We start from the raw sequence: 144179 nt of genomic DNA on the forward strand, positions 1-144179 counted from the left end.
ATCGTTTCTTTAGTCCCCAATGTAAATGAAAGAAACAAAAACCATATCATACCATAAAAAGAAGAGGAGAAATTCGAACATTTCCGGATCTATTTCTGGCCAAAAGACCCCCTGCATAGATTGCGTATGAAAAGATGAACCTCATGACTTGAAAGTCAGGCCTTAAAGCACTGCCTTTAAAAACAAGATGTGGTATGATTGCCAATGAGACAACTCTCCACAAGAGACCAAAATGACAAAGACATTATAACAACTATAGGTCACCGTACAGCCTTCAGCATCGAGCAAAGCCCATACCGCATAGTCCGCTATAAAAGGCCCCGATATGACAATGTAAAACAATTTAAACTAGAAAACTAATGGCCTTATTTATATAAAAAAAAAGAACGAAAAACAAATTTTTACACATACCAGTAAACAAAAGACAACCACTGAATAACAGGCTCATGACTTGGGACAGGAACATACATAAATAATGTGGCAGGGTTAACAATGTTTACCCTTGATATTGTGAGTGGGACATAAAAAAGAACAACTACACTTAGAAGTAAGTCTGATATTTGTAAAGTAATCCTTTTCACAAATGTTTTTATTAAGATATAAGATGTTGTATTAGTGCCAATAAGATAAAAGTATTAAAAATATTATAGGTCAAAGTATGGTCTTCAACATGTAGTTGTGGCTCATATCAAACAGCAAGCTATAAAGGCCCCATATTTAGTCTTCATTTTGGTATTTATATCAGGGATGCAGGCACATGTCAATAAGACTACAAACTGATACAATTTGTCTCTTAAGATGAATATAATGAAAAATATTTAAAAAAAAATATGTCAGAAAAACTGGCATCACTCAACCAATATCCAATTACCCAACATTGATTTTTGAACCAAAACTACTGGACTTTTTGAAATACAAATCTTTTGAACTTTTATAAAATGGAATGATTTAATATAAGGTCTGCAGGTTCAAAATGATTATGCTGAGTTGCAGGGAGTAAGCAAGTTTTATATCTGCTGTGTAGTCAATTCTGGTTTGCTGATAACTTGAAATTTCAAAGCTATCATTGTACAAAGAAAATGTTTATCAAAGTTTTGTTGGCTCCTTTTAAAGTGGATGATTATAATTGGTCTTGGAATGATCAGTTATGCTCCAGTTACATGTAACCTCAATAGCAATGCAGGTTCCAGACATGGTATTATACATTGTACAGTTAATGAGTGACCTTGACCTGTTCACCCAAAAATCTTTAGACATCTTAACCTTCCCTATTTCAAGTATATCATCAACGTCTATGGGTCTTTAAATCAGAAAGGACAACTGAAGCTACCATCAAGAAGTATTTTGAAAATAACTTCAATTTCTTTAGTGATGCTACAATAATTAGTTTCTATCCATCTGTATTAGTTTTATTTGTATCAAACTATGGTATAAACCATCTGAAGATATTTTTTTCTATTTTCAATTAGTAAATTTGACCTGCTCATATCAATGAGCATCTTCAATCAAGTGAGCTCAAAGTAACCATCTGGAAACATTGTTCCAAAAAAATACTATACATGACCTGGTGACACTTGCAAAACTAAGAGATTATTTCCCTTCCCTATACCATCCATCTTATTATATTAGTTATATTTCAGTGAAGCAATGGGAACTACTATCTTTTAGCAGCAGTAAACGTGAAAATCATTAGACCTCTTTCACTTCAATTTATCTGTTTAAATTTCATTCCATTTAAGCAATACATACTTAAGCTTTCATCCAGAATCCATATATATATTTTGGATCCTCAGCCATATAGTGACTATATCTGCTTAAGAAACGTTTAAGGGGTTAAAGAAACACAACTTCACAAAATTTGATGTCCGATCCCTGATTAATTCCCTGAACTGACTTGAGTTGGGGTCCAATCAACCATCTTCTCTAAAGCAATTGTCAAATGATGCTAGAAAAATATCCCTCAAGTTGTGTATCTTCTGGCTTGTAGTGTTGCTTTCTTACAGACACTACCTTTATTTATAACCTATAGATATAAGATTGTGGTATGACTGCCAATGAGACAACTCTCCATCCAAGATTCAATTTAAAAGTAAACCATTAAAAATCAAAGTACGACCTTCAACACTGAGCCTTTGCTCACACCGAACAGCAAGCTATAAAGGACCCCAAAAAATTGACTAAAGTAAAACCATTCAAACAGAGAAACCAAGTGGCTAATTTATATTACAAGAGTGCACACACTGAAATGTCTAGTCTTCTTTACTTATCATTGATATTATAATAATGCTGAGCTTTATTACAACTGTCACATTAACTTAACATTTACCATGAAAACTGAACAATGAACCATGAAAATGAAGTCAAGGTCAGATGAACCATGCCAGGCAAACATGTACAGCTATCAATTCATCCATACAACAAATATAGTTGACCTATTGCTTATAATTTCAGAAAAACAGACCAAAACACAAAAACTTAACAGTCTGAGCAACGAATCATAAAAATTAGGTCAAGGTCAAATAAAACCTGCGTGACTGACATATAAATCATAAATAATTTCCATACACCAAATATAGTTGGCTTATTGCATATATAGTATTAGAAAACAGACCAAAACTCAAAAACTGAACTTTAACCACTAAACCATCAAAATAAAGTCAAGGTCAGAAAACACCTGCCAGCTAGACATGTACACCTTACAATCATTCCATACACCAAATACAGTAGACCTATTGTATATAGTATAAGAAAAACAGACCAAAACACAAAAACTTAATAACTATAACCACTGTACCATGAAAATGAGGTAAAGGTCAAATGACACCTGCCAGTTGGACATGTACACCTTAGTGTCCTTCCATACACCTAATATACTAGACCTATTGCTAATAGTATCTGAGATATGGACTTTACAACCAAAACTTAATCTTATTCACTGATCCATGAAATGAGGTTGAGGTCAAGTGATAACTGTCTGACTGGTATGAGGACCTTGCAAGGTAGGCACAACCCAAATATAGTTATCCTATTACTTATAAGAGAAAAATTAATATAACAAAAAATCTTAACTTTTTTTTCAAGTAGTTACTGAACCATGAAAATGAGATTAAGGACATTGGACATGTGACTGACTGAAACTTCGCAAAATGAGGCATCTATATACAAAGTATGAAGAATCCAGGTCTTCCACCTTCTAAAATATAAAGCTTTCAAGAAGTTAGCTAACTCCACCATAGCCACTGCTGCCACAGGAACACTATCCCGATGTTGAGGTTTCTGTGATAAAAGTTGCAGGCTCGTCAAAAAACGAGAATGACTTATGAACTGCTCCTACAAACAACCACTAAACAACAGGTTCCTGATTGTTGTGTGTTTTGTATTATTATACCTTACATATATTTTAAACAGTTCTATTAGGTAAAACATTATCACGTGACATGGAATAATTCAGTTGTTTTTCATTCAATTGCAAGGAAGGACAAATAACCCTTAAAATTTCCTCCAGCGGTGAATAACCCTATTATTCACCAGCGAATAAACTTACGAGTTTGAAGATTTTTACTTGAGTTATCTCCCATGAAATGACGTCATAAACGTAAATAAACAAAATGGCAGCGTTCACGTTACACTTGAAGCCCACTGAGAGACAAGGAAATACGGCATTGGACATGAATAGAGTGTCAGTAGCCAATGATATCTCTTATAAAGTAACGGACCTTTTCAGGGCCATCAATATTTTACAAAAAGATTCTACCTTTGTTGTACATTTTAGAAATTCTAGAACACAACTGTATTTTCAAACGTCAGCTTGTCTTTGTTATGTAAAGTTTAAAGAATATAGAGAGTGTTCAAAAAGCCTTTCCACTGTTAGTTTGGTATAATAAAACAATTGTGGCCCCTTAGAAATGATGAATATCCAAAATTGTCAACCCCTAAAAGTTATTTCACTTCGGGCTGTGCCCTCATTGAAATAACCTTCTCGTGTTGACAATATTGGATATTCACCTTTTCAACGGGCCATAATTGTATAATGTATATTGAAGTTTTTACCAAAGCTCAAGGTATGTATTCTGTTATTTTTATTTTCAGTTTTGTTTCATGAGATTGGATGGCACATGGTAGACATATTTTTGATATTTTTTTTGATAAATGAATGTTGTGATAGACTTTTAAGTAAATAATCTATACCCTATTCACTTATTTGAAGTGCATTTCATTTGTCATTTTAGAAGCCTTTTATAGCTTGCAATATGGTATAGGTGTTACTCATTGTGGAAGCCTGGAAGGTCATAAGGTGACCTATAGTTGCTAACCTCTATATCATTTTGTCTCTGGACTGGTGACGTCCCTTTGGCAATCAAACCACACCTTCTTATTTTTATATAAAGCTATTATCAGTGGGGTCAGTGAAAAAACTATGTGAATTAAGTTTTTTATCCTACATGTATATTGAACTTTTGATGTTGTCCCTCACCGATAAACATTGCCTAGATTTTTACCATCTATTCTCCAAGAACTGTAAAACGACTTATCTATAAATTGTCAATATCAAATCAGAGCAAACTTTTATTAGTTATGAATTGTGACATTGCCAAAATATTTAAATGTGTTTTTGGGAACAAAGTTATCATACAAATTGTTTATTCCTGTCAAAAGTCCCATAACTGTAAATAACAAATTTAAAAATCATCACTTGATTTTCTTTCCAACATTCTGCAAAAGTAAAAATTCATAAGGATTCATGAAAACATTGTCAGGTTATTGTAAAAGGTATGAAAAATAAACATTTGTTGTTGATTTTATTTGTCATGTATGTGCCTTATCTCTTGAAAGACAAATTTGAAAACATTTAAAATTAATAATTAATTTGTATTATACAACCAAACATTGTGTTAAAATTTTGGTCAATGGTGTAAACTTGTTTCGGCTTAATTAATATAAGTTATTAAACATGTTAAAAGGCATTTATAACTCTTTTGAAATGATTTAATTTGCACTGATTCTCAAACTCATCCAAGACCTCACTCATCTTGCTAGAATTGATAAGATCATAGATGTCCAGATATTTACATCATCATTCTGCCAAATATATTGAAGCATAGGATACAATATTAAGGTCAAAGACAATCTGAGATGACCTTGATTTGTTCACTAATTATAAATATGATTTATGATGAAGACTAAACTTGACCATAATTTTTTGTTATATTTATTCTTGTAGTCTTTCTCAGAATAAATCTTCTAATAAATATTTTTTAATCAATTTGGTAGAATTACATTCTTTCTTTTTTAATCTTCTTTTTCGAAGAGACTGTAAAGTCTTGACTATCATCTATATTAGAATGTCTTCTCTTTTTCTTTGAAATTTTCTCTGAGGATAATGATTCATCTACACGTTCTTGTTTTATTTTCTTCTTTTTCCCAGTTTGATAATCAGTAACAAGATTGGTTTCAGGTATATGCAAGTCCGATTCACTTTGGTTTAATTTTTCTTGCTTAATTTTTTTCCGTTTATAACTACTGTCGTTCATACTTTTGGACAAGAATTCATTGTCACACTCATGATTGTCATGTTTATGTTTCTTCTTTTTCTTTTTCTGACTGGTACTGTCTTCATCTGTTATATCCAAACCATTTTCATATGAATCTTCTTCATTTCTGTGTTTCTTTTTCTTTTTATGTTTTGGTGTTTCTGACTCATTGTTAATATCTAAGTTATTGTTTGCTTCTTCATTTGTGGTGTTTTTCCTTTTTTGTGGTTTTATAAGAGATATATCTCCAATCCCACTATCTCCATTTGAAGTATTAGAATCTGATACAAAACCATCTCCTTTACCAAGGTCATCCTCATTGTCCTTCAAAGAACTGTCTGCTGTTTCTAGACTTTTCTTTTTGGATTTCTTTTTCTTTTTTGGTGTTCTGAAATTAAATGAAAATCAAAATTTTTCAATAAACTTAAATATAGTTGTAATCTTTTATTAGGTATTTTGTAATATGGATTTATTAGCCTTATATGTGTATACATGTAATACATTATCAGGGTCACAAGTGCTATATAGATGTATTAAGTATTTTCTAATTAGGCAAAAAAAATATATATGTCTGTTTCCTGTTTCCCGACCGACCCCGACTCAAACCCCCTGACCCTAGATCTTTTTATTCAAATCCGTAAAAAAAATCGTTTTCGGTCCAGAAAAAATCGTTTCCTGTCCGATTCAGATCCGTATCTTACTATGCCCAAACAATCAAAATGGCTGCTTCCAGCACAAATGTGCTACAATTAAGGTTTAAAAAATGTCGGCACCGGGGGGATTATTCAATTAAAGCTTCTTTAAAGGGATTAAATCAATTTGGGGTACAGGACCCTAAACAAACATGACATTTAACAGACTGCAAATCTGACAGGGAGTGCAAAAAAAGAAAAAAAATCCTGACCTACCGACCCTGATTTATTTGCCTTGGCAGCAGGAAACAGACATATATTTTTTTTGGCCTTAGACATTCATTAATATTATACAATAATTCAGAAATTGAAAAATAATACAGTATGATAAAAGGCAACATTGTACATGGTGTACATGTATATTAGAAATGTCCTATGTCATGTACAAAAATGTATGTAAATTAGTTTGATTTTTACCCCTACACCTATATAAAAGTATACCTATACATATATGATGGCTTTAAAATTGTTAGAGTTGTGTGTATGCAGTCATCTTTTTGTTACTGTCCTATGATTGACTATGCATATAATAACTATCATTGACTATTGTTAATGTTACTTTTCCGATAAGTAGTCCTATGAACTTGTATATTTTCGTGGGGAGTGATTTTGTGGTATAGGGAAAACATGCATTTCATGTCTATTTGACTTGGTGGTTTGTAAAATTTTGCTTTCCTTTCTTATAAATCGTTAAACATTTAAAACATTAAAATCCATGGTTCACATTTGTATCCATATGCAACAAGTAAATTGATATCCAACCAATCCAAGATGTAGTCTTTAGCTACATGAATGTATAGAGAAACTTATAGAACATTTGATATTCACAAAGGTAAATCTGAAAATATTGATTTGAATCTGTCAATAATATGTTTTTAATATGCCGTTTCAGAATCTATAATGCATTCTGGGTAATAATATATTCAAAAGCGTACACCAAAACGTTGCAATTGGTCAAAAATGTTATAAACAATTGAAATTAAACCAATGATGTAACGTACAATGTAATTTTCATTTTGGTGTATGAACAATGAGATTACCCAATGTCCTCTAGTTTCTGAAAAGGCGAATTAAATATCACTCGATTTACACATCAAATTATTAATGTCTTTAAATATATTGATATAATTTAAAACTTACTTCTCTATGTGAATATTGCCTCTTAGTGATAATACTCCATTATTAGTATAAATGTTCGTCACTTTGAAAATAAACTCCTCTCCTATTTGCAATTGTGTGCCTTCCCATTCTGACTCCAGATCTCTTGGTTTATGTATGGAAGCATTAAAACACTGATGGACTAAACAGCCAACATGATAAGTACTCTTTTTGTTGACAATTCCCTTTAATAAACACCCAACTTCTGGTCTGAACATGATAAAGTCTGCATTTACATTAAAATGGATGTAAGGAGATTCATCAAATATCCTTCCGACTGTTTCCAAGATTTTCACATTGTTATAGGCCATAAGTACTCCATCTGTCCTATTAATAGAAGGTTACACAATGTAAATATATGTATGAAGTATTAATCATGTTTGCTATTTTAAACTCTAAGAATGATAATTGAAATTTTTTTATAAATTATCAGACAATTAAAGCATCATTGATAAATGTCTTTAAATGTTTAACAAGTTTTCCTACTTTTTTTTTTACATCTGTAAAACATACTCAGGAGGGTTGGGCAAAACCATCATTCTTTTTTGCATTGCCTAACTACAAAATGCTATAATGTGATCTATAGTTGTTCACTTTATGTCATTTGGACTATTGTATTGAATTGTGTCACATCACATCGTTTTACTTTAATACATGTATGTACATGTTGTAGTATAAACATCTATACCTTGTTTTATTAGTTTGTTGAATTACTTGTGAGCGTTATGTCGATCCATGAGGCCTTAAGGATGTACTTAGGTGAGGTTTTGGAATTTGTGTCAAATGTTCGGACTCCTTGGTGTTTTTCCATACAAAGCAATGTTAAATATTTTGCCCCATAACACCAATTTATTTTTTCATATAAGATTAAATACCTCATGAAAGGTCATTTACCAAAATTTGAAAAGATTCTTAATTTCTTTCTTTTGTTTTGAGACCCAATAATACCAATGCAAATGTAAGGTAAAAGTCCGAGTCAGTCTTTCCCCCCCATATTTTAAATCTCAATTATCTCGAAAAAGGAAGTCATGACCTATCAATATTTTTTGCTTATTTTCATCCTTTATTGATGCTCTACCAGCTTACAGAATAAATTTTAACTTCTTAATTTATTAATTTTCACCTAACCTCACCTAAGTACATCCTTATACCCAACTGCGCCCAAGCTTCGCGATAGGTCGTGCGACATAATGAGACAAACAAACTTTATAAGATTAACTCTCTAAGGAACGATCGTTTTCATTGGTCAATTCAAACCTTCGACCTCACACCTGCAAAAATAGAACACACGTACTTTAACGTTGAATGGACTGATTAATATTCACGTAGCTGGTCAAGGTCGTCTAAAGCTTCTATCGTCGTATTCGCATACATGATTCTAATCACAATTACATAGCTTAATGTGTATGTGAAATTCATTTGTGTTATAATTTTCTGCAATTAATTGGTAGTAAAGTTTAAACTTTAAAATCTTAACAGTTAAAATATTCAATTTGAATATCTCCTCTAAATCAAGGGACGAAATCAAAAGTTTAATTTAGGATAAAAAAAAACTCAATTCACATTTTTTTTTCCATTGACACACCCAAGTTGCTTATCCTGCCTTCTCTTTTACTCAATGGACTCGATGAATTAACGTTGTACTTGAAAATGAAACTGTATACTTTACTACAAACACTTTTTATATTGTTTGCCAAGTTTTAGGTATTCTTCATAGAATAGTGAATTTTTTTCTGATTCCATTAACTTGAAGAAAAAAAAAATCCGAAAGTAAATTCATAACATGTAACACGTAACACGCTTTGTTAAGAAAAAATGGAGATGGCCAATCATGGCACATCGGATATTTAAATGAAGTAAATGAAGTTTATACAAACGATATAATTCATGAGGTTTTACTATCCTCGGTTAAAAAAACGAACGTAAATTATATATTGTAAATATTAAACCGTTGGTTTTCCCGTTTGAATGGTTTTAAACTAGTAATTTTGGGGCCCTTTATAGCTTGTTGTTCAGTGTGAGCCAAGGCTCCGTATTGAAGGCCTTACATTGACCTATAATGGTTTACTTTTATAAATTGTTATTTGGATGGAGAGTTGTCTTATTGGCACTCACACCACATCTTCCTATATCTATGTAAATAGAAACAAACAATGTCTGTATTCATTAAATCCTTTAAATGTATGTATAAAAAGGTGAGTTTCATCTTGTACATACATTTAGTCATCCTTAATTTCTTGATATATTTTTTATCAGTTTATCATACACGTTTCGTTTTGTATTTTATTTCAAATACGAATACATACTACATATGCTTCAGCGGATTGTTCAACAATGTTATGCAACTCTATTGTTACAGTATAAATTTAAAAAATAAATATTCACCCATTCATACTCGAAAACAGTACATTTATATGTAATAAAGAAGATGTGGTATGATTGCCAATGCCACAACTCTCCACAAGAGACCACAATGACACAGAAGTTAACAACTAAAGGTCACCGTACGGCTTTCAATAATGAGCAAAGCCCATACCGCATAGTCAGCTATAAAAGGCCCCGAAATGACAATGTAAAAACAATTCAAACGGGAGTTGTTCCTTATAAACTACGACATTTCTCACAAGTATTAATATTTATTTAGTTCCAAACATGCGAAAGAAATAATCTTCACTGAATTCATTCAGGTGCACAAATGATACGATTGGTTATTTTGATTCTATCTTTGGGGAACAACTTCCTCCTTTTAAGGTAGCTACTGTGTGTATGTTTTTAGCATAAAAATTATTAAGGAGGAATGTCAGTGCAACCCATCATTAATTATTGTAAAGCAGGGTTTAAGTGACTACGACATTGTAAGGATTATAACCTATCGTAGGTATGATAGAAATTAAAAGTGGTCCATTTATTCATCCGTATAAAAGTGGCACATGTATTTTATTTTATCCTTATATTTCTCATCATGCCGGGTACAAGATAATTGAGTTGCTGCAAGCATAAAGAACTTAGAATATCAGTAGACTATTTCGACCCCACTATTTGAAGTTAGCAAAACATTTATTTAAATCTTTTGGCCAAAGGTTTGTAAACTATACAAATCATTGTTTTTACGTTCGTAGTAACATAGTAAATTCCATTGTCGGTCACCTGTGTCAATTCACGTGCACACTGACTAGACTGACTACATTGCTTTTGTATTTAAATCTTTCGGCCAATGAAATGAGACGTTACAAGTTGTTTGTTTTTGATATGCCAGAATGTTATCAATGAACTATGAAATGCTAAACTTCACTGCATATCACTGTAATTAATATATTGTTTGTTTCCCCAATCCTGAACCTGCCAAACAAGGTGTGGGTAGGTAGGTAGGGAAATAATTTTATTTTTTTTTACAAAAAAGCCTGAATAGTATCATAGTATTGGACTATGCTGCAAGCCTGAAAATCTGAAATGAATAAAATAATTTTCGACTTCGTTTTGACAATAAAAATTTTATGAGTAGCACCCTTTTTTCAGGGTTGGTTGGGATTGGAGAAACAAATAATATATTCTTTTTAGGCCTGAGTCAAGCCTTTTTCAACTGATTTTTAGTTTGTTCGTATATATAAATGTGCTGTATATATGTTACAGTAAATAGGTGAAATTAGGAATTACACGTAATAACTAAACATTTCAGTAAATACCTGTAATTACTAGCCAATTTAGTAATTACATGTATTTACTAGTTGTTTCAGTAATTACTGGTAATCACTGATTTTTTTTGTCATTTTTACAGCTATTTACTAACTTGATGTTTTTGTTTTAAAATTAAAAACATAATACAAGAGTAAAGGGATAGTGATTTTAAGGGAGCTTACGTAAGGATGTAGGAATATAAGGCACATCAAAAGTGCATACTCTTTAATGTTTGTGAATTGAAACTGGAAAACGGGTGTTTTATAGGTTTTAAAACTCTATAACTATATGCATGCAAGACAATGATATCTATCCAAAATTGATTTTTTTTGTAAATAACTTATAAATGGACTAGTTTTTTCCCCAGATTACATACACTCTACAGTTAAAGTTTTTAAAACATTAGGTTTTATAAACCATCCTGAATTTTTACCCAATTTTGACAGAAACTTCTTACAGTACTAGTCAAAAGATAGTATCTCATGGACAATTTTAAGATTAATAGCAAAAGTAGCCTATTTGTTCTGCAAAACCCTTACAACTTGAATAGCTTAATACATCGACAACCCATCTCCAGCTAGAGGTTGAATTGAAGGTCACATGAATACATATTCAATGAGGTCCAAATATTCACTTGCAAGTGCACAACTCGTTACCCTTGTTTCTCAGCTAATTTAGCAAAGTAGAATCAAATTGGCTGCTAACAGTGAATTATGATTTCACTATATCATTTTTATTAATGATTTAACAACAACAAAAATAAATCTTTTTTTATATCTCGAAGCTAATGCACATAACAGTTCATTCTTTTCTTTATAAGGTTCAAAAATGTAGTAAGTCTAAATATTCTTCAAATTCAAAGTTTTCTTTTTAGAAATTTAAAACATACTGCTTTGGGAGAATTTTTCATTTCTGATTTCCATGTCTGCTGAAATTGGTCAAAAATTGTTAATGCTCAACTTGAACCATTTTGGATTTAAACTAAACATGCTAAAGTTACTCTGATTTAACCAAATATTTTAAAGTCCATAATTATTTATTCAAGTTATTTTTAATACAAATCAACCATTCAATACAAAGTTTAAGAGTACTAACTGATCTTCTAGTTTGTATTACCATAACTTTTGATGATCTGATCATAGTACAACATTGTTTTAGCAGTCAGTAAATATGTGTAAAAATTCATTTTAAAATAAGTAATTACTGGTAATAACTGGACTGTTTCAGGAATTACTTGTATTTACTAAGTGCATCGGGGATTACCTGTAATTCCTAAATTTTAGTAAATACATGTAATTCCTTATTTCACCTATTTACTGTAACATATACACCACTGTTAAAGTGTTTGAGAACTGGTTGTTCACTCTGTTGCATTTTGTATGTGCCTGTCCTTACTCATGTTCATGAGTCTGTACTTTTTAATAACTCAGTGGTTGTCATTTGTTGCTAATTTTAATATTTGGTTAATTTACATGAATGTTGTCGGTTCTTGTTTGATTCTTTTTACATTTGTCATTAACATTTCCAGTGCCTTTTAGCTATGTATAAGGTATTGGCCATGCTTTTGTCATTGTTAAAGGCCATACAGAACCTTAAGTTGCTTTCTTCCTGATCATTTAATCTCTGGTAAAAACATGGCAATCGTACCACATGTTCTAATTGTAGGTATGGCAAACCAATGGGAGATAACTCCAAATTACCCTTAATAATTGTACCCAGATGTGTGTAAAAATAAAAACTTTGGGTGACTTCCAATAACGGTCTTTTATTAACTTGTTAAGTCTCAGAAAGTTATGATTGCTTTTGATAGATATTATATGAATATATATGATTCTGTATATTATAATTTTCAGGAATACGATGAAATATTTGAGGTACAAACAAGGGTTTGAAAGTTACATTTGTTTAAAAAAAATACAAGGGAACAATACATGTATACAGCCATAAAATGTACTTTTTTTATAAAGTTTAATATATTAATAAAATAATTAGGTCCAATAAATAAATCTAGATAGCTGGGTTCATATCAAAATTATTTTTTATAAATAATTCTCCTTTATGTGTATACAGAGTTATTTCCCTTGCATGGACAACTTTTGGTTTAGTTTCGATTGGAAATCAGCAGTGATAGTTTTTTTTTTGCATTATACAGCCAGTTTATTGCCATTTAAAGATAGTTCAACCACTTGCCATTGCACACGAGATAGTAAGGATACTGAATAATGTGGTTTAACAACAATCAATATGCATATCATGTATGCATTTTTCAACATGTTCGACTAAGGCAAAAAAAAAATATATGTCTGTTTCCTGTTTCCCGACCGACCCTAACTCAAACCCCCCGACCCTAAATCTTTTTATTCAAATCCGGAAAAAAATCGGTTCCGGTCCAGAAAAAAATCGTTCCGGTCCAAACCAGATTCGTATTTTACTATGCCCACACAAAAAATGGCTGCTCCCAGCACAAATGTGCCACAATAAGCGAGTTTAAAAATTTCAGCACTTGAAGGATTATTCAATTAAAGCTTCTTTAAAGGGATTAAATCATTTATGGGTACAGGACCCTAACCAAACATGACATATAACCGACTGCAAATCTGACAGGAAGTGCAAAAAAAAAAAAAAAAAAAAAGAAATCCCGACCTACCGACCCTGATTTTTTGGCCTTGGAAGCAGGAAACAGACATATATTTTTTTTTGGCCTAATAGGAATCCATGCAGTAGCGGCAGTTCACTTTGAATGCTATTCACATTCAATGCATTTTGAACTTCAGTCCTGAATAAAATTGGTTTACAGATTTCATTGTATAAATATTGTAACTGATATACAGATCTTATGAACATGATGAATTTACTTTACTTTAATACATACAAGTATTTACAGTAATCTGACATAATTATTTTCTTTGAAATTTCTCCAGTAAAAAAAATGCTATACAGGTATTTTAGTCGAATTATAGTTATCCCGTACCATTGTAAACTCGTACCAACGTCAACTCGTACCACTTTACAAAAACTCGTACCAATGCAAACTCGTACCACTGCTAACTCGTACCAACTTATTTAAATGGTGTTTAATGATGTATGTAATTTACTTTCACTCAATACCTCTCAAGTCTGTAAAATGTATATAATTTGAAAGTACAATGACCAATTTGCAGCTAATGTTCCCTGTCTGTTGGATAGAAAATACCGTGGCAGATTTGCTTTGTTGTCTCCTTTGACTTTTTTAAACTTTTACTGATTATTATTGAATTTAATTTTTAATCATTCCAAATTATTTTTTCAAGAATAAATCCTAGCACTTTATCAAAATGATTTCCAAAATGAAATTCTTACTTTTTATAAATAACAAGTTACAATGAAATGTAACCGTTTCCTGTTCCCGAATTTTCCCGCCAAAAAGCACATGGCTTTCAACAATTGTAAACATAAAAAAGCACATGGCTTTCAATAATTGTAAACATAGCATTCAATTTGTGATCATGGATCACAGCATTAATTAATTTAATTTGGATATAAAATCCAGTATAAAATTCAAGGAATTCAACATTAATTTTATTAAGTTTACAAAAAAATAGCATTTATAAAATATTCGTAATTTTTAATATATTTTTGATGGTACAAGTTTGCAATGGTACGACATCCCAGTGGTACGAGTTAACTTTTTTGGTACGAGTTAACATGGTACGAGTTTCCGTTGGTACGAGTTAACTTGCTTCCTTTCAGTCCTGTAGAACAATTGTTAGAAAGTTGCTGTTTATTTTTATTTATAAGCATTCACTATACATGCTATATAAGAATAAGAATATTTAAATTAAATAGAATGTTAGTGAAAGGGAACATTCTAAAACTATCATGACTATACAAAGACAGATGACATATTTCAAAACTTTTCTTGTCTCTCATGATACAACTGATTTTTATAGTTTTTTCTTATGTTGTACTGTCACAGGTCAGGGGGAGGATTGGGCATCCACTAACATGTTTAGCACCACCACATTCTGTATGTATGCAGTGGCGGATCCCCTCTGACTAACCTTAAGGGGGCACTCCAGTCATGCTCCAGTGATTCCCTATATGATCAACTAAATTTTTCCCACAAAAGGGGGATGGGCCCCCTGGATCCGCCTATGGTACAATGCATGTGCCAGTTCAAAGTCAGGAGCCTGTAATTCAGTGGTTGTTGTTTGTTTATGTGTTAAATATTTGTTTTTCGTTTATTTTTTGTACATAAATTAGGCTGTTAGTTTTCTCATTTGAAATGTTTTACATTTGTCATTTGGGGGCCATTTATAGCTGACAATGCGGTATGGGCTTTGCTCATTGTTGAAGGCTGTACAGTAACCTATAGTTGTTAATTTCTGTGTCATTTGGTCTCTTGTAGAGTCATGTCTAAGATGGCAATCATACCACATCTTCTTTTTTTAAATACACACACCACATACATTTGTATATAAAGAGTAATATTCATATTTATATTTTGTTTCTTTAAATTCAAATGTTTATTATAAAGTTTTATTTTACATTTTTAATATACCAACAGAATGACAGATGCTCAGAAAAAAAGAAATATATGTAAATGTATCGTCATGTTATGTGACTTCGGACGATAGAATTTCATGAGAGTGGTTGACATTTTCATGCTTTATGCTTCTATTTTGACTAAAAACTTCAATATGGAGGATTGAAATTGACTAACAAGATGTAAAAGAAGCAATATACACAATACTATAACCCAAATAATTAAAAAAATATATTTTATTATTTTTTAAAGAGAGGAAACAGTTTTTTCAGAATAGTAAAAAAATTACCGTTTTGAAAATTTGCAATTTCTTCGTTGTTATTATGGGGACATTCAGTGTTTTCATTAAGAACCGGCCGCCGGCCATTTTGAACTGTTCAAATCAATTTCTGGCCGGTTCAGTTGTCCTTAACAAAAAAACAAAAAAGTCCGATTTTTTTTATCAGATCTTTTTATATTAAAATCATGACAACGGAGTTCGAAGATTTGTGTTTATATTTTAAACCGACATGCGGTTGCAACGACGATTTTCATTGGCTGTTATTTCAGACTTCCTGTTTGACACACGTGCTTATCGTTGTTATGATTGAATGAATAGTAATGTACACGGATTCCACTGTACCCTCGCAGCTCTCATGGGGTGTTCCGTAAACGGAGGGATCTACGTACATACATACATAGTTTTACTGTTTAGGTGATCTACAACGGACCCCGTCGATCTGCCGGCAACTACAAAGCATCCGAAAAGGGGGCAGGGTACATCGATGAAAAATTGCTTTGGCAGAACTTCTGGTCCCGTTCCAAATCATAGATATATTTCTGGTGATAATACTTTCAGTTGTGAGGTATGTAACCCTTTTAAAAGCTATCAAACGAAATTTAGAAGAAGTGGAAGCTCATGTTTTCTTATAAATGAGCCTGGCCAGCACTTCTTCTTTTTCTTTCTTAACACATCTTTTCATACCACCGGGATAATGGGAAGGGGGATATTTAAAACTGCTGCGTGCAGGGGAAGTGCTGTCCAAATTTTTTTAGGGGTCCCCAAAGGTAGGACAAGTATCTGGTTTTAAATGTAAATAGCACCATAATTTTCTTATTGTCCCATGTCCCTATTTAAATAAAATTAACCTCTTTTCAGGTTCAGAGTTTTTGCTACTACATGTAACCTTTTATCAACAATTATTATATAGCCAGAAATAAATTATGATGCTCAATGTAGTATTTTTTTATTCTGAGGATGATCAGATTTTGAGGACGATTGTTGCTGGTGAACTCTATTTTGGCATGAATAACAAGTTTTTATACATAAGTGTCATTGAATTGTATCCATCAATCATTCTAATAATTAATCTCTTAGTGAAGTGATATAAATGAAAATATTTCAATATTATACTTTCTGACTTAGTGATGTTAGATATTTAAATTCAATTTTTTTACTTAGAAAAACTTTTGGTTGCCTACATTAACAGTGGTACTGTAAAAGTGACATTTTTAGAACAATTATAATTTTCTTCCATGCCCAGAATTCAGGATTTTGTGTCTATTTTTTTTTTTAATCTTTGATGGTGGGGAAAGTGGTAGAAATGACATTTTCAGAACTATAGTTTTATGCCAGGTATGCAGGTTTTTAAGCCTTTTTGTTAAAATTTTGAGGTGGGCTAGTGGTAAAAGTGACATTTTCAGAACTATAATTTAATGCCCAGAATGCGCCAGAATGCAGGATTTTGCGTCTAATTTTAAAAAAATCGTGGGGGGGCAAGCCCCCCCAAACCCCCCCTGTTAGGTTTGGGCCTGCTTAAATCTCTAATTGGCCCCTTCAAACAAAATGAAGTGAAACCCCTGCGGACAAAGTCCCCAATTACGGTAGAAAAATCAATGAAAAAAAAAAAAAAAAATCTGGGAAAATTTCCGGAATTTTTCATTGTACTAATGAACTCAAAATCGTTAACGTTTTTTTTCAGATCTAGTTCCTGTTCCAGTTTTCCCGCATTTGCGCAGAAATCTGTCTTGTTTGCATGAGACTTTGATTTTTTTTTTATATTTATCAGTCTAGTAAAACATAAGATTGGATCTCAATACAAATTACAAATTCAATTTTAATAATTGTTTGATATGAAAAAAAACCGTTACGTTACCTGATGAAAGCGTTTCTTTTGTTTACATCGAATATTACGTCATAACTTAAAGAACGTCACAGCTAATTCCCTAACAACAGAACCAAAATCGGGAAAGTTACGTACGGTATTTCGGTTTCTTTTATCAACATGATTGAATTAAGAAAATAATACATACAGACTTCGTCCCCATTCACAGGTTATGCCTGTCTCATATTATGTGTATCGATAAAAGTGAAACTGTTTTGAAAATGTCTTTACAATGCCTTTCAAATGAGGTAAAGATTAATAAGATCAGTTGATTTAAAAAAAATCACTTTCCGTACCTACAAATTGACTGAAAAAACTAAAACTGTTGCCACTTAAATTCGAAATATGACAATATAATTTCATCCATCTGGTTTAATTTTTAGCTTCGATCGACGAAGTAAGGCGTCAAAGAAGAAAATTATAATAGCCTTTCAAGATGTCATAATTATTTGGACTAGTCTAGCCATGTTTACATTTGTAATTTGGGAAACATGCTAGATTTTGCACTCTTTAAATTCTTTCCCATTTTAACAGTCTCAATTATAAGGTTGAAACTGTAGAAAATTTCATTGCAAAAAATAAAAGTGGTCCACAGAAAATATTCAAAAAAAGGGGGGGGGGGGTGTATAAAAACCACTTCGAGTTCTTACCAGCTTGCAACTAACTGCAGTTCTGAGTTGAGATGTTCCCTCACTCCTTGTAAAATATTGTTGAAAAACTTCGGGGGTAAAACAACATGTCGCTTAGATGAAACTGCTTCAAGGTGGGAAAATGAGCACTTTGAAATTAGTGATTTTGCCTCCGTAAATGTCAATCGTGTATGTTCCATGGAGGCTGCCATTTTGGTTTCTAGAGTTCGCGAAAGTGTGTGACAAAATTTGGCTTTGTGAAAAATTGGTCAATGTTGAATATACTTTTTTTGAGTTAAAAAAACTAAGGATATTGATGTATAAATACTATTCTGAATTGTTTAAAGTAAAATGATAAGTTAATCCAAGTTTATAGATGGCGCCACGAAACTTCCGGTTGACCGAAATATTTACCATTCAAATCCAGCGCTCATATGAGATAACTAATATTTTTATTGCATATGTAAGTATGCTTTTGATTTGATCTATACCAAATCACCATTTGAAACTGTCAGGATAAATTGCTTTGATATCCCCTTTTGTTTTTGCAGGTCCCATGTTTTTCTTACTTGTAAAGTTGCCAACTGTCATAATCTGATGTCAGTGATTCCATGATTCATAATATTTGTTTACTGTCAAATCATGAAATGAAATAAACTCACAACATTTGCAAATGGCAATATATGTTGTATTTCCACCTGGAAAGGTGTTGACCTGATTTGTTATCCGCCTTATCATCGCGTGGCCTACAGTCTATACACCTTATTGCTATTTGTCCACCATTACTGGACATCACAAAAGTTCTTGTAAATTTTTTACGTTATAATAGAAAATATCTGACGCCACAATGGAAATAGTTTGAGTGAGACAGATTCTCGGTTCAGTTGATAATAGCAATAAGGACTATTCCCTGTTGAACTGAGAATTTGTATTGCTTGAACAATAGACCACTTTCGAGTTCATCCGTCACCGGAAAAAACTCGTCAATTATACGCGCCTTCATCACCGTCATCTGTGTGTTTAGGGGCGTCGTCACTTCCCTTCCAATGTTGAGCGAGTGGTTGGAAAATTATAATTCTATATTGTACGAATTATTCGGCAAATTGAATTCTGAAAATAGACAATCAACACTGCTGTCAATAGGGAATTGTCAGTAAGTACCTACATAGCAACCATTATTTCTAGTTTATCCTGCACAAAAACGATCACTAAGACGCTTGATGAACGTAAATAGTGCAGGGATACAGGCGAGCCCCTCTATCTGGTAAATGACGTCATAAAGGCGTGCATAATTGACGAGTTTTTGCCGGTGATGGATGAACTCGAAAGTGGTCTATTGAAGTCATACAACAATTACTTTTCCGTTGTGCATGTTGTGGCGTCAGATATTTTTATTATGACTTAAAAAAATTTACAGGAACCTGTGTGATGTCCAGTATTAATGGCTGACAAATATTTATGACATCTTGAAAGGCTATTATACTTTTTCGCTTTCACGCCTTGCACGTTGCACATTCTCATTGCTTTACTGGGATAGACATCGGGGTATTCAAATGAATCCGAAGAAGAGAAGATTTTTGAGCCTTAGGCGCTGTTCCCTTGTTTCGCCTCAAGCTTAGCAATCAAAATTCCTGAGGTTTAATTGATAAAGATAAAAGCAATTATAGGTAACTTATAACCCTACAGCCTACAGTAATGAAAAAAACCTCATACTTTATATTCAGGAAAGGCCTAGATATAACAGATACAAAACGATAAAACTTTAGGCGTAATATTAATGTGTACATGGTATACTGTACAATTTATGAAAAACAAATAATTTGAAATATGAACCAACAACAACCACTGAATTTAGGACTCAAACCTTGAGACAGTATAAACTTAAATAAATTGGTGAGGTTAAACATGTTTGTGAGCACACAACCCTGCCAATGCCTGGTGTTACATCAAAACATAAGAACAAACTGTAAAAAATATTTCACTTTATAAATTAATATGAAGCACAAAAAACTGTAAAATCACCTAGCATTGAAATACATGTACCCTCCCCAATTTCATGTTCTGGAATATGTCAGTCTTATTGACATATTTATTATAAATCATGGAGTTGTGTCATTGAAATCTTAATATTTACAAATTACGACAGAATCATGTTAATTACATGTAAATATCAGTATATTCATTCAAAGCAATATTTTTTTCTACCATGTGTATGTATTGTATTTTCCAGGTGTATTATTAATCCATAATGGGAGATGACAGTGAATGGCTGAAACTTCCTGCTGAAGAAAAGTGCCAGCATAAGGTAAAATTAAACTTTACAAAGATATAGGTCATGTAGGTTATATATACATATAAAATTTGTTTTATCCCAAACTAAAACAAGAATTAGTGCACATTCAACAGAGTTAGAGTAACGACATCAAAAGCAATCTTTGAAAAGCATAACTTGGTCATGTTAGTGCAATGCGTCTGCACCAAATTCTGTTCCAATTACAAGTCAAGATGACCAATATTCAGACAACTTTCTTATGTTAATAAACAAATATTTGCAAATACTTACTAGTCGAAATAAAATTCAATTAGTCTTGTACATCCATCTAGCGGTCAACACTTAATGGTGCAGACTGCAATGCCAAAATATTGGTATCATTTTACCTTATGAAGTATTCAAACTGGCTTGGGCCTGAGTTACCTACCAATTTGGATTGAAAGGGAAGTGTAGATGAAAGCTTTAGTGTTACAGGAGGAAATTAACTTATTTGTTTTTGTATTATAGACATGGAAAGCACGTCTAGCAGGATATGAAGAAGTTACAAAGATATTTGGCCAACAGACTGATCCCAAGTCTCCTGAATTCCAGCGCTATGCTGGCCTTATGAAGAAGTTTGTCACTGATACCAATGCTGTGGCTCAAGAAAAAGCATTGGATGCTGTTCTAGCATTTGTAGAGAATGCTGCTGTAGCATCAAGGTTTGATCATTTTTGTATAACTACAAGATAATATTTTAGTTTTATATCACCATCCTATGGTATCATAATATCTATGGATTTATTGCGATGTTTGATAGCTGTCTTGTTGACGAAGGCCCTAAATCTGAAATATATATCATAGATACCTAACTAGGTTTCAGTTCAGAAATTATTTTGTTTCATCATATGATTGGTCAAATTAGTTTCTTCCAAAATTTGTTTGCAAACATATAAGCATGATTTCATGAATTTGACTTTTACTTGAGCATTTTAATCTATAGATATAAGAATTAATCGTATGAGTGCCAGTGAGATAACTCTTAATATCCAAGTCACAATTTGTAAAAGTAAACCATTATAGGTCAAGATACAGTCTTCGACAAGGAGCCTTGGCTCACACCTAATGATCTTATCTATTTAAAAAATAGAAACAATTATGAACCACTTCCAGAAACAACAACCATTGAACATCCGGTCCCTAGCACAAAATAGGGTCCATATTCTTATTCTAATACATCTACACTGTTATTGACACAAAAATCTTTGCTGAAATTAACTGGATAATATTTTTTCTACTGTATTTAACATGATATAAAAAAATTGCAATGATTGTTGAAGGCGTCAAGGAAATTAGTTGGTTATAGGGATTTTGGTCCCTACCTGGGAGTGTTAATGTTTTAATGATATTTTTATTTACAATTGGATGCATTTTTCTTTTGTAGACTATAGCATAACTATGAATGTGCGATAGTGACACAAGGTTTACAATATTTTACATTTTATTTCCAGAGTAACTGCTGATGTGTAGTAAGTGGCATGACACAAGGTTTATTAACAATATTTTACATTTTATTTCCAGAGTAACTGCTGATGTAGTAAGTGGCATGACACAAGGTTTATTTACAATATTTTACCTTTTATTTTTAGAGTAACTGCTGATGTAGTAAGTGGCATGACACAAGGTTTATTAACAATATTTTACATTTTATTTCCAGAGTAACTGCTGATGTAGTAAGTGGCGTAACACAAGGTTTATTAACAATATTTTACATTTTATTTCCAGAGTAACTGCTGATGTAGTAAGTGGTGTGATAGCTAAATGTCTTGGTGCACCAAGGCAAAAGACCAAAGATAAAGGAATAGAAATTGTGCTGATGTTTGTTGAAATAGAAAAACCAGATGTTGTTCAGGTAGTTACACACAAGAAGGCAATATTACTTTGATAATTGATCACTGATCATAATGATAAATTAATGCATGGTATATTTTATGTCCAGAGTTTGTCATTAAACATTATTTTGTGCACTAGTACCATTATTAGACTTAGACATTATAAACTTTGATTTGAATATATATTTAACAGTATATTATGTATATATTTTGTTTTATTTCATGATCAGCATGATCAGAAAGTACTGATAAAATTCTGTTCAAGATAAAAAAAAATGAATAAAAAGTTTAATAGAAATGATGATTGGGCAATGTTGGGGTTGTTAAACATCCATTGTCAAATGTTTTGTGCCTAATAAAGGAAATTTTGCTTTTCATGTAAATTTTTTCGAAAAATATTATAAATCTATCAAAATAATCATTCAGATGTTTGGGAAGCATTTATAAGACAAGCCCCAGGTCAGTCAGCATGTGAACTAGTGCATTAAAACTTATGCAAGTACATAGTAGGGTTCTTATTCATATTTCATTAACATGTTCACATTCTAACTAAAGACATCTAAACGAAAAGATTTGGTCTCCAAAAATAGGCAGATGTCAATACCAAATGTGACTGGAGTCTAAAGCGACTGTGAATGATTTCAACAGACTTTTATCTTCATGTATACTTAACTTTAATGAGAGAAAGAAAAAAAACCCACCTACAGCCACTGACGAGTTTTATTTATTCTGGACTGAAGAGTTTAGTGGCAATTCACTTGTAAATTAGTACTGGCCTTGTTAACTCTGCTCTAAAAATCATAAATAATAATAATAACAATTGTATGTGTTATTTACCGTCTAGAATGTATCTTTTTTTTATTTATCTTACAGGAGTGTTTATTGCAAGGAACAGAAAATAAAAATCCCAAAATAGTTGTTGGATCTATACAGTTATTGAGGATGGCTCTTCAGTAAGTTGTTGAAATTCTTACCAAACATAGGCAGATTGTATAGGTCCATTTAAAAAAAAAAGATGCATTCTTCATTCACAAGGTTATATATAACTATCACTTGTACTTATGTTAAATCTTATGGATGCAGGAGAGCAACATTGAATACATCTATATTCTGAAGAGAGTTAATAAATAATTGATTTCTGACCCTAAAACAAGGTAAACATACTAACATATTTTGTGAAGTGTAATTATAGATAATCATTGGTTTTCTCAATGAGATTGATTTTCTCGCTTGAGCTGGTCCCTGCAAAAGCGAGAAACCAATCGAGTTGAGATGACCAATGATAATCTGTTTTATATCACCATTTTACCTGTGACATCGTTGTCAATTTATGTCAATTTCATTAGCAACATCGGCTCCTTAGTTTCTAGCGATAATTTTCCATCTCAAGCCAGTAGCGTGATATGAAAAATTATCACAAAAAAAGATCACAGAAAAAATGCACAAAATAGTGATAAAGGAATATATTAGCCATGCAGATTTAAACATGTGGTTCTCATATAACTTGTTTGATTTAAAAGACATGTATTTATATTATTTATGCATTTATTTGAAGACAGAAGTTTATGGATTAACCAACACAAAATAAACTTGGCATTTTTGTCCATATGATGAAAATTAATTTTGAAAATTATGTGTTCCATTTTTCTTTCTAAACTTGAACTAAAGTTTTAAAAAGATACTAAGTATGTAACTTGTGTAAATCCTACTGAAGACTTGAAGCTGACATTACAAAAACAGGACATGACATGTAACATTTTTTGTTACTTTCAGTGATTTTGGATTTAAAGTAATGCCAATTAAGCCAGTGATGAAAATTTTACCTAAACTATTGGAAGACCGAGACAAGAGCATTCGTGAAGAAACAAAGCAGCTAGTTATAGAGATATACAGATGGATAGGCAATGCTATCAAACCACAAATGTCACATTTTAAACCAGTACAGGTCAGTTATATTTAATCAATTATTCAATAAGTAAAATAAAGGGATGTTTGCTGGCTCTATATTATATTTCCAGCTTTTTCTATTTTTGTTAATGTATCTTTAATATCGTTGCAGGTGACAAAATATATGACTTTTTGATATCCTCTATGCATTTGTCAATAAGGTTGATTTTAACTTGGTTTAATTAAATGATAAATATATACCAATATTTAATAGATTTTAGCAATTAAGTTCAAAAATCTGCATTTGCCAGTTTATTTCATTTAATGATGTTTTTGAAGGGTTAAAGAAAAATGAATCGATCTTTCAAATTTCTGAACTTTTAATGATAGGTGACTGAGTTGGAAGGAGAGTTTGAGAAGTTAGGGAATGAGAAGGCACAGCAGCAGAGATTTATGAGATCTCAACAGGACCTGAAAGCTAAGATGGAAGAAGCTGCTGCGACAGCTGGGGAGGAGGGAGGAGATGGTAAGGGGGGATAAGTTAGATACATGTTGTATTTTTTATCAGGAATTTATTGAAGGTTTAAGGATATTATCTGAATTAATCACACAGACACAATGGTGTTCAAGCATTAAAAATCACTTGCAATAAAAGATTGCAACATCTAATTTTAATGAAGACTTCAACATGAAAGTAATAATATTTCAAGAAAAGTTGCTGGAAATAGCATTTCAATATTTGCAAAAGCTTGACATTCCCAGAAAGATATGTTATAAATAAAAGAAGATGTGGGTAGAGAGCAATTCAGTAACACAAAACAGCCAGACATTGCAACTGTCATCTCTTTTGGAGACTAGCACTAGTAATTACCACTCACATTTAGTACTAATATTGAACTGAACTAACTATGACAATGTTAAGTGAAATGATTGTTTATTTACAGATGGTGGAGAGGAAGAAGAAGAAGCTATAGATCCATATGAAATGATGCCATCTGTTGACATACTCAAACAACTACCAGCAGATTTCTTTGATAAGATTGTATGTTAATGTTACTTACTCAGTTAAAGAATTTAAATATTTATTCCCCCCACAATCTTTAAAGAATAAGAACTGCTTTCAAAATGATGTCTGAGTTTGTATTAATACTTGTTGAGAAAACAATTTTAAGAAAAATTACACAAGTTGCAGAAAGTTATGTTTTTAAAAGAATGGACCAATCTGTGCTATATTAAAGTCATAAGAAACCTCAAATTTAAAAACCTTATGCATATGTTTTTTTATAACTAAATAGATAGTTTTCATTTTACAAATTAAGTACATATACTTTTTTCTGATGAAAATTCTTTAATTTGTCCACGTTTAGAAGAAGTTTTCTTATTTTTAATTGCTTCCTTCCAGGAAGCAATTTGCTGACATAATTTCCGTATGCATAGTGATTTGAGCGTAACCCTCCTTGTAAAAATCTGGTGATCGCAATATGCATGGATCTGCCATTAAAATAAACAATTATCTGATTGTACATGTTAAACACTTGCTCAATACCCATGCTTTTTGTTATTTGCTTACTATTAGGTGACAATCAGTAAACTTAGGCTTCAAAACACAGCATTTAATGAGCAGCCATATTTGTTAAATCATAACAGACAGAGAGAAAAAAAAAAGACGATTAAATGAGTCCATTTTGTGAGTAGTCTTTGCTATATGTTTAATTACATAATCTACTTTACAGGAGGCAAAGAAATGGCAGGAAAGGAAAGAAGCTTTAGATGCTTTGCTAAAATTAGTACAGAATCCCAAAATAGAAAATGGAGATTTTGGTCCATTGGTTAAGTGTATATCAAAGGTAAGACTTATTTCAATCATAATGTTGTTACTGCAGACAGTTTGTTTTCTTCTTTTTGAATTTTTCCTCTGCCACAAATGTTTATCTACATGTAGATAGTTCTTACTTATAGATATACATTAACATACAATGGGTCAAATTTAATGAACTACATGTAGGCACAAATCTGAAAGGGTAAATGTTTCCTTTCAGATGCTGGTCATCTACTATTTGTATGTTACTAAACTAAAGCATAGAAACTGGAGTTGAATTCAGAAAATTTATATGAAGACATTTGTCTGACAAATTTTTGATAGAACATGGAAGTTTTACAGGAGAGGATATAACTGTATATATCTGAACATGTGAATAAGATACTCCAAAATGACAAGTGAGACATTAATAAACATAAAGACATTAAACAAGAAAGCTGTTTATATCCATTGAACCTTTATTTAATGCCATGCTTTTATTGTCGAGCCTTCGACTTTAGTCGAAAAAGCGAGACTAAGCGATCCTACATTCCGTCGGCGGCGGCGGCGTCCACAAATATTCACTCTGTGGTTAAAGTTTTTGAAATTTTAATAACTTTCTTAAACTACACTGGATTTCTACCAAACTTGGACAGAAGCTTGTTTATGATCATAAGATAGTATCCAGAAGTAAATTTTGTAAAAATAAAATTCCTTTTTTTCCGTATTTTACTTATTAATGGACCTAGTTTTTTCTGCGGGAAACATAACATTCACTCTGTGGTTAAAGTTTTTAGAATTTTAATAACTTTCTTAAACTATCCTGGGTTTGTACCAAACTTGGACGGAAGCTTTTTTATGATCATAAGATAGTATCCAGAAGTAAATTTTGTAAAAATAAAATTCCATTTTTTCCAAATTTTACTTTTAAATGGACTTAGTTTTCTGCGGGGAAACATAACATTCACTCTGTGGTTAAAGTTTTAAAAATTTTAATAACTTTCTTAAACTATCCTGGGTTTGTACCAAACTTGGACAGAAGCTTATTTATGATCATAAGATAGAATCCAGAAGTAAATTTTGTAAAAAGATAACTCCATTTTTTCTGTATTTTACTTTTAAATGGACTTAGATTTTCTTCCAGTTAACATTACATACAGTCTGCAGTTAAAGTTTTCAAAACATTTATTAGATTCATTAGCTATCCTAGATTGTTACCAAGCTTTGACAGAAGCTTCTTACAATCATAAGATAGTATCAAGAGGAATATTTTTATTGATTTTTTTCCTCATTTTTGTTTAGCCTGCAATTTACAGCAAAAGTAGGCGAGACACTGGGTTCCGCGGAACCCTTACAAATTTTTTTCAAAATAACAACAATGGTGATAATGAAACATATAATAAAAACAATTCTGCATTCCTATATCAAACTTTCATATTAATGCAAATTGAGATTATGGAATTTTATCCAATGTTTTACTAAAATGATCTGTTTTTGAATTGAAAATGTATGTGTGTTTAAATGGGGTTGATTTATGAAATAACCAAATTGGACCATCTTTATCCATAAAGATGAGAATTAAGGAATATTACATATATCTTAGCTACTAACAAATATAATTAAAGATATTATTATAACTTATATATACTTTAAGAGATAACAATAAGTTTGTCATCTCATACAATCAAGACCTGTGAGAATGTAATAATCATTCCAAACGTGTATTACATAAAAAATACAATTGACATTTTTTGTTTATTCAGGTTATTGCCAAAGACACCAATGTTATATTAGTGGGTATTGCAACCAGATGTTTAACTGGATTAGCCATTGGGTTGAGGAAGAAATTTTCACCATATGCACTCAATGTAAGTGTGATTATGATATTTAGAAATACATAATACTTGAAGTGGCAGGTATTTTGCAGCTGTTAAAATCTAATTGCTCACTTTGACTTTCTGTTCAGGGGGATGATGCCTTTGTGTTGAATAGGCTGGAGATGACAGTTACCAGTTGAACAACTTGTCAAATTGTTTTCACTTTTTACTCACAAATTGATAGGTTTAAACTATATATATTTTTCATGGTAATATTTGGCTATTTGATTCATAATGATTTTGTAAGTATAAGGGAGACAATTATTTAATATTGATTTATTAATATTACAGTTATACTACACAGTCGTATATACAAACATATGGTGAGAAAAAGTTAATATATATTTGTTATTTATTTACAGTGCATACAGATGATATTGGACAAGTTTAAAGAGAAGAAACCTGCTGTTGTAACTGCACTGAGAGATGCTAGTGATGCAATTTACCCTTCTGTAAGATTTAGATCTGAGTTATACCATTTACATTGAAGCTTGAAAAAGTTGAATAGGTCCAAAAGATTTTTCATCAAGACAAAAGTCTTTTGAACTTGGACCTACTCATGTGTTAAACTCTTTGTGTAATAATTATTTGAAAAAAAAATATTGATCAACTGTGAACACTTACTACTTAAAAGAAGATATTACGTACTGGATCTCAATTGGCTGCATTAATTAAAGTGAATATGTATTGTATCAGCTTTATTACATTAATTCAAATGTCTGAATAAAGACCTGAATAGCCTCAAATTGTATCTCCTGTTATTATAAACAAACTCTACAAAGAAATCTTATATTTTTTGCAATTGAAAGTAGTCGTTAAATTATGAAATGGTTGTTTTATTATAATTTGAAGTTAAAATGGTATAAAGGAAATATGATATATGAATGCATGCAACATGTAGATCTTTTTAAAAATAGAAGATTTTGTCAAAATTTATATTTCTAATGCTTACACGATTATATTGCCTTTATTAGTCATGTTAGTCAAGAAATATAAAGATAAAATTGATCATTTTACAGACAACTTTAGAATCTATTTCTGAGGATGTGGTGGCAGCACTAGACAACAAAAATCCTCAAATTAAAACAGAGACGGCCTCGTTTTTATCCCGATGTTTTTCTAAGTGTACTACAGCAACTTTACCTAAGAAAATGCTCAAGATGTTCTGTACAGCTTTACTCAAGGTAGGTCAAATATTTTGTTGCGGTATTATAACACTCCTTTTTGGGTTTTCAGTAGCATTTTTATATAAATGTAAATGCTGAGGCTTTTAGTTGCATAAATGCACAAATAATATTCAGTTTGAAATTAGATAAAAACATATTTTGATAACTTGTTGATTTCAGAATTTGAACTGTTCCGATGTGAACTTAGGAAAGTATCATTTTCCTCAAAATAGAAACGCTTGTGGTTCTCAGTATTTCATAGTAGGTTTTATTCATGTTTTGGCCAACAGACCTCTACATACTAACGTGTCTAATAAATTAGAGGTTTTCTGTCTTAAGAATATAAGACATACATTAATAGTAACAAGGAATTTATTATTTAGAAGGATGAAGGTATTTTAATGTTAGATAATGCTGTACTGGTTTTAAATTATAAGTCATAGAGATAAAAAAAAATCTTGCATTGAATTAGCTTATATTTGAACTTTTATGATTTGGTCAGGTATTCATAGTCTTTTCAAATTTTATTAACACCAACACATACATCTTTTGTCTTGTTTATACCTTTCCTTACTAATAGTACTTGTATCAGAATTTAAAAAAAAAGTTAGTGTGGATGCATTGATATGGGACAGGAGTTACCAGTTAGGTACTGCCCAAAAATGTAACTCTGCCTTGATAGTATTGTCAATGTGAGTAAATAATCAATTTAGTTCTATTTTACATATTATTTGCATGAATTTTGTGGGAGACTTCTTTCACTTTGTCTCTTCTTTTCATGTCATCATAGAGCAGAAGAATATATTAAGAATGTATTCATGTACACTGAATTATCATAGGAATTTTAAAATACTATGAAAGAGTTGTTGAACATACGTATTGCATGTATATCTACAGGATTATCTCAATAGCTCAATTGTGTGATCTAATTTCCGATGTAGACATAGTTACAAAGAGTCTTGATTTTTTTTTATTGCAGACAATTAATGATACAACACCAGAAGTAAGAGAGGCTTCGTATGCAGCACTTGGTATGGCCATGAGAGTTGTTACAGAAAAAAATATCATGCCTTTTCTACCAGACGTTGATGCTATTAAAATGCAGAAGGTAACTCCTTACAGTAGTTTATGATAGAATTGGATCAAAATTTTTATGCCCCATTTATGAGCATTATGTTTTCTGGTCTGCGTCAGTCCATCTGTTCATCCGTCCTTCCGTTTGTCCGTCTGTCCCGCTTCAGGTTAAAGTTTTTGGTCGAGGTAGGTTAAAGTATTTGGTCAAGGTAGTTTTTGATGAAGTTGAAGTCCAATCAACTTGAAACTTTGTACACATGTTCCTTATGAAATGATCTTTCTAATTTTAATGCCAAATTAGAGATTTTACCCCATTTTCACGGTCCATTGAACATAGAAAATGATAGTGCAGATGGGGTATCCGTGTACTTAGGACACAGTCTTGTTCGTGGAGCTTGTCCATTTCAACATAAAAACACCAGAGCGGATTTATTTAGTGGTGTTATAAAATAGTTTAAAACTGGAATGATTTTGTTCACTGGAAAAGCCAATTCCTTAGGAATTGATCATACTACTTATGATTTTGAGAAAAGTAATGTTATCTGGATATTTAAAGTTTATTGTAACTTCCAAATGAATGTGGATTCATGATCCGGTTTCCTCAGACTCAACATTGTCAATAATTCTACATAATCTTAAATTTAGCCTTGTAAAATTGTTTTGATATGACTGATAATGTTTCAACTCGTATAGTTTAACATGGAATAGTTGCATTTAAAGACTAATTGGTGTATGGTGGGTTTTTTTTTTTAACAGTCCTATATTCACACAAACACAGATACATTTTCAGTTATATATGTATACTTGATTTTAGATAAAAGAAGGCTGTGACAAAGCTGTGTTACTGAATGCTAAAGGAGAACCCAGGTCTGGTGGTGGTGGTGGTGCAGTCAGTAAACCAGCTCCAGCCAAAGCTCCAGAACCCAAACCTGTAGCTAGACCTAAGACTACAGCCAAATCTGTAAGTACTAAGTTTATTGTAAATTTAACTGCCGTTAACAAAATAACTGTATTCTCTTCGTGAATACATCACCATAACTAAGATATGAACAAAGCTAAAAAATGTGTTTTTTTTTGGTAGATGAACAATGCATTCCGTATTTGATATCTTGACTTGTAAATTCATATTTGAATCATAAATTAAATCATATAAAACTAAAGATTTATGTCAAAACCTGTTTTGACATTAATTTTTTAAGAAGTCATATCAAGTTAACATTAACTCAAGAACATTAGAAAAAATTGAAATATAATGTTTTAGTGTGGATGAAGTACATTTCTGGTCAAATTTTATGTACATCATCAGACATGCTCATAGGCCAAAAAATGGTGTATGATTAGAAGCATAGAAAAATGTTCAAACAAAAATTGACTTACAAGACTAGCCAAAACCATCAAGTTCAACCTGAATTCTTATTAAGCTGTGAATTTAAGTAAAAAAATGTATACAATACTTGTATTTTCTTCTATATTTTTAGGATCAAAGACCAAAAACAGCTCCTGCAAAATCTGTAAGTTTGAAAACTAAATATGTAATATTTGATTTAATTTAATTTTGATTATGTTGATTGCTAAATCAGTATTCATACATGTAGCTTAATTTTGTAGCACTATAAGATGTAAAGTGATTTACTTGTACTGTTACTGTATAATTGCTTGTCTTACAATGTTATATATTGTTTGAGTTAAATACTTAAATGAGTCTAGACAAATACATTAAATAAGGTACATCGTCTAGACAAATACATTAAATAAGGTACATCGTCTAGACAAATACATTAAATAAGGTACATTGTCTAGACAAATACATTAAATAAGGTACATCTGGTGTTCTTGTCTGATGTATCATTATGTTAGTGTCCGAAATGTGAAAAATACTTCAAAATGAATCACACAGTTGTAAATATCAAAATATCTGTAAGAAACTGATAAATCTCTTTAGTCATTATGTATGTATACAGCATTTCAAACATGTGTAGAAGAACTTGGTACCTATATCCCCAATACATATGCTGCTTTTATTACTGAGCATGGACAATATGTAACAGATGTCGTAAGATTCCGTGAAATGACTTGAAGATTGCGTAGTTTGAATTGAAGGAGATATTGGGTGTATGTCAAGGAGACACCAATCCAAAGTTGAAAATAAGCGAGAGATATATAACCTATAATGGTTTACTTTTTAAATTGTTTTTTGGATGGAGAGATGTCTCATTGGCACTCACACCACATCTTCCTATATCTATATAGGTTATCATATAGTTTATAGTAATTGACGGCTTTCTATACAATGGCTACGCTCTGAAATGGTTCATTAATGTAAGCATAGACACAGTGTATCCCCATCCTCCAGATAGACTTATTTCATATTCATTTATATTCCTATATTTTATTTTAGACATCAAAGAAAGATACGAAGGGTAAAGGAGGAGGAAAGAAGGGAGGTGCAGCAGCTGGGGAACTTCCTACAGAAAGTGTTCTCTCAGTAAGTTCTGTTCATACATACCTATTTTCTCAGAGAAATCATGGATTTGTATCTTTCTATTTTATACTTTATGAATATACATGTTTATGATATAAATGGGTAATTTGTAATTTGACTGTTATTTACATTTGTTTTGAGGATAATAAATGAAATCCTGTAAAACTGGTAGTCCACAAAAAATATAAGTACAGTATTTAATTTAAAAAAACCCAAAAAAAACCACTTATTGATTTGTTCAAATTACTGAAGCAGATGGATACTCTTGGATAATATAAACAACATGGAAAAATGTCTGAATGCAGAATCATTCAGTGTCACTTGACTTTTAAATATAGTTGTATAAATTTACGTGATTATGCAAATTGCTTTCTTGTTCTTTATATAAAAAAAAAAAGTCTTTCATTTAAATAATAATAATAATTTAGGTGTTTTTTCAATATGTTACACATGCACTTATACTATTGAATTTGAACCAATCAGGATGAAGCTGTAGAGGATAAAGCTGGTGCAGTGTTTCCTGGGGAGACATTGAAACAGTTGACAAGTGCTAACTGGAAAGACAGACTGGCTGCCATGGAAACTATCACACAGGTTTAATAAATAAATGTCAATATTCAAAGGATACTGCTACTAGCTAAGAAAAAAATACTTTTAATTAAGTTTTACACAAAATACAGAAGATAATCTTCCATAAATATAAATATGCAAAAGAATGTTGAGTAAATGTGTGAGTCATTAATTTACTTATTATACAAAGTTTAACCATTTAAGAGGAAATTAATTGAAAGTGTTTTATAAGTATAAACCATTTGAATAAATTCACTATTATTTTAGATTGATTAATTGTTGTTTGCCTAACTACCATTATTTTAGTAATAAGACCAAACCATTGAGTTAAGTTGCATTGATATACACACGGTGTTGTAGTTTCATAGGAACACACCGCTGCTTAGGACTTTAAAAAGCTTAATTAACCAAACATTTATTTTATGATACACACAACACACAAAAGACAGTAAATTTGAGTATATTATCAAAAAAGTTCAAGATATTATAAGATATTACTGCTGTTAACTTGAATTAGCATCATAATAATAAGATACTTGCAAACCTATGTTGATATTATAATAAAATGGTTGTTTATATAATAGTTGTTTATATTTGTAGACAATGAAGGGTATGTCTAAAGATGAAATACCATGTCAGGCTGTTGTCAAAACAGTTGCCAAGAAACCAGGTCTAAAAGATAACAATTTCCAGGTTAGTTCAGTCCTATTACAAAGTTCACAACTGCTCACTTTATAATCAGTAACAATATCTCAAGAGAGGCTAAATAAAGGAGATTTTGAAAAAAATTACAAAGTTCACAACTGCTTACTTAAATAAACAGTACCAATTTTAATGGACCTGATGCACATTTCAGCAATGTCTCCAGTGAGGAGGCTAAATTAAGGAGATTTTGAAATAAATATGAAATATTTTATTGAAATATTTAGATAGATGTAATTGAGATAATGTAGTTGAAATATTTAGATAGATGTAATTGAAATAATGTAGTTGAAATATTTAGATAGATGTAATTGAAATAATGTAGTTGAAATATTTAGATAGATGTAATTGAAATAATGTAGTTGAAATATTTAGATAGATGTAATTGAAATAATGTAGTTGAAATATTTAGATAGATGTAATTGAAATATTTAGATAGATGCTATTGAAAAATTAAATCTTGAATCAATAGATTTCCATAATGATACCTGCATTTTATAAGTAGAGTGTTACCATTCATGGTACATCATATAGAAAGAGTGACTTCAGTATCAAATATATGCATATCCAGATGTAAAATAGTGAGTATTTCAAAATACCTAAATGCTTTGATTTGACACAAAAATACCTACATACATTTGGAACTCAGCTCTAGTGCACAGTACACAAAGTATACATTTGAAAAATATCATATTCAAAGCGATCTAAAAATCAAAAACTGTTTTACAGTATTTTCAAAAAAATTATGGTTACATAAATTGATTGTGTAAAAACCCTTTTTTTCAGGTTTTGAAGCTACGAATAGAACTTTTTACACTTCTTGCCAAGAATGCCAAGTTCACAAAAGTATCTGCAGAATGTGTTTTATCAGACCTGGTTGATAAGATTGGAGATGTAAAGCAGGGCAAATCTGTACAAGAATGTCTCAGTTGTATTGCTGAGGCAACATCATTAGAATTTATTTGTAAAGAGGTAAAGAAATCTTTTAAGTATGAATTGTTACAGAATGTAATGTCAATGAAACTATCAATGACAATACACTGACAATAGAAGTCTGCTTATTCTGTAGAATTAAGATTTATTGGTTGCATCAAAAACATGGTAGGATAAAACATTTTTTTTTAAAATAAAATATGAAAGTAATTTTGATTAAATAAATATTGACCATTGTAGAAGTACTTTTTCAAAAATCAATCAAAATTGTTCATTGGAACTTACTGCAAGTTGTTAATATTACCATGTCATAATTTGGTTTGTTGGTGATAAAAATAATCATGAGGATTTGGTATGGAACATGCTTGTCACCAATATTATTTTGAGAGGAACATCAAATTTCACACTTTGACTTATATACAATTAGCAACACACTTTTGACAAAGTAGACCTGATAAAACACAATTTCCTTTTAATATAAAGTACTGATAAACAGTGATTCAAGAAATTTACGTATCCATAGTAATGTATTTTTTCTCTCTATCCACAAAAATTGATACCCAGGAAAATGAATGAATTCACAGGATATTGAATTACTTAAATGAGAAAAGAGAAAATATCTAATTTGTTGATATAATGTGCAAATCTATATTTATTAGAGTCCTGGTTTTATGATTTTAATTTCAATTACCGATGGGTGTATTTCAGACCTGACCTCACATGTTTTGTTTAGAAAACACTTTTCTAGATCTATTTGGTGATGTTTACAGATTACAATGGAGGAGATTGTTGCATAAATGACTATTTCAAACATACTTTTGTATGGTCAGTTAAATGTATCAAAATATGGTCAGGGTTTGAGAAAAACTACAATCCTTAGAACAGTCAGTGCCAAACTGGTTTGTCTGACTGAAAAAGAAATTTGAACTTTTCTACTATATATTCAACTAAAATAAATTAAAAGTTCTGTCTGACCGAATTACTTTTTGTCTGACATTTAGTCATTTAGACAGAGTTTGGGATAGACTGTTCGAATACATTTTTTAATGTTCTTCTGTTATAGGTAATACCTCTAGGATTTGAGAACAAGAATCCTAAGAATACAGCTGAAACATTAGTGTGGCTAGCTCAAGCTGTGAAGGACTTCGGACTGAAGTAAGTTTGAGAATCTATAAACATAAAATGATAGAAAACAATTTCACTGCCCAACTTTATATTAAACTTTAAATTAAAAAAGTATCTGGACTTATGACCTTTAAATATGATTGGGTAGAGTATATCGAGAGTTTATCATAAATACATATTATTATAAAGGAGACGAATCTTTACTATAGATTTTACATTAGCACCTTTAATTTCTCACTATTATGAACCTAATTATGACAATAACCCTTGTCTGAACCATATGGCTTGTAAATATTAAAAGTTCTTTGAAGGAAACAAAATATATTGTATATTATATTGAATTGTTGTCTGTTTATGTCTATTCAGAACAAGATAGAACAGATTTTTTTACTATAGATTATTTGAATTGTTTCAAACATTTTCAGGTTGAGTGTCAAACCATTAATAACCTATATAAAGAAAGCTTTTGCAGCAACTAATCCAGTAAGTTATGCTTTATATTGTATTATTTTAAAATGTTAAAAAAATAAGTTACATTCATCACTGTGCTAATATTTCCCTAAAATTGTAAAGGATTTTAGTTTTTATGCCAAAACTATGATATCAGTTGGGCATTATGTATTCCTGTCTGTGAAGTCCTCTATCTGTCCCAAATAAGGTCTAAGTTTTGATTATAGTGAAGTGTTCCAGTAAGTTTTTTGTGATAACATCAACTTGTAACATACATCTTATTCACATTTTTTTTTGTAACGAGTCAGTTCATTTTAAATCTTGTCACATGCTTTTAAAATTGTTAATGTTCATCATGTGAAACAGAATAGCGCTTATATAACAAAAAATTACTTACATGTCAGAGGTTGATTTGATATTGGATCCTGAACAAGAAGAATTGATAAATCTGAGCCAACATGAATTGTTCTGCCTTATCCTTATTTCATAAGATTGAGAATACTATTGCTTAACTATAGCTAGCTGAAATGGACTTTACATGGATTGTAAACTTCGAAATTTTGGCACATGGGTTGCAGATTAATCTCATAAGTTCCTTTAAAAAGTTGCATAAAATATATGACAATATTCCTTGCAGTAATAGTATTTATAATGCAACACTATTGGAGTGAAGTGCCTACTTATTGTTAAATATTCACATTTAAACTGTGCACAAAAGTTAATACTTCGAAATAGCCAAAAAATAAAAATCTACAAAAAGGTCATTGCATAAAAAAAAAGTAAAATCACAAAAATACTGAACTCTGTGGAAAACTCAAAACGAAAAGGTCCCTAATCAAATGGTTGTGGAGCATCAGTGTCTAAATTATATGTTCTGTTTTTCAGGCAGTGAGAGCATCAGCAATCACTGTAACCTCTGTTATCTATATGTACATGGGACAACAATTTAGAATGTTCTTTGAGGATGAAAAACCAGCTTTGTTGCAGCAGATAGATGCAGAGTTTGAAAAGGTTAGTTTTTATACGACCGCAAATTTTGAAAAAATTTTCGTCGTATATTGCTATCACGTTGGCGTCGTCGTCGTCGTCGTCCGAATACTTTTAGTTTTCGCACTCTAACTTTAGTAAAAGTGAATAGAAATCTATGAAATTTTAACACAAGGTTTATGACCATAAAAGGAAGGTTGGTATTGATTTTGGGAGTTTTGGTCCCAACATTTTAGGAATTAGGGGCCAAAAAGGGCCCAAATAAGCATTTTCTTGGTTTTCGCACTATAACTTTAGTTTAAGTTAATAGAAATCTATGAAATTTTGACACAAGGTTTATGACCACAAAAGAAAGGTTGGGATTGATTTTGGGAGTTTTGGTTTCAACAGTTTAGGAATTAGGGGCCAAAAAAGGGTCAAAATAAGCATTATTCTTGGTTTTTGCACAATAACTTTAGTTTAAGTGAATAGAAATCAATGAAATTTAAACACAATGTTTATGACCACAAAAGGAAGATTGGTATTGATTTTGGGAGTTTAGGTCCCAACAGTTTAGGAATTAGGGGCCAAAAAGGGACCCACATAAGCACTTTTCTTGGTTTTCGCACCATAACGTTAGTATAAGTAAATAGAAATCTATGAAATTTAAACACAAGGTTTATGACCATAAAGGGAAGGTTGGTATTGATTTTAAGAGTTTTGGTCCCAACAGTTTAGGAAAAAGGGGCCCAAAGGGTCCAAAATTAAACTTTGTTTGATTTCATCAAAATTGAATAATTGGGGTTCTTTGATATGCCGAATCTAACTGTGTATATAGATTCTTAACTTTTGGTCATGTTTTCAAATTGGTCTACATTAAGGTCCAAAGGGTCCAAAATTAAACTTAGTTTGATTTTGACAAAAAATGAATCGGTTGGGTTCTTTGATATGTTGAATCTAAAAATGTACTTAGATTCTTGATTATTGGCCCAGTTTTCAAGTTGGTCCAAATAAGGGTCAAAAATTAAACTTTATTTGATTTCATCAAAAATTGAATAAATGGGGTTCTTTGATATGCCAAACCTAACTGTGTATGTAGATTCTTCATTTTTGGTCCCGTTTTCAAATTGGCCTACATTAAGGTCCAAAGGGTCCAAAATTAAACTAAGTTTGATTTTAACAAAAATTAAATTATTGGGCCTCTTTGATATGCTGAATCTAAACATGTACTTAGATTTTTGATTATGGGCCCAGTTTTCAAGTTGGTCCAAATCAGGATCTAAAATTATTATATTAAGTATTGTGCAATAGCAAGTCTTTTCAATTGCACAGTATTGTGCAATGGCAAGAAATATCTAATTTCACAATATTGTGAAATAGCAATTTTTTTTTTTAATTAGAGTTATCTTTCTTTGTCCAGAATAGTAAGCAAGAAATATCTTATTGCAAGAATTTTTTTTAATTGGAGTTATCTTTCTTTGTCCAGAATCAACTTAATTCTTTGTTATATACAATATACAATGTATTCACTTTTTACTACCAACTGATAAATTTAAATAATCTTTACCATTCAGTGATAACAAGCAGTTTTTTTTACATCTTAATATTTTATGATGTATTTAAATGAGTAGTTATTGTTGCAAACTCCATTAGAATATTTTAATTGAGATTAGTTTTGGAATAAGGGAAAGGGGGATGTGATTAAAAAATTGGGTTCAATTTTTCTCATTTGAAATTTCATAAATAAAAAGAAAATTTCTTCAAACATTTTTTTGAGAGGATTAATATTCAACAGCATAGTGAATTGCTCTAAGAGAAAACAAAAAATTTAATTTCATTAGAACACATTCATTCTGTGTCAGAAACCTATGGTGTGTCAACTATTAAATCACAATCCAAATTTAGAGCTTAATCCAGCTTGAATGTTGTGTCCATACTTGCCCCAACCGTTCAGGGTTCAACCTCTGCGGTCGTATAAAGCTACGCCCTGCGGAGCATCTGGTTGTATTTGTTGGAAGTTTAGATGTATCAATGTGACAGGTATGATAAGTTAAAGCAGTAAATGTGAATATTTTCCATTAAAGCTCAATTCAAGTCCGTTTCAGTATAGTGCAAATATGCAATGTTCTGTAAACATAATTCTGAATGAAATTGCTGTAAGTCGATATCTTTTTTTAACCTTTCGAAATACACGTAAACATTAAGAGCATGAGGACCGAAAGTATGACACACTTTGATTCCTGTTTCAGGAAGGAAGATATGTTTGTTGGTTAAGTAAAAATTGTATATTTACCTTTAATAAAGACATCTTTGTTACGAAGCTGGAAAGGTCTGTATCAGAGATAAATCATGCTTCATATTAAATGATTTTACAGTTGGTAGATAATTTACCATCATAGCTGTGCAGCATCATTTTTTCTCTCTGATATTTTAGGTGAAAGGTGAGAAGCCTCCAGCCCCTACTAGAGGTGTGGTAGCAGGAGGTGAAGGGGAGGAGGAGGAGGAAGATGATGAGGATACACCTAAAGAGGAAGTTAATATGGCAGATCTAATTGAAAGAAATGATATAGGGTATGACAAGTATTTAAAGAACATTTACACATAGATTCATTGATAAAATTGACAAATGATATGGTTTCAGTGTAAAATAGAAATGACTGCTAAAAATTGGTTAAATATTATACAGTTAGGATTGTTATTGTATTATATTCTGTCTTAAATTCTTTAAAACAAATAGGTAAGAATTTTAACAGAACTAATTGATAAACAGTTTTAAAAAAAAGAAATAGGTTTCAATTGTATTGGAGAGTTTACTTCAGTTAAGGTTATATTTCTATTATCAGTTGCTGTCTTCTTGTTTTAGAGAAAAATTCACTCCAGAATTAATGGAATCATTGGTAGATAAAAACTGGAAGATAAGGAAAGAGGCTTTAGAAAAAATCTCAGCCATACTGAATGAAGCTAAGTTTATAAATGGTAACCTGGGCTCTTTACCAGAAGGGTTGAAAGTTCGACTGGTTGATAATAATAAAGTTTTGGTAAGTATGTTTAAGATATATTTAAACTATAATCTGGTTTGCAAAATACTCTAATTATAATATCACTAATGAGTTAAGTCAAAAACTGTAATTAATTTCCTGTAAATGTCATGTTACTGCAGTAAACAAGTGAGGAGAAGGTTATTATTAAGGCTATCAATATACAGTTAAACCTACTGTAAAGGTCATATTTTCTTAGGGAAACCTGTCTTGATTGGTCGCTTTCTTGTTTTTACTGTAGTAGTAATAGCTTTTGATTTTAAACCCCATTTTATAGAAATACTTGTACTTAGACAAATTGAGGGATTTTAAATATAAATTTTGTCATAAATATCAGTACAGTACTTTCCGGTTATTTGCATAGCCTATTTGTCAGACGAAATTATGCAATGAAGCAGAGTATGCTTATATCCGAAATGCCAAATTACTGAGTCAAATAACATCGATAGTGCAGATCAGCAAAGAAAAAAGATGAACGTCCATAGTCCACTTACAACATATTGAATGCTTATTTATTCTAATAAAAGTTATTTTTTTAATGTCATACATTTTATTTCATTGTGCATTCTTTCAATAAAGTTTATAAACACATTTTGTTTTAGTTTATTTATGTACCGACTTTTCCTTTACCTGAGATACGAAAATAAAATTGTTCTAAAAATAGATTTGTTTCTATGACCCGGATGTACAAATTACATTGTTACGCTTTGTTTAAAATAAACTGTTTAACAATACTACACAGTTTATAATCATTGAAACAATAATTGTGCAATGAACTGCCTTTGATATTCAGTATTTACCGATTACATAGTGATGTGAAACTGTTACTTTAACATCGTTAGTTTCGTATATGCAAAGGTGATGGGGCTCTGCACTGGTTATTTGCTGGACACAAGTGTTGAAAGTGAGAAAACAAAATAATCAGAAGTTAATTTTCTTTTAAAAAAATATTAAAAAGGAAAGATTAATGTATAAAATTCTTCAAACATATATAAATGCCCTGTAATATTTAACATAAATGTAGATCACCCAAGCTGAATTACGAGATTACACGTTAATGTTTTAAAAATTCACCCAAAACATAATCTATGAACAATGTTTGAAATCCAATCAATAATTAACACCTTTTGAGATAGAAGATCATAGAATGGTCGTGTTTTTACAACAATCAGCTGATTGACATTTTTATGACCTCGAGGCTTAAAATAGAATTTGGGAAGCTTTACCTGTGTACACATCGAGGCCTTTTCTATAATCATATAAACACGAAAGATATTGTTTTAAAACTTTATTTGAATAACACATTATAAATGTGAAATAATAATGAAAAGTATGATGCATTCATGAAAAATATACTTACCAAATTGCCATTTCCGGTCAAAAATCTCGTCAGTTTTAACTGAGCATATCTAGCTGGCGATTATTTTCTATGCAATAAACCGAAATGCCACTTGTAAGGCTATGCATATAACCGGACAATTTAACATTAGGTGAATGGGAAATGGTTTTGTGCAGGAGAAAAGTATGCAATTAACAGAATTATGCTATTAAGCGGTATGCAATTAAGTGGAATCGACTGTATAACATTTGTCAAGTGATATTTCTTCCAGTTTTCTCATCTGAACATTATGGCTGTAGTATTTGCCACTGTACATAAACAAGTAGAAAGCCATCAATCAATCTGTTTATCTTTACAGGTTGGTTTGACTATAGGTATTTGTGTGACATTAGCCACCAACATGGGGCCACACTGTAAAGCACATATTAAAACAATTGGACCAGCCCTACTTGGTTGTTTTGGGGATATGAAGGTATGTTATGTGTGTTTTATAAACAATCATGGAAAAGCATAAATGCTTGACCAAAATGATAAGTTTGATATGTTTACATTGATATTTTCAGAATTGCATTTTATGAATAATTGAATAAAAGATGTTCAATTTATGTAAGGAGCAAGAACCATATTTTATAATATTCCTAACAGACAAATGGGGTATATGGAAATTACTCTGTCCATTAGTCTGTCCGTCTATCCATGTGCCTATTGAGTACAGCTCCTGCTTAAAGGTTTGATGGATATTGATGAAAGTTTACACAGTTGTAGAACATAACCAGAAGTTGTGCACATATGAATGTAATCCAAGTTAACCATGTTAAAGGGGAGATAATCAATTATAAATAAGGAATGTATTCTTTTGTGTGTTCAATCATACACTGCTACTTTTGCATAGGTACTATCTCTGTACTTAAAATCTGTAGTACTGGAAATTAAATTTTGATATTTAGTACTATTTCTTTAATTTAAAATTATTGTACTATTTACCTACCTGTATTTTACAGTACTTGATCTGTACTTAAAATTGTGGTACAGACATATTACCAAAAGAGATCACAATATTCCATGTTTGAAAATCATAATTTTAGGAGATTTGAAATAGACATACTTTCATAATACTGAAAATGTAACGTTGTAACCAAAAATATGTAGTACTTAAATTTTCAAGTACAAATCAGGTATTGTAAAATACAGGTACCTAAATATTACAATAATTTTTAAAGTCACAAAATAGTACTGAATATTAAAAGTAGATTTCAAGTACTACAGATTTTTGGTACAGAAATAGTACTTATGAAAAAGTAGCTGTGTAGTTCTAATTGATCTTAATTTCTGTACACCAATGATTCATTATAAAGAATTGAGATTTATATTTGTCTTACAGCCACTGTTACGTCAGCAGGCTGTGAATGCTTTGACTATGTGGACAGATCAAACATCACTGTTACCTTTAGTGGAATGTGAAGCACTCATGGATACCCTCAAAATGGAAAATCCTAATCTTAGGATAGAGGTAAACTTTTAATTTATGATTGCTTGATATCTTTTTTATATTCCTTTGTTCTTAATTACTAATAGAATGTTACCTTTTGTCTCTACAGAGATTTATAGTCTACATTTTATAGTTGAACAAAGCTACATAGTTATATATGAATTGAATGAATAAATAAATCTTTTTAAAGATTGAATGTTTTATATTTTGCACCAGTTATTCAAATTCTGCTATGTTAAAAGTGATACTGGAAAAAATACAATTTAAACAATGTTTTATTATATAGCAAATCTTTTAGCATTAATATATCAATCAGATTCTTGCATGTTTTATAGCTTAAAATATGCTTAAATATTTAGAAAAATTAAGAAGGAATATTTGTTTTGTCTTTTTTGATTTTATGTTTTAAAAGTTTGTTTCAATCAAATATCTTTTCAACTTTTCCTTTTATTCCTTTACATTGCAATTTTTTTTCATGGTAGTTTCTTTTCACTTTAAAAGACCAAATAATGAATTAAAACTGTCTTTTTAATAAAATGCAGTTGATTAATACAATGTATCAAAACTCTTTCTGTCTATCATTAATACAGTTATTGGGATGGTTGATCGAGAAACTGCCAGATCATAAAAAGTTACCTGTAGAATTTAAGATGTGTATCCCCCATCTCCTGTCGTGCCTGGAAGATAGAAATGGTGATGTGAGGAAGAAAGCCCAGGATGCTGTCGTTCCTTTCATGATCCATACAGGGTATGACAGTGTCTTCAAAGCTACATCTAAACTTAAGGTAGGTCAAAGTACATATATCTCCTATATTTGGCAGAAGGAATGAAAGATATTTTGTTTTGGTTCCTATACATGCTTTAGGCAAGGTACTTAAAAATATAAAATATAAATATCTTGGAATGACCAGAAATTAGGTCATATTAATTTTTCCTGCTAAAATTTGGATCCAAAACAGAAGATCTTGACTATATAACTAAGATAATCATGCTCTTAAAATATTTTCAGCATGTTAATATTAAATATGAGAAGAAAGGGCACACATAGTTACTATTTCATTGAACTGAGGCAAGCAAATATTATACAGTACCAACCAAAACACCTAATAGTGCTTGCTCTTTAATCATTAGTATTAACTGTCAGACTTTTGGAGTTGTTGTCTTATATTAATATTTGTATAAGACAAACTATTAAACACAAATTTTATGTACACTTTTGTAATTTGAACTATTATTACTCCTTTCCAGTCTTATTTACTATATTTATTACATGTAGCCTGCCTCTAAGGATCAGATTATGGCTATAATAGAGAAAGCCAGAGGTAATCTACCAGCTAAACCAGTGAAGCAAGTCAAGAAAGCTGCTTCATCATCAGCTGTCAGTAAACCAGTCAAGGATGACTATGATGAACCAGAACCAGTTAAATCTAGACCTGTGTCGGCTGCACTGTCAGATTCAGGGGATGCCAAACCAGCTAAGACAGTAAAAGGGAAAGGAAAGGCAGTAAGTTACTATCACTTAAAATCTTATATTATATTCAGTCTTATTCAAAACAAAAGTAATTTAATCAGTTTATTTATGAGTTAAATTTTTATCTACCTTAAATTCACACAAAGTATATAATTTTCATAGCCTTTTTAAGAGGATGATGCACAGTTATATATGCCTGAAAGAAGTATATTGACTGAAGACAAAGTCTGAGAACAATACATCCTCAGATTGACTCCATCCAAAGTGTTTGATTGATTGTTATGATTTTGTCACAAAGTTTTGAGGTTTTTTAATTTCTCTTTTTAGATATTTTGAAAACAACTGCAATATCACTTTTCTGCCCAGGGTTTACTGTCAACCTTTGACAATTTGGTTAAACTTGTTCTAAGTTATGATTTAATATCACTTCTTAAAGACAAACAAAGATGAAAATGTTGTTGGATTAAATTGATTTAGTGAAAATAATTTTGTTGATTTCCAGGCTCCTCCACCTGCAACCAGTAAAAAGAAGAAGGCTGATGAGGATACAAGTCCATTGATGACACTTACTGAACCTAAAGAAAAGAGATTCAAAGAGGAAAAAGCTCTCAAGGTAAATAATCTTTCTGTCAGCAAATTAAGCAAGATGGAATTTGAAGTTGAAAATATTGTCAGAATATTACTGTACAATGTAAAATTTTCTTGTCTTTATACTTGCTTTTTGGAGAAGGATAAAAATGTGAAATTCTTTATATTTATTACAATTTCAGAAATTACTTTCAAAATTTCAAATGCTAGATTTAATTTTTGTGATACCTATTCCTTCTCAATAATAAAAGTGTCTTAAAAGAAATTTATTTGTTCAAGACATTATAAAAACAGCTATAAAAGATTGCAAGCTGTGACTAGTATTTCTATCCTGTTTCAAATTGAGTACTAATAAAATTTATTTTTGAGATAATCAAACATATAAAACTGTTCTATTTGAAATATTTTGGTAAAAAAAAAAAATGATTTGAAATTTGTAAATAGAGGACTTCAAAATAATGACTGTTTTCAGACGTCACAAATAAAACTCTCTGTAAACACATTATCAACATTACAAACCAGGCCTTGAAGGCATAAAACTTTGCTCAGTGCCCGGAGCACAAAAATCATGCTAAAAACATGAAATCCAGCAATTTGATTGGTTGATTTTCGAGTCTTGAGTACAAAAATCATGCTCGAAAGTTTTATGACCGTGAGGCCAGGTCTTATACAATAAGTAAACTTGAGAAAGGAATTGGGGAATGTGTCAAAGGGACAACAACCCAACCATAGAACAGACAACAGCCAAAGGCCACCAATGGGTTTTCAATGTAGCAAGAAACTCCCACACCTGTAGACGTCCTTCAACTGGCCCCTTAAAAAATATGTATACTAGTACAGTGATAATGGCATCATACTCAACTCTTAATTATACACAAGAAACTAAAATTAAAAATCATCCTTTGTATATTATCATGATCATGTATTGTGTTTTGATAAAATAAAATAAATATAAAGAAATAAAAAAAATCATACACGACTAACATAGGTCAGAGGCTCCTGACTTGGGGCAGGCGCTAAATTGTGGCAGGGTTAAACATGTTTATGAGATCTCATCCTCCCCCTATAACTCTAGCCAATGTAGAAAGGAAACACATAATAATACGCACATTAGAATTCAGTTCAAGAGAAGTCAGAGTCCGATGTCAGAAGATGTAACAAAGGAAAATAAATAAAATGACAATCATACATGAATAACAACAGACTACTAGCAGTTAACTGACATGCCAGCTCCAGACCTCAATTAAACTGATTGAAAGATTATAAGTGACTGTATACAGCCAATATTTATACAGTCAATGCATTTTGACTGTGCACATAACAAAGTTTCAGTGTAGTTATATTTGATGACATTATTATGGAGCAAATAAAACATTTTTTATATAGTGTTGTTGTTAATTTTTAAAATTCATCTATGCATAGGTACTCAAATGGAACTTCATTGAGCTGAGAGGAGAATTTATAGAACAGCTGAGAACTCAGATGGAGAAGAATTTTAACAAAACAATAATGGACCAAATGTTTCAAACTGATTTCAAATTACATATAAAAGCAATAGAGAGTTTAATGAAGGTAAATAACAAAAGAAAAGTTTGCTAAAGTTATTTTTTATTGATAGATTTATTGGATTTGATTAAATGTAATAATAAGTAAACTTTGATGGATTTCCCATTTTAGCAAGTTTATATTTTAATTTTTTCAAACAACAATCATGAAAGGAATGATTATAAGATGACTTATAATAATATAAAAAAAAATTAAAAGTGGTCAGCATAATTTGATTGCAATTTCAGAGAGAGAAAAAATGCAGAGGAGAGGAAATGTGTAAATTTCTGCAAAATATTAAAATTCTTTCTGAGATACATGCAATGTGATTTCCTCTTTAGTGTATAAACATATATACATGCAATATAATTTCCTTTTTAGTGTATGAACATATACATGTACATGCAATATATTTTCCTTCATAGTGTATAAACATATACATGTACATGCAATATATTTTCTTTTATAGTGTATAAACATATAAATGTACATGCAATATATTTTCCTTTATAGTGTATAAACATATACATGTACATGCAATATATTTTCCTTTATAGTGTATAAGCACACTACATGACGAGACTGTTGGTAACCTTGATCTGATATTGAAGTGGTTCACCATTCGATTCTTTGATACCAACCCTAGCATGTTAAACAAGGCCATAGAATATGTACGTCAAGTATTCACTATGTTATCGGATGAAGATTATCACTTGGTGGAGTTAGAAGCCTCATCTTTTATACCATACCTCATTATAAAGGTAAACTTTATTTACAAACAGTTGATTATAATTAATCCCTCCACTTTAAACACTTTGAAAAAATAGGGATACGTATACTGTTTTACCTGCGTCTGTACATCTGTCCAACTGTCAGTCAGTCTGTCCCATGAATATCTTTCATCCCATCTTTCTCAGGAAGCAGTACCTTCTTCAGAGTGAAGCCATAAGAAATGGTGCAGAATGTCCAGTGAGATGTTGTCAATTTCGGAATTGAAGCCAACAATTTATTATTAGTTTTTACTTTCATATTTATTTAACAATAATTGTGACATAACTTTCTATTAACCTGCCTGACACCCTGAATGAAACTCATTTAATGTACATCAGTGTTTGTTCCTTGATGTTGTCCTGTTTTATAAGATTGGATTTTATGAGGTTTCAGGTAACACACTTTGCCATCCATCAAGATTGATTTATGAGGTTGAACGGCCTGAAGGCGTTCATTCACTTGACTTATTAAGTCTCCCAAACAAAGTTTGGAGACTTATTGTTTTTGCTCAGTTCTTATTATTTTTATTATTCTTGTTCTTTTTCTTTTTCTTTTTCTTCCGCCACTTTAAAAAATGAACTTGTCTGCAGCGTTTCTCCAAAACCACTTGTCTGATTTACTTAGGGTTTCATAAAATGTTAGACTAATATCAGACCTGCCAACTTTTGAAAATCTCTATGGGGGATTTAGCGCGCGACAAGATTTTTAAGGGTTACAATTTTAGCGACTTTTCTTTGAGCATTGTTTTTTACTCCTAAAATAGTCTAAGTTCTCTTTTTTTTTCATTTGGTATACTAATGATGAGCTTGTAGGCCTTGATTTCTTTTATTTGCATGATTCTTGTACTGTTAAATTATAAAATTGATAAAATAAATGAGGAACAGAGAAAATGGCATTAAAAATAAAGGATTCAAAGAAGAGACCCCCCTTTTCCCCCTCCAAAGACCTTCTCATCTATGAACCTTGACTCAAAACACCTTAAACTACATGTCCTAAAGTTAGAAGGATGAAGACAGATTTTGATTTAGTCTTACTTATGGTCTTATCAGTATCAATGAGAAAATGGATAAAATTTGAGTTATCTTTCTTTGTATTCAGAGGTGCTCTTACCAGCGGAGGCTTATACAGTAACACAGTATAAGTGTATACATAACATAATGGCGTCGATTTTAAATCAACAGACACACGATGTCTGGTTTCAAAAATTAAACAAATTTCAAGATAAACGATGTTTTCTTGAGAGTTCTTTACAGTTCTCATCTTTCAATTAATTATGATTTTGCTGTGGAACTACGGCAAATGTTGCAAATTGTGCTTGTATGATAAATTGATTAAAATTGAAAGGCTGTTTGACCAAATTTGTGTATACAATTTAATTTTGATGACTTTTTAAACGACCCATTAGGTAATCTGATTACATACAACCTGTTGTGACTGTTGATTAGCATAGGGTCATAATATGTCCTCAGGTAAAATGATTGATTTTTTAAAATTGATTAGAAAAACTTCAAAATCGGAAAACAATAATTTTTTCGGGTATATTTGTTGAAAATCGGGATTTTGACTAATTTTACGATCCCGATATCGGGATTCGGGTTGAGGGATAAAAATCGGGATGATACCGCGAAAATCGGGATAGTTGGCAGGTCTGTAATATGTCTAGGTGAGCCATCAATTGTTGGCTTGTGCATTGGGGTCGATTAAGGGGTATTTTGGGGGCCAAAAGAAGGGAGGGGTTTACTATAGAACCCTACGGGATTTTATTTTCGAAAATTTTCAAATGAATTAACCCCCTAAAATTTAAGAATATGCTATTATCTTGTAAATGGTTCATATCCCCACCCCTAAACCATATATATTCTTCAATGGGACGATAAAACAAATTTAATGATGTAAAAGGGAGGTCCCTGGGGGTCGTCACCACCCTATACAATTTGAGAATGTGCGTTTATCTTGTAAACGGTCTAGATCCCAACCCTAAACCATATATATTCTTGTAGGGGACATTAAAACTAATCAAATGAAATTCAAAGGAAGTCCCTGGCGGTCACCCCAACCCCGTTCAATTTGAGAATGCTCTATAATCTTGTAAATGGTCCAGATCCCCACCCCTAAACCATATATATTCTTGTAGAGGACAATAAAACAAATGAAATGAAATAAAAGGAAAGTCCCTAGGGGGTCACCCCACATCCTCTTGTTTGAAAACTTGTAAACGGTCAAGATCCCCACCCCTAAACCATATATATTCCTATATGGGACAATTAAACAAATCAAATGAATATGGGAGCTTTGTTTGGGAGACTTCGTAACAGCATCCTGTTACAATTACTTCTTGTTTATTTAGAAGTAAACTTTAAAAAGTACAAAAGCTTTAATAGAAAAAAAGTTTGACATTCGGATTTGATCAACTGCATGTAAGTATTAAGTTATATATTTTTATTGATACATATATGTGTATTTACTGATTTTAGGTTGGAGAGAATAAAGATAATGTGCGGAGAGAAGTACGAAGTATATTTAAATTGATATGTAAAGTGTATCCTGCTAGTAAAATGTTTACCTACCTTATTGATGGTCTCAAGTCTAAGAACTCCAAACAAAGAATGGGTTAGTACTTAATTTATTAACTACACGACTCAAGTACTGCAAATTTTATTATGAAATAAAAGGAAGTTATTTTAAGTTCAAAAAATCTAGTAAAGGATGAAGAAGTTTAAATGGACTTATACATTTTTAACATGAGGCATATATTGCTCATGCATAATAGATCTTTATTCAATTCTAACAAATAATTGACAGGTTGAAATATTGTTCAATGTATTTATGTGTTATTCCATTAGACTTTTTATGTTGTAAAATGTGCTGATAATATTTGATGTGGATTTGAAGTATTAGCTTATATGGTATTAAATTCATAGAAAGTTGTTTTTTTGTAGAGTGTTTAGAAGAATTAGGCTGTTTGATTGAAAGCCATGGCATTAACATCTGTCAACCGACTCCAGCACAGGCTCTTAAAACAATAGCTGGCAATATAGGTGATAAAGACAATGGCGTGAGGAATGCAGCACTCAACACCACTGTTGTAGCTTACATGATCTTACAAGATAAACTATTTAAATTCATCTCGGTAAGTAGGAATAAACTATAAAGGGAAGGTCAGAGCTTCAAATCTTGAGAGGAGAATAATAAAACATTGCTATAATAAATTTCTTTTATAGGAAATTGGATTAAATTGAATAAAGGAAAGATAAACTCACAATGAAACATTTATAAGAAAAAGAAATTAGAATATATTTGTTTTATTAAAACCAAAAACATGTGGCATTACCTATTTAATACATTGCATGTTACAATGAAAGTCATATTTTTTAATTAACAACTAAACAGTTCCCCGGTACTCACAAAAATCCACCAAAATTGAAATCCCAAACACAAAATAATGAATTCACAGTAAAGATAGACTTGTGTTTCATATTTTCTGTGAATAATATGTTGTCTTGGAAGATATCTGGTCAGTTCTTCCTAAATTTTTCAGTTAAAAGAGAAAGACCAAAGTATGTTGGATGAAAGAATAAAGAGAGCCATGAAGAATAAACCTGCTCAAGCTGCTGTTGAGGAACGACCTCGTACAGCTCCACAACAGCAACCTCAAAAACCTCCTCCACAGTAAGTTTAAACTCAGTCTGTAATATAAAAGCTAGATCTGTTAGTATATTTCTCTCTTTTTATGTTGTGTGGGGCATTGATTTGGTATTGCGCTGATTTCAGAGAATGATTTAAACTTGAGAATATAGTTATAAGAATAACTTGCCTAACACATGATCATTGTCCATATGTGTTTAAATGAAATACTTACATATTTTAGTATACAAAGAAAAGACTTTCACGCCTTTGATAGTTTAATAAGTGATCAGTGAATCAATAATCCAGGAAAAATTATGCTAGCTGTATTTGATTCTGTGTTACTGTCATGAAGCACACTTTCAGAATTCATGATTGTTCAATCTTCATTTAATTTAAGATCAAATATGCAGAGGCCACACACAGCCATGCCTAAGTCTGCCTCATCTAACTCTGTGAAGAAAGAGTTTGCTTTAGAAGTTGACGATGACCAAATGTCCCAGCCAGAGATGCCAAAACTTTACCAGTATGATCTGGATGAACTGTTTCAACCTGTTTCACTGCCATCTGCTGGGTAAGATATAAAACTTTACCAGTATGATCTGGATGAACTGTTTCAACCTGTTTCACTGCCATCTGCTGGGTAAGATATAAAACTTTACCAGTATGATCTGGATGAACTGTTTCAACCTGTTTCACTGCCTTCTGCTGGGTAAGATATAAAACTTTACCAGTATGATCTGGATGAACTGTTTCAACCTGTTTCACTGCCTTCTGCTGGGTAAGATATAAAACTTTACCAGTATGATCTGGATGAACTGTTCAACCTGTTTCACTGCCTTCTGCTGGGTAAGATACAAAACTTTACCAGTATGATCTGGATGAACTGTTTCAACCTGTTTCACTGCCTTCTGCTGGGTAAGATACAAAACTTTACCAGTATGATCTGGATGAACTGTTTCAACCTGTTTCACTGCCTTCTGCTGGGTAAGATATAATACTTGACTTTTAAAAATACTTATAATTTTTAAAAGATTTTCAAAGATGCCCATTTAGCAAATAAATATCTCTTCAGTGTTGCTCCAGGCCAAAATATTTGAAAATCAAAAGCTTATTAAAAAGATAAGGAGCTATAATCCAAAAAAGATAAAAAAAAAAGTATAGCAAAAGCTATGCAACTATTCAAATTATTCACTAAAACTGTTTTCTGGTTACAAAATCTGTCAACACAAGAAACCGGTATGCATTATTTTACAAATATATTATTTTATGGAGTTTTCTTGCAACTGGATAATATATTATTTTGGTGCTATCATCAGAGACTGAGGCTGATTATAAACAAAACTTTTACATTTAAAGTGGTTTGAAGTTTTTAATATTTTACACTTCTTTATCTGTTTTGTAGAAATAGAGCCAGACCAGCTTCACCTATGAGAAATATGAATTCCCAAGATGCATCAGCTGCTGTTGCTATGGTGATCTCACAAATAACTACATCAGATATAACAATGTGCATACAAGCCTTGACTCAGGTATTTTAATTCAAATGTAGAATTGTATGCTGGTTCTCATGCTTTTACCACAGCCATTATTATCTCATGTTATCAAGTTTGTCTCTCACGTATACAAGTTGTGGATTAGATCTCTCAAGTTGTTCAAACTAAATACTTTAAAATTTGTAGTTGTCCCTTCTCTGCTTATGACATAGCATTTAAAGGTAAGAGAAAAAACAATGTATCTGAGTTGTGTAAGCCCCTCCTTCAGACTGCTTATGTGCTTTAAATGTAACTCGCCATATTTATACCCCCGCTTCCAAAAAAGGGGGGTATACTGTTTTCCTCTGTCTGTCAGTCCGTCTGTCCGTCAGTCAGTCAGTCCGTCCCATGAAACGTCCCATGAAATTTTCGTCACATTTTCCCCAGGAACTACAATACTAGGATTTCTGAAATTTGGTTTCAGGGTTTATCTAAGTCAGCTATACCGTGTGATGCGTTTTCAGATTGATCACTTGACATCTTCCTGTTTACCAAACACTTGTATGATTTTACACATGATAGCCAAGTTGAAAATTTTCGTCCCATTTTTCTCAGGAACTACAATACAAGGATTTCTGAAATTTGGTTTCAGGATTTATATAAGTCAGCTATACTGTTTGATGCGTTTTCAGATTCATCACTAGACAACTTCCTGATTACCAAACACTTGCATATTTTTACACTATTCATATTATCCACTTGCGGCGGGGGTATCATCAGTGAGCAGTAGCTCGCTGTTTCACTTGTTGTAATAGAACAAGACTGCAGTCACAAACACATGTTTATATTGTCTCCAAACAGGGTTCTCACTAAGGCAATGCATCAAGATTGGAATATTTTGTATGAATTGAATACACATATCATCATTTTATAGCAAAATTTTAAAGTAATCTGAATGTAATCTTATTTCATCCCTCTATGAGGTCATGGTGACAAAAATGATAAATTATATTGCAATAGAATATCTTTGTCTTACTGTTGGACTTACCATGGCAAAAAATGAAGAGTCCCAGGACTTGCTTTTCAATAATCCTAAATGAGAACCCTGTCCAAGGTGCATGTACTCTTTGCTGTTGAACAAAAAGCATCAATTAATCAAACAAACCACTTACAGAATATGAAAATTGAAAAGTCTAAGAAATGGTTCTATAATGCATTAAAGGATGAAGTGGGATATTAATTTTATAATTTAGTGAAAAACAATAACTTCCCTTGTTTAAATGAAAAATGACTTACTGTGGATTCATTATAATTCGTTGGAAGCCCATTTGTGTGGTTTTTGTGGGTACAGGTGAAACACACATTTAACTGTTCAACACACAACACATTTTCTATCAGGTTGTATGCCAACTTTGGCTAAACCATGAAACTACATATCCATGAAAAGAAAGTTTTTTCTGCATTCCACGAAAATTGGTACCCACAAATATAAATAGATCCACAGTTTTTAATATTATCAGTTGAGAAAATCTAAGCAAACAGTTTTAGAGGTTTAGTTATAATGATATGACAACTTTCTGTTGATATTTCACAGATAGATGAGGTTCTTAAAGATGAAGAAAAGGCAGAAGTATTAAGTAACCATGTGGACCAGCTGTTACTGTCAATGTCCATGCAAATAAAAATGGTCTACTCTACACACATGAGTAGTGAATTTACCAGTAAAGACGATGTAACTCGGTTGTATAGGTGTTTACTGGGCACACTATTAGCGGTAAGTTTACTCTTCTTACATAAGTAATGAATTTTACTAGTAAATATGAATAAGGCGTGTTATTGTATGTTTTGCTTTTAAATTAGTTGTAAATCATACTGTCTTGACAATTAGAAATAGTAGGTCATTCTTTTTAATTGTTTGATTTCTCTTGGCAACTTGGTATCACGACTGTAATATTAATGAATATTTTAAGATAGGGTCACACAATTAATATGAAGTTATCTATTATCACTATGTAATGGTGAAATCCAAATACTGTTTAGAAATTTTTAGATTTTTTTAGGGAATGACTAATATTTTTTCTGTCTATGAAGAAATAACATAAAAAATTTGATGCACACTGAATAAAGTGTGTAGCAGGTTATGAAACAGTGTGCACCACATTTTTTATGTTATTTCGAATAGACAGAAAAAATATTACAGTCATTTCTTACAATTTAATTCTAAATTCCATTTTAAAACCATGAAAAAACGTTGATGACGTCACGATCACATGACTAAATTATGTTTATGGGCTGATAACAAAATAAAGTCAGCCAATCAGAAGATGTGTTACATCCAAAATTAAATTATAACAAAAATATAGACAGGAATTAATCAACACCTTTCAATAGAATGCCTGAAGTTCTAAGAAATAAAGCAGACAAATATATTATACTTGTCTTTCTGGCATGCACCAATTTTTACTAATTTGATATTTTTTCACATGAATCTAAATGCATCTTTTGTGGTCAAACTTAATACCAAAATTATCTGTATATTATCTCAGATTTTCCAGAACTCATCCCTGGCAAAGAAAGCTTCTAAGGATGTGTTAAAAGATCTAGTCAATAGTTTAATAACAATTCTGTTAGATAACCGACTGACTAGTCTGGAGGAAGGAGCACAGGTCATACGTACTGTTAATGTTATGGTTGTGAAAATTGTGGAGCATGCTGATCACACAAGTGTACTAAGGTATGTTAGGTCAGAGATTTCAGCGTACTTTTCTTTCGCCATGATGATTTGACTAAATATGAGCCATCTGTCATAAATGGTTTCAGCTCTCTTAAGTATTATAGTTTGGGATGAAACTTGGTATGAGTGTTCATCACTGCTAGAAGATGTGTACTGTACATTAAGGAAAGCTACATTGAAAGTCATGGTAAAATATCCATTTCAACTTTACCACCCCTGTGCATAGGTAAAAACAATGTTTTTGCTTTAAACTTTTTGTGGATGAAACTTGGAATAATTCTTCATTACTACTGGTGTGTGACATATATAGAAGAGAACTATGTTGACAATTATTTGTGAAAAATGTTGGTCAATCTTTTAAGACACCTAGGAAAAACGGTACATTGTTTAAGGAAACAAAAAATCATCACAGTAATATCCCACTCTGTTCAAAGTGGATATTTCAATGATACAATTACTTTGTAAAAAAAACACCATAATAATTAAGTTATTCACATTTAGTGCAGCCTTCTGTGATGACACCCATTACTTACGTCTAGTTAGAATTGAAATTTTTTTTTTATAGCAGAAATTTAGTATTACTTCTTTAAGGATAATTGATCTGACAATTAGTTACACATCATTTCATTTTCACATCATTATATTTTGTATTTCAGTGCATTGATCAGACTGTTACAAGATTGTGTGACCAGTGAAACGTGTACTGTCAAGTTTATAGAATTAATTATGAAGGTATATTGATATAACATAAACCATCTGAGACAGCTGCTACAATTAAGAGATCACATTTAAAATGAGAGCAAAATAATATTTGAAAATCTGCACTCTAAAACTTTAACAAAATTCAGGTGCTATATATTGATTTTCAAAAGAGCATTGAAATGAAGATGTGGATATATATTTCAGACGATGACTGATTCATAGCAATGCAAGTTTTATGATTGAGGCAGGAAATGAAGATACATGTAGATTAGAATCTAGATCGCTAACATTTCTTCTGTCAATGATTGAAAATAGATCTTAAATATAGCATTAATTATTCAGACATTTTCATGCCCTAGATACAATAAAAGAAGTCATTATGTTTTTCTGTCTTTATGTTTAATCGTTTCATATCAGACTCAAATTTTGGTTTAGGAGGCTTTAGACACATCAATTTAAAACTTAGTATACACATGTTTAGTATGTAGTGAACTTTCAAAAATATATATATGCCAACTTCTTCTTCTTCTTTATGTAAATCCCTCCAACGTTGGAGCACACACAGCTAGCTGTGTTCCCTTAATGGATTAATTTTTGAAAAAAACATAGAGTTTTTTTACCATAGATTTCAAGGTTTTCTTAACATTGGAATGTGATAGTATGAGCAATATATTGTGGGCTTTGAACACATAATCCTGTTTGTGACTGTTTTTTTACTAAAGATGATAGGTCAGTATTTTATTTTAATTTTTCTTATTTCAGTGTGTATGGAAAATGATACGAATGTTACCAGATATAATAAATGATCTTAATCTAGACAGAATCATACTGGATACACACCTGTTTCTTAAAGAATTCCCAAGTACGTCATGGAAGAATCGACCAAGTGATCTGCCATTGAGGACAGTTAAAACAGTATTACATTCCTTAGTCAAGTTAAAGGGGGCAAAAGTAAGTACACTTTGTAGATATTAACTTGTTAATGAAATTGTGCTTAATATAATTTGATATATTATATCCTTTATCATCTAAATAAAAGATGGAACTAAATTTATTTTGTCATCTTTTTGTGGACAGGAATAACAGAGCATTACAATTGTTGATTGTTATCAAGTTGTCAAATCAATTACTGTTAAAAAATATTTAACCTGTTCAATTGATCTTTTTCTTTCTTTGCTAGACAATCATTTTTGTATGTGCAAACTATAATTTAAATAGTAAGTTCAAAATTCAAAACTTTTGTAATTCAATAATAGACAAAACTTCACTTTTACACTTGGAAATTTGAAGGTGAATGATTTGTGCTTGATTTAGTAATCCCTTGATGTTTGGTATTTAATTTGGTAATTGGACTCTTTATCTTTTTAGATCATACAACACATGGGCTCAATTGAATCTGCTGAGAATTCTGAAGTAAAGGCATACCTACAGAAAATACTCCACAATGATCCTAATGCCAAGAATGAATGGAATGAAGAACAAAAAACACCCAGGGTGGGTAGAAATTTTTATGAATAATTTATTTAGAATGTAATAATGAACAGAATTACTTTATATTTGGTCAGGTGCTTAACTGATAAGTTGTAATACATGTAAAAGAGATCAGTCAGAGACCAATTTACTGATTGTAATGCTTTAAATTTTCATATATTAAATGAAATTAACATTTTTATCACATTTTTGCAGGGCTGTAATATTCGTTTTCAAATACTTTTAATTACTAATTAGCTATGCTTTGCATGCCAACTCATTAAACTTCAGGTTTTTCATTAGAAGTAAATTTTGAAATTCATGATCTATGTTTGTATGACACTGAAGTATTTGTAATATTTCATTACAGAGTACCCAAAAACCAAAGAAATTGAATAAGAATACTCACGATATATTAGCAGAAATATTTAAAAAGATTGGATCTAAAGAAAATACGAGAGAGGTAAGGATAATACGTTTGTAAATTTGTTTGGTATACTGCAAAATTAGAAAATTTTGTAATTAGTTCCAATTTTTGTTTGTTTGTGAAATGCATATTATATATACAAAGAAAAAGTACTTATCATGTTGCTTAAATTCCAGTGGCAAAATACATACTGTGACAACTATATGAAAAACTGGAAATTTGAATTCTGTTTTAGGGTCTGAATGACTTGTATGACTTTAAGAAGAAGTATCCTGATGCTGATCTGGAACCATTTCTAAAGAAATCATCAAATTTCTTCCAAAACTATATAGAAAGAGGTCTTAAAAATATTGAACAGGAGAGGGAAGGAAAAGTGCCATCAGATTTTGGAGGTAACAAGATATATTTTTAATTTATAAATGGAATCTATAGCAAAGTTTCAGAATAAAGTTATGCCAAATTTGTGAATGGTTCCAATCAACCCTTCTATTGTAATTGATTTTTTGTTAATCTATTTTGTATTATAAAAATGAGGAGATGTGGTATGATTGCCAATGACACAACTATCTACCAGAATTAAATGGAAGTCAGTTTAAGAAAAAATCTACTTTTGTATGGCTTTAACGATAAAAAAAAAACCATAATGTTTCGTTGCTTTAAAACAGCAAACAATTTAAATGAGAAACCCAAATTCCTAATTCATTACAAGTGTACTATATAAAAAATAAATATGAGACACACAATCCAATGACAATCACTGTACTGCAGGCTCTTGACATGGGACAGGTAAGGCATAGTTTGTGAGTTCTCACCCTTTCACTAACTTGAGATTGTGGTGTTACAGCTACACATAAGAACAAGCTGTTATAATCAGTTGCAGTTGGCATAACTGAAAAGATAAGTACAAGTTACAAAAAGCACTAACATAAAACTATTTACTCAAAGAACTAAAAGTACTGGCTGATACTAAAAGCTAGTTGAAATCCAAAGACAACTTTGATGCACATACTGAATTTATTATTTTTATTTTAGTCTCTGTGAGATCTGACAATCTACAGAGTACCAATGATTCATCAGTAGGGCATCAGGAGAAACAACAGGTGGATTATTACAGGGAACGTCTCAAAATACTTAGAGCAAGATGTGGATTGGATAATGAGGTATAGAAAACAAACTCCTATCTTAAAGATCAATCATAGTCCTATACACTTTAAAAGCACATGCAATTTTGCACTAAATGGTAAATTTCCATCAATTGAGTCAAAACTTAATTTTTTTTTCATTTAAATAATTTTTTGCCTACTCAAATAACTGAGAAAGATTTAAAAGAATGCAAATTTGTCATTGCATGCTGTAAAAAAAACCTTTTGTTTTCAACTTTTTGAGATTTTCAATTGTTGGTTGGTATGATCAAATACAATTGTAACATTCAGTTCTAATCAGTATTTGTTCATAAAAATAATTGTGTGGAAGTGTGGTGTTCCATTTATTGAGCACAATATACTGTGGATTCATTTTTATATTGGGATATCAATTTTTCAAAAGTAAAGGTTTAACACATAGATAAACTTTTCGATGGCTTGTTGGCAGACGTTGGCAAAAGTGTGAAATCAAATATCCAGCAAAATACAATTTTAATTCAATCCACAAAAATAAATGAATCCACATTTTATTAAACGTTTGCTTCACAAAAATCATTGCAACTGATCTTTGTACAAAGTATTGATAAATGATTATAACCATTAGATAATAAATTGTTATAGGGCAAGCTAGAAACAGATATTACACCAGTGATAACAAAACCTCCATCACCAGAACCAGAAATACAGGTAGATTATCTTATCCTACATTTGTGAAAATCAACTTAAAAAAGTCATGGTACAGTCAAAGCTGTCTTTATGGTCATCTTGTTTCATTGGTCACCTGCCTTTAATAATTGACATTTTCAGATCTTTGATAATGTTTTCTCTATACAATTAAACTTTTTTCAGCATTTAACCATCTTTTCAACTTTAACCAATGGCTATATTCATGTTTTTAACAATTAAAATATAACCATGATGAAAAATATATGTGTTTAGTATTGAGGTGAAAATGAGAATCCACACCACTTGCCATCTCAGGATCAAAATTGTTTCTGAACCTCATTAAAAGATAACTTTTGATACTTCTCATCAGTTACTGCTTAATACAGGTTTGGCTTTATATTCATGTATAGAACAACAAGATTAATATTTATGATACTTTTTATGCCCCATTTATGGGCATTATGTTTTCTGGTCTGTGGGTCTGATCATTTGTCGGTCTGTTTGTTTGTCCGTCTGTCCATCCACCCCGCTTCAGCTTATAGTTTTTAGTCATGGTAGTTTTTGATGAAGTTGAAGTCCAATCAACTTGAAACTTAGTACACATGTTCCTTATGATATGATCTTTCTAATTTTTATGTCAAACCGGAGATTTTCCCCCATTTTCACGATCCATTGAACATAGAAAATGATAGTGGGGATGGGGCATTCTTGTTTTTCCTATAAAGGCAAATTATTGAATTAAATAGTTAAATAGTAATATCATAGTTGTATTAACCAAAGGATAAGTTGCTATCTTAAAAAAAGAAATTCAAATAAGTTTTGTACCAATTACCAGGTTATAAATGCAGATAACCTGATAATCGATTTATCAGGCTTGTTTGCATTTTGAAAACATGTTCTCTTAGTTTCACCAGTAAGCTGAAGTTGACTTGATAAGATCAGGTCAAACTTATCAATGACTTATCTAACATTATGACGTTGCTGATATGTCCAGGTCAAAGTTGTTGAGACTTAGTCAATGTATTTGAAGTCACAAAGCCGTGATATGCAATTTTATTTAGAGCTGAGAAGAGTGATGTAGACAGTGGGATGACCGATAAATTATTATATCAGTCCATTATATGGAGTTGATACAAACATCATGTTAGAGTTTTTATTTCATTTAAATCAAATATTTTCAGGTTGAAATCCAGTCTGCAGAGAAAGAGCCAGAAATGCCTCGATCAACCTCAACAACAGATGTGTCAGAATTAAAACTAAGACTTGAACGAATTAAAAAATTAGCCAAAAGTTGAACAACTATATTGAACATTGCCATATTCATGCTGTTAAGATCAAGTAACTTTCATCTTGGTGTCTGTATCTTCAGCCTATTTATCATGACATCTAAACATTGGATGTTTTCTCAAAGCTATAGTGTTTCCTGCATTCGTGAAAGTATCAACGAGTGTTATAATTCAGCTGAGTGCTTTGTCTGTGCATTGTGTGTTTGTGCTTATTTCAGACTGATGTGCTGTAAAGTGTTTCTTAAATCTAGACATTATTTTATATGTGAATGAAAGGCATATGATGTGTGTGTGTGTGTTATGTAAACCTTCAGACACAATCATGGAGAAGGTAGATTTCAATGCGTTTTAAATAATTTCAGTTCAACTAAATAACAATTGAAACCTTAAATTATGTTAATTATTGATTACAGATTTTGTTTTGGATATTTTAAGATTTTCAACCATTTTTTCAAAGTTTCAATACTCATTTAAAAAGATGTTTTGGGAATCTTCAATTGAGTAAAAAAGAGTATTTAGTTTGCACATTCAGTAACCAACAGCAATGGGTGTAAATCAGATGAGTTTGAAAAACTGAAGTCTTTAATTATTTATTTTGTACACAATTTTGAATTATTTCATATTTTTAGGATAACCCTTAAAATACAACCTGTACATGACTGCATCTATGATTACCAATTTGTTTCAGTATTACACACATTTGTGCTAAATTAATGTATTTTTGAACATGTCAATATATTTGAAAGTTTAATGTATGATTGTTGATAGATTTATTATTGCTTTGGGTACAACATATTGCCCTCATGTCTCATTTTTGTAGGGGAGGACCTTCTACAGTTGATTTTTCAGCAATAGAAATTTTCATTTGTTTACAAGAAAAAACTGCCAAATAAAGGATAACACCAATGTAATGTTCATGTCCTTGTTATATTAATTCTACATCAATCAACATGCTTATTATTCTTCATTATTCTGATTGCCAACATTTAACATCAACAAATTAAACATCCAACTGGCACTAAACTTGTATTCATTTGCACACATATACACATTTTAATGATTCAATAAGGTTTGTGGTAGAACCAAAGATAGCTTCTTATGATGATATACCAGTGACTAGCAATTTTCTGTAATTGTTTTTTTTAAAAAGGCATTCTTACATTTGGTATAACTTTTTCTTCTAAGTACTAGAATGAATATTTAGTTGCAAACTGAAAACATTTTTGTTATATGTTTGTTCTTATAATACTCTCCATTAGATTTTGTGCTAAATTTAGCCAAGACTTCAGCTCGTTCGATTTCATTTTAGTATGTCTGTTAAATGTTTTAACATGGTATACATCATTCTTCCCTTAAATCTTCAGTGTCATATAACTTTGGCTACCTAAATGTAGTTTGATCATTAAGGAAATGTGCAATACTCATTTCTGATGCTTGCAATTGATCGCACAAATATTAATTTATAGCTCAGTAGTGTTGTTTCATAATTGTATCTCTCATCCTGAGTATGCATTAAATATTCACCATTGACTATTAAACCAATTATAAGAATCATTCATAAGGAATACATGGTTTATATAAGTATATTTTCTTTAGATTTTCAGTTTACTGAAAAAGGAAATTTCAAATTGATTTTTTAAAGTTTAAATTAATGATTGAATGAGACTTTAACAATTTGTAATTTGAATTATGGTTTTAAAAAATTATGATCAAAAGTTTCCAAGCCACATTTTGTGCAAAATTGTGCTGTTTTGTAAGAATTATTTATGATAAAAGTTGAAAAGGGGAAAAAACTACCAGTAAGCATTTGAAATATGCCAGAAATTAAAAAGAAAAAAAATATGCTGTCACATAAAAAAAAAATAATTGACTGTACATTCCTTCATAAATATAAGTAAAAGAAAAATCGAAATTTGTAAAGAAAAATTACAAGATAAAATCCTGTATTTTTTTTCTTTCAAAAGAAAGTCTGAGATTAAAAAAAGTACATGATTACTTTTAGCTTAAATTCAAAAATGTTATAATTTTGTGTGTTATTGTTCTTCAGTTTTCTCCTCTTGCAATTTGGCATTTTTCGTTTCGGCATTTGATTTATAGATTTCTCAATGCATTTGTGTTGTAAGGTGTTTCAAGAGGATTTATTCACTTTATTTTATAAAACTTAACAACTTTTTCACAATAAAATAATTTGTAGAATGTTCGGTATAACTTTTATGAAGTAAAATGTATAACTGCATGAATATATTTTGGCTAATGGTTCCATCTTGTTTTATTGTTTACTTAAATGCATGTGTTGAATAAGAAAAGTTTGAAAATAATGAGTATTGCTGGTGAGTTTTTAAATGATAACCTCAGTGTATGATGGAATAAGTAAATCCTATTATTTACACGTGTTTTGAATTTGTTTTTTCTTTCATATGCTTCTTTATTGTTTAAGAAGGCAAAATTCTTACTCTTGAACATATTGTAATTATAACTCAAGGACTGTGTGTTTAATTTTATTTTGTTGTGAGGCATGTGATGTATGATATTAAGAATTGATGTATAAACTTTAAAATCTGATTATGATAGAAATAACCCCAAAAAATGATTATTTCTCTTCTTTCTAATTTCACTTGAACAATCTTTCCTTTCTATCCTGTCATAGATAGTGCACGGTATAAGAATATATTATTTTAATTAAAAACACAGGTAGTACGAATCTCCTCTCCATATTGGAGATCACTTATACTAGAATATCACTTGTTTTTTTGTTTTGTTTGTTTGCCTTAATTGTATTTAAGTGCTATGATCAAACTGTACAGTTTTTGTTTAATTATTTTAATTTAATGAAATAATGTTCAAATAAAGTCTTCAATATGAAGAACCTGCAAATTATGTGATAATAAAATTACTAAGTTCTACTGAATGTTTTGTTGTTTATGTCCTGTTTGGAGATTAAAATGGGCATTTATTTCTATACTTGCTCTTCAGTTGAATGCTATGTCCATTTCTTTAAAAAAAATCATTATAGTTTAGTATTATAACTTTAGATTTATTTCACAATTATACGCACACAGTATATATAATTCATCAATAACCTTGTCACTATAGACCTCAAAAGGTTGACTAGAGTATACAAATATCTTATTGTAAATAAGGCTTTTCTCTATATAGCTGCTAAAGATGACCATCTCTGTGGAATAATAAAATATGCACAATGTCTCCAATGTCTAAAATAGGGAGAGTGGTATGCTATTTGAATTGATTGTCAATTAACCTTTGCAACAACTCTTTTAAATTGGTCTGTTGCAAGGTAATTAGCGCAAAAGAAAAGCCTGTAACAAAGTTTTGAGACTGAGCAATGCACCTATACAAATGAACAGGAATAGGTAGATAGAAATCAATAAAGCATAGGAAAATATTAAACAAATACACATAAGTAATACCAAAAAGGAACCGATCACAAAAATACAAAAAGCAAACAGTATGACAAAAACTGAATAAACTACTTGACAAGTCCAATAGACAATAAGTTTGTAATCATAATTTTGTATGTCTTCGTTCAAATATGGGCTGACCTTCTCATCAATGATATTAGTACACATTCGTATATAGTTTATACATGCTGTAATACACAGTCTAATAACATTTAGGACATATGATGCCACTGATGAAAACGTTGATGTTATATAAGTATTGCTTTCGCTCAAGAACCCTAAGTGTCGCACAACTACATCTTCTAGGAAATCAGGTTTTTCCGAAAACCATTCAGTTAATATACATACACCAAGATATAAGAAGCAAACTGATGTGAAGATCAGAAAGATGATTGTAGCAAAATGGGCAACACTATTATCTGGAACAGAAAAAAAAGAATTTTAATGTCAATATTTTGTAAATGCAAACCCTATAAATAATTTTTAAGTACATTATTTCTGTTTTTTTTCTCTCGACTGGTACGAAGTAGGAATTACAAACTGGCAGCAGCAGCAGTGGCTTACACTATTTGCATTAAGCATTATATTTCAGTTTCAGAAAACCTAGATTCTTAATACCTTTTATACATGTGAATTGTGTTATGAAGTTCTGTCTGTCAAATATCCACTGGACCTCATTTTCATCATTCAGCGACTGCTTATACAACTATAGCTTATTTATCGTGTGAATTTCTTATTAATTTTGAGTAATAGGATAACTATATTTTTGATATGGGAGCCTGGAGTCCGTTTATTAGTTACTACAAACGATAGGTCAACAATATTTTCTGACTGGAATGGTTGTGAAATGTACAAATCTTTCTGGCCGGATTCATCTTATCTTTTAACTTACTAGTACCTCATTTAAAAAAATAGAATAATGGTTTATCGGTCAATGTAATTAAGTTTTCTTAGTTATTTCTGTTTCACAAATACTATATACCAATGGATTAACAATACTTGATGTATGGTATGATTGTAAGGCGTACATGTTTGTCTAACATGGTTTATCCGACCTTTAATTTACTAGTATCTTATTTCATAAATTATGGATAATATTGAACTCATGTAATACTATGCAATTTCTGTATCCATTAAGCATAAATTCAATCATGATCCATACATTGAAGCAGACGAGATATTTCAGCGTGTGTACGTTGTTAATATTGTATTTCACTTCATAATGGCGTTTTTATGGTATATACGATCCTTTTTGAAAGTTTTGTTTTCTTGTGCACAACATTAAGTTAATATATAGTTGGATTTAATAAATACAACTAAACAATGATCTGCATATAATGATTATAATATTCAAACTATACCTCATGTGACTCCGCTAAAATTTTCTCATGCAATCTGGTCTTGTTCATGAAAAAAAGTTCTCTTTACTTTTTCATTCGTCATGCTTTCACAATAAGTTGACATCCCCACTTGACTGTATGTATATGGTTTTTATTCATAATTAATTTTTGTTACTACTATTGTTTACATAATTGGAATATAATCGTTATAAAAAAGGGACAAACATACTAGTTTTAACTTACCTTCAATAAACATTATTGAATCAAGGACCTTTTTCTCAATTAAGAAAATCATCCGTCTGAAACCTAAAAATTTAGATAAAATTTTCATGTACATTAAAAAAACATTTTGCGCTGAAACGAAATAAAGCGATAGAATGATTTTGGTTGTCGTCTGTAATAATTGTCTCCCGCCACGCTTGAGACAGGACTTTCACATGAGTTCGGAAACCTAATGCTCATAAACTGCATAGAAAACAAATCCATTTCCATATCCTGCAGTTTATTTTTATTTTTATTTTTAACTTTTTTGTTGTTGCATAAAACCATCAAGAATCCTGCCTCCTGCATTTGAATATGGTATATCACTATTTAAATTCTTGCCATTATTAATTCAACAACATAATCAACACCTCATTGTTCTATAAAACCCGAAAGAGTAAACCATAAAACGTAAAACATTACAGCAAGCCTAACGAAATGGTACAAAAACGTAATCCATTATCCAAAAATATATGAGAATTGTACACGTAATTTGATCAGATTATATATTTATTCATACCTTTTACAGGTGGAGTAGATCTATTCCGAATGTTGGCTCGTTTAAGTTCTAGATTTAATACACCTGTAACACAATTATGATGATATGAAGTTAGGGGAACGTTATACTCATACGTGCGATTAAACACAATTTACCAACATTTCTGGGATATAAAACTATTTCTTATTCACGAATACAAACGTATTGTAGAAATATAATTAAACTACGCCTTTTTGGCAGTAACAATAATTGCCTTTGAAATATTCATTTCTTGAAAAACAAACTCTCCAATTTTCGTACATAAAGTCTACAGATCAAGTTTATATAATTTGAAATGGCCTGAGCATGCAGGCATGATCAATCAATTTCATTATGGATTTTTCTTCATTGTAATTAGCAAATTAATTTGTTGCACTCAGTTGTCAAAGAAACTCAATGTTGTGACTCGTAGTTGACAATTAACGATATTTGTTTGCAGAAACCCTGAAGATATCTGTTTATACTCAACACCTTTTTAACAAATTTTGTCGATCGGAATTTGAAATAAACCCAGTGGTTTTGTTCATAAACATGACATGAAGCAAATTGCGCGTGCTCAGTATATTCCAACATTATAATCCTTCATCTTGTTGATGTAAGCTGATCCTAATTCAATCTTGTTTCTTACATGAATTTACACATTCAAGTTACGCCAGGACATTACAAACAATGTTTAGGCTCTTTTTAGACAAACTGAATTTTATAATAATATTGCATGGTCAATAAAGGCAACAGTAGTATACCGCTGTCCGAAAGTCATAAATCGATTGAGAGATAAAAAAAAATCCGGTTTACAAACTAAAACTGAGGTAGACAAATCAAATAAGAGGAAAACAACGAAAACAAACAAAAACATTGAAGTGCAACAAAAACCCAAAACGACAGTGCAACACACTGAGAAACGAACTATAACGTCAATATCAGAGCATTAACTCTATTGAATTTTGAATTTCAGAAGATATGGGTTTTGAATCCCAGAGACCAATGTTAACCTTAAAATCTTACTATTCTGAATTTGTAGACTCTCACAAATTGCTTCTGCTCTTTCAAATTTGTCTTTCATTTCCTCGAACTCTAGCACCTTCTGGTCTAAACAAACATTTACCAGGAATTAAAAATGAATAACTGATTCGAAGATTGTTTCACGATAATGAAAAAAAAGATGTGGATCAATTGTGAAAGTATAATAGTGCTGCCCTTGCCTGCCTCAGATTTATTTCTAGAATTCACGTAAAATTTGTAATGATGTGTTAGGAAAAGCTGAATTCAGATTGTTTCCTTTCTTCAAAAAGCAATGCATTATTAATTTTCCATATTTTGAACATTCAGTTATACATTTCAACGATAAATGAGCCTTTATTCGTTTCTTGCCTTTGCAAATCAAACGCTACTTCTTGAATATGTAGTGAGTTTATTGTGGACTCTATTGGATAGTTGCCCCATTTGCAATAATTCCACATATCCTTAATTTGATGGCCTTGACCTTTTGTGGGTTTGCATTCGCCGTTTCATTCCTAATTTTATTTAGTTTTTCTATGTTGTGGTGTGTATGTTTTTATGTATCTTTCGTTTAATTGGTTTAAAAGAAAGAATATTGATTGACAGCACAAGTTTAAACTTACCTATATCACTCAACAATACTGCATTTAAGGTCTGTACCTCTTCTACTTCAGAATGTAAATGGTTATTGCCTGGTTTAGAGGGATATGAAAGTCGGTAACAAATAAAGTAATATAAGAAAATGTCAAAAGAAAGTAAAACATGGTTTCAATTACCAGGAAGGGTATATTTGGTGTGTTGTTTTTTCGTCAAAGATTTGCGTATCTTTCATGAAGAAATAATTGAATTAATTAAATTGTATATATACAGGTATGACTTTCTGTTCCTCTGTTCCTAAAGATGAAATGAGCCAGTAGAATGCCCATCCGGTTGCGAGGCATACATGTTTTCAGAGGGTAAAGCAGCCGAAAAAACTAGATCGTATATAACCAATATCCTGCATTTACTATGTGAAATATTTCTGTTAACCCTGACCTCATTTTCACGGTTTAATGGCTGAAATTTAATATATATATATATTTTTAACACTGGTTTAGTATGTTTCGTGGATTTTAATTGGTTTACGCAAATCAATAAAAAAAAATCCCTGGTGTTGTTAATCCTTATACTCAGGAGAAACTTCACAGGAGTTTTTCTTAGTTCCATGTTTTTTTCTTGTGAACAAATAAATTCTGTAGATTATCCATCATGTCTGTAGTGAAACAAGTAATCCACTTACAAGTTTATCATTTGCATTCATTTTAATAAATTCATCACTAGGCTGCCACATTGTCAATTAATGGGATTACTGGCCTAGCTATATAAATGACCTTAATTACTTTGACGTCACACAATATTTGGCGTAACGCTCGTAACAATGAACACCAAATTTAAATAAACAGATTATATTTTCGTGCCCTGGATTAAAAGTCTTATATTTGACTACATGTAGGGTTCTAGTACAGATAATACCATTCAATCCTCAAATGTCAAAATCCTGAATTCTAATAAAACGGTTTTTTTTTAAATATTTTTTTTTTTTTATGTCAGGTTATATTTTGTTCTCATATTTCTCAAATCGGACTATCCGTAGACATAGTAATGTGGATTCATTTATTTTCGTGGGTACCAATTTTCGCGGATTAAGAAAAACTTGCATATTCGTGGATATTTAATTTCGTGCTTTTGCTGAAGTCTAAAATTATCAATTCCGTTCAAGTGAAAGATGTTGAAAGGCCACATAAAGTGTCAGGTTGAAGAGCATTTGATTCAAAATTCCTTAAAGTGTGTCAAAAAGAGAAAAAGGAAGAAAATTCTTAGTTTTACGAAAAATCCAACTATTTTTTTTACAGCTAAATTACAAATTGTTACACAAGAGACCTAACGACACAGAAATCAACAGCTATAGGTTACCGTAAGGCTTCCAAAGAAACGTAAATGAACATATAGTACCATTCCTTGGGTCGCTTTACGAAACATGTTTTTAATATCTTTATCTCACTTACCTTCATTTGATGGATTCTGGCGCAAATTGTCAATAGTTGCTGTTAGTTCATCAACGGAATCGTTTAGTCTTGTCCGTTCAATAAACAGTTCTGTAAAGTATATCACAAAGTCTCTGTTAAGGACTTTAAAACAATGAACTATTTTCAGTCAATTTAGGAACCAAAACATTTTCTTAAGATATGAAATTTACGATGCTTTTAAACAGAAGCAATAATGGTAATCACTTTAAACATGTCTAAATAAAGGCAACCGTATACCGCTGTTCGATAGTCAGAAATCGGCTGAGAAAACAAATCCGGGTTCCAAACTACAACTAATGGAAACACATCAACATGTATAAGAGGAATATAACGAAACAATAGAAACAAAAAGTGCAAAAATAACCGACAATATAACATACACAGAAACGATCTGTAAGATAACAACTGCCATTGTCCTGACTTGGTACTGGACATTTTAAGAAAAAAATACATTGAAAATCACATTAAGGTGGTATGGGTGTCTTCCGCCATCTTGGATTATAAAAAACAGAGAACCAAAGGTCTAGATTTTCTATTAAGTTAGCAAAATTTGATGCACGAATGTAGATATTTTATGTAAATTTTTATTTAACAGAACCAATTTATAAGAAAATAACTTATAGATATTAATATTTTTGCAAATGTTGATTATTTTTGGTTGTTTTAAAAAAAATTAATCAAATTGCTATTTTAAGGGGAGGTAACTCTAAAACAGTGCATTTTCTGAAGGATTTTACATGGAATTTTCCTATTTTGTATTTTAGCCAAAAAAAACGTACGGTGACCCTATCTTTTCTTTTGATATTCTCAAAGCATTTTCTGAAAGCTATCTTTTCCTTAAGTATTTAACAATTCTATCAGTTTGTTTATTTTTTAATCACATAATGGTGTTCTTTCATGTACAATCCATACAAAATGTGTCATTTTGTCACGTCCTGTAGCTTGGGAAAATACGCGGTGACCTATCATTTTTATTTTATTTTTCAACCTATATCAACATGATCAATAGATACTACGTTTTGGCAAAGTATGAACAAATTCTATCATTTTTATTTTAGACTCCCATAACACCTTAAACTATTTTTTTTTTAAAAACTTTTGTAATTTATCTGTGTACTATAAAAGTTCTTTGGGGTACGAGAATAAAAGATCAATATACGGCTCAGAGTATAATAATAAAATTTCGCTTATCTCTTCAGTTGTTTATTAAAACAGCAAAAAATCAAAACTTCAAATTTTCTCGCACATTGCCTGAATAGAAAGTAAAACACACAAACAAATAGCAAATTAAAGGTAGCATAGGGATACTTTGACAAGACAGAATAAAACTAAAATTGCAATACAAATAAAAGTAATTAGAAATAAAGCCTCTCTATTTCAACAATAATATGATAATAATGATATGTTCGAATATTTTTAAGAAACTGTGAACAGTATCTTTTTTGCATATTACAAGATTGAAATGTGCAACTTACACCAAATGACTTATGGGCTCTTCATTTGAGATTTTTTCTTATGTTTTGTTTATGAAAAGCGTTGGTGAAGATGCGCGTTGGAAAATTGGACAAAGATGCAAAAATGCGCTGGTCATTACCCTTAAGTAAAAAAGAGAAAGAAGAAACAAACGGGATAAAAACACAATTGAAAAAAAAGAAATAGATTAACAACACTATGATAAAAAAAAATTGACGAAAGACAAACAACGGTCCACAAAACATAACATGGAAAACATGGCATAAACGACACGAACCTTATAAAAAAACTGTTTAACTTTGATAACTTACCTTTGATAGATTCAGTGTCCAAGTATATAGACTGTACTGTTGTGAATGGTTCCCTGCATTCTGGACATCGATTGTTGTGTCTATTTCTCCAGTCCCTGATACATCGATTGCAGTAAAGGTGTCCACAAGGAATACAGCACACTGGTTGTTCAAGGTGTTCAAGGCAAATGGAGCATATTGTCATTGTGACTTTTTAACTTTTCGACTATTTTAATTGGTGCATGAAATAAGACAGTTCCAAAATATAATATTTCAAATTGACTTTAAAAACAGAAAACTAAGTATGCATCACTAGTTACAATCTAAAAATGTAAATGTTTGGACAACAAATGCTGCATTTCGTCTGTGCTGGACAAATATATTCTCAAGGTTCATCAGGTAGAATCAACCAAAGATCGGCTGTCGGTATAAACGTGGCTGCATACATTCTATCTCGCACAGCGAAATGAACGCAGGTACAAGTGAGAAATAGATTCCCCGTACACTTTAAAATATCATCTCACCTTATTCATAGACCATTTTGTGCATTTTAACTTCCTGGTGTGAGAATTTAAAAATAGATATGTCAATGTATCTTGGTAAAACGTTATGATTCTTCCCAGTGTTCATTACTGGATTATTTTTATACAGGTTTCAGACACTTTCATTACTTTGTTGAGGTTCCTTTTTTCATAAAGCTCCTAAAGTTATTTTCCTATTATACAGACTTCGATAAGCTGTAGGTGGAATTTTAAGATCTGATAATTCCTAGGTCAGGGTCTCCTACCTTTAATGGTAGAAAAATATGAGCTTACCTGTAAGAACTCATTTCGTGCAATTTGAGCTTGAGTCTGTTGACTATTAGGAGTCTGAGGTCTAGCCTGCAACATCTGTTGTGGTGGGGAAGGAACTCTGGTCTCCTGTTGATTTGTGCCGAAAATACGGGACTTGTCTCGAAAATAACATTTACATCTTGAACTTTAGTTCTCTAATTTGCACTACAGTAACTGGCGTAAAACCCACAAGGGCAGTTGCCATTAAACTCTATCTAGTAGTAAATATCCACTCCTAAATATTTTTTTTCTTTTGAACGGAGACATCGACAAATCTAGTTTATATAGGTTTGTTTTAACAATGTGTGTTGAAAAGTATGTTATGAATTTGTTTTATCTTACATGTGATACTTTATTGTTTTTAGAAAGCAAAATTCTGACTCATGATTCTGTCATGAAAATATTGTAATTATAATACAAGGACTGCATCTATAATTTTATATTGTTGTGAAGCATGTGTTATAAGAAATTTAAAAGTTGTTATGCATATGTATAAAAATGCATAATATGTATAAAACTTCACTGTTTGATAGAAATGACCTAAACAAATCCTACTTTCCACATAAATCCATGTAGATTTAGTAAAATTCTGTATGTCAAATGTAAATGATCATTTCTTCTCTTTCTAATTTCAATCAAACTAACTTTCTTTTCTATCTTGTTATAGATAATGCACGGTATAAAGAATATATTATTTTATTTGAAAACACAGAAGTTATCGAATCTCTTCTCCATATTGGATATTACCTATACTAAAATGTCACTTTTTTTTTGTTGATATCTGAACATTCTGAACATTTATCTTAAAGACTCAACATGAAATTCAATCAACCAGTTAGGCAAGTGAGATATTTCCGTGCAGGTTTCTTGCTTCAACTGTTTACCAGTCACTATCATTAATTTGACTTAAATATACGAGTATAAAATGCTAATATTTTGAGATTTTTTTTGAAAATGTACGAAATGACTTTCATGATCTTACAATGCTTTTCTCTTTTCACCAAAGTATCAGACGACCTTTTAAGTTATTATTGCAAATTTTTAACAAATCTCGTAGGATTGTATTGTCTTCTTTTCTTGAAAATTGAAATGGGATAGACAAGGTATAGAAAGCAAACATAATCAAAGGTTAAAATCTGCAAAAATACCAATGTGATTGAAACCATCAATTGACTCCAGTTATTGCCGTTGGGAATAAACAGGAGGCTCTTAAGACTATGAATCGCTCACTTGTAATATTTTGCTTACATTTTCATCAATGATTATTTTTGCTTTTCTATATACGTACAAGGACAAAAAATACAAACTGTATACTAGATACTCTGAAATTCATTCAGCTCAAGTTTGGCTGACTTTGAGCTTTACACCGCTGGGTCAATGCCACTGCTGGTGGACGTTTCGTCCCCGAGGGTTTCACCAGCCCAGTAGTTAACACTTTGTTATTGACATCAATATCAATAATGTGGTAATTTTTATAAATTTCCTGTATACGAAACATTGAACTTTTTGAAAAACTAAGGATTTTCTTCTCCAAGGCATAGATAACCTTAACCGTATTTGGCACATTTTTTTTGGAATTTTGGATCCATAATGCTCTTCAACTTTGTACTTGTTTGGCTTTATAAATATTTTGATTTGAGCGTCACTGATGAGTCTTATGTATGCGAAACGCGCATCTGGCGTACTAAATTAGAATTCTGGTACCTTTGATAACTATTTGGTTGGCCGATTGTATCGAAAGAATCCCGTATGACTGACATTGTTTATATTTTGACCAAGCCGTCGGATAATTGACAAATGACAAAAGTTTGATTGAACAACTGTACACAGGTGTCATACAAACTCGATAATCACATGGGTTATGTCACACGTCAAGGATGAGTAAAGGTAAATACCGGTTATAATAGAAATGTGCATGTTTTTGTCGAATCATCGATCGGAAGGTTTTGATGCCAAAAACATTTGAAAGCTTTTAAATTCCGCTATTTAGATACTAGCTATTTCATATTTCAATGTGGATTTGAGGAGGAACTTCACTCGTCCAGCATGCTCATGATCAGTCACATTGATCAAACTGACAGCTGAAAACATTGAATTAACGACAGTTCGTACATATCACAGCCTCCTCAGTGTTACGAATGGGTTTTCAACAATCGTGGACAGAAGCTTCTTACAATAAAAAAAAAGTATAGGGAGTAATATCTTTATTAATCTTTTCCCCCATTTTTGTTCAGCCTGCGATTAACAGCAAAAGTAGGCGAGACACCGGATTCAATAGAACACTTACAATTTTTTTTCAATACTATGCTCCATAACCGTAGTGTGCCTCAACCAAATATTACGAAAATTAAACACAATATTTATAACCACAAGACCAAGATCAAGTTCGAATTTTGGTGACACCATTTTACTGTTATGGTAAGGGTTATGCTCTGTTATAAATGGAAAAAAAAGTACTATAAAATCACAGGCCCTAGATATGGCATTGGCAAATAGAGAAATTAACAGAGCTTATTGTATATTTGATTACTTTAGGTCAACAGTTTAAGGTTGAAACAGAAAAATCAACATTTAAAATGACAAACTTATGAAAAAAGGGATTTTTGATAATTGGTGAAAAGAAAATGGTTTAGTTAAAAACATCAAAGGTGTTCAATACATATTTGAAATAATACAAATCTAGAACCTATTTGAAATAATACACATCTAAAGTTGCAAACTTCCCAGAGGTGCTATCCAGAACTTTGATTTTAGATCTATCCTACCTTACTGAACACATTTTTCACAAAAATCAAGATAATAACAAAAAAACTCTTTAAAATTACCAATTTAGTGTCTGCAAAGTTTAAAGGTATTTGGGCCAGTAGTTTCAAAGGAGAAGATTCATGAAATAGTTTTACGTCGACGACGACGGACGCAAAGTAATTGCATAGGCTCACATGGGGCTAGCTGGCAGAGTAGTTAATGTATAAAATAATGGATATTCTGTCCCCTCTGTGTAAGCGGAAGCAGTTTTTGCCAATAAATAATTGTGTTTGCAGATATGCAATTCAGAGTACTGCCTATTATTCCGAAAGCAAATTTAATGAATTATTTTTTATTTTGATGTTATTTGTTAGTTTTGTTAGATTGTGTTTTTGTCAAATCTATATGCATTTTTATTTACTCCATACACACAATACTACCGGTATACTGTGAGAAATTAAATTTGACCACATGTTATGATAAAAAAAATATATGGATACATTGCTACAAATGAACGATCAATATATTTGTTTTTGTGTCTTTAGAAATTCCTATTTTCACTTGCACTCATAAATTAATATAAACGATTATGTGTATCCCAAATATTGTTACTGTTATCTTATTTTACTTTAAGAGTAATATCTTGATTCTTTGAAATTTGCAATGAACATATTCAAAGTACTTTTCAAAAGAAAATATTTAAGTTGTTTTTTTAACAAAGACCTGGTAAAATAAAAAAAAACAACCATAATGCCTACACCGGTAGAATAGTCATTGCTATATAAATATACTATTTTGCCGGCCTTACTTTGATATTTTTATTTTCTATTTTGACGTTGCCGGTGCCGGCAAAATTGTTATACAATGTAACACTAATTACCAAGTGGTCGAAAAAGTCGTTATGACTGGTCTTGAAAACCATCTTACGTCAAACTCATTTCCGGGATTTGATGCGACTGTCATACAAGTGAGAGATTTAGCGCTATAACATCAGGTTCAATCCACCATTTCTACATTTGAAAATGTCTGTCCTAAGTGAGGAATATGACAGTTGTTATCGATTCGGATACGACTGTCATACAAGTGAGAGATTTAGCCCTATAACATCAGATTCAATCCACCATTTTCTACATTTGAAAATGCCTGTCCCAAGTGTCCAAAGAATATGACAGTTGTTGTCCATTGGTTTGACGTGTTTTATCATTTGATTTTGCCATTTGATTAGGGACTTTCCGTTTTTAATTTTCCCCGTAGTTCAGTTTTTTCGTGATTTTACTTTTTAGGCTTGCATCTAAATTTTGGTCGAAAACAACGTCTGTGTTGCTGAGTGCGTTAAAAACCTATGCGTTTATTTTTAGAAAGCTTTGGAAATGGATAAACATAATAGATCAGAAACATTGGACGGAGTTAAGTATCTTCATATACATTTTACGTATCGATGTCAATATTGACTTGTTATGAATATGTTAAAGGCTTTGCGAGCGGGGGCACGGGTCTATTTACAAGAATTCTTTACCAAACCGACGTGAGTACATAGATAAGGAAATGCCATGGTTTTATATATAATATATGGTCATTTTTATATATTTCCTGTGTACAAAATTATGAATCTTTCGAAATACTTGTTCTTATCCCAGGCAAAGAATACCTTAGCCGTATTTGGCATAACCTTTTGGAATTTTTGGGTCCTCAATGCTCTTCAACTTTGTACTTGATTTGCTTTATATCTATTTAGATCTGAGTGTCACTGATGAGTCCCGGGTAGACGAAACGCGCGTCTGGCGTATTAGATAAAGCAGCAGCCGCTCGGTAGAATGATTTGTCAAGAGAACTACGAAAAAGTTCATTCTGTGAATGTTTTTTAGAAAACCATGAAAACTCATTTATTCAGATATGCCTTTTTTCATAGTTACTAAAGTTATTGCTTGAAATTTTACCAAATATTATTGAATTCAAAATAAAACTAATTTTTTATTTGTACAGTTTTATGATCTTTTCATTTTACCATGTACATTTATAAATTTTATTGTTTAACAGTCAATTTAATTTAATATAGCGTTTTAATAATGATAATTATGATAAGAATTTGCCAGGTACTCGCATGTTGGACTGACAACGGATCAAAAAGCAGTTATTTTTTTATCACATCCAGTGTTTTGATGGAGTCAAAAGTAGTTCAGTCATAAGGAAGCTTTTAAGTATATGTAATCACTATTACACTATAATATATATTCAATATTAGCATAAGGACTGTATTAGCATCCACGTTTATTCATAGTTTTGTTGGTCATATTGTTTGATTTCTCGAATCATCGGACTTAATTCTGATATAATTCTAAAATCAAAACACGGCATGCAAAGTTAACTGTACACTGAACTTGTGATTTTTAGATTCATCAAAGAAATTAGATTAAAATATATAATTTGACAAAAAATCCTAAAGTTTTGTTAACCTAGGGAGGTACCATTTGTTTTTTTGGAGAGCTTTTATAAGTAGTTTATCCTGGCATTGTTACATTAATTGTCATTCTGCTATTTTATTTCAAACTTGCTCATTCTGCCTTTTTTTCTTCAGATTTCATCCCAGCTCTCCTAAAAATCAAATGATAGTTCCCTTATTATCTACATGAAAAGAAATATTTAAAAACAATTTAGTTCAACGACTTCTTTTATATTAATTTATAAAAACTTCTAACGGTTGTGACATATTTACACAATATAGTAAACCAATTATAATTGTTTTCGGTTACAATGATTAATAATGGAAATAATCTTAGATTGTTATTATGCTAACCACTTGAAATTCTTCAAATACATTAGCGTAAAAGAAAGAAACTTAACAAGCTTTTGAGAAAAATCAATGAATATAAACAGATCAAAAGGAAACAATAGACAAATATCATTACAGCATAGTTAAAAATTAAACAAATTAACATAAATAAAACTAAAAAGGAAAACACAGCAAAAAAAATTAACAAATATAATATGAAAAGAACAGCATTAACTACTTGACATGCCTAATATACAGTAAGTTTGTAATCAAAATGTTGTACATCTACGCTGAAATATGTGATTGCCTTCTCAGCAATGCTATTAGTACAATTCATTATATAGTTTATACCTGTTTGAGTATACGTGCCATAAAAATAATCGACATATGTTGCGGCTGATAAAAACGTTGACGTTATGTAAGTACTACTTCCGCTCAAGAACTCTAAGTGTCGCACTACTATATCGTCTAGCATCTCGGGTTTTTCAGAAAACCATTCAGCAAATATACATACACCAAGATATAAGAAGCAAACCGATGCGAAGATCAGAAAGATGATTGTAGCAAAACGGACAACACTATTATCTGGAAATAATCAATGTCAATATTATGTAAATGCAAGCCATGTAAACAATCGTTATGTAAATTATGGCTGTTTTGTCTCGCCTGGAACAAACTACTAATTACAAACTGGCAGACGTAGCAGCAGCTTGAATTATTTGTATTAAGCATTATTTTTCAGGTTCAGAAAATCTAGATTCTTAATACCCTTCATACATGTATGCGAACCTAAATCATGGCATAATAATCAGGTCGTTGATTGTGGCCGTTATCAGGCAGAAGAAGAAGCATGTGCATTGTTTTACGAAGTTTTCGTCCGTCAAATATCCATAGACCTTGACCTTATTTTCATAATTCAGAGACTGCTTAAACAACTATAGCTTTTTTGTCGATTACACTTCTTACTTATTATGAATAATAAATAACTATAGATGGGATATGAGAGCCTTGGGATCGTTTATCAATTACTATAAGCGATAGCTACACGATATTTGGTAGGTGGAAAAGTTGTAAATTGCCAATCTGTCTGGCAGGGTTTATCTGATCTACACCTCATTTTAATAGTTTATCAATCAATGTTAAATTTTCTTGGTTAGGTCTGCATAGGTTTACACCGTTTAACAAATACTATATAACAATAGGTTAACAATATGTGATGTATGGTATGTTTGAAATCGTACATGTTTGTCTGACATTGCTTATCCGACCTTTACTAATATCTTAATTTAATAAATATATTGATACTATTAATTACATGTAATGCTATGCATTTCTGTACCCATTTAACATAAAAGAGGGACGAAAGATACCAAAGGGACAGTCAAACTCGTAAATCTAAATCAAACTGACAACGCCATGGCTAAAAATGAAATAAGACAAACAGAAAAACAATAGTACACATGACACAACATAGAAAACTAAAGAATAAACAACACGAACCCCACCAAAAACTAGGGGTGATCTCAGGTGCTGCGGAAGAGTAAGCAGATCCTGCTCCACATGCGGCACCCGTCGTGTTGCTTATGTGATTACAGATCCGGTAAAAATCTAATTCGGTAGGTCAAATTCATGAAAGGGAAGGGGATTCTAGTTACGACGTAAGGAACATATCCGATATCATTTGTGAAACGGTTATTCCATAACGGTCAACCAACTCGTGATGGCGTCCGTAAAATTTACGAAGGGATGATTTCAACTTCACCATTTGGAACTCTTAGTTTAATAGCTTCCTTGTGAGCAGTGACCCTCTATCAAGAAAATCATGATAGGAAATGCAAAGACGGGAATATCGTATCAATTGGGAGATATATACCCCGTATGCAGGTGCTGCTGGAATGTTGCTACTTAGAAATGGAAAGTTCACAATTGGAAAGCTGAAATCATTTTTTTTTGTCTTAAAGTTTTGTCTTCAACCGACCCTCATTGTCAATTTCTAGATGTAAGTAAAGATATGAAGCCGACTTAACTGTATCTGTAGTATCCTTTATCTCCAATTCGATGGGATAGATGCGATCCACATAGTCACCAAATTTTGAATTGTTTAGTGATAGAACGTCATCTATATAGCGGAAAGTAGAGTTAAAGGATATTGCTAACTTCTTATCTTTCTTCCTAAATGTTATCATGATCAGTTCATGAAAATCAGGCGAGATATTGCAGCGTGTGCATGTTGTTAAGTCACGTAACAAATTTATGCCTCTTGCGTTTCACAATAAGGTATGATAATGTTAAAACTTTCTTGTTAGTTTAATTTCAACAACCTTATTGTTCTATAAAACCAGAAACAATTAAACACAAAGCATTATAGCAAGCTTAGGTAGCAATACACAGTTAGGAGTTTAGTTTCGCATTATGGCCCCTGTGGATTTTTCAAATAGGAAAGTTACTGTGTAATAAAATTCATTTTTAGACAGATGAGTGCTAACATAGCCTTCTAAGATGGTTTATAAGAGCATCAAGATTATTTTTTACATGTTTTATGGGCTGTTTTCTGTTTGACAATCCGTATTTTCATAGCTAGACCGGCCATCGGTCCAGAAATTAATGTACTGTTTACAAACACTCTTTTTCTACACGAAGTTTTTGACGCAATTTTACAAAAAAATGAGACGAAAGACATATGATTTTCATTGGATTTGCTGAATGATATATGTACACAGTTTCAGAAATACACAGTTTCAGAAAAAGTATTACTTCAAGCGATTGAAATTCGACTTTTAGTCAAATTTTGGGGAAATATGTGACATCTTTCCCCCCCCCCCCTTTTTGCAATATTTTATAACAAATAAATGCAGATTGTTGCCATGGATACACCAAAAAGAAATTATATTTTACCATTTTATATACTGGAAATAAAATCTATGGAAGATTCTGATTACATACATATGCCCATATATTACACAAACAGTAAGCTTGATATTGCAAGACAGCAATGAAAAGGGGATGGTAAAATTCATAAGGGCAAATTTTAGTATTTTTTCCTAACTGTTTATTGCTACCTTATGTAATGGTACAAAAATGTAAACTGTTATGTATAATTATTTTGCTGATAATTTGATCAGATTATATATTTCTTCATACCTTTCGCTGTTGGAGTAGATCTTTTCCGATTGATGGCTCTTTTAAGTTCTAGATTCAATACAATTGTTACATAATTATGATGATATGAAGTTAGGTGAACATAAACATATGTCAAATAAAACACAATTCATAGGAGTTTCTGGGATATAAAACTATTTCTCACTCACGAATACAAAGGGTTTGTGAAAATATAATTAAACTACGTCTTCTTCTCAATACAGATAATTGCATTTGTAATATTCATTTCTTGACAAAAATCAACTAAAAATCACGCTATCCAATGTTCGTTCACGAAAGTTTGAATTACAAACTTAAATAATTTAAAATGGCCTGAGCATGCAGGCATGATAAATCAATCTTATTATGCAGTTTTCCTCAGAATATTGACATAGTATGATGCGCAAATTTATTTATTGTACTCAGTTGTCGTGAACCGTAGCTGACATCTTACGATATGTGTTTGAAGAAATTCTGAAAAAGATATATTTCTACTCAACACCTTTTAACAAATTATGTCTATCGGAATATGAAATACCCAACTGATGTTTTTTTCATAAGAATCATATATCTAAACATCAAAATCATTCATCTTGTTTGATGTAAGCTTATCTCAATTTAATTTACACATTCAAGTTAAATAAAAAAAACAATGTTCATGCTTTTTAAAATCAAACAAAGTTCGATTAAAGAGTTGCTTTACAATACAGTTCTTAGTGTCCTTGGGCTGTTTTTTGTTCTTTTGGTCGGATGAAAATGTCTGTTAAACGCATTCCCCATTTCCATTCTCATTTATTTTAGTTTGCATATGTTGTGTTTTGTATGTTTTTATGTATCTTTCGTTAAATTGGCATAAAATAAATAAATTTGATTGACATCACACAAGTTTGAACTTTCCTATATCACGCAACAATACTGCATTCAAAGTATGTACCTCTTCTTCTTCAGAATGTAAGCGGTGATTGCCTGGTTTAAAGAGATGTGAACGTCTATGATTATAAAAATTACTAGAGTTTACAAATAAAGTCATGTTAAAAACATTAAAAGAAAGTGAAACATGGTAATAATTACCAGGGCCTATAGGTTGCGTTTGTATTTTCGTGCAAGATTTGCGTACCTTTTTCCAAGAAATAATCGATTATTTTATATATTCAGGTATGACTGTTCTCAAATAAAGCGAAAGGCCGATAGAATGCTTATCCGGTTGCGAGTAATACATTTTTCTTCAGATGGTTATAAAGCATAAAAAATCTATATCGTATATAACCAATAATATGTATTTACCATCATGTTAAATATTTCTGTTGTCCTTGACCTCATGTCATGTTTTTATCACAAGGTATGTTTAGTAATCGTGAGTTATAAGTCAATCATCTTTTATATATTCATTTCAAGGTATAACAAAAAAAGATCTTTGGCCGAGTTTCACAATTTCATCTTAGAAACCAAGATTACAATTTTGTACGCAAGTCGTGCGTTTCGTCTACAAATTACCACACCAGTCTCGTCAGTGACGTTGAAAGCTCCCATAAAGTATGAAGTTGAAGAGTTAAAGTTTTCAAAATACAACTACAGGTTATTCCATTCTGAAGCCTACACTACGAAAATTTGCTTAGTCGCTATCAGTAAAAGGGCAATAAATCGGATGTATATATCATTGAAAAGTCACCATGACGTTCTAAATTGGGCTGTGATCAGTGCTAAGTTTTTGTGAACTGCTTGATGTCCAAAACTAAAATTCGTTTCATAATAAGCAAAACAAGCAATGCATTTCACCGCTTCCACTTTGTGAAAGGATCGACGGTGTAAATACCCTTATGCATGTTGGTTTTAGTTTACAGGCATTAACATAGATGTTTTTTTAAAGGTAAACGACAGTAAAATCTTATAAAATACTGTGCTACCCTGTGTTAACACTGATAAAAACTACAAACAAACTCTGTGTTATAATGTAGCTAAATGATAAAAGGTTCTCATACGAAATAAGTGGCATACAGTCACATTCTTTCGGTTAAGTATTAGACTACGAAACATTATTTGAATATCTTCATTCACTAACCTTCATTTGATGGATTCTGCCGTAAATTTTCGATAGTTTTTGTTAGTTCATTAACAGAATCGTTTAGTCTGGTCCTTTCATCAAACAGTTCTATAAAATATAAATATCACAGAATCAGGCACTATAATCAAAGAATTATTTTCAGTAGATATGTGAAACAATACATTGTTTCTAGATATGAAATTTATTATTCGAGGCTTTTAAACACAAGTATAACTGGTAATCACATGACATCTGCCTAATATTGCAAATCACATTAAATTTGAGCATTAAATTTTATCAGGCCTGAATAGAATTAAAAAAAAACCCAATTATATTAGTATGGTGACGAAATAGCGAAAAGTCGATGATTAAAAGAGTTCAATTACACTTCATGGTATACGGCTGAAAATTGGCACAGTCACAGAAAAATGATTTTCCTTTAATTTAAGATTGGTCGTCAAAAAGTCGTATGGTGCAGTTTTTTTTGATTTAATCTTTTATTCAGCAAATTTGACCTCAAATACAAATCATTAGAGGCATGCAGTTTGGCTTTTTATTCAAAAGCTGCACTCACATATCTTTCTTGTTTGTTTTATTCAAACATCAGACATAATGCTCTATTCATGAGGCGAAAAAGATAATACTAAAAGCCTTTTGATGGCAAATAATGAAGGTGAAAACTAATATTAACAGGGACATTTTGTGTTTTACCTAATACCAACATCAAGCAAAAAAGCGCTGATGAATGGATTATATCGTATCTTCAATAAAGTAATAAAACTGATTTTTTTTCTTTCCATGTACACATGTTTTTCTAAGGTAAGATTGTTTCAAACGATATTTTATAAAACTTTAAAAAATCTCTGCTATTCAATCATTAACTGTAAAACAATTCCCGATAATTGTGTCCCGTCCATGATTGGGCTGAATACATAGTTTTCCTGGTGTATTTTGGACTTGATATTTCTTGTTTTTGTTGATGTTTTATTGTTCGTCGAAATATTTGGGTTTCCGTTATTCTTTTTTAAGGTTATGTTATATGATTTTATTTATACTAGAGGAAAAATTAGTTTTTAGGTTGGTTATTTAAGAAATAGGGATCCAACAAAATCCCAAAAAGATAACAAAACTAGAAAGTCCGATAAAACTTGGCTTTAACATTTCGAGGAAGCAAAATTAGTTGATTTCTTTAAATAGTGTTATTTTCTTAAATGCGGAAGTGGAATAATTGATACTTTTTACCAGTTACAGTGAATCGATGTATTTTTACACAGTCATGTGATTGGTGTAATGATGAAATTTTCCGAAATTGCACGGATGATTGGGAATTTAGTTCATTCATACATTCACATCTATGATTCATGCTTTTCTCTTGAAAATTGTTTATGATTACAGTGGATACGAATGAAGCATAAGTCTCATGACATAGTAGTATTTTTCATTCTGCACTTTTGAAATTTGAAATGCAGAATAAATAAAGGCAACAGTTGTATACCGCTGTTCGAAATTCATAAATCGATAGAAAAAAACCAAAATCCGGGTTACAAACTGAGGTAAACGTAGCAAATATAAGAGAACAGAAACACTACAACAAATGTAACACACACAGAAACGATTTATATATATAACAATGGCCATTTTTTCTGATTGGTACAGGGTATTTTAAGAAAATAATATGGTGGGTTGAACCTGGTTTTGTGGCATGCAAAACCTCCCGCTTTAATGACAATGTTACATATAACATTAAAATGACAACATTTCATTGTAGGACTACAATACACATTAATGGGAGAAAATATAGGAACATTGTCATAGACCTCAAGAAAAGCATTTTGCTAAGTTATTTGATCTCAAATTCGGATATATTATAGATTTCATGTCTCTCTTTTACCAGCACATCAGTCAGTATAAACTTGTATTTCCCAGTTAACTTGTTACAAAGGATACTACAGAATCAATAATGTTTGCTTCATATCTTTATCTTTTCTTTGATTTTGAGACAGATTGACGACTACAAAGACTATAAACAAAAATCTGTGACAAAATTTTGTAGGGCGATTTTAACTTTCCAATTGTCAATTTCCCCATGTCACAATGTACTATTCTCCTCTGCGCCATCGTATAAATTGCACATATATCAAATGATACTCTACGCTTCTGCGTGGTGAGTCAATACAGACTTCATGAACAAGGGTGTACCCCTGACTACTTTAAAACAAGCCGCAGATTTAAAAGGAATATTCGAACTTATTAGTCGACGATAATATCAAAACGGCATGATAAAAGCGAAGAACGACGTAAATTACAACAAAATTCTACAAAACTCTACATAGACCGTCAAAGATTTACACGAAACTTTAGAAAAACCAGGGGTAATATCGTGTGCCCTTGGAAGGTTTAGCAGATCGTGTTTCAATGGTAACAGCTGAGTGTCAAACGTGAAATTTTGGTGACATGTACTTAATTATGAATAAGAACTGGCGACTAAAATAGACACAAAATAAGTTTTCGTATCATGAATATGTAATCGTTAAGCTCTGTCGTGACCCAACTCACTGGCAACATCTTTTTGCGGTTTAAGATTTTTAAATGCTAAGTATCAGATCTGATCTAAAAATTTGCAATTAATTTGTGTTCCATTCAGGGCCTGTCTTGTTTGTAACATATTGATACATTTGATTCGCCCTTCATGGGTTAAATGGTGTTGACAAAATCGAGCTAATCTCTTTTTGAAATTTTGGAATTCCCCAAGCTTTTGTTTAAAAACATAAACATCAGTAAAATACTGTTGACTTTAATGTTTCATTGAGACATACAGATAAAATAAAAACAGCCGACTCAAGTCATGAAATCGAAGTAAAGGCAATCTATGGTTGTGATATGTGTACTATTGTTTTTCTGTGATTGTTTTCCTCAAATTTGCCATGGCGTTTTCAGTTTTTTTTCGACTTTTAATGTCTCTCTGTTATCTCTCTTTCCGATGCTTGCATCTATTGTAAAAAAGAATCAGTCTCTAAAATAGAACATTCACAGAAAGGCTGTTTCATGTTAATTTGACCAACAGCCACTATAAACCTTTACTTGGAGTCAAACTGTAATCGGAATTACGTGGACATTCACAGAAGAAAGTTTTTTACCATCAGCAGTGCGATGTAAATGTTTATCCTAGTTCAAATTTAAAATCATTTACTAATAGTTTACAGACCAGTCTGTATGTCATAACGACCATGACAATCGGAAACTTGCAGTCATGTGATCATCGCTAGTGTAAACTGTCGGTTAACGATATTTTTTGTTGACTTTTGTTAAGAGTTGTAAGTAGCAGGACAAGCCGTTTCTTTTAATACAGGGTTCTTTTGAAATTTGTCCTAGCGGTGCACTGATGTTTCAGTTGTTTTATGTCCCTTATTTATAGATTGATATTGCCAAAGTGTATTTTTCAATGACAAAATGTTTTGATATTGATGTCCAATGATACTGGATAAAAGCTCACTATATGTGGTACACACACATTTGACTACCTCTCTATCGAAATGCACATCACGATAAATGTCAGAATTTTAACATTCATATCCGCAATATTATTATAGGATTCGTGGTTTAAAAATGTTATCGTGTTCGTTAAACAATATGGACTAATACTGACATTCGAGATTTGCTACATTGTAAACATTCCACTAACTTACGAACATATGTATTCTAGGCCTGGTCTGGCCATTGATTAACGTTCCCACATTCCAAAAGTTATTTGAGGTATGAATTACTGGTTAAAGTTACGTATATTTAGTGCTTAGTTAAACTATCCTGCATAGAAGAAAAAGTATTATCTTGGGTCACTTAGTTTGGGATTGAATAATCGAAACTTTCTTCATTTTCAAACGAATAACAGGATGTTCTATCAAAAAACATATCGTTTAAAGTTATTAATATAAAAAAGAAGATGTGGTATGATTACCAATGAGACAACTATCCACAAAAGATCAAAATGACACAGACATTAACAACTATAGGTCACCGAACGACCTTTAATAATGAGCAAAGCCCATACCACATAGTCAGCTATAAAAGGCCCCGATAAGATAATGTAAAACTTTCAACCGATAAAAATAACGGCCTTATTTATGTAAAAAAAAATGAAAGAAAAAAAAAACCAAATATGTAACACATATACAAACGACAACCACTAAATTACAGGCTCCTGACTTGGGACAGGCACATACATAAATAATGTGGCGGGATTAAACATGTTAGCGGGATCCCAACCCTCCCCTAACCTGGGACAGTGGTAGAACAATACAACATAAGAACGAACTATAAAAATCAATTGAAAAAGGCTTAACTCATCAGATGGACAAACATACAAGTGGACGTAGTTTATCTGTAAATGATTTGTATTCCTATTAATTCAAATGTATTTCATAGAAATCGTCATGACATTGCAAAACTCAATTATAAGTATGTTTTTGTTGTCTGTTTTGCATGTACCGAATTCAACATATATGGCTAAAACATAAGTTCTCACTATCATTGAGGTATGATAGGTGGTTATATTAATAAATACATATTTGTCCTCAGTTTTCTATAAACGTTGTTAACTTTTGACGAATTTTGTTCATATTACTTGAAAAAACTACATCATTTAAAACTGAAAACTGCCCCCCCCTTTTTGTAAAGTCGCATACGTGTGTTCGGAAATCTCATTTAATGATGGGTTTCCACTTTTTTGATGAAAAATTGAGCAAGGAGGAAATTTTTTTCAAGTTTTCAATCATTCTACTGTAAAAAGGGTATTTGAATTGGAGTTAGATATTCAATTTTGTTTTTCCATGAAAACGACATGTGACCTTTTATCAGGATTTCTGAAAAAACTGCACCATATTTATTATTGACGACTAGAAGAATCTCAAAGTACACATATTTCAGAATCAAATTATATATGATAAAGCCGTGTACCATTTTTGACGATTTAAAATTTCATAATTCCGACTTAGGTCACCGGGATATATAGCCATGCAATCAAAAGTAGCATGGATATGTTTGAGGGACTATTTGACAAGAAAGAATAAAACTAATATGACAATGGAAATTAAAATAATCAGAAATAAAACCTCCCTATGTCCACAATAATATTATATTGATTAAATCTACTAAAAAGCTTTAAATCAAAAGTGCACTGTGAATTATCCTAATGTCAAAAACAGACAATAGGAAGTAAAGGACAAAAGAAACAATTAAAAAAGAAAAACAACACTTTGATAAAAAAAGAAAATTGACTTGAGACAAACAACGGCCCACAAACTATTAGATAAATAGTTAGGACTAAACAACACGAATCACATTGAAAACCGTTTAACTTTGATAACTAACCTCTGATAGATTCAGTGTCTAAGCGTATAGACTGTATTTCTGAAAATGGTTCCCTGCACTCTGGACATCGATCGTTGTGTCTATTTCTCCAGGCACTGATACATCGATTGCAGTAAAGATGTCCACAAGGAATACAGCACATGGGTTTTTCTAGGTGTTCAAGGCAAATGGAGCATGTTGTCATTGTGACTTTTGATCTTTTCGATTATTTAAATGGGTGCATGAAATAAGAAAATTCCATAATATAATATTTCAAATTGACTTTAAAAACAGAAAACAAAAATGCGTTACTAGTTACAATCAACAGTCTATACAGAGTTCGGACAACACAGGCTGTGTTTCGTCTGTGCTGGACAAATGTATTTTTAAAGGTTCATCAGGTAGAATCGACCCACAGATTGGCTGTCTGCATTTTTGTTAATTTACTTTCGGATTTAACATCCCTATACCATGCATACTGACAGTTCGTGGCTGCATACCATCTATCTCGCACTGCAAAATGGATGCATGTTCAAGAGATAAAACATTAAAATATAATCTCACCTTATTTATAGATCTTTTTTTATCTTCCTGGTGTGAGAAAATCAATATCTTGAATCTAAAAATAGATATGTCAATTTATTTATGGAAAAACGTTATGAATCTTTCAAATGTGCATTTCTGGTTTAACTTTGTACAGGTTTGAAACAATTTGTTGAAGTCCCTTTTTTCATATATCTCCTAAAGTTTTTACCTTTATAAACATCCTTTGATTTCAAATGTTTGGGTTCAGGCCGTCTCTATAAATGGAAATATAGAAAATGCAAGTATAAAGTAAAATCACAAAAAAAAATGCATGTATTATGTTGGTTTAAGTGTTCGTTTTGAGATCAGAGTACTAATGATTCATCAGTAGAACAACATGAGGAACAACAGGTGGTTTATTATAGGGAACGTCTGAAAATACTAAGAGCTAAGAGTGGATAAGATAATGATATATAGAGAACTCAAACCAAAGGTCAAATCATATACACTTAAAATCGCAGATGCAATTTTGACTTAATAGTAAATTGCCATCAATTGAACAATAATTTTGTTTATTTATCATTAACAATGTTATTTATTTACTCTAGTAAATGAGGACATTTAGATAAAAATAAATATATATCATTTTAAACAGCCTAATTACAAACATTATTTTATTTAATATGTCATTCAAGCAGTAGATATGTGTTTGAGATTTTCCATCGTTGACAGATGTGTTCAAAAACAATTGTAACATTCAGATATAATCAATATTTGTTCATAAGAATTTTTTAGATGAAGTAATTTGTTTCATTTTTAAGCCCAATATACTGTGATTTCATTATATGAGGTATATCAATTTTCGTTGGTAAATATACAACCCACATTTGAATGTAAAACGAGTACTATTGCTATGACCACGCCACTCAGTAAACGTGGCCATAGGGTTTATTACGTCATTCCGCAATTCTGAAATAAACAGTTATACAGATATTTTCTAAACACCTTCACTCAGGGATGGGGTAATTGAAAATGTAATGGTAATTAAGTGTAATGCATTACAATTTTCCATGTAATTGAATGTAATGTGTAATTGAGCATTTTTTCAATTACATGTAATGGTAATTTAATTAATTACATTGAAAAAAGCATGTAATGCTCAATTACTTTTGAATTACATTTGAATTACATGTACTTTATTGGTGTTAAAGATAAGATTTTGTGTTTAATAATATAAATTGTAAAATTACATTTATTTTTCAAATATTGATAGATTACAAACTTTTTTAATTTATGAAAATCTGTATTTCATTCTGAAGTTTTTATATTATTTATTTGACCTACATACATGACAGAATTATTCTGAATAGTCTTATAATTAAAAAAAAGTGAGGAACAAATATTTGTGTTGTTCAGTTTTTAAGAAAGATCTTTTAACTAAATAGATTGATAAGTAATTAATCACCTTGTAAAACAAAAAGAAAAAAATGTGTCACTTTGAAAAATCTTTCCATATATCTTTATTCTCAATAAACCATCATTTTGACAAGGTATACTTCATTTAGAATTTAAAATCACTGCACTCAAGCATTTTGTCAAATTAATATACACAAAAGGATTATAGAAATAAAAATTAACAGCTGTAAAAACAAATAGCAACTTATCAGATTAAAATGTCCAGGGGCAATGCCACTATTATATGTTTTTCACCTAATTAGCAATATTGCTAATGTTTAGACATCATATACATTGTTTGTAATAAAAATTATTTTTAATATTGTGACAAGCACACTTTTTAATATTTTTTAAGTAAAAACATTTTTTTTTAAATTTATTTATAATTTCTTTATTGAATTATGTTTAACTTAAATGACTTCACTTGAGATGTCAAAATATCCCTTGATGTATTGACAAGTTAATAGGAGCAAATTCCCTTCCTATCAATATGATGATCTTCTGATCAAGCAATATCTGCCACATATGTTCCTGTCAAAAGACTTTTTAAAATCGCTGTCAAAGTGTTCAGACCAAAGAGATTCAGACTAAATGACAAAACATTAGAATAACTAATGATTATCAAATGCAACACTTAAACTATGTTTACATGAATATTTTACACATGCATGTATATTATTGTTGAAGAATATGATGAAATGTAATGTGTAATTTAATTAATTACTTTAGTAAAGTAATTGTAATTTAATTAATTACATTTCAAAATCTGTGTAATGTGTAACTGATCATTTTTGCAATGCAACGTGTACTTTAATTAATTACATTCCAATGTAATTTACCCCAAGTCTGCTTCAAGTATTGATCTGTTATTTGGTATGTTAATGCGCTATGATGAGTTACAGATTAGTTTTACGGTTGGTGTCGTGTCGCTCATTTCTTGATTTGGACGTTGGAAATATTTGTCGAAATTACAATTATACAAATTATTTTCTAAACGTTTTCAAAGTCTACCTTTATAAGCTACAGATGGAGTTTAAGTTTGGTTCCGTTTCACTGATTAATGCCGAACATACAGGAATTTTGAATTTTATACGGACTTGAATTTTCAAATTTCCACTAGCGGCGCAATACCCACAAGGATAGTCGCCATTTAACTCTATCAAGTAGTTAATTTCCACTCCTAAATATGGCTTTCTACTTTTCTTTTGAGCGGGGACATCGACAAATCAAGTTTATATAGGTTTGTTTCAGACTTATAAACTATTTTTGGTATGTGAAAATAAAGTTTGTTTCTATGATACTCTGCTGTGATTTGTGCTTAATACGGCTTACATTTTTTAACCATTCTACTTCCTCCAGTGTTGTGTCCTTTCGGCTATATAAATATACTTTGATCAATAAGGAAATGAGCAATACACATTTCTGGGGCTTTTAATTCACAGTAAAACTTCAAGCATTACCCATTGGTCGCACACATAATCTGGTAAGTTTGTAAATGATTGCCTCAGTTTATAATGAAAATAAGTAAATGCTACATATATACAAGTATGTTATGAATTTGATTTATCTTTCATACACTTCTTTATTGTTTTATGAAAGCAAAATTCTCTCTCATGAACATATTGTAATTATTACACGAGAAAAGGTGTATTATATTTTATATTGTTGTGAGGAATGTGTTGTATGAAATTAAGAGTTGATGTTTAAAACTTTAAAGTGTGATAGCAACTTTCCCCCAAGCAATCAATAGAAGGGCTTTAAATATAAATGATTATTTTCCTCTTTCTAATTTCTCTTCAACAATCTTACTTTCTTTCTTTTCATAAATGATGCACGGTATAAAGAATATATTATTTGAATTGAAATTACAGGTAGTACGAATCTCCTCTCCTTATTGTAGATCACATATATTATAATGACACTTTTTTTTTGTTTTTTTTTGTTAGTGAATGTAAGCAAATTTTTGCAAAAAACAAGGCTTTTCTACCTCAGGAATAGATTACCGTAGATGCATTTGGCCAAACTTTTATTAATTTTTGGTCTTTAATACTCTTTAACTTCGTACTTTATTTGGCCTTTCAAACAGTTTTTGATTCGAATGTCACTGATGAGTCATTTGTAGACAAAACGCGCGTCTTGGGTAAATATAATTTTTTCATCCTGATATTTATGATGAGTTTATTTACACACTTATATACGATGTTATACTTTAAGTTTTAAAGCTAAGCTATAGTTTATTGTGTTACAAACCAATTTGCCTTGTTTGTTTGGGTTAGGTGGACGATATTCCAATCGGTGCAGAGAGCTTAATTGGTTGATTGTACTTATAACCTCTGTGTATTTCCTTTTTCAATTATGTTTTATGTAGTGTTCATTGTTTTATGCTTTGTCACAAAACTCGTGCTACTATTGTATATATCGTCATGGTTTGTTTGGAGCTTATAATTTTCAAGTTATCGCTATAATTGTAAGCATTTTAATTAATGCAAGTGTACCTTGTTTGCTTTTTGTTATTGATATCAAAAGGATATGTCTCTTATCTCGCAACCATTTGATTATTCATTACGAACCAATTTACCTGTCTTGTCTGTAACATGGACGATATTGTAATTTTTGCAGAGGTGTGGTTGCTTGTACGTATGTCCTCTGTGTATTGTTTTTGCATAGATCGTGGTAGCTTGGTCTATGACTTCTGTTTATTTACGTGGTTCAACAAAAATCCTTAACTAACCTACTTTATATGTAAAAAAGAAGATGTGGTATGATTGCCAATGAGACAACTATCCACAAAAGACCAAAATGACACAAACATTAACAACTATAGGAACGTACGGCCTTCAACAATGAGCAAAGCCCATACCGCATATAGTCAGCAATAAAAGGCCCAGATAAGACAATGTAAAACATTTCAAGCAAAAATTTGACTGTTATATGAATGTTCCGGACCATATGAGTATTTGGACCATTATGCGTATGGTAATGACCATATGCGTATACTCATTTGGTCCGACCATACGCGTATGGTCCGACCGTACGCGTATGGTCAGACCATATGAGTATAATACTCGTTTGGTTATTAACGGGCCGGACCATATGAGTATTAGGACCATATAGGTATATTTTGTTTGACATTTTAAAAGTTTCAATAATACAAAAACTTTGTCTTAAAAAACAAATTGATGGTAACATGACAATGTAATATTTTTATAATACAAATACTACGAAAAAATTAAATATTGATGCCATAGTTAGTTTTCATCGTTAATAACATACTTACGTGCAGGCTAAGGTGATATTTACTTTCATACGGTATCATAGTTTTTTTTTTGTATTTGCAAGTCTTGGTTGTGCACGATCCTTTTCGTGTACACCTTTTGTTTGCCAGTGAAAAGCTAGCCTTTTTGTAGCTCAGCGTAAAGTGACACCGAGGTCTTGGGCCATTCCGATATGTCTACTACTTTTTTTTTAAAGAAGTTCTAGATCTCAAATATCCTAACATGACTGCAATACATCATATTCACAAACCACTTAAATAAACTTGTTATACTTTTCAGTAACTTCTTAATTGTGTAATGGTGTTCAGAATTTTTGGAATTTATTTTTAAGTCGAAATATTGCCATTCACTCGTGGTATTGGCCATCGGTAATGGCCATCGGTAATGCCCATACGTATATAATGTGTTTATTATAGTTTTGACAAGTAAGTAAAATTAACTAGGTGAAACTTTTCATTTTTATTTAGCTTATCTTTTTATTATAATATAATAATGAAACTACCTATATGATAGCGTCTTTTTGATGAACGGTCATACCATATGAAGAGTTTAGAAATATTAATAGTAAACTGTAACAGAGTGTTAATTACCCCGACCATACGCGTACGGTCGGACCAAATGAGTATATATCCATATGGTCATGACCATACGCGTATGGTCCAAATACTCATATGGTCCGGAACATAAAGACAAATTTACAAAATACGACTTCGATCAGCAACTGGATAGACAACTGGACCCTAGTTCCAATAAAAGTTCAAAGCACAAAATTTTATTGTTCAACCGTCTCATTAATGTTGGCTATGTAGTTAATTGTCTAAGGCACTCGTAACTATAAAGCACTTAGTTTAAGAAGAAGGAAAAAACAAAGACGACTTGTGCTGCAGTTCATGGATGGAAATGTCCTAACCGTGATTCAAGGATTGAAGTCAAATGCGTATAAGGAGATTTTGAATAAAAAGAATTAAGTTAGTAACAGAACTCTATGCCTCGGCTGTTTCGGTTCAGTATTGCCTGACAAAACGTTTTATGAACTTTATTTCATACAATTACAACTGCCTTTCTGTGGGTCAGCATTGCCTGCCAAAACGTTTTATGATCTTTATTTCATATAATTCAACTTAAATTAAGAATGGAAATGAGAAATGTGTCAAAGAGACAACAACCCGACCATTGAACAGACAACAGCAGAAGGTCACCAACAGGTCTTCAATGCAGCGGGAAATTCTCGCACCAAGAGGCGTCCTTGAGTTGGACAATAAACAAATATTTATACTAGTTCAGTAATAAAGAACGCCATACTAAACTCCAAATTGTACACAAGAAACTAAAATTGTAAATAATATAAGACTAACAAAGGCCAGAGGCTCCTGACTTGGGACAGGCGCAAAATTGACGCGGGGTTACAAATGTTTTTTAGATCTCAACCATGTTTATGAGATTTTTACCAGGAAAATGTAACATTAATCTGTGAACTATGATTATCATGTCAAGGTCAGATGACCCCAAGCAGACATACATGTACACCTTACAATCATTATAAATTTTAAATACAGTTATCACAGCCCTTTTGCATATAGAATATATGAATAAAACTTGAACAAGAAAACATAAGATTGACCAATGAACTATGAACATGAAATACTTTATGGTAAGATGAATTGCAAGACAGACAGTATTAGATAACAGACCGAAACTCAAAACTTAATATAAACCATTGGCACATAAAATGAGGCTAAAGTCACATGACACCTGCCAGTTGGACATGTACACCTCACGCTCAATACATACACGGAAAATAGTAGACCTATTTCTTACAGTATCTGACAATTGACTTGACAACAAAAGCTTAAACATGTTCACTGATCCATGACATGACGTCAAGGTCAAGTAAAAACTGACTAATGGGCATGAGGACCGTAGAAGGTATGCTCATTCAAAGTATGGTTATTCTATTTTTCTGAATAAGAGAGAAATTAAGAATACTAAAACGTTACTTTTTATCGAGTTGTCACTGAACCATGAACATGAGGTCAAGGACAAAGGACATATGACCGACGAGAACTTCACAACATAAGACATCTATTTACAACGTTTGAAGGATCTAGACCTTCTTCCGTACAAAATATTAAGCATTTATGAAGTTTGTTAATGCCGTCGCCGCCGGATCACCATCCCTATGTCCAGCATTCTGACAGAAGTCGAAGGCTCTACAAACAAAAGAAATAAATCACGTTTTCATGGAAAATATATTCCACAATCTATTTTTCGAGTTCTATTTCTCTAAAATCAATAAACATTTATGATAATTGATATTTAACGTTGTGACCTAATTGAACAATATATTAATATTTATGTATTTGGTTTTGATGTTATATTTGTTATTCTCATAGGATTTTTTCTAATGCTTAGTCCGTTTCTGTGTGTGTTACATTTTAATGTTGTGTCGTTGTTCTCCTCTTATATTAAATGCGTTTCCCTCAGTTTTAATTTGTTACCCCGATTATGTGTTTTTTTCCCATGGATTTATGAGTTTGGAACAGCGGTATACTACTGTTGCCTTTATCCATCAATTATAAAAAAAACTTCAGATGCTATTATTCATGAAAATTATCACAGAGTTTTATTGTGATTACCATTTGGAATTTTTCAATAACAAAAACACAACACTTTTTCTAGCACAAAAGAAAGAACATTAACAGAGTTTTAAGAAAGACAACTGAACATAAACAAATCAAAAGTAAAAGGTAAGAAGCAACATAAGAAGAAAATAAACAAAAAGACACGCATAAAAATATAAGTAATAATATAAGACTAAAAACGCTGAAAAACATAAGATACATAATATTACAGCTCCAACATTTAATACTATATTTGACCAATGGATAATAACTTTGTATTCATTGGGTAGTCTTTCGTTAAGATCAATCTCCTCGTTTCTTCTGTCAGTGCTATTAATATAAAATGCATACAGGCATGAGAGAACGTGTAAATAAGATGCGCGACAAATGATGCCGCAGATGAGAAAGTCGACGTCATGAATTCGAATGGTCTGCTTCCACGCAGAAAGTGTCGCTCTACTATATGTTCCAGATCTCGGGTTTTTCAGAAAACGATTCAGTAAATAAACATACACCAAGCTATAAAAAGCAAACCGAGGTAAAGATGATTGTAGCGGTCTATGGGCTACACTATCTGAAAGGGAAAATAATTTCATAACTTTGTCAATGCAGGCAGTGCCAAAATATTTATGTTTAGTCTCGCCTACGATGCATACCAGGCAAATATTTACACATACGATTTATTCTCCAAAACTTTATATTGATAAATGAAAAGGTCATTGTCAGTGTATCCTGTGTTGTGGATATTTCAGGGATATGTCAAAGAACGTCTCGTCCTTTTTTTCCAAAAAAAGTTCATCGGGAGGTACCAATACCTTGTTGATAAATATTCCGTATCAACTTCATCAATAATACATGATGGTCTTGATGTATAGATTCGGCGTACTGATTTTGTTTATATTTTTTCGTTTGGGCTTGTATCATATTTTTCCTCCAGTTTATATGATCCGTTCATCCTATATTGACTCCTAAAATTCAAGAGTCTATCTAAAAATGAAGGTACTTTTTATATGGCCTTCCAAATACCATTTAGATCCCTAACATCACAGAAGAGACATTTATTGTCGAAATCCGGATCTGGTGTAAAAAAATATTGACACCTTATGTTTGTGGCATAACATCGTGGCCACAAGTACATTTTTTTTCTCTTAACTTAAGTATCAAATTTATATTAAGTTCCATTTTGTTACATCTTGTGGTCAATTTTATTTGGCAATCGCCAATGACAGTCCGCAGGGTTAAAGAACATCAGTTGTGCGACCTGTTAGTCAAATGCGTTTTGTTTAATTATACTTTTTCACTTTTTTGGTCTTTTGGAAAATGTTGTTTGTGCTGTTTTTAGACCCTTCTACAACGAAATTTATTTTACATACACACGTATAAAAATTGCGTTTTTTTTTTATCTAACGCAATCATAGGTTTGAACGTAGTTTTCAATTTAGACTCGAAGATATATATTTATATATATATCTCGTCTAAACATCAACCCAACAATGTTAGATCTGTAAATTTGCTTTCGCAATTATTTTTGTTTTTCCCTCGACGGGATTCGAACCCATGCTACTGAGATATTGTGACACCAAATCGCCTGCACTGTAGCCGTTCCGCTAGACCACACGACCACCTGGGCTTCACAATAATAAAGCTCTCGGTGGCCGTGTGTTACCATTACTCGTCAGTTTTAATCTAGCGTCGTACTAAAGTACATGATATATAAGGCATAAAGATGTTATTGTTACAGATCAGCTCAATTATCTTTAGTAAAGGATCCTACAAATTAATGTAAGATACAGTCACAGAAAATAATTATATTTATGAGTACGTCTGAGCCAGTGACAACTATTATGACAAATAAACGTTATATCTTAAAAAAAATAAGAATACTCATTCAATAATATTTAACTTACCTTCAATAAATGTAATGAAGGACCTCTCTCGAAATGAAACTAATCATCCACCTGATCCCTGAAATATTGAAAAATATGCATGTACTATAAAGAAATTCTTCGCCAAAATTCGATGAAAATGTATGAGTCATATTGATGTGCGACATTCGTGTTCTTGTTATAGTTGTCGTCAGGCACGCTTTAGTCAGGAGTTTGGAATCTTATAGAAAATATTTGTCACAACTCTGAGGCATTATGGTTTTGTAATCTAAACAGCTAACCAATTGATTGTGAACTAATTTGACCTGGCAATAATAAATACACACGTAGATTTAGATGTAATAATACAGATAATAGTTTCTATTCAAAAGCAATACAGCTTATATAATGTCTGCAGGTGCTTCCTACTGGTCACCTTACAAATTATAATTTGACGTTATTCTTTCACTTTAGGAACAAAGCCATGTTCAAATAAATCCAGACATGCACTGCACGTGATTGACGTCATAATTGAAATTGCAACTTCATTTTATTTTGACCACGCTGGAGATAATTAATATGGACATTTGTGTTGGTGTTTCCCGCTAAAAAAGGAAAATGATTCATTTATAATTTAAGTTTACATATATATGTTAATATTATTTACGTTTGAATGATGATTTTTTGATACCGTATTCTGTTCATCAAATCAAAACAATGGCTGCCTTTTCGAACGTGTATTTTAGGTCCGCCTCGAAGTACAAAAGTTATTAATTTTCTATTTAGAATCGAAATGATCTATGCTTACTTTAACATGGTTAGATTAATTTTTATCAAGCTTACACTCGGTAAAAAGATATTGACAAATGTAATGCTGACCAATGTTACTATAAGCTAGATATTATGGCTATTTAGATATCTGCGCCGGTTGATCCGATAGTTTGCTTTGCTTGAACTATTGACAGCACACAACAATCACTTTGACATTATTGACCATTTGTTACGGGAACCTTTGTGATGTCCAGTAATTACTGACAAATAACAAAGGGGTATTATTTCTTAAATATTCTTAAATAGCTACGGGATATATCGGTGGAAGCATACTATGTTGCCACTAGACATGTAGAAATAGCATACATACATTCAGATTTCTATGTAATGTATCATTAAAGACAATCTATACTTTAACACGGATTATGCAACTAAATTGATTTAAACAAATAAAGTAACGTCTTGTTGTATATTTTTTCCTTAACACCGCATTCTTTCTACAAACCCCAAAACTATAAAAGCAAAAACAAAAAGTAAAACACAAAATTACCGATGAATGATAAAATAACAGGTATATATCGTCATACCTGTTTTGATTAGAGAAGATCTGTTTCGAGTGTTGACCCGTATAAGTTCTCGATTCAATTTACCTGTAAAATACGTATGATGATACGAAAAATGTGACAAAACAAACAAGATGTGATTTCTAATATAAAAAGAAGTGGCATGATTGCCAATGAGACAACTCTCCACAAGAGACCAAATGTCACAATAACTTACAACTGAATGTATCCGGTCGGCCTCAACAATGAACAAAGCACATGCCGCATAGTCAGCTATAAAGGGCCCAGAAATGACATATGTTAAACAATTCAAACGAGAAAACTAACGGCCTAATTTATGTACCAAAAAAAAAATGAACGAAAAACAAACATCAACAAACGAGATCGGGTTACACATGTAGGCGGGATCCCAACCCTGTCTTTATCCTGGGAAAAGTGTAAAAGAACAACATAAAAAAGAAATATATCCTCCACTCGCCAAAGTTCGTCCACCTAACGAATATCGCGGTGCATTTTCAGCTACGTTTCCCCGTATATTTCCGATAATTTGCAGTAATAAAGATTCAATAAAATTCTAATCTTTGGCATGAAAAAGAATCAACAGAAGACCGTAGTATAACGGAATTGCAAAAGTGAACACTTACTTGAAATCAATGCCTGTTCTACTTTCGCCCCTCAAGTTCGTCCACCGGATGTACAACCTTGTTACGTCACACAGGTTAGGCCAAACACATTGCATTTTCGCATTTTTTGTTCAAAGTTAATTTAAAAGGGTAATTATTGAAAAAAATCAACAAAAATAAATAATTAACAATAAAATTTTCAACAAGTAACAATAACAAAAAAAATTGGCAAAATTGTCTATTCCATGTCCTTGCAATGCATGCAGTAAAACTTGGTATTTCTCCTCACAGCCCTCAATTCTGTACAATTTTTCAGATGTGTCCAGTGCTTGCACCTATAATTGTCACACTGCACCCATTTGGTAAGTTCAACACCAACCCCAAGTCTAATTTGATTGGGGGTAAACTGTTTACACACACAGCATAATTCGACTTCTGGAATGTCTTCATCGTCTGTATCGCTGAAGTCCATGGAATCATCAATGTATATGTGACTAGGTCCTGGTTTTGGAGACTTGTGACTAGGTCCTGGTTTATTAGATAGGTTGCTAGGTCCAAGTTTAGTGTGGCTAGGTCCTTAAATATTGGTCTGGAATTAACAAAGCCTTAGCTTTTTTTAGCAACCATGATGCTGTGGGAAAATTCACATTCGGCAGTAGAAGCCATTTTATAGCGATAATTCATCATTTTTCCCGAATTTTTCATAATCTGTGCAAAAAGATCATTAAAATTTCCATATTTGTAAGATACGATTTTGACGTATGCTTGGCTTGACATACTTTTATAGGTCATCAGTCTTGATCACTGAAATGTAAACAAATCGGCAACTCAGTTTAGAAGGGATTTCCCCTGTGTTTTACTATTAAAAAATCCATATAAAGATAGATAGAAAAGGTAATTAGTAAAAATGGCGGTTTTGACAAAGATTTTTTTATTTTTATGATTATTAACCTGTTTCAATCTCAAGTTTTGGTTTCACTTTTCCACGTTGTTCTTTACTATATATAGAACGCTGGTCAGCTGGTAAGTGACGTCACGGGTCTTCCGCATGCGCGATAAATGAAAAACAATGATGGTGGACGAACTTGCTGGTGGGACGAACTTGGGGGGTTGAAGCGAAATTTGATACTTTTAAACCGATAGATAAAGGCAACAGTAGTATACCGCTGTTCAAAACTAGTAAATCCATGGACAAAAAACAAAATCGGGGTAACAAACTTAAACTGAGGGATACGCATAAAACAAAAAAGAAAACAACGACACAACATAAAAATGTAACACACACAGAAACAGACTAAGCATAAAAAGGCTGAAGGCGTTTTATAGAGTTAGTCATGATTTCATATTAAGTATTTTTGAAAAATTTGGTTCAGAAGAATGATTTAATGAAATTGATAGCATCTTTCTACATATATGTTAGAAGTTGTTAAATGTAATGAACATTTGACCAAATATTTCAGCTGTAATAACGGAATAAAACAAGGATATAATTTAAGTTCCATCATGTACACAATTGTTTTATAAACATTTGTACAAGCAATTTTACAAACACTGCACGTTTCTTATAAAAAATACCTTGCAAAACTTTTATTCAACAATTTAAGCATGCAGATGACAACATTCTTAAGCAAATAAAAACAGGTAATTACTTTTCTTAAAATTGACGGTTGCTTCAGGTGCAAAATCAACAAAATAAAATTTGAAGTTCTAATTTCAAGAAATGTTAATTTTGTACAACATGACAATGAGCGGTTAAGTATTAAGGTATGTAAAAATATAATTGAATTTTAGGAGTTTCAGCAGTAAAATCCTAAGAACAATGCAACATTTGAAACTGGGTGAATAAACTCCATAGCTGTTGTGTAAGATTTATGGAGACAGAGATATATTTCACTTCGTTGTAGATTGATTTTGTAATTTGTTTGTAGAAATTCTGATAGTATATATGTATATCTAATTTGAAGTAACCCATGTGAAATTTTCATAATTATGACGTGAAAAAAATTATTCAAACATTGCTAATCTACTTTAAGTTTAGTATAATGTGACATCGACTCAATCGTGTTTCTTACATGAATATACACACTGAAGCTACGCCAGGACAGGTAAAACAACCTTAATTTCCTTTTCAAAATACTCCTGTGTTGCACGGTCAGAGCATTGATGCACCTATTTGTCTTTTGTCTTGATAAGTTATTGAATACACATCATCTGATTAATAAAATGTTATACGCGGGTCTTTTAGATTTGAGAAGATATGGATTTTGAATCCCAGATAAGATTTTAACCTATTTATCTTACTATTTTGATGTTTAAGACTCTGACAAGTTGCTTCTGCTATTTCAAAGTTGTCTTTCATTTCTTCCAACTCTAGCATCTTCTGGTCTAAACAAACATTTACCAGGAATTAAAAATGCATTACTAATTTGACGATTGTTTCAAGATAAAAAAAAAATGAAGATCGATTGTGATAGCATATTTTGTCGCATGTGCTTGATTTAAATTTATTTCGAGAAACAACGTAGAATATATAGGGTAGTGTCCTAAGAAACATCTGAATTTGAAGTGTTTATTTTTAACAAATGACAATAAATTATTTATTTTCCATTTTTGAAAGTTTAGTTACTCATTTTAATGCAAAATTAAATAGATTTCTAGCCTTTCGGAACATCAAACTTTGCTTCTAAAATATATAGTGAGGTTAATCGAAACTCTGCCTTATGGAAACTCATAAGATTTTTTTTATCATTGATTTATTATACAGTTTTTAGTTTAAAAATGTTTTGTATACTTCTGTTTTCTTTTGGTTTTATTGGTAAACAAGAACTAAAATTAAAGGACATCACACGTTTGAACTGACCTATATAACTCAGCAGTACGGAATTCAAAGACTGTTTTTCTTCTTCTTTAGAATGTAAATTGCAATAACCTGGTTCTGCAAGAAATGCAAAAATCAGAAAAGAATATGAAAATATCCTAATCTAAAAATATATGTAAAAAAATAAATTAAAGAAAAAGTTAAAATATCCTAATCTAAAAATATATGTAAAAAAATAAATTAAAGAAAAAGTTAAAATACCTTAATAAAATAAGTGTTCTTACAAACAACGGTATATTGCACGGTCTTCTAATTGCTCTTCAATTTTTCTGAATTATTAACATCTATTTTATCAGCAATCAAAGCCGGGCTTCAAAGTTATTGTGAAACTGCATATTCTAGAGGTGGCGTAAATCAATAATGGATCCCCAAAATATCCAAAGATCTTAAAAGACGCGATTTTAAACAGACTCTCGGCATTCCAATGGGAACAAATTGTGCCCCTTTTCGTTCCGACTTGTTTCTATATTATAATAAGGCTGACTTCATACAGGAACTTCTTAGGAAGAAAGATAAGAAGTTAGCAATATCCGTTTACTCTACTTTCCGCTATATAGATTATGTTCTTTCACTAAATAATTCAAAATTTGGTGACTATGATGAACGCATCTATCCCATCGAACTAGAGATAAAGGATACATTCATACAGTTAAGTCGGCTTCATATCTTGAATTATATTAAGAAATTGACAATGATGGTCGGTTGAAAACATAACTTTACGACAAAAGAGATGATTTCAGCTTTCCGATTGTAAATTTTCCATTTCTTAGTAGCAACATTCCAGCAGCACCTGCGTACGGTGTATATATCTCCCAATTGATACGATATTCCCGTGTTTGTATTTCCTATCATGATTGTCTTGAAAGAAGGTTGCTGCTCACAAGGCAGATATTAAAACATGAGTTCCAAATGGTGAAGTTGAAACCATCACTTAGTAAATTTTAAGGACGCAATCACGAGTTGGTGGATCGTTATTGAATAACTGTTTCACAGATGATATCGAATATGTTTCTTACGTCGAAACTACACCCCCTTCCCTTTCATGAAAGTGATCTACATAATAAGACTATTTAGCGGATTTGATATAACATGAGCAACACGAAAGGTGCCACATGTGTAGCAGGGTCTGCCTACCCTTCCAGAGCACCTGAGATTACCAATGGTTTTTGGTGGGGTTCGTGTTGCTTATTCTTTTTTGTTTATTATTATTTTGAGTTATGTGTACTATTGTTTGTCATTTGTCTTTTATTTTTTTAGACATGGCGTTGTCAGTTGTTTCGATTTATGAGTTTCACTGTCCCACGAAATCTTTCGTCCCCCTTTTAAAAGAAATTAAAACTTATTATTACCAGGGTTTATTGTATGTTTGTATTTTTGTCTAACATTTGCCTACCTCATTCCAAAAAAGTATTGAATGGTATATATATGTGTTCCATTTAATTCCCCCCTCCCCACCGGGTACAAAAAATCGCATTCATTATTTGTCAAAAGAGTCTAAAAGAATTTCCTTTGTTACTTAGAATTGTTTCTGGTGAAAATTTAATTCTGTAGATTATCCATCATGTGTGTAATTAAATATGTACTTCACTAACAATTTTATACTATTGTGTCCATCATTTTCATTTTTCTCTAGTAGGATTATCAGTTGGCTGCCACATGATTCAATTTCCTTTTCTCTGGATGAAAAAAGTCTTAAATTTGAATAACTTTAGGTTTTTATTACAGACAGTACCATTCAACCTGTTAAAAATATGTCAAATTTTTGAAAGTTTTGAAACGTTTGTAAAAAAAAGAAAAGAAACGTTGGTTTCGTGTTACACGTCGTGCTCAAATTTCACCAGATTTGAACGAACACCGGGTCTAAAGTCGTTATCTTCTTTTTTATCCGTAGATATTTAAAGGTAATTTTCTCAGTCACTATCAGTTTAAGGTCAAATAAATTAGATGTATGAAATCATTGGACAGTCTTCATGATCTTCTGAATGTGTCTAGTTGATCTTATAAACATAGTTTTGGTCCGTACTGAATGTTTGTAAATAACTTTATCTCTTAGATCATGCATATAATTCAGTCAGTAAGTTAAGGAGACAAAACTTCACAACACATTCACTATTGTTAAAGAGTCTACGGTGTCAGTACCTTCCTGCATTATTGGTTTTAGTTGGTATGCATCAAAGAAGATTTTTGTATTTAACAATAAACTTCCGGAATATGTTTAGCTACCCATGTTTTTTTCTTCTAAATAAATGAAAAATGAACCCTCCGTCATAATGTAGAGTAATGTATATATAAAAAGATCCCAAAGGAACTTAATTGATTTTTTTATCATTTAGTTACATTCATTTTTTTTAATAAGAAATATGTTTTGAGTATCTTCTTCTCACTTGCCTTGATTTGAAATGTTTTGCTGCATTTTTTCAATAGTTGATGTTTGTTCATTAACACACTCGTCCAGTCGTGTCTTTTCAACAAACATTTCTGTAAAGTATAAAACAGAACCCGTGTTAAGGAATTAGAAACAATGACTTATTTGCAGTAGATATAATGTATATGAACCAATACATATAACATTTGTAACCACTTTAAATCTGCCATACATTAGAAATAACATTTTACCACTGTAAAACGTGTGTAAGTTATCTGTGTACTATTGTATTTTAGGTAACGTAACGTGAATAAAAAAATCAATATTCGGTTTTGAGTATTTTGTTTGTGGGATGATTTGACAAGAAAGAATATAACTAAATTGGCAATGGACATATGAATAATTAGAAATACCGTCTTTATGTCAACAATAAAATTTTAATGATGATATGTAATATATTTATCTTTTTGAGAAACTGTGATAAGTGTCTTTTGTGATTACAACAGTCATGATTAAAATATGCGACTTGATGGTATCTCTTTTCTAAACACTATTTATTTCAGTTATTGCAAATCTTCGCTGAAGATATGTTTCGGACAATTGAACAAAAGAGCGAAAATGCGCTCTGAATGACCCTAACGTGAAAAAGAGACAGAAGAAAGTAAAAGAAAAATGAAACAATTGAATAAAGTCCAAAATAGATTACAAAAAGGAAATTTAGATGAAAAACTAGGACAAAACAACATGAATCCCACCAAAAACTGTTTAACGTTAATAACAAACCTTCATAGATTCAGTGTCTAAGTAAACAGACTGTACTGTTGTAAATGGTTCCCTGCACTCTGGACATCGATTGTTGTGTCTATTTCTCCAGTCACTGATACATCGATTGCAGTAAAGATGTCCACAAGGAATACAGCACACTGGTTGTTCAAGGTATTCAAGGCAAATGGAGCATATTGTCATTGTGACTTTTGACCTTTTCGACTATCTACATTCGTTCATGAAATAAGAAAGTTCCACAGTATGATTTTTTAAATTGACTTTGAAAAAAGGCAATAAAAGTATTGATTTCGGGATTCAGATGTAAACAGTCGCTGTTGTCTGCTAAATCTTTTTATATTATCAAAGAACGCATTAAATCATATCAGTCTATGTAGAGTTCAGACAAATTATATCGTGTTTCGTCTATTCTGGACAAGTGCATATTGATGTTTGTAAAAGAATTATTGATAATAGTCTATAAGCCTATTCTTTGTATGCCTTCCTAGTCATATAATTCGATCTTCATTTATACTGTGCATTCAAATCATTGGGTTGATTCTCCCTGATTAAATATAAATATCGATTAGATCTTTTTAAGATTTAGATTTATAATTTTTCTTCTTTCATTTTAGAGCATAACATCTTATTTGTTTAATCTGAATAAAACACATCAGCGGATTGATAAAGTAGGTTTTGCGAATTTGTTGCAAGTAACAAAGAGAGAGAGATTTTCAACTGCCAGTGTTAAATAAGGGTACAATGGATAAGGAAATAACTATAACCTTACAACAGGTAACTTATGGAGTCCTCGAAAATATGTTCGTTAACGCGCAGGGAATATAACACTCTGTAAATGTATAAAAAAATAATTTAGAAGAATCAACCCAAAACATCGAAGTTCGGTATCTTTGCTATTTTACTTTCCCTTAACAAAGCATCGGATTTAACCTCCCCATACTGACCGTACTTGACTGTGTATCATTATATCTCGCACAGCAAAATGGACGTATGTACAAGGAAACATGTTATCACCTCACACGTTATAAATGTTATCTCACCTTATTCGTTTATCATTTTATTATCGTATCTTCCCGGTGTGAGAAAATCAACATTAATGATTTAATTATAAATTACTGTTGATCGTCGCTTGTGCTAGTACGGCGAAAGTGAGAAAAGCAATCGAGTTGAGATGACCAATGATAATCTGTTTATCGCTATCTAACCCATGATGATGTTGTTAATTTCATTAACAAAGGACACGTGCGCCCTTAGTTTATAGTAATAGTTTTTCATATCAGTCTACTTAACTGTGATGAGAAAGGAAATTATAAGTCAGTAAAATCACAGGAACATTCCGTAGAATAGCGATGAAAGTAGATATATCAACATGTTTTTGGTTAAACGTTATAATTCTTTCCGATGTGCATTTCGAGATTAAGCTTTCTGCAGGAGAGGCTTAAAACGAAAAGTTGAGATCAAAATTTTCAGACACTACTTTAATTTGGGAGCTTTCAAATGTTTGGGTTTATGCGGTATTGATGGAGGACAATTTAGAAAAGTGCCTTTGATTTACACAATTTATAATGTTATTTTGATTTAGGATCAGTGAGAACTGACATTCCATAGAGTATTTACGATTCATGAGTAGGGCATCAAGATATACAACAGGCGGGATATTACTGAGAACATCTCATTATATCAAGAGCTAGTTGCGGATTTATACGGAATAGACCTTGAGGCATATAGAGCCCAAGTTAAAAAGATCAAGTCATATACACATAAAACGCAGATGAAGTTTTACACTAAATGGTAAATTGCCATCAATTGAGCAAGAATTTTGTTTACAATACAGTGTAATTTGTTTCTTATAGTAAGTGACGGAAATTTAGATAAAATGAATAAATGTCATTGCAAATACCCAAGCTGATATTGCTAAAACGATTATGTTTTAGATGTCACACAATCAGTAAATCTGCCTTTGAGATTTAACATTGCTCGGAGATGAGCTCAAATACATTTGCAAGATTCAGTTATACTCAATATTTTTTCATTATAATATTTCGGTTGAAGTATTTTGTTTCACTTTCAAGCCCAATTTTCTGGGATTCATTATATTGAGTATTCAACGAAGTACCTTTGTTATTACCCCGCCACACAGTTGTCGTGGTCATAAAGTTTTATCCGTATCCGTCCGCAATTCTACAAGGAACAGTGTACCGATTCTTTTCTAAACGCCTTCACAGTTGGTCTGTTATTCAGTATCCGAGTTTGCTTTGATGAGTAACAGATATATAACTTTGGTTCCATGTCGCTTATTTTCCTACCAAAATTACGAGATTGGACTTTGAAAATGTTGTTGAAATAACAGATATAGGTCGGTTCCGCTTCGCTGATTTGTGTCCAACTTATTTTCACGAATTTTGCGGTAAGTATATTTCCGTGAAAATAAATACGCGTGATTATAAATGCAGCTTAAATAAATGTAAAAACCTTCAAAACCTATAATCTCCTCGGGAATTTACAACGTTAACCTGGTTTCCCCAATACATGACCTACTTTGAACTGTCAAACTGTTAAAACAACAGCAGTGACCAATACAGAAAATCAATTTAGGACAGAAGGTAACAATAATGAACCAAGCCAATCTGATAGTTTTATTGTTTCGAACATACTCACCTTTTCTCGTCCAATGAAAAGTCAGTTTTTTACCTCTAATTTTCATAGTACATGGTTTTCCTTACACTATGAAAAGCTATACATAAATGACTTTTCATTGTCAGTTAATTATAAAAGTGAACTCTTAATGAACTAAGCGTACAATCCCCTAAGGCATATAAAAAATCAAATTTCAAAAAGGGGATTACATTGTATTGCTTTTTGAATTTTTTTTTTCTCAAGGTATGAAATTTTACCTGAAATAGACGAAAAACAATTTATCCAAACTATGTCAGAGCTATTTCATTCCATCCATTGAAATGATGATTACCTATGTTTTACATTTAGTTCATTATAAAAAGTGACCTCTTATTTAGGTTTGAATATTACAATGGGAAAGGATAATTTAGTATGGTCACTCAAACGTGTGAATATGTTCTTATAGTGCCTAACAAGATTTTGTGAGGGAATTCGATTTTTGCTATACCACTGTTCATTTGAAGGCACTTTTTGACAAAACTACTATACCAATCGAAATGAAAATGTTTGCAGTGTTTTTTGAAATGATTTTATTTTGTAGTCAAGTATTGTTTGTGAAACAGTTTATGTTTTAAAAGGACGAATGTTCTGTATAAAGTCAATAAATTTGTGGACTTTTGAAGCCCAAACTGTGTATTGCCATACATACATAATTGACAGATCCAAAAACTTTATCAATACAATACGACATGTTTATGAAATGATGGCAAAACTTTTGGTTGACAAATTTTTATTGGTTATTGCAAAAACTTGAACTTTTAATATCTTACATGCTCTCCCTACCAAGTTTACCCCTATTACTTATAATGTGGACCGGTCATTGTTATTGAATATAACGCAATTTGATTGGATTAAGTTACTATTAGTTTATCTACAAACTGTTTATGCTTTTCATTCTCGACTATTGATTAAAAAGTAAAATCACAAAAACACTGAACTCAGAGGAAAAACAATTTGGAAAGTCCATAATCACATGACAAAATCAAAAAACAAAACGCATAAAAAACGAATGGACAATTAGAACGTGCATGAATGTGACAATAACTTAAATGACCTTCAAACTGGATACTGGATGAGTCCATGTTATGTTTTATCAATGAAAGTATAGGTATGAAAGGTAAGAATTGCCAATTCTCCTATTTTCACAAAATTTTCCAAATACAGTAGATAGATTACTGATAATCTGTTACTAATGTTTTGATATTTACAGTTACGGACTTCCATTGTCTAATTGCCACAGCCACTCCTAAATATGGATTCAAGATTTTCTTGCAAGCGGGGTCGTTATGTCGTTCTGACACATTTTTTTTCTATAAGTTTGTTTTCAGACTTTTTCAGAACCTCGAAAAGTTTTTTTTACCGTTTTCCCGAAAATTGATACACACGAAAATAAATTAATCCACATTATAATTAGTAGTGTGTGCTCCACAACAATCTAAATAATTTATCCTTGGATAAATTCTTGGTTCATGATTAATAAAACTGCCAAGCTAAAAATTGACATTACACTATCGTTAACAAAACCATTATAATCAGAACCGGTTTCAGTATCCTATCCTACAATTGTGTAAATCAATTTTTAAATAAAATACTGAACTCCGAGGAAAATTCAAAACGGAAAGTCTCTTATCAAATGGAAAAATCAAAATCTTAAACCCATCGAACAAATTGATAACAACTGTCATATTTCTGACTTGGTACATGTATTTTCTTATGTGGAAAATGGTGGTTTTAACCTGGTTTTATAGCTAGATAAACCTAACACTTATGACAGTCTCACCAAATTCCATTATATTGACAACGATGTGTGAACAAAACAATAAGACAGAATAGGTACAAATGTCAAAAATAGGGGTTCAGCAGACAACATTGTGTAATAATCTTAATCACTAGAATAAAAAAATCAAATATTAATAAAAAAAAAAAAGAACAAAGAGGCACATAGACAAAGCACATGACCAAAAAGACTTTCAAAATAAAAGTACATGTTCAAGTGGCAGGTGTCATCTGAGCATGACTTCATTTAATGGTTCAGCGGGGAAAGTTAAGGTTCTGTGTTTTGATCTTTTCTTCTAATACTTTATGCAATAGGTGATCTACATGTGGTGTTAGAAAAATTTTTACGATGTATATGTCAGTCTTGTAAGTTTTATTTGACAATGACCTCATTTCACGATTGATTGCTCAGTGTTAAGTTTTTGTGTTTTGTTCTGTTTTACTTAAAGTATAAGAGTAGGTCAACTATATTTGGTGTATGGAATGATTGTTAGGTGTATATGTTTTTTCTGTTAGGTATTATCTGACCTTGACCTCATTTTCATGTTTCATTGGTCAATGTTATGTTTCCATGGTTGAATTTGTTTCTAAGATACTACAATCAAAAGGTCAACATCGTTTAAATCATATATTAATTGTAAGGTATGTATGTCTGTTTGGCATGGTTCATCTTACACATTTTACGAGTCCTACTCTGAATTGTAAGTTTTACTGGAAAATTTTGTTTCTTAAGAACTATAAGAAATGGGTTAACTTTATGTGGTGCATTACATGAAGGTGTGCATGTATTTCAAATCTGGTTATCTGACCTGCATCTTATTTTCTTGGATTATGTTGTATTCATGTGATATTTTAAGTAAAGCTTTATACAACAACAACAACAACAACAACAACATTTTTTATTTGTCAATCAAGACGCCCCGAGGAGCAGTACAATTACAGTTTCAATTAAAGTGTACAAATAGTTTTGGTGATTTTTTCATTGGAATTACAATTCATGACAATAAAACTAAAACTATATTATATAAGAGAAGGAAGACAACAAACACAGTATATATTCTCAAAGATAATGAGCGAGTGAACACAATCAGTACCGTTTTATAATATAAAGAAGAGCTGTGGACTACTCATGTGTTAATACTTAATTTTACTCTTCTAGTCTTTATTAAACTATCTATTAATTTAATCATTATATTATTATTAAATGGATCTTCATTTGACATCAACCATACAAATTTAGATTGGTCATTTAAAGTTTTAAAATTAGTAAATTTAGAGGATAATTTTAAAATAAAATTGCACCTTTCAGTTTTAAATGATGGACATTGAAGAAGAAAATGAATTTCATCCTCAACAATGTCATTATTACATAATTTACAAAATCTTTAATCGGGGGTATTCCTTTATGTCTTCTCTTTTCTATTTCAAGTTCATGGGCATTAATTCTAAATTTGGTTAACTCATTTAATGTTTAACAATTATTTAGCAATAAATATTTTTCAAGGCCTATATTATTTTTAAAAAGTCTATAGGTCCTTAATTTATTTTCTTGCACCATGCCAGGTTTGTCATTATTTAGCTGGTTAAGCCAAATTTCATCATATTTAAATTGGAGTTTTTTTTTAATGATAATTGACTTTATATGAGACTTGTGATTTAACCAAAATTCGGGGGTTAAATTAAGATATTTAATTAATGAATAAATGCTTCCCAACCAATTGTCTTTATATCTTTGAGATACAATTTTGGACTCTTCAAATGCTTCATTAATGAGGGATTTATTTTGTTCTGTGAGTACGAGTCAAAATTTAGTCATATTAAGAATAACCTCAATAGATAAGGGGTAGTGCCCCAACTCACCCATCACTGCTAGGTTTGTTGATCTTCTAAGTACCTGTAGAGAATATTTAAAAAAATTAACATGTAATTTTTCGATAACTAAATCTTTGCACATTTGGAAAAAATAGTTGTCTCCTTTTGATTGTAACTTATTTGGAGAGAATTGGCCCCAAATTTCTGAGCCATATAACAAAATTGGCTTCAGATGTGGTCAAAAAGATGTAGAAGTGTTTTAATATTAGATTTAAAATTGGTGAAATAACTTTTTAATTTAAAAAAGGCTTTTAATACTTTATTATAAAGATTAAACTTAGCATCTGTAAATCTGCCAGATACAGTGAATATCGTGCCAAGATAATTATATTTTTTCTCATTATTAATAAGCTCACCATTAAATGTGAATTTTTCCTTTGATATTCTTCCTGTGTTATTAAAAATTAATACTTTTGTTTTTTTCATGTTAATTTCTAGTCCCCATTTATTACAATAATCCATTAAATTATCTAAACAATTTTGTAATCCAGATGAAGTTTCAGAAATCATAATAAGGTCATCTGAATACATTAAACAGTTAAGGCAACAGCTAGAATCAAATATTTCAGGTAAATCATTTGAAAAGTTTAAACAATGTAGGGCTCAAATTATCCCTCAGGCAAAATTGCCTTTAGATGAATTTGGCTATTTATTTTAGGTATTTTTTGACATACAGCTCTTCAACGGTTTCGGTTCTTGTACATCTTCGGATTTCAAATGTTTGGCTTTGAGCGTTCCTGATGAAGGTAAATCCAGAAAAGCGCTTCGGACGCAAGAAATTAATAACGTGTTGTTTTCAATATTTTACATCACTGGGTCGATACCTCTGCTGGTGGACTATCAGTCCCCGAGGGTATCATCAGCTCGGTAGTCAGTTTTTTTGTACTGACATGATTTAACAAACTTTACTAAAATTGTCCATTTATAAATTTATAAATTATTAAGAAACTAAGGTTTCAACTCCCTCAGGCAAAGTTGGCTTTAGATGAATTTGGCTATTTATTTTAGGTATTTTTTTACATACAGCTCTTCAACGGTTTCGGTACTTGTACATCTTCGGATTTCAAATGTTTGGCTTTGAGCGTTCCTGATGAAGGTAAATCCAGAAAAGCGCTTCGGAATCAAGAAATTAATAACGTGTTGTTTTCAATATTTTACATCACTGGGTCAATACCTCTGCTGGTGGACTATCAGTCCCCGAGGGTATCATCAGCTCGGTAGTCAGTTTTTTTGTACTGACATGATTTAATAAACTTTACTAAAATTGTCCGTTTATAAATTTATAAATTATTAAGAAACTAAGGTTTCAACTCCCTCAGGCAAAATTGCCTTTAGATGAATTTGGCTATTTATTTTAGGTATTTTTTGACATACAGCTCTTCAACGGTTTCGGTTCTTGTACATCTTCGGATTTCAAATGTTTGGCTTTGAGCGTTCCTGATGAAGGTAAATCCAGAAAAGCGCTTCGGACGCAAGAAATTAATAACGTGTTGTTTTCAATATTTTACATCACTGGGTCGATACCTCTGCTGGTGGACTATCAGTCCCCGAGGGTATCATCAGCTCGGTAGTCAGTTTTTTTGTACTGACATGATTTAACAAACTTTACTAAAATTGTCCGTTTATAAATTTATAAATTATTAAGAAACTAAGGTTTCAACTCCCTCAGGCAAAGTTGGCTTTAGATGAATTTGGCTATTCATTTTAGGTATTTTTTGACATACAGCTCTTCAACGGTTTCGGTACTTGTACATCTTCGGATTTCAAATGTTTGGCTTTGAGCGTTCCTGATGAAGGTAAATCCAGAAAAGCGCTTCGGAATCAAGAAATTAATAACGTGTTGTTTTCAATATTTTACATCACTGGGTCGATACCTCTGCTGGTGGACTATCAGTCCCCGAGGGTATCATCAGCTCGGTACTCAGTTTTTTTGTACTGACATGATTTAACAAACTTTACTAAAATTGTCCGTTTATAAATTTATAAATTATTAAGAAACTAAGGTTTCAACTCCCTCAGGCAAAGTTGGCCTTAGATGAATTTGGCTATTTATTTTAGGTATTTTTAGACATACAGCTCTTCTACGGTTTCAATACTTGTACATCTTCGGATTTCAAATGTTTGGCTTTGAGCGTTCCTGATGAAGGTAAATCCAGAAAAGCGCTTCGGACGCAAGAAATTAATAACATGTTGTTTTCAATATTTTATAATAATTGATTAATTTCAAAATCTATAAACGGACAATTTTAATAAAGTTTGTTAAATAATATCAGTACCAAAGCACTGACTACTGAGCTGGTAATACCCTCGGGGACGGATAGTCCACCAGCAGAGGTATCGACCCAGTGATGTAAAAAATGGAAATCATCACTTTTAATAATTTATTGCGTCCGAAGAGGTTTCTGGATTAACCTTCATCAGGAACGCTCAAAGCCAAACATTTGAAAACCGCAGATGGATAAGTACAAAATTGTTGAACTATATGTCAAAAATACCTAAAATAAATAGCCAAATTCACCTAAGGCAACTTTGCCTGAGGGAGTTGAAACCTTAGTTTTATAATTGTTTCAAAATTTATAAACGGACAATAATATATTGTGATTCACTAAACTACAGTTACAAATTACAAAAAGTCATAAATGCTTTTTTTCTAATTATTTTATTTTTAGAAAACCTGTAACGATTTGTCGGAAAATTTCACTGTGGTCTCGAATAAAAAGACTGAATATTTTGGTTAAATACTCGGAAATTGTGCTTTTTTCTTGCTCAAAACATGTATAGTATTCAAGATAAGGTAAGAAGTAGTGTATAAAAAACTATCATAACATAAGAGCAGTTAAGTGACCTTAGCGCATGTTTTATTTCTCGAAAAAGTCCGATCTACACTCGAAAAAATGACCAATTAATTCGAAAAACCACGATTCTAGCCGGACACTACGCCTACCGTGTAATATGATGTCTAATGTAAGCCACTTTTTTACTATGATTACCAATGTACGACAATTTTTGAATCCCTGTACAAATATTTATATTGTATAATTATATTTCGTGCACTTTTCGAATAAATATTGTTTAAACTAAATAACGTACGACAGTGGTGTTATGTGATTAATAATATGAGAAACTAGTATTTCTATTTATAACAATTTCTTATCGTGGAAATTCTTTTGCTTAAAATATATTTTTTATCGATTAATATCAACGAATACATATTTAAAACAAATCATAAGAAAAATTTAGTTGCTTTTATATTACGACTACATCCCATTTACGGTGCGCCAACTTTGCCAAAAACATGACCAGCGAACATCCTTAAAAGTCATTATCTATGTAAGACAGAGGTTTTATCAAATTGGCAATGTAAGACAGCGTTTAGATAGCTAGAAAACTAGGTTTAACCCCCCATTTTCTACATAAGGAAATACATGTACCAAAGCCGCAGTATGACAGTTGTTTTCTATCCGTTTTAAGGGTTTATGCTATTGATTTAGCCATTTGTTTTCATTTTTTTCTTACATGTTATCAATTGTATCGTTTAACCCATTTCATAGAATATACTATAACACTGAGAAAACAGTTTTTATAAATAAGACATTTGAATACAATGCATCATGAACTGATTTGCATCCATTTATCTGATATATGTCCACCGATTGAATACCGGAAATTGATTTGTACTCAGTATTCCTGGATTTTGATATCAAAACCAAAAACTCTATCTATTTCAATAAATTTTGCTGCTACTAGTCTTTTGTTAACACACTGTTGTCTATGGCAGCTTTGATATTGTGATGTAGCCGTGAATCTGTACAAATATTGTGACATGTCATTATGCGATCTCCGAAAACGTCAATTTTACTGCAGCCTTTTACTATAGTTATCAAAGGTACCAGGCTAATAATTTGATACGTCATTTGCGCGTTTAGTCTACATAAGACCCATTAGTGACACTCAGATCAAAATAGTTAAAAAACAAAACAAGTATAAAGTAAAAGAGAGTTAAGAACCCAAGATTCCAAAGAGTTGTGCCAAATACAATTATATGCCTGGGATAAGAAAATCGTTAGTTTTTCAAAAAAATCATTCTTTTTTGTAAACATGAAATTTTACCAACATTACCAAAAGCAATTGCTGTTGTAAAATAGAAGAAATTAATAAACTAAGGATAATTTCGTCAGCAAATGCAAATTATGAAAAAAGGACTTAAATCAATAGATTTTATGAGAAAAAAAAACCATTTGATGTCTTATACCGTTTAACAATACTTAGATGTAAGAATGTAATATGAATTTATTACAGGAAAAAAAGTATTTATATTCCCAGCTTCAGGTTAGCCTTTTATGTACAAAAAGCAGGGGATGGACGTCAAATTTAGTAATTGGATGAATATTTATATCTTTAAAAACTATATTCCGAGGAATATAAAAAATCTCAAACACATCAAACGAATGAATAACAACTTTCATATTTCTAACTTGGTACTGGTATTTTTTTAAAGTAGAACAAAGGGGATTAAATCTGGTTTTATAGCTAGCCAAACCTCCCAATCTCATGACGATCAAATTTCATTATATAGACAACGATGCTCTAACAAAACACACAGACAAAATAGGTAAAAATTATATTACAAAGATATTACAAAAAAAAAGTACACAATGCACTTATTGAGATTCAATAGCAATATATAACTAATTACACAAGGGGTTCACAGAAACAACAAAATACACACATATTATCTCAGTAGTAACTTAAAAACAATGATCAAAATATTTGGGATATTCATGCCAATCTAATTGATGAAACAAGAAGCCCATGGGAACGAGAGAAAATTAGATACCAATCGGTTACTACCACATCTCTTATACTATTTTGTATACAGTTCTGTTTTGACCATGGTTATAAATACTGTACACTATTGAAAAAACTTATTAAAGGTGAGCAATATTTACACAAAGATTAAACCTTTGTAAAAGGCTGTAGAAAAATTGACGTTTTTGAAGATAACATAATGACATCTTACAATATTTTTACAGACTCACGGCTACAGCACAATATCAAAGCTGTCATAGACAACATTGGATTAAACAAAAGAAAATTAGCTTCAAAATTTATTTAAATATATAGTGTGTTTTGCTTGCGTCTGGCGTGTTATATTAATAGCCTATTACTATGACGATGCCACTGCTGCTAGATAATGGCAACAGTAGAATACCGCTGTTCGAAACCCATAAATCGATAGAAAAAACAAATTCGGGTAGCAAACTAAAACTGAGGGAAACGCATTAAACATAAGAGGAAAACAACGACACAACATTAAAATGTAACACACACAGAAACGATTGTAGTATTTGACAAAATCCGATGAGAATAACAAATAGAACATCAAAACAAAATACATGAATTTGGGATAGAAAAATACCGTGTCACGTCTTAAAGTAATGTGAATTAACACTCAAATATTAGAGGAAACAAACGACACAACAGAATCACAACGTTGAAATGTAACACATACAGAAACGAAAGCTAGACGTTTCGTTTCTGATGGTATCACCAGCCAAGTAGTCAGCACATCGGCGTTGACATGAATATCAATAAAATAGTCTTTTTTTTAAACTATTAAATATAGGAAAGACGAGTTATCAAATTGTCACTTTAACGCTTACACTAATATATATATATTTTCGCGTATGATTGCGGTACGATGAGCAATTGCCATCTTCTTTTTTCGATTATGTAAATGAATTAACCATAGAGTTAAGTACTTTTTCTTCACTGTTTTCAGATATTAAAACTGTGATTGTACACAACGGATAAAGAAAACAAGTGAATTTATATGCCAGTGTGTTCTTTCCTTTATAGAATTTAGATTTTAGTTCTCTTTTGTCGATGGGTCACAGTCACATGGAAATAAAGTCCACATACATCGTTATATATTTATAGAATATTAATACAAATATAACTTTATTCGAATGATCTAATAGATAAACGTTAACCAGGAGCCTAAAATAGAGGGGAATGAAAGCTCAAGATGTATGAATACTTGGGTATACTCCAAAATCATGACACAATAGAACCAGAATCGGTATGAGATCACGTTACCATAAACACTGCTATATCTACTTTTAAATCATGAATATTGATTTTCCCACACCAGGAAGTTTAAATAATCAAAATGTTCTATCAATAAGGTGAGCTAATATTTCAATCTATTGTACCTGCGTTTATCTCACTGTGCGAGATATATTGATATTGCAGTCACTATGGGGATGCTAAATTCGATACCTTGTTAAGGCAGTATGTCATTATCCCTACACGTTAACGAACAAATCCACCATTTTCTACATTAACAAATCCCTGTTAGTACCAAGTAAAAAAAAATAACAGTTTTTATCCATCCGTTTGATGTGATTTAAGTTTTGATTTTGCCATTTGCGTTGAGACTTTCGGTTTAGAATTTTCCTCGGTGTTTGGTATTTTTGTTACCTTACTTTTTATGCATCAAATTTTCAAGGAGTCCTTAATGTTACCTGTTGTGAGGTTAAATTTATGTCTCTATCCATCTTATCTTTATTTTATAGTGGCGGTTGAATTTCCCTCATATAATACTGATGCACAAAATTCTCAGAACCTACGTATTTAATTTATCAATTTGTTTCGTTAAATTCTGAATAGAAAAGGTGCAGACTTTAAGATGCATGGGGGTCTTGATTTTAACGCGTAGAACTTTTAAATAATTTGTCAAAATGTATTTTGTATCAAGCTTTTTTCCAAAATATAATACAATATATAAAAAAAAATGGGATCACCGGACTTATTTTCTAGCTTCATAAAAAAATAGGTAAATTCCCAACTCTTTCTAATATAAAAATATAAAATTACTTTATCTAAGTTATCTTCCCTTCGGAGTGTTTTCTCCTACTATCTGACTTTTACTCCCCGTATGTGGCATATGAATCAACGAATACAATGTGTTTTAAAAGAAAGATGAAACATCTGTAAACATCATAAACACACGCTTTTCTATATTAACATAACAAATCTTACACATGAATTACATGATACTCTAAAAATTTTGACATTTTATTAAAGATCCAGACAAATTCTTATCTGCTACTTCAAAATCCGAGATGGAGGAAGACACCACAGCCACCTTAAATGTACTGTTGAGAGATATTGGTATGTTTAACGTGAGATGACCTTCAAATTTATTTTTGTTTACCTGTAATTCCAAACTTTTAAAGTCTGTATCAGATTTGGGTTCATCAGCAAGGAATATTTAAAAGGAGATACAGTTGTGGTATTATTGATAAAGAAATTTCTATCAAGCAGAGTTCAATTGAATCTTACTAAAAACCTTAGTGTTTAACGTTCCAAAAGGCTTGAAAAAAATGAAGACTTTGTTATATTTAATCAAAAAAATGTTTTAAACGTTCGAATATGGAAAACGAATAACTAATTATAACTAATTACTAAACTAACTACTAGTATACCATTCGAAGATAGCGAAATAATTTGATTCTAGTGTTCTTATTCTTATGACACTTCGTTGTGACTTTTACCTGATTTCTCAAAATAAATCTGATGCAAACACAGACCAAAAGAAAATAATGTTTTCATAACTAGATCAGAAAGTGCTAGAGTTGGAGGAAATGGAAGAGAAGTGTGAAAGGGCAGAAGAAACTTGTCATTGTCTCCAGCTTCAAAGTACTAAGATTATAAGGTCTTGTTTACATCTTTTTCTGATTCATAATCATTATCTTCTCAACTTAAGGCCCATTTATAACTGTGTATATCAAACGACCACGACAAACATGCTAAGTGCATCATTGATCTGATATTGACCATGCACAACTTGAATATGGACATGGAAAAGTTATCAAATACAAAATATTACCTGGATTTCTGCAAACAGATGTAGAATGTCAGCAACGAATCACAATAATGAGCTTTTTTTACGACTCAGTGCAGTGGAATGAGCTACGGATTTCAATATAAGTACACTGAAGGAAAAAAATCATAAACTGTTACAGTATGCTATACATTCCTTAAATCATACTTTTCAAGTGTAAAGATATTCTGGCGTTACTTTACCAAAATCTATGTTAGATTTGCGCATTTTAATCAAGTTACAATACTGTTTGAAATAATCGCGTTTTAATTCCTTTCATATAACTGTTTAGATCAGAAGGTACTAGAGTTAGCGGAAATGAAAGAGAACTTTGAAAGAGCAGAAGAAACTTGCCGTGGTCTACAGCTTCAAAATAGTAAGATTTTAAGTCTTGAAACATCATCTCTTTGATTCAAAAACAATATATTCTAAACTTTAAAAGGCCCATTTATAATTTTCTTTGTAAATCAAAAGACCATGACAAAAGAGCTAGATGCATCATTGTTTCGATTATGACCATGCAGCACTTGAGTATATGAACCAGGAAATTACAGTTCTCTTTAATGAGCCTGAACATTGCAATAGTGGTCAAAATATAAAACAAAATTTACTAGCGTAACTGAAAATTGTAAATAAATGTATGTTTGAAACAAGGTCAAATTGAGACCACCTTACCTAAATGTAGGATTGCAATATTAAAATATACCAAGAACTTTGTAAAAATGAAGCATTACTTTATTTTTTTAATATTTAGAAAATTATAATTAGTTATTTATTTTTATATTTATAGTTGATAATCTCAACGAAATTGATTTTCTCGCTTAAGCCGGTTCAGCTGAAGTGTGAAAGCAATCGAGTTGAGATGACCAATGATAATCTGTTAATCGCTATTTTACCTATATATAATGACGTTGTCAATTTAATTGTCAATGTCAGTGACAACGCAACGTGATCCCTTGGTTTCTAGCGATGGTTTTTTTATAGCACGCTACTGTGCTCAGAAAGGAAATTATCAGTCAGTAAGATCGACGAAAAATTTAGTAAAATATTAATAAAAATATATATAATAAGGATGTCTGCAAACAGATGTAAAATGTCAGCCACGCGTCACAACATTGAACTTGTTTGGCGACTAAGTACAGTGGAATGAGCTCCAGTATACTGAAGAAAAGGCCGATAAACTGTTTATCGTATACATTGTAGGCGACATACCGTAAATCGGACTTTTCAAAACAAAAGAAGGAAATTAACAACAACGAACTCTGAGGAAAAGTCATAACGAACTTTCCTTAGTCAAATGGCAAAATGAAGAGACCAAACACATCAAACAAATGAATAACAACTGTCATATTCTTGACTTAGTACAGGCTTTTTATTTTGTAGAAAATGGTGGATAATGGTGACAGTCTCATAAAATTCCATTATATTGAATATGATGTGGTAACAAAATAAGCAAGCATGAAATACAGCAGTCACCATCGTGTTATAAATTTAATGAATACGAAAACAAACAAACATATAAACAAAGAGAGACAAAATGTTGGAAATATGTGTGAAATGGGCCCTGGTGTTGAATAATACAGCGACTGCAGTTGACCTTATGGTATTAAATAAGTCGAAAACTCTTGTGCATTGTTACCCATCTTTCGTTTAAATGAAAGATACTATGGTGTTACTTTACCAAAATCAATATTAGATTTGCATGTTGCTCAAATTACAATACTGTTTGGAATAATCACTTTTTAATTCCTCGTAAATATCTGTTTAGATCAGAAGATGTTAGAGTTGGAGAAAATTAAAGAGAACTTTGAAAGAGTTGAAGTGAATTGCAGTGGTCTACAGCTTCAAAATAGTAAGATTCTTCTTTTTAATATATCTTCTCTGTGATTTAAAATTAATATCTTCTTCACAAAACATGATTACAACACGTTTATTAAATTCATAAGCCCAAAGTGCTTTTCTTGATTTACATTCATCAGGAACGCTCAAAGCTGAATGTTTGAAAGCCGATGATGTATAAGTACCGAAATATTTGAAGAGCGTTATGACAAAAATTACTCCAAAAATTGCAAAATCTATCTAAAAAGTAAAATAACTCATTTACCGAACTCCGAGGAAAATTCTAAAACTGTCCGTAATCAAATGGCAAAATCATAAGCTCAAACACATCAAACGTATGAATAACAACTGTCATAATCCGGACTTGGTACAGACATTTTCCTTATGTGGAAAATTGTGGATAAAACCTGGTTTTATATCAAGCTAGACCTTTCACTTGTATGACAGTCGGATAAAATTGATTGACGGAGTGGAAACCTTTGTTCCATCATAATTCAAAAATTTATTATCAGTTTTAGAATGTTCTTTTATGAATCATGTCAGTACATTTGTACCGAAGTAAAAAGCCCAATTACATTTTTTTTTGTATATCAGAAGATGTGTATTAAATGACTTACCAAGACAAAAGTGCTAGATTTATCTACTTTTGATATTGACCATGAACCAATAAAGTATTTGTAGAAGAAAACCAAGTGTGTCATACATGAGCTTAAAAATTTAGTTTTTGTGTCACAAAATATTACAATAATCATTGGGATAAATCATTACGAAATTGATTCCTCCTGTCTTCACATGCCATTTATATTTCATATGTTCTGTAGACTTTTATCCACACAAAATTGTGACCTAGTAAGTGAAATTTTAGTTTTGATATTTTCCTTCATTGAATCCGTATTCATGTGTACTTAAATTTCACTCCTTACCTGGATACCGCATACATTGTTCGTGTTCAATTATTTAAAGCAAAAAATTTCAATATTGAACATGTAACAAAGGTTAATCATTTGATTGACTGATTCGATCCACAAAAATCATTCTTTTACTAGTAAAAACGACCATTAACATATATCTATAATATGAAATTATAGTATCTGGTATATATTTATATTTATATTTATGTTTATACCGATGATATTGCAATCAGAGATCAACTCGACCGATAACTATACGGCGTTTAGAATAAAATACACACAAAAAAAACTTCATATTATTGAGCTCGCGCTAGGTATATACCTTTTTTTTTATTTTGGACTATTTATAATTTTGATAAATGTTTTACATAAATTGAACATAAATTTGACTGCTAGTGCCCCTTTAATCAAGTACTTGGTGAGGGAAATATGCATTTTGAATTCTATTCCACAAATGAGTTAGAATTAGTTTCAAGTTTCTAGTTTGTCTTATATGTTTTCGTTTCATCATACTTTTGTTACAGGTGAATTAAATCTAGAACTTAATAGAGCCAACACTAGAAATAGATCTACTGCAACTGGGAAAGGTATATAATCTGATCAATTTATCTGTAAACTTCTCATACATATTTTGAAACGACTTACATTTTGCATTAGTTTGCTGTAATGTTTCCTTTTTTTTAATGTTTCGGGTTATATAGAAAAAAGACACTTTTATATATACATCTTTGGAGAAATAATGACATTAAGTTCAAATGCATGATAAAAATTACAAGTTGAAAAAACATTCAGTGTGTAACTAGACTGCATTTTTTTTTATAAAAAGATTCACAAGCAACATATTTTGTAAGGATTGCCTCTGTATTATCTATGAAAAACATCTTCCTGTATTTCTATATAGTTTTTGTGCATTTGGTGTCCGAACTTATGACGCAGGGCGTGAGAAGCGTGCCGTAAGACAATTATAACGGAACGTACACGAATGGCGCTAACCAAAATCACTCATGAATATTCTACCTACATTTTCAGGTTTCAGATGGATACTGTTCTTGATTGAGAGAGGGGTCCTTGATTTAATTATATTTATTGAAGGTACGTTCAAAATAACTAATTATTTTCTTTTTGGTTATAACAGTTATATTCATTTAATGTATGCCTACAATAGTAAAAAAATGAGTAGTCATTTTTTTTCTATTATGAGTCGTCAAAATCCTTTCCATCATATTCAGGCGTTGATGTAAAAGGATTGTGAAAGTCTGACTCCTGGCAAAAAAGCTCATGTTTCAGATCGGATTACAACAGAAAATACTGATCGGCTGTCATGACAATATACTTATAACATGCAGACGATTGTATAGTTGTAATAAGCAATTTACTAAAACCAAAACGCTATATTTCTTCAGGAACAGATGCAGAAATTTTCAGGGGCGCATTGCTTGCTAAAGAGAGGGCGCGCTCCAGTAATGCTTCAGTATTTCCCTTAATAATTGACTATTTTTTTTAAATATAAGTTTCCCACAAAATGGCCCTTTATTCTTGTATATGGTGAATACAAAAACGTAAAACTGAAAGGATTTGATATACCAGGGGGTGGCTTGCCATTTACCAAATTAATTATAGTACACACACTGATCAATTATTTATTTTAACATATGTAAAACTTAAGCATAAGCTGAATTGATTTTAGGATATGCTAAATTCTTTTTCAGCACGTGGGAAATTCATTTCACCATATTTACTCCAATGCAATTAAGCGAATTATTTAGTATGTACAGAAATATTGACTCGGAATATTAATATTAATTTGGAATATGCTAAAAAGAATTCCGATTATGCTAAAATGAAATGTTTAAATAAATTAAGCATATGCTAAAATGGATTCAACTTCTGCTGAAATTAATTACTCATTTTTTTAAATCAATAGCTACGACCTTGATTCAACGCCATACTTGTATGCTTTACATGTTTTTATCATGATAAAATCTATATTGAGTTTCTTAGAGCAAAAGGTTATACAACAAGTATATAATTATAACATTACAATCATACCATACATCAAATATGGTTATTCTATTACTTACAGTATTTCTGAAACAGACTTAGTAAAGGAACCTAAAATTTGACCAATGTACCATGAAAAATTGGTCAAGGTCAGATTAACGTTAACCCTTCCAAGCAAAAATTAACATCTTATAATTATTTTATACACCAAATACACTTGTCATATCGTTTACAATATTTGAGAACGGACTAAAACACAAAAACACGGCAATGTTCCTTACGTCGTGACTACAATCACTCCGCTCCATGAATGTGACCTACCGAATTATATACTATTTACCGGATTTGTTATCACATAAGCAACACGACGGGTGCCAAATGTGGATTAGGATCTACATACCCTCCGGGGCACCTGCGATCACCCCTAGTTTTTGGTGGGGTTCGTGTTATTTTTTCTTTAGTTTTACATGTTGTTGCATGTGTACTATTGTTTGTCTGATTTTCTTATCCAAGGAATAGATTACCGTATTTGGCACAGTTTTTTTCAAATCTTGGGTCCTCAATGCTCCCCAACTTTTTACTTGTGTTGCCTCTATAGCTATTTTGATCTGAGCGTCACTGATGAGTCTTGGGTAGACGAAACGCGCGTCTGGCTTATTAAATTATAATCTTGGTTCCCTTGATAACTATTTATACAAATAGTTCAAGTCGTTGCTGCTGCCACTTTGTAATTCCTAATTCGTTGCAGGCGAACAAAAACAGCAATATAGTATATAAATGTGTTTATAATGCCTGTATTTACCACATAATCCTTTCATTTTAGGTATGAGTGTAGCCCGTTTTCGGAGAATCATCTTTCTGATCTATTTATCGATTCACTTGTATTTTGGTGTATGTATATTTAGTGAATGGTTTTCTAAAAACCCTGAGTTCCTTGCAAACATAGTACTGCGTCACTTACAGTCCTTGAGTGGAAGCAGTGCTTTTATAACGTCGACTTTTTCACCCGCGGCATCCTCTATCCAGAATATTATTCACTCATATACTCCACCATGTATAAACTATATAATGTTTTGTACTGATATTATTGCTAGGAAGGCAAAAATATATAATGACGCAGATAGACATAATTTCGATTACAAACTTTTCTTCTATCAGGGATATCTAGCATTATATATTGTTCTTTTCATACTATTCGTTTTTTGTTTTATTGTGATTTATTGCTTTGTATTCTTATTTATATTGTTATGCATGTCTTTTTGTTTAGTATTTTCTTATGCTGTGTTGATTTCTATCTACTGTTACCTTTTCCTTTGTTTGGGTGTATTATTCTTTCTAAAAATGATAGCAATTTTCATTCTTATATGCAAATAAAGAGCGTTGTATATTTGTAAACTAAAGACTTCCAAAAAGTTAGCATAATAGACAATCTGATATTATTTCCATAAAGAAACTTTGCAGCTAAAAAGTGTTTTATGTCACAAAGATTAGAACTGGTTAGTAGATTTTTTTCTGTTAATATTATTATAATTAAACTTGGAAACTAATTTGTGTAAAATATGTTATCATTTATACATACCTTGTGCATCTTTTGTCATCTTCATGTTTATCGTACGATGTCTGGGTTGCGTTCAATAGCGTATCGGCTACTTAGTGCTACGTAGATTTATGACTCTTGAACGAGTAGCTAGTCTATGGCGCTACATAGATATTGAACACGACCCAGATATCTTAATTTCGTCAGAAAATCTTAAAATCACTGGGTCAGTGGAAAGCAAACTCAGCATGCAGGTTTTGTATTTAAAAAAAATTATCCGTTGATGCCACAAATCAAAAATTAGGACCAACAAAATTATGAATAAAACATGAAGGATAAAACAGTCGTAATCCCTTATGTTAATTGAAAACAATCATTTAATGGTTGTTCGCAATATACATGATTGCAATTAGTGGTTGCAGTCATAAAACTTTCCTTATGAATGAACTTCATTGACCCAATAAAAACTCTTAACTTTGAAATATCATAAAAAATAACTGATTTGTGATCCGTTGTCAATCCAACATGCATAGATCTAAAAATAGTCGGTTGAAAATTTCTGTTACATTGTATAACTTATACTTTACTCGTACACCCTAAAGCTTACAAGTTATTTAACAGAAACACTAAAATTGGTTAAAAAAAAAGTCATCAGATGATTTCAGTCATATCAACATTTGTATATCTTGTACTATTGATCAATTTCACTGCCTCTAGTTTCTGTTTAGCTATGAAACTGTTCATGGAAACAAGTAAAATTGCTATTACTATTTTTTTTAGTGGTCTAGGGCAATAACGGGACTTTTTTAGATCATCATGACGATCTTGGCTTTTTGGTTTTAATATTTTTTTCTGTTTACGCATAGTCTCTCCTATTTTAAATTGCATCTATCTTGACAATTATTTAAATAAGAGGAAAATGTGTAAACTTAAAAAAAATGTCAAAAGTACAATCGTCTATCTTATCAAACAGCGCTATGTTTTGTTAAAAATTGACAAAAACTCTTATAAGACGTCATCTGATGAATTGGTTGAAATGGGAAAATGTATAAGAAGATCATGAATTTCATATCATCGAAACCTGTTTATAAACAAGAGCACAGACGTTGAAATATATCGCCTGTTTTACTTGCCTTTGATTTGATGCTAATAAACCTAGATGTAACTTCCGGTAAAATGGCGATGCCAATGTGAAATTTTACCAAGGCTTAAATTGAAGGTTTTTCCTTAACCCTGAATAATAAGACCTGTAAATTAAGGTTTTAAGTGAACAATTATGTCCACGAAAAAGTTTTATAGTGTTGCTCGAGGGGTAACAATTGGAATCTTTACAGAATGGATCAGGTGCGAACAAAGTGTATACCGCTCCAAGCATGCGGTTTTCAAAGGCTTTACGTCTATGGATCAGGCTATAAACTTCTTACTATCCGGTTCAACATTCTCATCCTGTAATCGAATATCAGTGTTTAATGAAACTGACAACCCTAAAACCCCAGAACATTTTGGTCATAAATGCAATGGCGTCCATTGCACCAAGATACATGTAGCATTGACGAACAAGAAGGTGACGATTCGGACAATAAGTGTGCTCTACATGAACCATTATCGGATAACGAAGAAAAAACTAATACCAAAACACTTATGCTCAATGAACAAACAAATACTCAGACATTAACAGATGACATAGAAAAATAAAATCATCCCAAAATGTACCACATGTGAACAAGTATGTGACGAATTTATAATGTTATGCAGCAAATGCACCAAATAGACTCACTATACATGCACTTGTCTCCCTAGCTACCAACTTTTTTATACTGACAACATCCTTAAGAAAATACACATGTGAAAATTGCTCAAAAGTACCACAACAATTTAAAGATAAATGGGAACCCATCAAGTCTAATAATGAACAAAATGTAAATAAAGAGAATTGCACCAAGTGCATGAATAAAGATGATACCCTTGAAATAGAGATGAGTGTCGTTCCAGCCATTACAAACACACATGAATCCTGCAAAGATGACCAAATCAGCTTACTTCATTCACAGATCGAAGACTATACATTTACAAGAGGTAAACAACTAAATGAGCTATCTAAACAACTAGATGAAATTGACAGTAAATGTGAAATTGATAGACCATATTTCGATAGCAAAATTGAAAGCATAATTAAAATCCAACACCAGAATATAGACCAGAAAGTTCTGAACCTGAGCAAGGAGAATGCAACACTCAAAGCTAAATTAGAAAATGAAAAAAATCTGTGCACGTTAACACAGAAAATTGATTACATAACTCAGACACAATACAGCCTAACTGATGCCTTAGACAAGATCAGTGAAAAAACTTCTGAAATGACGGATACATTAAAAACTACATGTGAAGCCATGCTTATATGTGCAAAATCAAATAAGCTTAAAAGGAACGATGAAAATAACAATCATGTATCTCACAAGAATAACAGCCCTAGACAACCATCAAGCCGATTAGAAAATAACACCAGGCAACATACACAGGAGAACACATATCCAATTGATACACAGAATAGATTTCAGCCGCTATTATTGGATGAAGGCACAATATCTATAAACTCGGACAATTACAAACCTGCAAGTGCTACTAAACCACTAAAACAAGTAGCAGTAGAAGAAAACTCACATATCAAAAACTTAAGAACTAACTATTTACTAAATGGATGTGAAGTCAGCAAGTTCAATGTTTATTCCTTTGAAGAAGCCAAGGATAAATTGAGTGAATGTGAATAACAGTTTGAAAGTATCTTTATCAACACTTTCACCAAGGATTTCAGGAATCAAGACCCAGAATCATGCATCAAGTTATGCAAGGATTTAGTTGATAACATTAAAGACAAACATGCAAACACCAAAATTGTTCAAGGTTTTTGTATTCGGGGGGACCAAATCAGGAAATTTTTCTCACAAGATGGAAAGCATTTGTCAAATGAAGGTTTAAAATTTGTTGCTGCCAATATCAAATCATCTGTTGGCAAGTGTCTAAAATTAGACCTCAGGCAGGTAACAAGAATGGTTGATTCAGGTTCTAGAAATGGTTATAGACCAACACATAGAGATACATATAGAAACAACCAACATCAATATCAAAACAATGCCAGACACAATGAAAGAGCTGATACATTCCAATCTGGTACTCCTGGCCCTTATGGTTATCAACCAGGTTATATGTACCCCTATTTTCAACCCCCATATCAGTCTTAAATATAGAGATATGTATCATATACATTATTTGTATGTAACTATATAGAATATTTGAACTGTCATTTGACACAAACATTTGTACAAGTATTGAACATAAAATTTGGTACTCCAAGTGCCCAGCACATATTTTGTCTTTTATTAAAAAAAAAAGCATAAAAGAAAGAATGTTTCAGAGATTTTCATATTTGTCTTTTGAATAGTAATTTACATTTTTACAATATGTAGTTTAAATCAGGTCTTACAATTACACATTATTAGTTTAATGATAAACATTTACCATGTATGTATATTGCCATCATTACAAAATCTAGAATAAACATTCTGTAACTGAAACATACTGTACAACACCTACAGACAGCATTCCAACAAGGAAAATAATTGATATCTTGATAAAGTGATATCCCAATTTTGTATTATCTTTTTTTAATTTAGCACATTATTATAAAACAGATCTTTAAATTAAAGATCCACATTTTTTATATGTAAAACAGTTTTAAAGTGTTCAGTTACAGAAACAAATTTGAGTTATCTCCCATTGTATGCATGAAATACAATTTTATATGTTAGTGTACATGTTACAAGTTAACATAATATTACCTTTTGTGCTTTATATTTCTATAAATATCAACAGGGTATGGTTTACCTTTAAATTTAGCCTTTATATTGATCACATTATGTCATATAAAAGAAGATACAACAAATACAGTGATCCTAGGTTCATTAAACAATTGAGCAATAAAGACATAATTTGATTACAGGAAACACACTGCTCTTTTGAGGATTCACTATCCTTACCAGGATTTAAATCTGTTAATTTGATACGACCAAAATCATATCGCACAAACAAAAGATCAGGAGGGTTATCTATTTTAGTTGAAAATGAAATTAAATCTGGGGTAAAATTTCTTGAGCATTCAAATAATGAATACATATGGTTAAATTGAGTAGCTCTCTTTTTAATCTAACAGAAGATATATATATTTATGTTTTATTTATGAACCCCCTGAAAATTCGTCTTACACCCATTCTTAAAATGAGGATATATTTGATCTTATAGAAAAAGACATTGCAATGTACTCAACATTTTGAGTTTTAGCAGGTGACTTGAATGCCAAACTGGGTCTGGGGAAGTTGACTTTATAGATAATGATTCCCAAGATAATCTTATCCCTTTATATGATAATTATAACCCTGATTATGATATATCAGTCCGTCATAGTAAAGACGTGCACTTATCTACCGTGGGAAATTATTAAACGATATATGTGTGCAAACAGGGCTTAGAATTCTTAACGGAAGAACCAGAGGGGATTTCATTGGGCAATTAACTTGCCATAATCCCTGGGGGAGCAGTGTAGTTGACTACTTTAGAGTATCAGAGGAACTATTAGATAGAGTTGCTTTTTTTAAAGTTCATTACTTTTGAGCTGATCTTTCTGATCACAGTCAGGTGTCAGTTATGTTAAATATTTATATGAAAGTTCCTGTACTAGATATTCAGGGTGAACACTCTCAGATACCCCCCCCCCCCCCTAAATATATTTGAAATGATGAGTTTGCATTAAAATTTCAAACAGCTCTGACCTCTAATGATAGGCAAGAAAAAAATCAAAATTTATTTCTGACGACTCGGATTATCAAAATATGACTTTAAAACTAAATGATATAATATGTGAGGCATCTGATAAATCTTTAAAACAAAGTTTACCTAAAAACCCCTAACTCCTTAAATTCAAATACCAAATCTATAAAGAAACAACCAAAGTGGTTTGATTTTTCTTTAATTAGAATGCGTAAACAATTAGATGACAAGGAAAAGTTATTTAAAAATTATAATAATGACCCCATTGTGAGAGGGAACTTCTCCAGTTTTTTAAAACTTTATAGAAAAACTAGAAAAAATAAATATAAACAGTTCCGTAAAGACTACACAACATGAGAGATAACAATCCATCCCAATATTGGACCTTACTACAGTCTCTCAGTAATGAATCCTCTACGGAAGGAGATACTTCTAATGTATCAAACTCTGATTGGTTACACTATTTTAAAAAGCTTAATTCAAATTTCTTACCTGTAAATAAAGAACTAATTGATTCACTTAATAAACTAGAAAAGCATAACATTTTTCCAAAATTGGATTATAAAATTACAGAAAAAGAGATAAATGAGGCAGTTAATTTACCAAAAAAATAATAAATCAAGCAGCTTTGACTCCATAATAAATGAGATGATCAAGTGCAGCCAATCATATCTGCTCAAATGTTTTGTAAAGATATTTAATAAAGTATTAACTTCAGGAAAATTTCCTGAAATATGGGTTAAAGGATTTATTGTTCCATTACATAAAAGCGGATCTAAAGATGATCCCCCAAATTTTAGAGGCCTCACGATAGGCAGTTCTGTAGGAAAACTCTTTTTAAAGATACTTAATGACAGATAAGAAAAGTTTATAACTAAACGAAATATAGTTGGTCCAGAGCAGATAGGATTTTGTAAAGGAAAAAGAACTAGTGTCCACATGTTTGTAATTAAACCCTTAATTGATAAATACACTAAGCAGGGACATAAACGCCTCTATACCTGTTTTGTTGATTTTAAAAAGGGCTTTGAAAAGGTTTGGCTTTTAGCATTATTTTTTAAATTAAGCAGGTTTGGCTTTTAGCATTATTTTTTTAAATTAAGGAAACTCGGATTGAGCAATTTATTTTATAATGTAATTAAAGATATGTATAAAAACACATCTCTATGTGTAAAAACTAATAGTAACACACTTACTGAAAATTTCCCATCAGATATTGGTGTTCGTCAAGGGGATCCTCCCTCCGCCCGAATCCCGATTCCCTCCGCCTGAATCCCCGTTCCCTCACTCCGGATCTGTCCGGACCACTCCGGAATATTCCGGACCCAGGTGAATCCCGATTCCCTCACTCCGGAATATTCCGGACCACTCCGGAATATTCCGGACCTGGACGTGAATCCCGATTCCCTTACTCCGGAATATTCCGGACTGGTACGGAATATTCCGGAGTCACCTGGGCTCCGGACTCCGACCACTCCGGAATATTCCGGACTCACTTACCATGCCCAATTTTGAAATTGCAATCCAGTCCGGAATATTCCGGAGCACATTTTTATGGCCTTTTTGTGTTTCAGGAGAACGTTTAAATGAAAATCAAGTAAACATTCGTAAAAATAACAGATTGAAGTCCTTCTCAGTGCTTGAAATTAAAATTCAGTTTGAGTTCGTGCAGTGACAAATAGGTGTAGTTTTTTCATAAGAGTTATACGTTAAATATGGTTCCAATAGCTTGTTTCTGTGATGATATATATAAAAAGTAACACGAATAAGAAAGAGATAAATGCAGAGAGATGAATATTTGGTATTCAAATCAAATATATCTTTCTTGTATTTGTATACTTCAAATGCCCTTTAATGGGTCAGTACATTTATCACGAAACACTTTCTTCACTTATTTCACATTTAATATAAATTCTTTGTGGAGTATAGAGGTCGTCATGATTATGGAAATTAAACTTGGAACATCAGGTTGGTCAAAGATTAAAATTAAACATTTCGTGGTTCCTTTTGTTTCTGGTACAAAAATGATGTCCGAATTTTTTTTTACTTTTTTTAAATCGCAAAATAATTCTGGGATCGGTTTTACTTCAGAAATGTCTCTCTTTCAAATAAGGGTGTCGTAAATGTCCACTATGAAACAAAACATGAATCTGACTCATTGTTGAGGGCCTTGCGACAACATACAGAGGATAACATTTAGTCATTGGCAATCTTACAACATCTTACATAATATATAACAAAGTTTAAACCATTGCCATGAAGATATAATTACAGTAGATGTATGTTTCATTATAACACGTTATTTTGATTGGCTACATTGCAATCTCGCGTTATTCCTTAATCAACTTCATACCACAATAAAATTTCTCATGCATAATGACACGCCGAGGTTCCACAATAAAGTGCACAAGTAAGTTAAATGAAAACTTGATAAAAACCGTGTTTTCATGATCCTAGCTAAAAGAAATGTAATTATAAGTATTGAATGCTTCATTTTGTAACTTCGTAAGGTTGTAATAGCGTTGACCGTGTGCAATTTTTTTTAAATAGAGCGCTTCCGCGCTTCGTACCAAATTTACTTCGTTCAACGCTTTTACATCCCGATGGAGTTACAAAAAGAAGCATTCAATTCTTAAATAATGGTTTTTAAAACCCGGTAAGAAAAAAACTAATTTGACAGAAAGCAACCGAACAAGGGTTCACATAAGCGCTGCATGTGTCTTTAGAGTCTCTGCATTATGATTTCACATTGATGTTGATTACAGAAACCTCAATGATTGTTATTATATAAACAAATGTAAACTAAAATTTTATGTGTTGCTCTCCTAGCTACAAAATGTATCCAAAATCAAAGATGTGTATAGGCCGTGTTCACATTGACCTAAATTTGGTGTTGTGTTCGTGTAACTCACACATAAACTAAACATAATTACGTTCCCATTGATAAAACTCAATGTTTACATGTAGTGTAAATCATGTTTTGTATACATGCAGTCGATAGTCGATGTAGGCCTTGTGTAGGTTAAGTGTACACAAAAATAAGCATTCAGAACTCTGATTTTCCCATGTATATTTAAAAAAAGAAGCAATTTTTATATAAAATTGATACTTATAACACTTATGAATAAAGTTATTTACAAAAATATTTTTCTATACTTGATATATTTATTTGTTATAAAAACACTTTACGTAGCCTTATTAACCCCATATCAAGACAGACAAGACTCATTCACCATTATTGCCGAACACATAATCCATTTGAAAAGGTCTTCCCGAATCGACTGGACGTACACACTGACAGAAATATTTGCCACTGGCCTTTACTCAAACAATGATTCACTCAAAAATGCATTACTGAAAAAGGGTGAGGTTTAGTATCTCAGATCCGTTAGATAGTAAGAAATAACAAAAACAAAAAACATCACCCCTTCCTTTTTTGCTAAATACTCATTGGAGAAAAAATATAATTTGAAACAAACAGAAAAGATAGAAATGTAGTGATCCTTAACATCGCAATTCTGTTTCTTTGTCTTTAAGCACGCTGATGCAGCCTATATTTTTAATGCGTAGTCGAGGCATCTTTAAACTTCTGCAAATCATCCAAAATGACTTTTTAAAGGAGCAACCACTTTACCTAAAAGGGGGGGGGGGGTCTTAGTCTGAATTTTTTCTCGCGCGAAAGTTAATATTCAATTTTGTTCGATGGTACCAATTCAATATTTAACACCATAATGTATGGGGAAACTTTGGATTCAGACTATATTTTCATTTTTATCATCTGTATGACCCGTTTTTTTTTAATCAAATTGTGGGAAAATCCATCCTCCCCTTTTTTTTTTTAGGTCAAATGGTCGTTCCCTTACTGCTAGAAAAGTTGTTCGAAAATTTGAGTTCGGTTCTACGTAATGACATTTAAATGACATATAGTTTACAAGTGTGAACAAATCTTATGTACAGGTAACTAAACAAGGTGTATAGATTTGGACAAATCTTATGTGAAACTAGTGTAGATTACATTAAACCAAGTGTAAACATGCTTACTGTACACGGAGTTTGGTGTGAACACGGCCATATTCTATCATAAAAATCATTTGGTAATTAATGCAATTAGTGTCTCAGTTAACATTATTAATAACACCATATAGGAAAATCGCAGAACTCCTTTTGTCATATAAAACACTGTCACACCTCCAAACATACTATCCACACTAATCTGTGTCCACACTTGTTGTGTATGTAATATATATTTTGAACTTTACTGGACTGATATATTACACATGTCACTATAATAAAAAATACTAAATTACTGTTAACTGTTTTACCAATTCATATGAAGACATGGAAATGTATCAAAATAACCAATTATCTAATTGGTTACAATTTTACATGAACATTTGTGATTTTTCAACCTACATGTCTATGGAAGGAAAAGTCGTAAACGTATGCTCAACCCGCCACGATGGCGATTAGATATCACCTAACTTCATTCCATTTGATATTAATATATATTTCTTTTTGTTTGAAATTGGATTTTCGCCGTTTGCTATTTATAAGAATTCTATATAGATTGGAACTAGTAGTATAACAGTGGTCAATGTATCGTACATAAATATTTTGAGGCCTACGCATGAGGCATGAGAAATCTGAACAAATATTTATTATATAAGTTAACAGAGTTACACAAGGGAAATGATATGTTATGAGGAGCTACTTGTCCTATTTCTGTGTTTGTTTCGTTGGTACCGTAAATGATTGTAGAGTAAAGATTCCTATGAGACAAATTTAAAGACGTTTGATGATCAGCTAAATAAAAGGACAATAAGAAGTTCCACTTTCCAAATTGTTTTGGTTCCTGTATTTTTGTTCCACACACAGACACATATAAAAAAAAGACGATGTGGTATGATTGCCAATGAGACAACTGTCCACAAGAGACAAACATGACACAGAAATTAACAACTATAGGTCACCGTACGGCGCCCAACAATGAGCAAAGCCCATGCCGCATATGTTTTAAACCGAAGCAAATTGTCTATTTTATTTATATTTTGATTAAAAACATTTTGGAATTACAAAACAAAACTATGTCCATGGCAGTTGATTAATTGGTTATTTTTTGCTTTCTATATTATGGCATATAATTCCGACATATTAAAAAAAAAGTCGGACATGTGTATGTACCTGTATGGTTTTCAACTACTTCAAGTTTACTTTTTCTCGCCCTCACAAAAACAAAAGCAAACAAATCTTGATATAATAAAGTACAAGTTTTACAACAAAAAATTACGAAAAAAGTGTTACTATATTGAATCAAGTACTAAAATACTGAACATAGGATTAACATCCTTTGTTCGACCTGTCAGTCAAATGCGTTTTGTCAAAATATACTTGTTCACTGTTCGGTCTTTTAAAAACGTTATTTGTGCTGTATTTAGACACCTCTACCAAGAAATTTGTTTTGCATGCACATGTGTAAACAAAATCCAAAGCAATATCATACATGTAGGTTCGAACGTTGTTTAAACTTGTATATACATGTATATCATATCTGTACAGCCTTCAAACCTATGAAGCATAAATAAATAATAGAAAACATATCGATAGTGCTATTTGATAAATAATGTAACATAAACGCGACAAACATGTTGCAAACAGAACCTTTTGCTGATTGCACTTCAATTTATTTATTATGACAGAATACGGTATTTTTCAGTTTTAATTCGCTTATAATTTTAAAATACTTCTAGTAAATGTAGGTTCAGTGAGAAATAATATAATAACACATGATCGGTACGTCTAAACACTGCTAAGGACTCCTTAGTGCACTAAGGACTATACAATGCCACTAAGGACTAGAAAGAGTACTGTTATACGTGTTATTTTTACATATTATGTTAAAGATTGATATTTAATGCTTAAATTTCAAATTTTATAGAAAAATAATCATAAATAAAAAAGATATTCAACATTTTCTAGGCACGTGCCCATTTTTCTTTGATATACCGAAAATCAATGAACCGATTGACACGTGCCAAATAATATAACAACCGATTAAACAATCATATATTCTTTAATCTAAGCAATTAACTATTGTATCGAAAAGATTAATACTTGATTATTTTAATAAAATGTGTTGTTCTTATTTAAAAGTGAAAATGATTAAAAGGACAAATAATTTTGCTTTTGTTTCATTTATTTCCCGACATAGTTATTTGCCATAGGTTTTAATGTTGATGTGCGCCTAACTAATAAGTAAGAGTGTGGTCAGCTTGGTAAAATGTTTATGTGAGAGACATGAAGACAAAATGAATATATATCTTTATAACTTTTTTGTTTTTATTTTAATTCCGACAAAGATGCGTTACAAATGGCTTCACTAAAACATGAGTAAATTCCGAAAAAAAAACACCCTATAAATCATGATTTTTATTTGTCCACTTTCTATTATGAATATTCCATAGTGTTTAGTACATTATTTACGAATAATTTCCTGCATTTGTCAATTTAAAGTTAAAGATATAATGTTGACAGAAAAAGAGAGTGCTTTGTAAAAATTACTCACTGTTGAAGGCCGTATGGGTAACTTAAAGTTATTAATTTCTGTGTCATTTTGTCTCTTGTGAATAGTTGTCTCATCACCAACCCGGTTTTTGGACAATGAATAGAAGTTAAAAGCTACTACATACTTTAAATTTGGAAGTACCCATGCAGCAGCAGTAAGAAAAACATGCTACAATGCCGGACCCAAGTCCGAATAAAGGGGTAGGGAAGTAATTTTTCTTTTAACTGGCACAATCGTATGTTTTATTTTTGGCGCAAATCATACCATCTAATTTTAAAACATGTGGCGCAAACGTAACATTTGAGAAAAAAAAGTTGTGGCGCAAAAGGACGCATTTTTGGCGCAAACGGATATCTCCCACCAATCCTACCACATCATTTTTTATATTGGTTGCAATTTTTTTTTATCGTATTGAAGTCGTATTTGTCCAGAAATATATTGCTCAAACGTGTTCTTCATATGATAATAAATTTTGAAAATGAACCATTATAGCATACACACAAAAAAATAATTTCTGTTCAAATCCGTCTGTTTACTTGTAGCTGGCATTAAATAAGTTTGGTTACATGTAGTAATTTTTTTTTATCAGATGGTTTATTTTTGTCCTGAAATACATTGCTCAAACGTCTTCATATGTAAATTAAAAAAAACAGATAAAATTTTGAAAAAGTACCATAGCAAACGCACAAGGATGGTTGCATGTAGTAAAAAGTTTATTATCTTATTGATTACGTGTTGTCCAGTAATACATTGTATAACGTCTACATATAAGAAAATAAATTTTGAAAAGTGCACCACAAGAAACAAAATAATGTGTTTCGGCTCCATACCTTTGCGAACGCATGTCCGTGTGTATATATGTCTCTGATATAATATATTGTTCTGGAGACAAATTTATTAGTTTAAAGAAATAATTACAAAATACACTTGAGAAAAAAATACTTCTTCATTCTGAAAAAAACACATTAATAGTATTTCAACAACAATTCATTTTTTAAAAGTATCCAACTTTACCAATCTTGTCCATTAAACACAACAAATAGCATGATTTCCGTGTAATCAGTAATGTAATTTGACACGTGTCAAACGGTTCATTGATTTTCGGCACATCAAAGAAATACGGGCACGTGTCTGAATAATGTTGAATATCTTATTCATCTAAGATTATTTTTCTACAAAAATTGAAATTTATACATTAAATATCATTCTCTACCATAACATGAAAAGAAATTACATATAACAGCACCCCATCTAGTCCTTAGTGGCATTTAATAAGTCCTTAGTGCACTAAGGACTCCTTAGCAGTGTTTAGACGCACCCACACATGATATCTAGAATTCAAAACCATGCAGAAATACAATAGGCTGGTCCTCTATCTCTAATATACCGTACCGGGTATCTCAAATATCCTTTAAAGGACAGGGAACAAGTCTTTCAATGTAGGTATTTTGATTGGTTTAATCAAAATGCTTTGGTTAAAAAAGTACTGTCATATGTAGTTTTGCAATTGAACTTCGACAGAGCGACAGTATTTCTTTCATCCAGCAAAAAGAAGATTGGTAATGGAATATCGTCAACGAGAAAACAAAGATAGAATACGGTACTTATATTTTGGTTCTTCAAGTTGTTTTTGTTTTAACAGTTATAATTGATCAAAATAAAAAAATACATTTTAATTTAAGATCATTTTCGTAAGAAATTTAAAACAAATAATATTTTGACTTCGGGACAGATTTAAGAATAGCATTGTATGAAGTATATAGAGTTCCCATTTTTAGGAAGGAGTCTCACTCTTGACTGAAACCCTTTTTCATCTTTTATTTGATGTTATAGAATAGAACGATTAAGTTTTCATCTTTGTTAAATTGAAATTACATCTAAGAGTCGATTTGATTAATGAGACGATTCCTATGACTTTCCGAATATACGATTGTTTGAAAAAGGCTAAAGGCACATACATGTCCTTAGTAAAAAAATCATGTCCTATAGTCCTAAAAGCGCTTTGAAAAAAGTCATAGGGGACTATGTTCCTATACATATATGTATTTTAGCTATCATTTACTTGAATTGATTATACCCTTTTGAGCCGTTTGTGACAGTTCTTATCTATAATAGATCACAATCCCAAAAACAGATCAGAGAGCCCTATCTATTTTTTGGTAAACGGACAAAAAGTCACAGGACAAAAAATCACCTAACAGTCACAGGACAAATATTGAAAACAACACGTTATTAATTTCTTGCGTCCGAAGCGCTTTTCTGGATTTACCTTCATCAGGAACGCTCAAAGCCAAACATTTGAAATCCGAAGATGTACAAGAACCGAAACCGTTGAAGAGCTGTATGTCAAAAAATACCTAAAATAAATAGCCAAATTCATCTAAAGGCAATTTTGCCTGAGGGAGTTGAAACCTTAGTTTCTTAATAATTTATAAATTTATAAACGGACAATTTTAGTAAAGTTTATTAAATCATGTCAGTACAAAAAAACTGACTACCGAGCTGATGATACCCTCGGGGACTGATAGTCCACCAGCAGAGGTATCGACCCAGTGATGTAAAATATTGAAAACAACACGTTATTAATTTCTTGATTCCGAAGCGCTTTTCTGGATTTACCTTCATCAGGAACGCTCAAAGCCAAACATTTGAAATCCGAAGATGTACAAGTACCGAAACCGTTGAAGAGCTGTATGTCAAAAAATACCTAAAATGAATAGCCAAATTCATCTAAAGCCAACTTTGCCTGAGGGAGTTGAAACCTTAGTTTCTTAATAATTTATAAATTTATAAACGGACAATTTTAGTAAAGTTTGTTAAATCATGTCAGTACAAAAAAAATGACTACCGAGCTGATGATACCCTCGGGGACTGATAGTCCACCAGCAGAGGTATCGACCCAGTGATGTAAAATATTGAAAACAACACGTTATTAATTTCTTGCGTCCGAAGCGCTTTTCTGGATTTACCTTCATCAGGAACGCTCAAAGCCAAACATTTGAAATCCGAAGATGTACAAGAACCGAAACCGTTGAAGAGCTGTATGTCAAAAAATACCTAAAATAAATAGCCAAATTCATCTAAAGGCAATTTTGCCTGAGGGAGTTGAAACCTTAGTTTCTTAATAATTTATAAATTTATAAACGGACAATTTTAGTAAAGTTTATTAAATCATGTCAGTACAAAAAAACTGACTACCGAGCTGATGATACCCTCGGGGACTGATAGTCCACCAGCAGAGGTATTGACCCAGTGATGTAAAATATTGAAAACAACACGTTATTAATTTCTTGATTCCGAAGCGCTTTTCTGGATTTACCTTCATCAGGAACGCTCAAAGCCAAACATTTGAAATCCGAAGATGTACAAGTACCGAAACCGTTGAAGAGCTGTATGTAAAAAAATACCTAAAATAAATAGCCAAATTCATCTAAAGCCAACTTTGCCTGAGGGAGTTGAAACCTTAGTTTCTTAATAATTTATAAATTTATAAATGGACAATTTTAGTAAAGTTTGTTAAATCATGTCAGTACAAAAAAACTGACTACCGAGCTGATGATACCCTCGGGGACTGATAGTCCACCAGCAGAGGTATCGACCCAGTGATGTAAAATATTGAAAACAACACGTTATTAATTTCTTGCGTCCGAAGCGCTTTTCTGGATTTACCTTCATCAGGAACGCTCACAGCCAAACATTTGAAATCCGAAGATGTACAAGTACCGAAACCGTTGAAGAGCTGTATGTCAAAAAATACCTAAAATGAATAGCCAAATTCATCTAAAGCCAACTTTGCCTGAGGGAGTTGAAACCTTAGTTTCTTAATAATTTATAAATTTATAAACGGACAATTTTAGTAAAGTTTGTTAAATCATGTCAGTACAAAAAAAACTGACTACCGAGCTGATGATACCCTCGGGGACTGATAGTCCACCAGCAGAGGTATCGACCCAGTGATGTAAAATATTGAAAACAACACGTTATTAATTTCTTGCGTCCGAAGCGCTTTTCTGGATTTACCTTCATCAGGAACGCTCAAAGCCAAACATTTGAAATCCGAAGATGTACAAGTACCGAAACCGTTGAAGAGCTGTATGTAAAAAAATACCTAAAATAAATAGCCAAATTCATCTAAAGCCAACTTTGCCTGAGGGAGTTGACACCTTAGTTTCTTAATAATTTATAAATTTATAAATGGAAAATTTTAGTAAAGTTTGTTAAATCATGTCAGTACAAAAAAACTGACTACCGAGCTGATGATACCCTCGGGGACTGATAGTCCACCAGCAGAGGTATCGACCCAGTGATGTAAAATATTGAAAACAACACGTTATTAATTTCTTGATTCCGAAGCGCTTTTCTGGATTTACCTTCATCAGGAACGCTCAAAGCCAAACATTTGAAATCCGAAGATGTACAAGTACCGAAACCGTTGAAGAGCTGTATGTAAAAAAATACCTAAAATAAATAGCCAAATTCATCTAAAGCCAACTTTGCCTGAGGGAGTTGAAACCTTAGTTTCTTAATAATTTATAAATTTATAAATGGACAATTTTAGTAAAGTTTGTTAAATCATGTCAGTACAAAAAAACTGACTACCGAGCTGATGATACCCTCGGGGACTGATAGTCCACCAGCAGAGGTATCGACCCAGTGATGTAAAATATTGAAAACAACACGTTATTAATTTCTTGCGTCCGAAGCGCTTTTCTGGATTTACCTTCATCAGGAACGCTCACAGCCAAACATTTGAAATCCGAAGATGTACAAGTACCGAAACCGTTGAAGAGCTGTATGTCAAAAAATACCTAAAATGAATAGCCAAATTCATCTAAAGCCAACTTTGCCTGAGGGAGTTGAAACCTTAGTTTCTTAATAATTTATAAATTTATAAACGGACAATTTTAGTAAAGTTTGTTAAATCATGTCAGTACAAAAAAACTGACTACCGAGCTGATGATACCCTCGGGGACTGATAGTCCACCAGCAGAGGTATCGACCCAGTGATGTAAAATATTGAAAACAACACGTTATTAATTTCTTGCGTCCGAAGCGCTTTTCTGGATTTACCTTCATCAGGAACGCTCAAAGCCAAACATTTGAAATCCGAAGATGTACAAGTACCGAAACCGTTGAAGAGCTGTATGTAAAAAAATACCTAAAATAAATAGCCAAATTCATCTAAAGCCAACTTTGCCTGAGGGAGTTGACACCTTAGTTTCTTAATAATTTATAAATTTATAAATGGAAAATTTTAGTAAAGTTTGTTAAATCATGTCAGTACAAAAAAACTGACTACCGAGCTGATGATACCCTCGGGGACTGATAGTCCACCAGCAGAGGTATCGACCCAGTGATGTAAAATATTGAAAACAACACGTTATTAATTTCTTGCGTCCGAAGCGCTTTTCTGGATTTACCTTCATCAGGAACGCTCAAAGCCAAACATTTGAAATCCGAAGATGTACAAGTACCGAAACCGTTGAAGAGCTGTATGTCAAAAAATACCTAAAATAAATAGCCAAATTCATCTAAAGCCAACTTTGCCTGAGGGAGTTGAAACCTTAGTTTCTTAATAATTTATAAATTTATAAACGGACAATTTTAGTAAAGTTTGTTAAATCATGTCAGTACAAAACAACTGACTACCGAGCTGATGATACCCTCGGGGACTGATAGTCCACCAGCAGAGGTATCGACCCAGTGATGTAAAATATTGAAAACAACACGTTATTAATTTCTTGCGTCCGAAGCGCTTTTCTGGATTTACCTTCATCAGGAACGCTCAAAGCCAAACATTTGAAATCCGAAGATGTACAAGTACCGAAACCGTTGAAGAGCTGTATGTCAAAAAATACCTAAAATAAATAGCCAAATTCATCTAAAGCCGATGTTGCCTGAGGGAGTTGAAACCTTAGTTTCTTAATAATTTATAAATTTATAAACGGACAATTTTAGTAAAGTTTGTTAAATCATGTCAGTACAAAAAAACTGACTACCGAGCTGATGATACCCTCGG

The 144179-nt window shown here is 31.5% G+C and overlaps 4 protein-coding genes and 2 long non-coding RNA genes across 10 annotated transcripts; 3 read left to right on the forward strand and 3 right to left on the reverse strand.

Moving 5' to 3' along the window:
* Nucleotides 1-4553: 4553 nt before the first annotated feature.
* LOC134685664 (DNA-directed RNA polymerase I subunit RPA43-like) lies at nt 4554-18727 on the reverse strand. Its single transcript, XM_063545622.1, has 3 exons — nt 18376-18727; nt 7364-7708; nt 4554-5919 (listed from the first exon to the last, which is right to left on the reverse strand). Exons 1-3 carry the CDS (start codon nt 18564-18566, stop codon nt 5274-5276), a joined length of 1182 nt encoding a protein of 393 aa, XP_063401692.1. The 5' UTR covers nt 18567-18727; the 3' UTR covers nt 4554-5273.
* Nucleotides 18718-64197, forward strand: LOC134685663 (cytoskeleton-associated protein 5-A-like). The gene is made up of 46 exons (XM_063545621.1): nt 18718-18817; nt 20585-20659; nt 21134-21327; nt 22391-22517; nt 23371-23450; nt 24271-24442; nt 24775-24910; nt 25329-25426; nt 26118-26231; nt 27946-28050; nt 28422-28511; nt 29079-29243; nt 30205-30333; nt 31114-31260; nt 31778-31810; nt 32698-32784; nt 33265-33375; nt 33952-34044; nt 34840-35025; nt 36050-36141; nt 36537-36594; nt 37447-37572; nt 39962-40098; nt 40391-40565; nt 42263-42376; nt 43286-43414; nt 43984-44178; nt 44670-44897; nt 45367-45477; nt 46875-47024; nt 47555-47758; nt 50243-50378; nt 50708-50898; nt 51307-51437; nt 51793-51966; nt 52798-52924; nt 54462-54641; nt 55414-55601; nt 56258-56333; nt 57066-57254; nt 57672-57797; nt 58144-58236; nt 58436-58592; nt 59233-59360; nt 59964-60029; nt 61190-64197. Exons 2-46 carry the CDS (start codon nt 20603-20605, stop codon nt 61301-61303), a joined length of 5919 nt encoding a protein of 1972 aa, XP_063401691.1. The 5' UTR covers nt 18718-18817; nt 20585-20602; the 3' UTR covers nt 61304-64197.
* A 152-nt stretch (nt 64198-64349) lies between these two features.
* Nucleotides 64350-72229, reverse strand: LOC134685665 (uncharacterized). The gene is made up of 7 exons (XM_063545624.1): nt 71702-72229; nt 69897-69986; nt 68475-68543; nt 67858-67941; nt 66835-66897; nt 66297-66359; nt 64350-65132 (listed from the first exon to the last, which is right to left on the reverse strand). The coding sequence occupies exons 1-7, from the start codon at nt 71883-71885 to the stop codon at nt 64594-64596; spliced, it is 1092 nt and encodes a 363-aa protein (XP_063401694.1). The 5' UTR covers nt 71886-72229; the 3' UTR covers nt 64350-64593.
* A 5063-nt stretch (nt 72230-77292) lies between these two features.
* Nucleotides 77293-89154, reverse strand: LOC134683861 (uncharacterized RING finger protein T02C1.1-like). 5 transcript variants are annotated; one of them, XM_063543167.1, is made up of 5 exons: nt 88575-89111; nt 83226-83315; nt 81170-81217; nt 78380-78613; nt 77293-77850 (listed from the first exon to the last, which is right to left on the reverse strand). In XM_063543167.1, exons 1-5 carry the CDS (start codon nt 88756-88758, stop codon nt 77837-77839), a joined length of 570 nt encoding a protein of 189 aa, XP_063399237.1. In that variant the 5' UTR covers nt 88759-89111; the 3' UTR covers nt 77293-77836. The 5 variants fall into 5 exon arrangements, 4 of the variants coding, with proteins under 4 accessions (XP_063399237.1, XP_063399236.1, XP_063399239.1 ...); XM_063543166.1 differs by lacking the exon at nt 77293-77850 and adding an exon at nt 89118-89154 and having other exon boundaries at nt 77859-78613; nt 88575-88771; XM_063543169.1 differs by lacking the exon at nt 77293-77850 and adding an exon at nt 82101-82132 and having other exon boundaries at nt 77859-78613.
* A 29604-nt stretch (nt 89155-118758) lies between these two features.
* Nucleotides 118759-120314, forward strand: LOC134684190 (uncharacterized). The gene is made up of 3 exons (XR_010101197.1): nt 118759-118789; nt 119691-119777; nt 120225-120314. It is a non-coding gene; the product is annotated as an uncharacterized LOC134684190 (long non-coding RNA).
* Nucleotides 120315-120781: 467 nt separating this feature from the next.
* On the forward strand, nt 120782-123828 carry LOC134683936 (uncharacterized). Its single transcript, XR_010101118.1, has 3 exons — nt 120782-120865; nt 122258-122341; nt 123764-123828. It is a non-coding gene; the product is annotated as an uncharacterized LOC134683936 (long non-coding RNA).
* The last annotated feature ends 20351 nt before the right edge of the window (nt 123829-144179 follow it).

The sequence above is a fragment of the Mytilus trossulus genome, chromosome 9 (genome assembly GCF_036588685.1).
Source record: "Mytilus trossulus isolate FHL-02 chromosome 9, PNRI_Mtr1.1.1.hap1, whole genome shotgun sequence".
In the NCBI taxonomy this organism is placed as follows: Eukaryota; Metazoa; Mollusca; class Bivalvia; order Mytilida; family Mytilidae; genus Mytilus; species Mytilus trossulus.

Coding starts and splice junctions, on each gene's coding strand:
- LOC134685665 (XM_063545624.1), bottom strand. CDS start 71,885: ATGACAATATGCTCCATTTGCCTTGAACACCTTGAACAACCAGTGTGC. Junction 69,987..71,701: donor GGACACTGAATCTATCAAAG/GTAAGTTATCAA, acceptor TATACTTTACAG/AACTGTTTATTGAACGGACA. Junction 67,942..68,474: donor AGTATTGTTGAGTGATATAG/GTAAGTTTAAAC, acceptor ATGTTTGTTTAG/ACCAGAAGGTGCTAGAGTTC.
- LOC134685664 (XM_063545622.1), bottom strand. CDS start 18,566: ATGGCAGCCTCCATGGAACATACACGATTGACATTTACGGAGGCAAAA. Junction 7,709..18,375: donor CTGCAGTTAGTTGCAAGCTG/GTAAGAACTCGA, acceptor TTCTATTAATAG/GACAGATGGAGTACTTATGG. Junction 5,920..7,363: donor GGCAATATTCACATAGAGAA/GTAAGTTTTAAA, acceptor ATTTAATTTCAG/AACACCAAAAAAGAAAAAGA.
- LOC134685663 (XM_063545621.1), top strand. CDS start 20,603: ATGGGAGATGACAGTGAATGGCTGAAACTTCCTGCTGAAGAAAAGTGC. Junction 28,051..28,421: donor TTTCACCATATGCACTCAAT/GTAAGTGTGATT, acceptor ATTTATTTACAG/TGCATACAGATGATATTGGA. Junction 44,179..44,669: donor AAGCTACATCTAAACTTAAG/GTAGGTCAAAGT, acceptor TATTACATGTAG/CCTGCCTCTAAGGATCAGAT.
- LOC134683861 (XM_063543166.1), bottom strand. CDS start 88,758: ATGACAACATGCTCCATTTGCCTTGAACACCTAGAAAAACCCATGTGC. Junction 81,218..83,225: donor GCAGAATCCATCAAATGAAG/GTTAGTGAATGA, acceptor TATTGAATCTAG/AACTTAAAAGAGCCATCAAT. Junction 78,614..81,169: donor ATCTACTCCAACAGCGAAAG/GTATGAAGAAAT, acceptor GATTATTTCCAG/ATAATAGTGTTGTCCGTTTT.